Raw genomic sequence first — 125138 nt, 5'->3', positions numbered from 1 at the left:
AGATTAGCATTCGAGCAATGCACTGACACATCGAATTTGTGGAGAGAACGTTTATTTAGGATCGGTAGTCGTCATTCCGAGACTTACCTTGCTTCGGCTATACGCGACAGTATCATCCCACTTTGCTATGCCACTCACTTGCCATGTTTGGGCATGGTGGCATAACGACGACTGTATGACGTCGACGCAGTGGCGGCGATGAAATGACGAATGAATTACGTTGATGAAACCCACAGGCGGTATATCACGACGCTGGCATGATGACAATAGAATTCCTAAAGAATGGTGGCGGGTATAGCGACGAAGGCGACGACATGAGGACAATGGGTTGACAAGGATGGCGTGACAACGAACGTGTGACAACTGTAGGACGAAGCTGTAATGACGATAATGGCATGACCATGACGCCGTGACCACGACGGTATGACTACGGTTGCCCGATAAGGACTGTATGACGACGACGCACGGACGATGATGGCATAAACCGGGCGGCATAATCACCATTGAATGACGACAGCAACCCCCTTACGATAAAGTTGACAAAGGAAGGATGTCGATGGATCGAGCGGCATGATGACAATGGAATGACATTACTGAAGTGGAGACTATGGCAAAGTAACAGCATGACGATTACGACATGGTGACACTAGTACGACAATGGCGTGACGAGAGTCGGATGACAAAGAATGACGACGACGCAAAGACCGTGATGGCATCACGATGATGGTATAACGACAAATGCATGGCGACTGGTGTAGGTCGGCAATGGTATGAAAATTGTATGAGGACAATGGGATAATTGGGAGTATAAGAAGACAATGGCATGGCGAAGGCTGCATAACGAAACCTGAATGACGACTGTGGCGAGAAAACGATGGCGAGTCGACGACGGCACGATGAAGTAGGAGTACCGCCGATGGTACGCCGATGGTATGCCGACAACGGCATGACAAGGGCGGCGTAATCACGTTTGAATGACGACAGCATGATTGCAATAAAATGATGAAGGATTCACGTCAGCGGAACGCCAAAGGCGGTATGACGGCGACAGCATGGCGACAATGGGGTGATGACGACTTTGTGACGATGACGGCGTGACAAAGGTTAGGATGACGGCGATGGACTGACCATGACAGCAACATGCTGTCGTGCATGTCGTTAGTATGGGGACGACACAATGACGACGATGGCACGAGAAAGGTATGAGGACAATAGGAGGGCGGTAAGTGTATGACGGCAATGGCATCACTCTCTCTCTGTCCTTTTTTTAACCCCTCTTTCGCTACCCCAGTGCAGGGTAGAAAACCGGATTCTAACATCTGGTCAACCTCCCTGCCTTCCTCACCATCTCGCTCTCTGTATGAAAACGATGGCGTGACGACGACGGCATAACGAGAATCGGATGACGAAGCTGAAGTGACGACGATGTAACTAGCCTGACGGCATCACGGCGGCGGTGGGACAACAAATGCATTACAACTGTATGACGACGATGGTAATACGAACGTCGGACGACTGAGCTGGAATGACGACGATGCAACGACCACGACGACATCACGAACACATACCTAGTCGCCCAAGCTAGTATGCAACTTAGACCACTGGATCGGCGTAGAACGAGTAACGACGACTGCATGACGAGAGTCAGATCACGAAGCTGGAATGACGATCTATAGAACGACCACTACGGCATCTCGACCACGTGCACGCACATAGAGCCCAATCTGGTTGACAACTTGAGTCCTAGGTTCGCGTAAGAAAATGAATGGAATGGATGGATGGAATGTATTGATTGGACTGATTGGATGGATTGGATTGGATGAATAGGATGGACGGCCGGACTGTCGATGGTGATGTGATTATCATTCGAACAATGTAGCCAGACACCATATTTCGGAAGTCATATTTATTCAACATATGTAGTGGTCAGTCTGAGACTTGATTGCTTCAGCTATGCTATGGCACTTATTTGCCAAGGTCGCCCTTGAGCATGGCGGCATAACGCCATGTTCATGATTAAGCTACGTGACGCCTACACAATGACAACTATGATATGATGAAGGGCTGGCGTCAGTGCAACGGCAAACGTGGTATGATGAGGAAGGCAAGGCGACACTGAGATGACGATGATGGATAACGAGGGTATAACGACGACAGCGTGACAACGGCAACAAGAGGACAATGGGATGATGACAACTGATTACGAAGGTATGACGACAACCAGATGACGAAGCCGAAATGACGACGACGGTATGACAACGGATGCAGTATAGCAACTGTTTGATGACGACGATGGCACGACAAGCGTATAAGGAAAATGGGATGACGACGAGTGCATGACGACAATATTGTGACTACGACTGTATGACTAAGCGTGCATGACTACGATGGCGTGACGACGCTGGCGATGGCATGACGGGAGCTCGAATGACGCCGGTATGACAACTGATGCATGATAGCGACTGTCTTATGACGACGTAATACCGACGATGGTATGACAGTGAATGACGATACCGTGATTCCTCTTAATTCTGGGGTTTTACGCGCCATAATTGGGATTAAATGACGAAGAAGGACGTCGATGGGGAACGACGAAAGTGGTGTGACGGCGATGGTATGGCGACAATGGGATGACGTTACTAAATTGATGCTTATGGTAAAACGACAGTGTGAAGATGGCGGCATAACGAGAATGGTATGACGACGATGGCGTGACGACGAAGGCATGACGAGACTCGGGCGACGACGTGGAATGATGACGGCGGCATCAGGACGAGACGGTATGAGAAAATATGCATGACAACGACTGTATGATGACAATAGAATGACAACGGCATGACTGCAATGTGATGACAAGTGTGTGATGGCAATGGCGTGGCGACGAGCGGACCACGAAGCCTGCATGACGACGCTGGCGTGACGACGACGGCATATAGTCGGATGACGCAGCTGGAGTGACGACGATGGAACGACCACAACGGCGGTGCGACAATGACGGCTGTTTGACAACGATGCCGTGAGGGCTACGGCATGACTAGAGTCGGATGGCAAAGCTGGCACGATGACATTGCGATGACAAACACCTACCTAGATGTTAGAAAACTTGGGTCCGCGCAGAAGACGTGACGAAGTTAGATCACAAAGATTGAACGACCACGACGGCATCACGACCACGAGCACATACCTATTGGCCCGAGCACTGGGTCAGCGTAAGACAGACAGATAGACAGACAGGTGGTTGTGGTGATGAACACAGATAGACAAACAGACAGACAGATTAAAAAATTACGGGGGATGCTTAGAACTTTCTGCGAATGTGAAGGCGAAAGCTTAGTTGGACCCATAGCGATGTAGAATAAAGCCCTGAGCCCGCTCTGAGCGACGTACACAAAGCGCGCGAGCGCGCTGCGGCTACCGGCAAAGCAGAATGGTGCCGCGACGCAATCCTGAAATCTGACTGAGCCGAAATGAGCCTGTTTCGAACTAAACCTCGTTGCAAGTCTCATCTCGACCAAACAACTATCCTCGGTGCGCCGGACGCTGCCGTCCTGGTCACGCAGCGTGGCCCCTTCTCTCGAGGGAGGCGGTGCAAACCCGCGCCGCGGAACTCACGGACCGCTGTCATTGAAAAGAGCACATGCAACCTTGTCTCAGCGCTAAAAGATGACAATCAAGTGTATAGTGCACTGTATCTGCCTTTTGAACGTCGCTATTGGAAAGGACAAATTAAACTTGAGAGTAATAGAAGTTACAGCTTGATAGATATTGTGAACAAACATTAGGAAGAAATCGGAAGCAATCTTTTTTTGTAACTTTTTTGGACAGTAATTAGCGTATGTAATACGGTCCTGTATTAGCGTATGTAATACGGTCCTGTAATTCCGTAGCTTTAGCGTAACATTCCTTCCTTCACAGACGAAGCCCGCTGGGCGAGTAACTGTTACGTCCACTCAGAGTCACGTGGATAACAGTGTTTCAGGCGAGTGACGTGAACAAGTTGCGTCTTCTTAGACCGGTAGCCATTGAACACGAGCACGGTGTAAGCAAGAGAGAGGTGCTGACACACTCCCCACAACGCGCCCGAAAGCGCCGCCTGCTCGCGTCCAGATTATGTTCGGCTTGGTTACAGCTCGGTCGGCGCCGTCGTAGAGGGCGCTGCGGAATGCGCTCGGACGTCGATTCGCAGCGCGAGCTGTAGCTTCTTTAGGCGGGCCCCAGGCAATCAGGAAGCAGGGTTAAGTATTGAACGTAGCGAAACACCAGTAAAGGGCAGAATTAGACGACCAGCAGTCAGGAAAAGACACAGAACGGATAAGAATAGAGAAGGTAAAATTTGCTACATTAACATGCAAGGTGGTCGCAAGCAGGAAAAATGGCTGGAAATTCAAACGCAGCTGAATGATGAAGCGATTAGCGTGTACGCCTTGACCGAAACGCTACTAAGAGATTTGGAGCAGCCGCCTGTTATTGACAATTTTGTATGGGAAGGGTGCAACAGAATAACCGGGTCAAGGAAAGAAGGAGGCGTAGGCGTACTAATTAGGCGAGGTCTGAAGTGGGAAAGGGTAAACGAGACATGTAAAGAGCATTTATGGATTAGCGGCACATGGCAAGGTAAAAAGACGTGGCTGGGAGTAGCTTACCTATGGACAGGTAGTGATAGCAGAGAAAAAAATAAGGAATTGGTTGATTGCATTAGAAGCGATATTAATGAGTTCAGTAAATCGGGCCAGGTGATATTAGTGGAAGATATGAACGCACACACGGACGATTTAGACGGATATACTGATTACAACGACTCTCTAGTGCTGGATCTGTGTGATGAACAGAACCTTAGAGTAGTTAACAGGGAGAATAAGTGCCATGGACAGGTAACGTGGCAATGCGGAAACAGACACTCATGTATCAACTACACCTCAATCTCGGAAATGGTCTACGAACAACTAGACCAAATGATAATAGACGAAAATGGCAAAAATAGCCTGGGAAGCGATCATAGACGTTTAGCATTAAAGTTTGGGCGAGATACTGGCGGAGAACATGAACCAATAGCCTCAGAGTTTTTAAAAATGAATGACGAGCAAATAACAGAGATTGCAAACAACATAGAGAAGAAAATTGAGGCTTTTCCTACAGCAGTCTGGGAATATAAGGAACTGGTGGACGTTATGCAGCATGAAATAAGGTGGACACGGCAAAACAATTTTTGGATTGGAAAGAGGAAACCACGTAAGTGGTGGAACAAGGAAATTAAACAAGCTATAGAAGAGCGTAAAGAGGCATCTAGGGCTCATCGAGAAGCCAACAAGTTAGGATTACAAGAAGAAGAGGTGCTCCTGAGATAGAATACATACCGAGAAAAGAAAAGGGTTGCGAGTGAGCTCGTGCAAGAGAAAATTAAATGCGCAAGTGAACGTTGGGTGCATAACATTCACAAAGAGACAAAGGCGCTCCAAAAAGATTCTGGAACCATATAAAAGCAATCGGAGCTCCAACTAAAAATTCGCAAACGGCTATAAGGGATGAAGACGGTAACATCTACGAAGGAGATGATGCGATGTGGTACATCACAGACGTTATTAGGGATAACTTCGGCACGAGAAAAAGCGTAGTTCAGACAACAGATCCAGCAACAGCAGAGAGGCCAGAGAGATCAAAATTTAGCATAGAAAGCTTTTATTGGAAAAAGGCAGCAGAAAATGTCCCTAACAACACGACAGCAGGACCCGATGACATCCCAATACAGCTAATCAAAAACCTCGGTCCAAAAAGCAAGGCACTGCTGACTAATGCTATAGAGCAAGTCATTGGAACAAAGAAAATTCCTGTTGGATGGCGTGAAAGCCAGATAAATCTCATCTACAAAGGCAAAGCAGATAAGAATAAGACGAGCTCGTACAGGCCAGTTACAGTAACGTCGGTGATATATAGAATGGCAATGCATGCCATAACATTAGAACTGTCGAAGTGGGTGGAGAAAAACAAGGTATTGGGGGAACTACAGAATGGGTTCAGGCCACGCAGACGCTTAGCAGACAATATGTTTGTACTAACTCAGTGCATAGAGATTTCAGTAGCTCAGAAAAGACCTTTATCGATAGCATTTCTAGATATTAAAGGATCTTATGACAACGTAGACAGGGAATTGTTGTGGGATATTCTTCAATACGAAGGCATAGATGATGATTTCGTGGAGCTGCTGAGGGAGATATATAGAGACAACCAAGTACAAGTGGTATGGGAAGGTAGAAAAGGAAATGAAATGGTGGGAATTCACCAAGGATTGAATAAAGGATGCTCTCTGTCACCATTGGTGTTCACGCTTTACGTCAAGGGTATAGAAAGACGACTGGAAAACAGCGAATTAGGTTTTGATTTATCCTACATGCGTAATGGACAAATGGTGCAACAGAAGGTCCGTGGACTGATGTACGCAGACGACATTGTGCTACTAGCGGACAATAAAAAAGATTTACAGATACTTGCGAATATCTGTGGGAATGCAGCGACAAATCTAGGCTTAAAGTTTAGCACAGAGAAATCAGGAATTATGATCTTTAATGAACACACGAGTAACTTCGTGATGTCAATTCAACAGCAAGTAATACCCATAGTGAAGCAATATAAGTACCTCGGCGTACACATAAACGAAGGAAAGAATTACTCAAGCAACCACCAAGATAATCTGAAAATAAAGGGGAAGCGGAATGCAGCAATAATGAAACACAGAGCACTGTGGGGCCACAACAAGTATGAGGTGGTGCATGGAATCTGGAAAGGAGTAATGGTGCCAGCGCTAACATTCGCAAATGCCATTATATGCTTAAAATCGGATATCTTGTCGGGTTTGGAAGTTAACCAATAATCAATTTATTGATTAGAACACTACGCCAGTAAATACAAACCCGTCGCGGTGGCTCAGTCAGTTAAGGCATTGCGCTGCTGAACATGAGATCGCGGGATCGAATCCCGGCCGCGGCGGCCGCATTTCGATGGAGGCGAAATGCAAAAACGCCCGTGTGCTTGCGTTGTAGTGCATGTGAAAGAACCCCAGGTGCTCAAAATTAATCCGGAGCCCTGCACTACGGCGTGTCAGAACTGGTTTTGGCACGTAAAACCCCAGAAAGAAGAATTAAATACAAAACTGCACTTAAACGCACGGAGCACACTCTGCGCCCGCGGTCCCCAATGGCGGGGGAAGGCAGGTACCACGCCGGAAAATGATTCGCGGGCCGAGATGTGTTCGCAGACACTGCCTAGCGCTTTCCGCCACTGGTCGGCGACAGTTCGGACACGCACCGAGCGCCTGCTACTATACCGCAAGGGCGGAACGCAGAGCCACTCAGCAAGCTACACGCACGCAAGCTGGCCAAGCACGTCCCAAGGCCGGGGAGTTGAGGAGGACACAAATAGATGTTTGTGAGAGGACACAAATAGTGGGCACGACCATGCTTTTCACGAGACCAGGCGTCTCACGAAGCCCTTCTTGTTTATTGTGCATGCAGTCCTTTTCATTTCTTCACCCTTACCTGACGAGGCACTGAACACCGACAATCTACCTAATGCTACTACGACTGCGCATCAAGTTGCCGGGTTTGACACATCGTTTCACGGTGCCGACGACTGTCTATGGAGCCTGCGCGGTTGGAGAGAGACGCCAGACGTTCGCGTGATACCAACGTCATCTATGTCTCCTACATGAGTGTACTTAAGGGACTGCAATGCTGGGATCACGACCAGTGGGCACGGCGGAAGCACCGAGACCAGGCATCTCACGAATCCCTTCTTGTTTATTGTGCAGGTGAGGCAAGACCATTTGGTTCATTCTTACCGTAGCAATAACGTATGCATCTTGCTTCTGCCGTGCCCACGGTCCATTCTTGATCTTACATTGATGATGTATCACTGATTTGTTAATTTGTTACCGTGTTGCGGAGACATTGAGTCTAATCCGGGTCCTTCTACTAAAGACATTCTTAAAATCATACGCGACGACATACGAGACCTCAAGCAAAGACGAACAGTAAACTTAATTGGTCGATTGCATTAGAAGCGATATTAATGAGTTCAGTCAAGAGAGTCTACCGACAAATTGAACGCCATTGACAGGAAATTGGATAACATAGCTTCAACGGCCACCAAATATACAAGTAAAGTTGATGCCCAGCTGATGTCAACTGTACAGTTGACAGCTTGCTTTTGAAGATTGACGACCTCGAGAACCGAAGCAGACGCAGTGACCTCATCATTTTTGGAGTAAAGGTAGCAAAAGGGGAGCGAATTGCCTCCATTGAGCGGACAGCATCGAAAGATATCCTTGAGGACCTGGAATCCACAGGATCGGTAGGCCAACAGAGAATAAGTGTCGTCCAGTTACTCTCAAACGTGTTGATGGGAGAGACAAATTTAGGATTTTGAAAAACTGTGGTAAATTGCGAGATACGGAATTCAGTATTTCGGAGGACTTTTCGCCTAGGGTGCAGTCTATCCGCAAGAAGCTTTGGGCAAGTACCAAAGTAAACAGGTCCAACGGGGATAAGGTCATCCTTGTTTTCGACAAGGTTAGAATCAATGAAACCCTTTACTTTTGGAATGAGGTGCGGAACGAACTTGTTCAGTCGACTAGGTAATGACCACGCTCTTGGGATGACTGCATCCAACAGTGCAATCCAAACCCCAGACCACAGCCAATAGTTTCTCACGACCGAAGAGCTTTATCCTAAATGAATGTCAACGCGAGAAGCATTGTAAATAAAAGCGACGATCTGGAAGGTTTACTCATTGCTTATGATCCTGACATCACAGTGGTAATCGAGACTTGGCTTCACGATAGCATAGATGATGCGGATGTTGTACCTGTAACGCATAAAATTACCCATCATGATCACTGTTAAAGAGGGGGAAGAGTGGCACTTCTGATGAAGAAAGTCATTCAGTATACGCTGGTCCCACACAATAAGCAGATTGAAATGGTGAGGATAGCTGCCACACTTTCTTGCCAAAACGCACTTATCGGAGCTGTCTACAGACCACCCAATGCTGACATGTCTATGCTGGAGGCACTACACGACTTTCTGTACGTCAAAAAGCGCTACAGTTGCGTTATAATGAGTGGCGACTTCAATATGCCTAATATAGATTGGGACTTTATGTGGGCTACTTCAACATGCCAACACGCGGATCTGTTGCTAGATATCGCATATGCCTTCGATCTACACCAGGTAGTGCATACCCCAACGCGCCAGACTGCGGTATCAAGTTCGATTCTTGACCTCGTCTTCAAAGGCGAAAACGTCAGTCAGCTAGGTTATACTGTCGATATCGTGCCCGGTATATCGGACCATTTCTCTGTCCTTTTTAAAAGCCAACTGTGGCGTAAAGCTGAGCGCAGCAAGCCAAGGCCCTACTATGATTTTAATAATGCGGACCATGTCAGCATATTAGACTTCCTGGAACAAGATTATGATTTCTTTTTACAGTGTCACAGGAACTTTACAACTGTTAATAGTTTGTGGCTGCACTTCAAATGTCCGGTGCGTCATTGCATGAATAAATACATCCCGAAAAAACACAAGAGCAAACGTCGAAGCCCCTGGATAACACGCGAAATCCTTCATCTAAATTGGCGCGTAAAACGACTATCGTCTAAAAACCAGTGAGATAATAGCACCTTGGCTATGCTGTGATCGGATTCGCGTTCAAAAATCAAATCGGCCAGATTCACTTTTTTTAACGTCAAAATGCTCAACTGCCTTTCCAGCGATCCGAGAAAGTGTTGGCTTCACTTGACACAAAAGAAGGGACCAGTTAATAAATTGAAAATACACGATAAGGACGTCACTGACCCAACCTGAATAGCGACGGCATACAACGACTACTTTTCGTCCGTTTTTCTGTGCATTGCCGAAACAATATAGAATTCAGCCATGCAACTAAGTATGAACTTACAGATCTACTAATCACAGACAAAGATATTTTTTCAGCATTGCTTAGCTTAGACATTAGGAAATCTTCGGGACCCGACAAAATCCCAAATGCATTTTTGTTTAGATACGCGGAGTCGTGTGCCAAGTATCTTTATGTTATTTTTAGTGAAAGTTTGCTGAAAGAAGAAGTTCCTTCTGAATGGAAAATATGTAAAATTATACCGATACACAAGACTGGCGATAAGCTAACAGTAACTAATCATCGCCCGGTGTCGTTGTTGTGCACAGCTAGCAAGGTTCTTTTCAAACATTTAAGCAGCTTCCTAGAAGGCAACAATTTTTTCTTAAACAGTCAGCACAGATTCAAGCGTGGCCTTTCAATAGGAACAGAGTTACTTCGCATTACTAATGATTTGTTTGTAGTTCTTGATAATAGTGGCCAGGTCGACATAATCTTTCTAGACTTTGAAAAAGCCTTTGATCACGTGTCACATTCCAAAATGATATTAAAACTAAAGCATCTCTTTAAAAATAAGCGTAATCTGCGGTGGCTTGACTCTTACCTAACGCCACGTCAACATGTTCAAACAGGTGACTCTAAATCATCAATGGCTGCAGTCCTTTCAGGCATTCCTCAAGGGTCCGTCCTTGGACTTTTTCTCGTATATCTGAATGATCTCTCGTTTGACACTGCTATGCAATGTCGATTTGTCGCGGATGACTGCGTCGTTTATCATCCCATTCAAACTAAAGATGACCAATTACTCTCAAGCAATTCTCTAACATCAATTTCTAACTGGTGCCAGACCTGGAAAATGAGCCTAAATATCCCTAAGTGCTCCCAAATGACCGTAACGAAAAAGAATAGCTCACTATCGCATGTATACAAAATTAACGACGTTGGCATTACGCTTGTCGATACGTTTAAATATCTGGGGATTGACGTATCTTGCGATTTAAGATGGAGTTCGCACATTAAAAACATAGTTTCATCAGCCTCAAAAAGACTATGGTTACTTCGGCAACGTCTGAAGCACTGTACGAGTAAGACAAAGCTAGTTGGTTATACTTCACTGGTGCGTCCACCACTTGAATATGGTGATGTCGTTTGGGACCCGCACACTAAGACTGATACAGATAAGCTGGAAAAAATTACAAAAAAGAGCACTGAGGTTTATTTTTAATGCCTACGGAAGACAATTAAGTGTCACTATCCGATCTCTGCTCAAGGCCTGGTCTTCCAACACTGGAGGAACGCCGTAAGCTACACCTTCTGAAGATGCTTTACACGATAGTCAACGGCCAAACTAAAATGAATTTTGACAAATACTTACAGTTTAACTCGAGTAGAAGTACCCGCGCAAAGCACGAACTTACCCTTATTGTACCCCAGGCTAAAACTATCATTTATCAATTTTCATTTTTTCCCCTAGAACGATAAGAGAATGGAACAGGCTTCCACAAGAGGTAACGAACAAGCGTACTGTCGACTCTGTCTGATCAGCTTTTTCTCAGTTGTGAGCGAAGCACGCAATTCCTTTCGTACTGAATTTTCATTCAACTCGTGTCTTTAGTTTCGGAGACATTGCTCTGCGCAGTAGCGTGCAAGCATGATCTGTGTTGCACTGTGTATGAGCTTGCTGTGTTGGAATTTTATTTCAACATTTTCTTTGCTGTGTCCCTTTTTCTTTTCTATGTAACACTCCAGCTTTGGCTGCCAAAAAAGCAGCTGGCAATATTGTCAAATAAATAAATGTTCGCTCCCGCGTACATCGTGACCGGCGCTCGTCCTTCCCGCTGCCCAGTCGTGCCCATGTCACGCCCCCACGACCCAATCGCAGGGCCGCGTACCATGAGGCCCCGGGACGCGGAAGCGGCGCCCAGGAAAGCAGCGCGGGGTCGAGGGACATGCGTTCGGGGGTCTCCACGCCCAGTGCATGAGCCCGGAGGCACAGCAACGACTGTGCACGGCAGAGCGCAGGAACTCCCACATCCCCACCACCGTACTCGACCATCTAGTCAACGCGGCGGGGGGTTCCAACCCGATCCCGAAAAGCTTCGCGCCTTGAAGAATTTCCCCGCACCTTGTTCGGCTGAAGATGCACTAAGCTTCATTTAATTGTGCTCCTATTTCTGCCGTTTCATCCGTAATTTCGCCAACATTGCGCGTCCCCTTACGTCGCTCCTCAATATAGACGTTGCTTTTGCATGGAGCATGCCCCAAGCGGCCACCTTTTCGCCGCTCATCGATGCCCTCACGACATCTCCTATTTTAGCGCTCATGGTCCAACTGCACCCACAGAAGTTCGCAAAGATGCCAGCGGCCATGGAATCCCTCAATGGCAGTCCTAGCTCAGCGTCAGTGCGGACACGACTGCGTTAGTGCGTACGCTAGCCGCCTCCTGTCCACACCTGAGAAGAATTACTCGATCACAAAACGAGAATGTCTTGCTCTTAGCTGTCGCCAAATTTCGTCCCTACCTGTTTGGCTGCACCTTTACCGTCGTAACTGGTCATCATGCTCTCTGTTGGATTTCTTTGCTCAAAGACGCTATAGGCCGCCTCAGTCTTTGGGCTCTCGGCCTCCAAGAATACTTGTTTTCGGTAGGGCACAAGCCTGGTCAGCTCCATCAAGATACCTAATCCCTGTCACGGCATTCCGTGGATTCTCCTGACGACACCAACACCTGCGTCATGTCAATCTCGGACCTCCTTTATATAGGGGACGAACAACGCCGCGACTCGGCTTTACGTTCAATCATCGACAGCTCCCGACCCTTCGCTGCACGTGTGCTGCCTTCACGACGGCAATATGCACCCAGACGGCCTTTCGTCGTGCCTGCCCGTCCTCCGCCAGCTTCACGATGAGCCCACCGCTGGTCACCTTGGTGTCACCCGTGATCGCGTCAAGCGCTCTTTCTTCCGGCCTGGTCCCTCTGTGCAACGATATGTCGCTAGCTGCGACCAATTCCAGCGCCGCAAGCGGCCAGCTATACTTCCAGCAGGTCTGCTTCATCCTATTGACGTTCCCGCCGAACCATTACTTCGTGTTGGGCTCGACCTTCTTTGCCCCTTTCCGACCTCGACATCAGGCAGCAAGTCGGTCGCGACCGAGCACGACGCGATACGCCATTACCCGCGCCCTCCTAACCAGCTGCGCTACGGATGTCGCCGACTTTCTTCGATGTGACATCATCTTGCATCATGGTGTTTCTCGACAGCGGATCGACCAAGGCTGGTACTTTTTGTCCAGCCTCATCGAGGACATGATTCGTTCATGCTCTATACCCGCCATAAGCTCACCAGCGCTTATCACCCGCAAACGAATGGACTCACAGAGCGCCTGAACCGAACTCTGACTGACATGCTGCCAATGTACACTTCCGCCGACGCCCGCGATTGTGACTTTACCCTATATTACCTTCGCCTAAAACTCGTCCAGAAATGACACCGCTGGCTACTCACCTTTTTATCTTCTCAATGAACGCGAACCTTCTCTGCCTCTCGATACTTTACTTCCCGCTGCTCTAAGCTCATCCGCTACGCATACGTTCGGGATGCCATAGTGCGCGCCGATACAGCTCGCCAGATCCCTCGTGAACGCTTCACAGTGTCCCAGGCATCCCAAAAAGCCCTCTATGACCGTCGCTACAGAGACGTTAGTTACATCCCAGGTTCCCTCGTGCTACTGGGGTCTCCGTCCCACCGTATCGGTCTCTCCAAAAAGCTATTGTCCCGCTACGACGGTCCTTACAGTATGTTAGGTCAAGTTACCGACGTTACATACGAAACTGAACTAGTCACCAAGCCAGCGCTGTCTATGCGACCACCCTTGGCTATCGTGCATGTTGTGAGACCGTACGTGACCGCCCTCTCTGGTCTGTCCTAACAAGCGCTGGGTCGACACTCTCGCTGGGGGCCATTCCCAGGAGACAGTGAAGGTACTGTCAGTCGGCAGGCGAGGAGAGCCTTTCATGTGGCTTGTTTGCGCTTGTCGCCGCTTCTCCTACCGAACCCTGGCAGTAGGAGCCGGGTTCGGCTCCCACCAGCAACAGTTATCTTTTCGTCGACTTTCATTTCCCTTTTCTTTATTATTTTCTACATTTCAATTACAACCACACCTAATTTCTCCGATGCTTTCCTTGGCTTCATTATCTGTTGGCTTTTTATGTGGTCATCATGGTTAGCAAAATCGAGCCCCTCGGTTTCCCTTCTTCTCTCGCATATATATATACAAGTGCGTGTGTGCGCGCGCGGTTTCGTGCAGAATTTTGAGAGCTCCGCATACAAAAATTCTGGGTGGGTTAACGCTTCAGTTGCAGCAGAAGCCCACTGTATTTACGGGGCGCGGATTGACAGCACAAGAGATCTGCACCTGCAGCAAGCACAGCGTGTGCCTGCACGTAAGTTGAGGCGCACATGGAGATCGTCGGCAGTAAAAGCAGCGCACAGTTACCAGCTGCGACACAAAGACGCCCGTCGGGAGAGTGAATTCGGGGGTACAACTGGTGGAGCTGTCACAGCAAAAGTATGTGCTTTCACATGACTGACACATCTTAATTGGCCGTTGGCGTTCCGCTTTGAAACGAAAGCGAAGCGGAAGAAAAATGCGAGCGGAGTGGCAGCTTAAACATTAGGTTAACACAGCTCCAACTACACGGCCGCCATTATTCTCACGCATCACAGAGAGTCTCTGCTCGATATTATTTTTGCCTTGCGTATAACTTAAACGAAAAATATAGCAAATCTCAGAGGAAATAGTCAACAAAAAGAAAAGAGACAGGTGTATTTCGCTATCATTGCCTGTGGGGGTTGCGATGATGATGACGCCAATGATGATGTTGATGATGATGTTAATATGTTGATGATGATGTGTCGGAGTCGGCAATTGTTCCGTCTGTAGCGCTTCTTCCGGGGCATATAGTTAGTTACCACACATCTGAAAGTCCAGTGCTTGAAACAATCACAAGGAGAAAACGCAACATTTCTCTTCAGGCGATATGATGCCCTTCTCGAAACGCAACGTCCTGCGCAGTGGTTTACAAACCCTCTTCTCCACCGCGCATCAAGCCATGCGTTTCGCTGTCAAATTTATCGAGAGACAGACTTGCAGCAGATTTACAGCCGTTGTGACAAAACTGTCGAGTACGTACAGCTTGCAGCCGCGATGCTATATTTAAACAACGCCGACCAGACGCTTGTTGGATAGGATACGAACTCGCAGACCGAGCATCTCGTCAGCGACGTGAAAGAAGGCAGCAGCGGAGCCTCATCACCACTGAACATGGTGAGCGGGTTGTCCAAACCTAAGCTGTCATTGGTTGAGTTCAAAGGCAAGAACGGTTTCAACTCCGTTAGTGTAAGAAGCATTAACGTCTGCTTATACATCGTCCTTAAGTGTGATAGGCGCAGTTCGCAGAATCCCCTGCAACTCTCGAGCATCATCTCTGACGTCGTCAGCATCGATATGTGGTTTGCTCGATTGTAGACTATGCCAACAAGCGAAGCGTCTAGAAATAAATCAAGGAATTTTGCATAAAATGTGCCAGGAAACAATCATGAAAAAAGTTTGACTATTTCACTACCCTTGTCGTATTTTACTACAGACACTCAGGACAGCGAGACCCTCGTAATGAAGTGACCGACATAACGAACTTAATTCTCGGTTCTGTGTCCAACAGTGATTGTTTTCACTGCGAGCGTTGTAGTTTCTATTCTTCGTTTTTCAAATATTTCAGTTTCTGAAAGTTTTTGTAATAACGCGCTGAGAGCCTACCGAAAGGAGTCTGTTTTGAATTGTAAATATAATTTATATTTTTTAAGCACAGCTATCATATACATTTCCTTCACATAGCTTCAGTGATAGCCATGTTCTCGCGAACATGTCTGCGTTTCACGCATTTTCCAACGTGAGAGGCAGTTTCTCTGTGATAGACGCCGATTCTGGATTATGTTGGCCACCAAGCCTTCTTTAAAGTCTAGGTGGACAAGTGTTCTTTATTTGTGCCCCCATGTGGCAGCCCTGGAGTGGAATCTATCCTGCAACTTAATTCGTGCTGAGGAGCGAAGTGAATCGATGGGCATGCGCGTGCACGCTCCTGTGTGTAAATAAGAATACTAAACTCCAGTGAATACGCTACCTTAACACTTCCACAAATTGAGGAAGATACTCATTCCATAGTTATCAGTGTGATGCCAAAGAAACGAAGTAAAGCACACACAATAATCACAAACTTGTACAGTCCTCCCAAAAGCAAAGGGGACGATCTACCACAAATTCTCTCGGCAACAAAAGATTTAACGGGCACCAGGGATAAGGCGGTGATAGTGGGGGACTTTAACGCGCCCCATATACTATGGGGATACGCGAAAACATCGCCCAAAGGGTTCCTACTCGAGCGTACCGCCACAGCCTTGTGCTTACGGGCAATCAATCAAATTGGCAAACCGACGCGCACGGGTAACAGCGTCAGCAGAGACACGGCGCCCGACCGTGCATATACAATTAATGTCAGAGACGTACAATGGGTTTCCCTCGACGAAAACCTGGGAAGCGATCATGACATAATCAGAATAGCGCTCTCCACACCCAACATACGTAGAACAATAGGAACCACCAAGCTAACCGATTGGCCTCGTTATAGAAAACTCCAGAGGGCACAGGAGGATTCAGATACCGCCCCGACCAGCATGCGGGAATGGACTAAATTCCTTCAACAAGTGCACGGGGACACCACCAAAGCCATAGAGCGCACAGCGGAGGCGCCGGTGATAGACTCTCACCTAGTCAGCTTATGGGAAGAGAGGCGGAAACTCGTGAAAAGGTGGAAAAGACAGCGCCTAAACAAACACCTAAGACAACGCATCGCTCTATTGGCAGAGCAAGCCCAAGGCCACGCCAACGAGCTAGCTAAAAACGAGTGGGCGACCTTCTGCGGAAACCTATCTGGGACACTGGGAACGACCAGTACGTGGCGAATACTCCGGAGTATGCTAGACCCAATGAGCACACGTACTGAGAATAACAAGAAGCTCCAAATTATAGCAGACAATTTCGAGGGTACAGATCAAGAACTAGTCGACGTCCTTCAGAACAAATACATAGGACCCTCACCCGCGGCGGCATCACCCTACACGGCGAGACCATACGCGGGAGAGGCCAACCCTAAATTAGACGAAGAAATAACGTACGCGGAAGTGTACGAAGCGGCGCAAGCCGCAGTCAAAAACTCGGCACCGGGCCCAGACACAATCACAAATTCAATGATTCGAAACATGGATTCGGTGGCCCTAGCGAAAATAACAAAGGTTTTCAATAGCGAGTACTGGGCCAAGGGAGATTTGCCCCAAGAATGGAAATTGGCTAAAATAATCATGATCCCCAAACCGAAAAAAAATCCCTCGATCGATACCCTCCGGCCGGTATCGCTCACGTCCTGCCTCGGTAAGCTCTATGAGAGGGTGATCCACAGCAGACTACAGCGATACCTGGAAGAGCGGAGCTGGTTCCTAGACTCCATGATAGGATTTCGCACAGGTTTATCGTGTCAAGACGCGTTCCTCCTACTAAGGGACGAGATTCTAACCAATATTCCGTACGGTGACGAGAGACTAGTCCTAGCACTAGACCTCAAAGGAGCCTTCGACAATGTCTCTCACGGCGCAATACTCGAGGAACTCGAACGCTCGGGTTGTGGTGAGCGCACCTACAATTACATAAGGGCATTTCTTTCCAACCGCGAGGCCAGCATCAGTATTGGCCAAATCACATCGCAGATATTTAAAATGCCGAGCAAAGGAACCCCTCAAGGAGCGATAATATCTCCTCTGCTCTTCAACATGGCGATGTGTCGCCTCGCGCGCGATCTCGATCGGATACCCGACCTAGGTTACACGCTTTACGCTGACGATATCACGCTGTGGGCGAGCAGAGGTTCCCTATGGGAAAAAGAATACACGCTCCAAACCGCGGTATTAGCGGTGGAGAAATTTTCCCGAACGAGCGGGCTGAAGTGCGCGCCCGAAAAATCCGAGGTCATCCGGATACACGCGAAAGGCTACAAATCCAGAGGGTCGATTAACATTGTGGTTGAGGGCCAAATGGTCCGAGAGGTACCTACGATGCGAGTCCTGGGTTTGTGGCTTCAGAGTGACGGGAGAGCAGCACAGACGCTCAAAACCATCAAATCCGCAACCCACAACATAGCCCAAATGATACGTCGAGTGACGTATAGAAAGGCGGGAATGCGAGAAATCGATACCCTAAGGCTCGTACAGGCCTTAGTGATTAGTCGAATCACATATGGCTTGCCCTACCAAATCCTGAACAGGGAAGAGGAGAGGCAGGCCAACACGATAATTCGAACAGCTTTCAAGGCGGCTCTGGGCCTGCCTAAATCTACCTCCACGGAGCGCATGCTAGCTTTGGGAGTACACAATACTTTCGACGAACTGAGGCAGGCCACTCTGATGCGACAGAGGGAGCGCCTCAGCTTCACAAAAATTGGTAGGGCAATATTGGCTGGACTTAATATCCCAGCATACCCGATTTATCTCACCGAAGAGGCCGTACCTCTCCCTCCTTCGGTGAGATCCAAAATTACAGTAGCTCCAATTCCCAAGAATATGCATCCCGAGTACAACAAAAAAAGGCGCAAAGCACGCGCACAACATATTCAATCGATGTACTCCAATAACGCTAGGTACAATACGTACTACACGGACGCAGCTGCGTATGCAGAGGCTATCGGGCAGCGCTACCAAAGGAGGTACGCCCTGGCAGTCGTGAACGCGATCAGCCAGCACCAAATTACCGCGTCGACCACGGCGGGCTCCCCCACCTCAGCCGAAATGTTAGCAGTGGCGATCGCGCTCGCTCATGCGGAGCGTTCGGAAAGGGACTCAGCCGTGGTCACTGACTCCCGGGAGACATGTTGCATGTTTCTTAAGGGGCACGTGACTGCGGCTAGCCTCGCGATAATCCCCAAATCATTCAACCACTGTCATCGCCTACTCTGGTGCCCGGGACATACGGGGGTACAGGGGAACGAACAGGCTAACGCTTTAGCTCGAGCGTCTACTAACCGAGCGATGGCGTCCTCTTCGAACCCCAACCCCTCACACTATCCCTCACAAAATCCCATCAATTTAAATGTAAAAGACATCCTTGCTCATCAGCGCGGAGTCCGCAGAAAATACCCGCCGCCTCACCCACAACTTAGCGGGGAAGAGGCCGCCGATTGGTGCAAAATACAGACCGGGGTATTCCCCCATCTAAAGCTGCTAAATGCCATGTATCCCACCCGCTATAGGGCCACATGCCCTTGGTGCGGTGACATACCTACACTAATACATGTGACCTGGGAGTGTAGTAAGCACCCTCATAGGCCCACTAATAATATCTCAATGGAGCAGTGGGAGGCACAGCTCGCCCGTTCCGACTTGGCAGGACAAAAGTCCTTAATTAGCCAGGTCAGGCAGGCGGCAGAGGCCAGTGGGGCCCTGGACTGAGGGGCTCCGACCACCGCTATACTTAAAATATTTTCCAGCCAAATAAAGTTTCTATATATATATACCTTAAGTAAGTCAATAGGCTTATTTTTACACAATACCCTTTTTGTCGGATGCTGTTAACACAGCGTAAAATTGCGATTTTGATTTTGTTGTGGATGTTAAGCTGCGAACATGAAGCAACATTGTTTTTTTTTTAAAAGGGGGCACCATACTTTATCGATTACTACGGCTCTGAATTGATTTACTGCTACGGTATAATACTCCCAGAGAGAAAATATTAACGCGACAGCGTTAAGGGCCCCGTGTCGCAGAAAATCCGGCGTCGGCAACCGGCGTGCGATGAGGTGGCGGAGATCATCCCCAACCACGCAGGCCCTCCGAATATATTTAGGTACATGTATATGTTCTATCATTAATGTTGTTTATAGCTAGTCTTGCATTCTTGGAAAAGCTATTCTTCGGAATATTGAGAATGACAATCCACCAACAACTGTCATGAAACAAAACACCCACAGCGCATACCTCTTATATTAAATCTTCTCAGGCTGAAATATTAAATGTACGAAACAAAAACGGGACCCTGAAATCATGCATTATGATAACGGTGTAATGGTTCCTGCCTAATGATAAAACTGTTGCGGATAAAACGAGCACGAGGTCGCGGGATCGAATCCCGGCCGCGGCGGCCGCATTTCGATGGATACAGTGCGCATATATTCAAGTGTGCGCCCATTCACTTATTCTTGATACGTCGGCGATATAGTGGGCGCAAGTTTTTCTGCCATTTGGGAAAGATGTGTATAGATAACGTGCGCGAAACTTACTATGACAGGAAGCGCGCTACTCCCTTTGTAATTGTTTAACGAGTGGTATTCACTCTTGCCGACGTTCTGGGGATGAAGCCCTTTCTTTGAAGGTTAGCGATACAAGGCTGGCGGATGAGCAAATTTCTGTATCCTCGAGGAAAGCCGTACATCATGAAGTGCCGGTAACACGTTCGGACAGTTGCAGCAGCGGTCCGCGAACTTGGCCACACAGATTCATTCTATTCCTTAACATGCCAGTCACTATTTTTGCAGCCAACTACTGCACACGTCTTTAATCCACGTGATTCAATCTAGCATGATTGGAGCACAGTGCGTTAGCGAAAACTCAGTTGCATTTCCGACAGCTGATCGCACAGAAGCAAGGTAGAAGCGGCAATGGTTTCGTACTCGTGCGCAGTCGCTGAGGAGAGGTATGGCGCGCCGCCGTGAGCGCCATCTCGTTTCTCTAAAACAAACTGCTCCGCGAAAAGGGTCAATAACGATGGGGCGGACGATGGAGCAAACGCACTAGTTGGCCATTGCGCTGGAGAAAACAAGACGCCGGTGTCCTTGCTCTTTGACGAACATGCCGAAGACGCTCAATATAATCAATAATGGTGATATATAAATTCACTATAGCAATATTCACTACAGCAGACCCACCATAGTCACAGCTTCGCTGGCTTACCTTCTTCACAGTAGTGGAAAGACTGATTTTTTTTTTTTTTGGGGGGGGGGGGGGGGCGAGGCACTTTAGGGCCGAGCCTTGTCCCTCCCTCGTCGTCCGTAGCTCTGGTTTGCATGGAGTTCGCTAGGGGCGCTGCGGTGCACAAGGGCTATATAAGCGCTCGTTCCCGACGCGCGCTCTCTTTCTCTCTTCAGCCATGGACGATATATGCGGTAACGGTCGCTTCTGATAACGGCGCACCCGCTATGGATGAAAAGGCGAGAGTGGCGGCTCAACTGCAAGTGGAGTCGAGGGCTCGCAAAGCTGCTGCAGCACGGCGACGCAGACAACAAGCGGATCCGGAGTCTAGGGCGCGGGAAGCTGCAGCAAAACGGCAACGCCGGCAAGCGGACCCGGAGCTGAGGGCTCGCGAAGCTGCAGCAGAGCGGCAACGCCTGCATGCGGACCCGGAGCTAAGGGCTCGCAAAGCTCCAGCAGTATGGCAACGCCGGCAAGCGGACCCGGAGCTGAGGGCTCGCGAAGCTCGCGCTTGAACCGAGCATCGGCGCCACCAACATCAGGTAGATAACGCTTCCGGCGTTTTGCCGCCGCTTCCCGCACTCTCGCAGCCTCTGGGTGCGTTTGCCGGCGTCGCCGTGCTGCTGCACAGATCACAACGCAGTCTTAATGAAGGCAAAACGAAGTCCGCACCTCAATGCCATATACGACCAATAAAAAATGTGAAGCATCAATTGCGATAGAAATAACTAGAGAGCTATTCGGAGTAGGGATAGTAGTTTTATCGGCTGCATAAACTTGGAGACATTCACTTACTAACTGAATTAACAAGCGTGGTGTCAGCGCGCACAAGCACACATGAATAGACCACACTCGATGACCGCAGACAACCACTGTGAAAACGCTGGCAGCAAGCGCAGCCGCGGCAGCGAGCGAAGGTTCGTGCGGTCTATCGCTTCAACGGAAACTGAGCGGCCGAATGCACAGCGCATACAAAGGTCAGAGCCGTGCGGAGATCGCTTTCAAGATGCGGTGTGCGTGACAACACCGGCAGCCCGTACCGGCGCAAACATATAATAAAGAACCAAGCGCAGAGCGCAAAGTACATGAACGTATTTGTTGGCCGGTGCTTCGTCCACTCATCATCACTCACTTCGTGGATATGCGGTGATTTATTTTTTCAAAAGAAACTTGTGAGTGCTGTCGAACCGCTGCTTGGGCGGCTTTGAGATGCTACCGTGCGAAGACGTGCTATCCGTCGGGCTTTTTCGTCGGGCTTTTTCGCCAAGATGTCTTGGTGATGGAATCTTCGGTATATAGAAAAAAACGGTAGGATGGTCTCAAGGAACGTCCGCGGCGATCGGGCATAAAGAATGTTGAAAGGGCGGTAGTCAGTTGTTTTTTTTTATTCACTGTATTATACGCATACGTGGTGAATGGTAAGACGTCCTCCCATTCCTTTTGGTCAGAGGACACGTACATGGCCAGCATGATCGTCAGCGTTCGGTTCTTCCGTTCAACAAGACCGTTGGTTTGTGGAGGATACGGCGTTTAGTGTCTGAAATGTACATCGTACAGACGAAGCAGCTCTTCTACAACGTCGGCGACGAACAGCCTACCGCGGTCGCTTATGACCAAGTGAATTGGGCCATGGCGTAGAATAACGAAACGCAACAAGAAAGCTGTGACGTAAACAGCGGTGTATGAGGGTACTGCTGCTGTTTCTGCATACCGACTAAGATGAAAAACACAGATGACGACGGTTGCTGTTCGATGACCGTGGAAAGTGGCCCAGGAGGTCGATACCAGCTTGTTCCGTGGGTGTATGCGGAGGAATCAGTGGGTGGAGAAGGCCTGATAAAGCGCTTGAAGTTTGCTCGGGGCGTTGGCATTGATCGCAGCTGACCACCTATTGCTTTGATGTGTGGCGCAGCTGTGGTCAGTAAAAGCGCTCCTAGACACGCTGCAGTGTGGGGGCGAATCTCAGATGACCGGATGTCAGGTCATCACCACATCACTTCGGAGACTTTCTGGCACCACAATTGGAGGAAGCGAGCTCCACTCGCTGAGTAGTCCGTTTCATACAGCAAGTATTCTCGTATACAAAACCGACCAGTGACTTTGGTCGTTTGGGCCGCGACAAAAAAAAAATGTTTCAAGCTTACGTCGTTACATTGCTCCTGCTGAAAAGCAGTAACATCGGGAAATTCAGGAGCAGTATCAGCTAGACAGTCATCGAAGCTGTCTTCATCTGAGTGCGCGTTGACACTGGTAGGCGAGAAAGGCAATCCGCGTCAGCATGACGGCGGCCACTCCTGTAAATTAGCACAAAATCATATTCTTGAAGTCGTAAAGCCCATCGTGCCAGATGACCAGACGGATCTCGAAGACTTACAAGCCACCGTAAAGAATGGTGGTCAGTGATGATCTTGAATGGGTGACCGTAAATGTAACAGCGAAATTTCTGAACACCAAAACAGCCACGTGACATTCTTCCTCCATGAGTGTAATTTCGCTCAGAATTGCTGAGACAATGAATGGCATAAGCCCCAACGTGTTCTGCGCCATTGTATCGGTGTACGAGCGCTGCTCCAATGCCTATCCCACTGGCGTCAAGTATGGATTTCGGTGGGTGAAGAAGGGTTGAAGTGACGCAGGATAGGGTCCAACGTAAGTACGAACTTGAGTTGACAGAACGACGACTCACTCTGGTGTCCAACTAAAGGGTACATCTTTTTTCAACAGACGCGTCAATGCAAGCGAATCTCAGAACAAAGCCCCGAAAATACTAGCATAATTCAAGGAAAGTGCGGAGCTCTCGTGCAGACAGCTTGAAGGCGCTGACTGCCTCAATCTTCCTTGGGTCAGGTCAGACTGTACGACAGACCTTGGTTCTTGGCCACCTCGTGGCCATGAAACAATGTCTGGCGCTCACCAAACTGACACTTTCCAGAGTTGTTATTCAAGCAAGCGTTCTCCACGCCAATACTTTCTCGCCGCGTTACAGTATTAACTATAGAGGCGCGGTCCAATTTGTTAATACAAAAATAATGAATCACACAACGGTGGAGACACCCATTTATTTTTAGTTTTCTGGGGGCGTCAACATATTGAGGGAAGAGTTTTATGTCAGTGTAATGAGTTGCTCTATGTGTTCGGCGAGACACTCAAATATTGTGATTCCATCGTTTAGAAGGACGACGTCTAGACACGCACCTTACCGATGCGTTGGCAGCGTGGTATTCCAAATAAACTTGCCATGTAAAGTGTTTTCGCGCCAAGTTTGAAAATGAGTGAGATTCCATAGATGGTGGCCGGTGATGAGGAAGTTGCTCATATGTGTGAATATGTCGTGAACTAATATCTTGATGTGTTCGACGGGCGTACGTTTTTTGGTGATGCATACAGAGTAACAACCCCATATCTTCCCTCTATGCGCAGAGCACACACGCCAATGTTATCATTTTCAGCGGTGCTCTTCAATTTTACAGGTTTTACACCGTGCGGCGAGTTTAGTTCATATATTAGTACACTCACCACGCCCTTGTGCCATTTACGTGTACCCATGTTTCCGAAAGACAAAGAATGTGCGCTCGGTTAAGTACTTCATCTCATGGCCACTGCTTACAGCTATTGATCGTGTGTTCTGTGAGGCGATGCTTAGATACAGCAGTTGTTCGAATGTGTTTTTCCATCGCGAGGACACTATATATCTGTACTTTCTGGCGTTGCAAGCGTCCCCACTCGCCCACAAGAGCGCAGTGCGAGTTGTCGCAAACGTGGTCAAATTGGGCATTCCTGTGGTCCTTTGAGGCGTACGTGAATCGAAGTCCTTCAAGAGACGTGCAACGTGAAAGCGCCACGTATAGCAGGTTCTATGACCCTTGTGGCATTCGTAGAGAACTTGTTTGTATGTTGCCCCTGGGATGTATCTATAGTTATAGCACTTGCCGGCACATACAGGCACCCTGCTATTGTTGTCCTTTTATCCACCACAATCTCATCATCAGCCTATATTTATGTCCACTGCAGGATGAAGGCCTCTCCCTGTGAGCTCCAATTCCCCCTGTCTTGCATTAACTGATTCCAACTTGCGCCTGCAAATTTCCTAATTCATCACCCCACCTAGTTTTCTGCCGGCCTCGACTGCGCTTCGCTTTTCTGGGTATCCATTCTGTAACTCTAATGGTCCATCGGTTATCCATCCTACGCATTACATGGCCTGCCCAGCTAGCTCCATTTCTTCTTAATGTCAATTAAAATATCGGCTATCCCCGATTGCTCTCTAATCCACACCGCTCTCGTCCTGTCTCTTAATGTTAGTTCTAAGATTTTCTAAGTCCTGTAAATTAGCACAAAATCATATTCTTGAAGTCATAAAGCCCATCGTGCCAGACGACCAGACGGATCTCGAAGACTTACAAGCCACCGTAAAGAATGGTGGTCGGTGATGATCTTGAATGGGTGACCGTAAATGTAACAGCGAAATTTCTGAACAGCAAAACAGTCACGTGACATTCTTCCTCCATGAGTGTAATTTCGCTCAGAATTGCTGAGACATGGAGGAAGGAAACCCCAGGAGAGGCCCTGGCCAGCCCGAGCGTATTGGAGAAGGTGTGGCGGAAGTCACGTGCTGTTTTTCGCAAAGGAGCACTGGGACGGGTACCCCAAATGTAAACGTTGCCATGACAACCGCGCTCCTGAAGCTTTGCTGCTGCTCTCGGTCTCTGAAAAGTGAGATAAGATTTTTCCGCCGGTGTCTTTCCCGCAGCACCTTTTGTTCGCGAGAAAAGCTGACTTTGGGGTTTGGTGCGTAAGCTTGAAAGTTGTGTTTTGGGTCTGTGAGTGTGAGTGTCGGCCAGCAATAGATACACTCAAGCAATCACGGCGCGGGTCTTCGTTGTCTTCTTCAACGTGCCACGGAAAAACACAGGAGCGCGTCTGCTTCACTAAAACTGCTACAGAAGTTTTGTAGGCTCTGTTTTGATGCGCGTCAGGAGCACTCACTTTCGGCGGCTCGTAACAATGCAAGTTCAAAGTTCGCGCCATCTGTTCCGGCGAGCTGCAGAACCCCTGATTAAGAGAGGTGGCACACCAACATGGCTGCACTTCCGGCTTCAAAAAAGTGACGTCAGGGCCTCTCCTGTTTTGTTTCCTTCCTCCATGTGCTGAGACAACGAATGGCATAAGCCACAACGTGTTCTGCGTCATTGTATCGGTGTACGAGCGCTGCTCCAATGCCTATCCCACTGGCGTCAAGTATGGATTTCGGTGGGTGAAGAAGGGGACCACTAAGCCACACATCCACGCTTCCAGAACGTGCATTCATACAAAACATATGATTGCGTTCGAGCGTCGTCGTCGTCGTCGAAAAAAAAAAAGTCGCGCCATCCTCCTCGCCCTCCTTTTCACGTGGTTCCATCGCGCTTTGTGCGGTCCTTAACTTGTTCTCGAGCTTCTTTGTTAACCTCCAAGTTTCTGCCCCATATGTTAGCGCCGGTAGAATGCAATGATTCTACACTTTTCTTCTCAACGACAGTGGTAAACCCCTAGTCATGATTTGGCAATACCTGCCGTATGCACAACAACCCAATTTTATTCTTCTGAAAGTTTCCTTCTCATGATCAGGGTCCCCTTTGAGTAATTGACCTAGATAAACGTACTCGTTTACAGACTCTCGAGGCTGACTGGACATCCTGAATTTTTGTTCCCTTGCCAGGCTATTGAACATTATCTTTGTCTTTTGCATATTAATCTTCAGCCCCACTTTTACACTTTCTCGGTTAAGGTACTCAACCATTTCTTGTAATTCGTCCTCATTGTTGCTGAATAGGATAATGACATCTGCAAACCGGAGGTTGCTGAGATATTTGCCGTTGATCCTCACTCCTAAGCCTTCCCAGTCTAAGAGCTTGAATGCTTCTTCTAGGCATGCATTGAAACTTTGGGTAACAGCGCAAACAGACGACCACAAGAAGGGAGACACGTACACACAGGCGCTGTTACCCAAAGTTTCAAGATGTACCAACTCGCCCAAAAAGAAGTATTGATGAGGCGTACAGTGAATAGCATTGAAAACATTGTGTATCCTTGCCTGACCCCTTTCTTGATAGGTAACTTTCTACTTTTCTTGTGGAGAACCAAGGTAGCTGTGGAATCCTTGTAGGTATTTGCCAAGATATTCATGTATGCCTCCTGTACTCCTTGATTACGCAATGCCTCTATTACTGCTGGTATCTGTACTGAGTCAAATGCCTTTTCATAACCTATGAAAGTCATATAGAGAGGTTGATTGTACTCCGCAGATTTCTCGATCACCTGATTGATCACACGGATATGATCCATCGTAGAAGGTAACCACTAAGCCATACAGCCACGCTTCCAGAACGTGCATTCATACAAAGCATATGATTGCGTTCGAGCGTCGTCGTCGTCGTCGAAACAGGCTGGCTTCCTGAAGCCAGCCTGTTCTCTTGGTTGATTGAAGTCAAGTGTTACCCTGATTCTATTGGAACTTATCTTGGTGAATATTATTGCGATAGCAATTATATGGACACTAAAAGCGGATTTCTGCCGTCGACGTGGTCGTCGCCGTCGCCGTGAGGTTCCGTATAGAGTCCAACGGCGATGAAATCGTCGCCGCGCGCAGTATGTGGTACGTGCGAGTGAACCAAGGATGTTGTTTTATTGCGATAGCAATTATATGGACACTCAAAAGCAGATTTCTGCCGTCGGCGTCGCCGTCGCCGTCGCCGTGAGGTTCCGTATGACGTCATTTGGAGATGAAATCGTCGCCGCGCGCCGAACGCTGTATGTGCGAGTGAAAGGGCGCGAGGGGCGCGGCTTTCACGGGGAGTGAACGCACGGCGGAGAACAAACGCGCGTTCTGCGCCGTGCTCGCTTAAGGGCTGCAGAAGTAGGCGTTTCTTTTCTCCTTTACAATCACCATATATGTAGAGCAAACGCGCCTTCTTCCGACGCGCGAGAGGCCGTGGGGGATGGGGAGGGAAGGGAGGCAACGTTCAGCTGCGGCACCAAGTGCCTATTTATATCAGAGGCTCCGGCAACAGTCACCAACGCCGCACGCATTTTGAGCGAACGCGGGCAAAACGCCGATGGCGTCAACAACAGTTCTGCGTGTTGCCGATGCTGCTGCATGTCCAAGTTTATACAGCTGATAAAGCTATTATCATTACTCCGTATAGCTCTCTACAAATTTGCTATCGCAATTGATGCTTCGCCTTTCAGGTGAAACTGCGACAACTTTTTTTCAACCTCCTTGGAGTGAACACGCGTGAGGGACTCGCGCGTTCACGTGGAGCGAACGCACGACGGAGAGCAAACGCGACTTCTTTAGTCGCGCGGAAGGTTGTGGGGGGGGGGGGGGGGGGGGGACGGGAGGGAGGGAAGATAGGCGACGTTTAGCTGGGGCACCAAATGCGTATTTATATAAAAAAGTTGTCGCAGTTTCACCCGAAAGGCGAAGCATCAATTGCGATAGCAACTTAGTAGAGAGCTATACGAAGTAAGGATAGTAGTTTTATCCGCTGTACAAACTTGGACATGCAGCAGCACCGGCAACACACAGCACTGTTGTCGACGCCGTCGGCGTTTTGCGCGCGTTCGCACAAAATGCGTGCGGCGTTGGTGACTGTTGCCGGAGCCTCTGATATAAATAGGCACTTGGTGCCGCAGCTAAACGTCGCCTCCCTTCCCTGCCCCCCCCCCCCCCCCCCCCTACGACGGCCTTTCGTGCGTCAGAAGAAGGCGCGTTTGCTCTACATATATGGTGATTGTAAAGGAGGAAAGAGACGCCTACTTCTGCAGCCCTTAAGGGAGCACGGCACAGAACGCGCGTTTGTTCTCCGCCGTGCGTTCACTCCCCGTGAAAGCGCGCGTCCCTCGCGCCCTTTCACTCGCACATACAGCGTTCGGCGGCGCGCGGCGACGATTTCATCTCCATTGACGTCATACGGAACCTCACGGCGACGGCGACGCCGACGGCAGAAATCTGCTTTGGAGTGTCCATATAATTGCTATCGCAATAAAACATTGCGAGGCGAGAATGTGGTAAAGACTTCCGACGCTGCTCGACGAGTATCCCGTTCTGATCTCGTCGAAAACCTCCGAGCCGCCCCCAGAGGCACCGGCAACAGTCACTGACGCTGCGCGCGTTCGGTGCGAACGCGGGCAAAACGCCTACGGCGTCGACAACAGTTCTCTGCGTTGCTGGTGCTGCTGCATGTCCAAGTTTATACAGCTGATCAAACTACTATCCTTATTCCGCATAGCTCTCTACTAATTTGCTATCGCAATTGATGCTTCGCCTTTCGGGTGAAACTGCGACATTTTTATACAATACTGAAAGCAAGCTAATGGGTCGATAATTCAATTCTTTAATGTCTCCCTTCTTATGGATTAGTATAATGTTAGCGTTCTTCCAGCTCTCTGGTACACTTGAAGTCGTGAGGCATTACATACAAAGGGCCGCAAGCTTTTCCAGCATGATATCTCCTCCATCTTTGATTAAATCGACTGTTATTCTATCTTCTCCAGTAGCTTTTAACGCGGTAGCGTTAAGGGCCCCGTGTCGCGGAAAATCCGGCGTCATCAACCGGCGCCGGCGTGCGATGTCGGCGGGTGGCGGAGAAATTCGTCGCCAACCACGCAGGCCCTCTGAATATATTTAGGTAGATGTATATGCCACGCCTTCTTATATGACATGCGGTATATGCGGGTTATATTGCCACACCATTCTATCATTACTGTTGCTCATACCTTGTCTTGCATTCTTGGCAAAGCTTTTCCTCGGAAATTTGAGAATGACAATCCACAAACAAGTGTCATGAAACAAAACACCCACAGCGCATGCCTTTTATGTTAAATCTTCTCAGACTGAAATAGTAAAAGTACGCAACAAAAAATGGAAACCTAAAAATTATGCTTTTTTTTTTTGGCGCGGCCGTGCAATATACGCCTCCGGCATCGCCCCAGGCAAGAGGCGGCGTTTCTGCCAGAAAGCTAGCTCGCCTTCGTGCATAGCGTTCGCCGCCAGCGTTTCAGATTCAAGACGTACTGCAGGCCGCCGCCGATAAGGTGGAGGCCATAGCGGGACGCATGGGTCTCGTCTGTTCCCCCGAGAAATCTGAAATCCTTCTCCTTCCTGCCCACACCGGCAACCGTAGACACACTCCCGACATCCACATCCTCCTCGGCAACAAACATGTCCCCAGGGTAGACAAGCTCAGGGTTCTCGGTCTGCATATTCAGAGCAATCGACACAACACGCACACCCTCCAGACACTCCAATCCACCGTCGACAACACTCTCAGACTGCTCGGCCGCGTGTCCAACCGACACGGCGGTCTGCGGGAAAATGATCTTCTCCGACTAATACACGCCTTTGTCATCACAAAGGTAACTTACACACTCCCATACTTACACCTTCTCAGAAAGGAGACTGACAAGGTCAACACCCTCCTTCGCAAAATCTATAAATTCGCCCTAGGCCTCCCACTACGCACGTCCACAGAACGGCTCATGCAGACCGGTACCTTCAACACACTCGACGAGCTCGTCGAAGCCCATCTCACCTCCCAACAAACCCGCCTTTCCAAATCGAAAACCGGACGACACATTCTCAACTCCTTAGGCATTTCTCCACCATCTCTCAGTCACCCCAAACACACCATTCCACACCACATACACGCGAATTTACACATTCCACCACTCCCTAAAAACATGCACCCTATACATCACATCCCACGCAGGAGGCAAAGGGCCAAGGCCCTACACAGAAAATTCTCCAATTCAACCGACGTGCTCTATGTCGACGCCGCCGAATATAGCAGTGGCTCCAAATATGCCCTCTCAGTAATAAATTCGCACGGCCAGTTAGCTACGGCCGCCTCTGTCTATGCTTCTTCTCCGGAGGAGGCGGAGGAGGCGGCCATAGCCCTGGCTTTCGCTATTCCAAATTCCTCCGTCATTGTCAGCGACTCAAAAACAGCCATCAGCAATTTCGGAGCGGGCAGGGTGTCAAGACAAGCCCTTTCCCTAACCCTCTCTCACCCTCCCACACAAGACGTAGGCCTGATTTGGACCCCAGCACACGCGGGTCTCGCCGGCAACGAGGTGGCTCACGCCAGCGCCCGAGGATTAACGGACCGGGCGCGGGCATTAGGTGAGTCGCAAATCGTTGCTTTCGAGAGGCCGTTTTCCGCGAGAGATCGCCTTCTCACATTCCACGACATCTGTGCACATTATACACTCGATCGTCTCACATTTCCTCCCTTGGCACGTAATTCTCCACGTAAACGCGAGATCCTCTGGCGGCAGCTACAGACTCGCACCTTTCCCTCCCCTCACTTTCTACACGTCATTCACCCTTCTCTCTACCCTTCCCCGGCCTGCCGCTTCTGCTCAGCGGCCAAGGCCAATCTCGACCACATAATGTGGGGATGCCCTCAACACTCATTGCCCCCTCCCCTTAATAATTTAATTACTAGTGAGGAGCAGTGGGGGGCTGCCTTGCGCAGCTCCAGGCCCGACGTTCAGGAGGCCATCCTGGGGTGGGCTGAGAGGGTAGCGGAGGACTACCTCGAGTAGACCCCTTCCCCCCTCTACCCCGCTGCCCCTTTCCTTGTAAAAAGGATAAATAAAGTTGTTACTACTACTACTACTTCACGGTTGCTTAAGCTGCAGTTGTCGGGAAGCGCGAGAAGCAGTCAGGGATCTTCGAATGCTACCGCGTTCCACTCTTAAAAGCAAAGCTTAAGCGTCCTCCAATTTTCTCCTGGTGTGCTATGCAAGATGCGCCGAGTTTGGCGAAACTCGGGATCTTCACGAGCTCTGGCGACGCCCCAACATGAAATAACTAATGGTAACAAGACAAAGTTTATCCCTCGGCACGCCTCCAGTTTCATTGGTTTATCTAGATTTACTCTGGGTAGCTACCATCTCGTGGGCGTTGCCATATGGGCGGATAACTGGGGCTCACGTGATCATACGGTCGGTGCATGCTCGTGCCTTCTTTCACTTGTTTGTCGTTCCACCGAGTGCATTGCAGGCACAAGCAAGTTATAAAATAAATGCATTTAGTTCAATAAGTTTGGTCACATTAACCTTAGTTATAAGCATTTTAATGTTTACAAGATGTACATTGAATGTGTATTAGAATAATTTGTGGTTTAATACCTTTCGCGTTATACCACGAGGGGACGCTGGCCCTCTTTTTTTTCCTCTGGATTGAATTGGTGCGACTCGTTACGTGCTTGCGCTCCCATTTCCGAGCACAGATTAGTGGGCGCCTGTTTTTCACACTGGTCTATCAACAGATCGCTCGTTGCTCGCGCTAAATAAGGCTGCGAGACGAAGTGAGCATGGGCTAGCGTAGAAGTGGTTTGCCGCGCGCTTAGCGAGTAAGCACGCAGCAATGACGGAAATCAATGGGTCAGGAAACTACGCTTTATTTCTTTTTTGTGATGTACCTTCATACTGTCTAGCGCCGTGCGATGTCTTCTAACAACCGCAAGAAGGAGTCTTCATCGTGGGTAGCCCTAGCGATCCCTGGCTTCTAACAAAAGCAAGAAAGGGTCTTTGCAGCGCACGTGGACGTTGACTGCCATCACATCCACCCCGGGTGTAACTCCAGCGTCGGTGCAGTTACCCTGTACCCACCGCCGACGAGGTGGCGCTTCGTTTTTTGACAATAACTTTCTATTTTTCTTTTTATTGCGATAGCAATTATATGGACACTTCAACCGGATTTCTGCCGTCGCCGTCGCCGTAGCCGTCGCCGTCGCCGTGAGGTTCCGTATAGATAAAATCTTCACCGCGCGTCGTATGCCCGAGCGGAAGCGTGCTGGGACGCGCGCTATCACGGAGAGCGAACGCACTCAATCTCCCACGCGCAAGCAACGAAGCGGGAAGCCAGCGCCGGAGGGAGCGGGGGGGGGGGGGGGGGGGCGCACTTTTCCTCTGCCAACAACCGCGCTCGTCGCTCGCCGCACCGTCTCTTATCTCCACACGGCTCTGACCTTTATGCACTATGCGTTCGCCGCTCAGTTTCTGTTGAAGCGATAGACCGCACGTACCTTCGCCCGCTGCTGCGGCGTATATATGCGCTTGCTGCCAGCGTTTTGACAGTCGTTGTCTGCAGTCATTCAGCGTGATCTATTCATGTTTGTTTGTGCGCGCTCACACCACGCTTGTTCATTCAGTTAGTAATAGTCGGGCCACATTTTCCAACGCACGCTACACATGTAATGCTGCCCGGATCGGCAGTGCAGCGCTACAGGTGTGTCCCTTCGCACGCGCGCTGCCCACGGGAAGCGCTTCTCATCAACACCACCGTTTCACACGCGCCTTCTCGTGGTCATCGAGTCTCTCTTCATGTCGGTCTACTTACGCCCCAGCACACCTGCTTACTTAATCAACTCATGTTTACTACAATTCATATTGCTACCAAAGCCGCTCACCTTACTTCGTATGACATTGCTGTGTTGCTATCGCATTCATTGCTTCGCCCTTAGGGCGAAACTGTGACTTTTTTTTTGCGTGTGAAAACCCATGATGGGGTCCACAAAGTTAACGCTGTGGTTAACTATCTCCCAATGCAGATTGATGATGATGATTATTGTGGCTTATTGGCGCAAGGGCCAGATGTGGCCAAAGAGCGCCAAGACGATGGTAATGGTTTGTTAGTGGTACCTGAATAGTGAACTATATGAACATTAGATGTGACATGGCTGTAAAGGGGCCTAAAAACAGTCGCTGTAAAGTGCATAAAATCTATACGTAATAAGATTGAGGCATAGCCCCGTTAGCATCTACTTGATTTGGGATACAGTTGTGTGCGGCCAATTCGTCCCAATGAATAATGGTCTCCGGTTGAACATTGGCTGCAATAATGGCGCCTATCGTCGCCGCCTTTCGTCGGTCGACCTTGAAAAGTCGCAGCACCCCTTTGGTCGCGCAGAACATGCCGAAGACCCAGGGGCCACCATCTTTAACACCGCCGTAATTTTGGCGGCTCGGTGAAACGTTGTCGCCCATCAGTGGCCGGCCTCGATTGTACTTTTGCTCGCCGCGAAGAAAGCACTCGTCAATTTGCGCTGTCTTCCCGGGGCCACCGAGTGGAGGGCGCGCCAGCAGCTCGCCCTTCGCGACCTTACGGGGATAGATCCTGCAGTGGACGATGACGTGCTCCGATAGAGGAAACAAGTCGCCGGTCATCTCCTTCAACAGCCATGTGTATACGCTTTTGCTCACGCAGTACTTGAGCCAAATCATTTGCCGCCTGGAGAGGTGGTGGTTCGGACAGCCGAGGCGGTCCGTGTTGGCGAAGTAACTTCCTTCGCCTCTCTGCCCGTGCAGTGCAGCGGTAACTGCGAAAACTGGTTTCGACACCTGTTACACCGGAAGGCAGCCCCGCGTCCATTCTAAGTCTTCCTGTATATGTGACCACTTCGCCTTCGCATGTTGGTTGGTGCGGGTTGAACCCCAGGTGCTCGCAGATGTCCCAGTACTCCGATGACGACGCCGGAACTAGCCTGGGGCTGGGGCGCGGTGGAAGTACAGCGCTTCAAGCCGGAGAGAGCCGAAGCGATCGCACCAACTTTTCCTCCGCAGCCTAGTCACACCTGTTTGTACTCGGAAAGCATAATTTGCCCACCACGCTGTTTCCGCAGACGAGGGTCTTCGCCTAACTCGTCACACAGCCAGCGCACTGACGCTTTGGAAAAGCAGTAATGACGCTGAAATTCCACGTTGGACATGTAGGTGAACGGGTCCAGACGGTCATATTGACGCTTGCTGCCGCTGGATGCGATGACACAGGTTGCTGCTGTCGCGGCGTGTTCGCGAGTTCAACTCGAGGGGGGGTCTCGCGATGTACGAGTTTGGCACGAGTCTGCCTGTCAATCAAAACCATAGGTCACGCCCCGTGCGAGGCATGCAACTCTTGTGCGCGCCCACCACGCTTGGGCCACGGCCAACTTATTTTCCGGCAACAGCGAGGTGGTGCGGAACTGAGAGGCATCAACAATCTTGACCGCCGACAGAAAACACGCACAAAGCACTGTCATCGGTGATGTACTGAGCATCACTATCAAAAAACAAAGCGGCGACTTTCGCTGGCTTATGCATTTATCTTTTTAGGCTGTGATGGCTCCTCAACACGGTTCATTGTCTGCGTTGTGGCGACGGAGCTCATAGCAAATAATTATCGGCACGACACTGTAACTGTTTGCAATTAAGGTGTCGATGCGCCGTGGTGGACTACGATCCTGAGCAGTGCGTATATAGTGTTTTCCAACGACAACGTGTCTCACCTGTCGTTTGAGATGGCTGCTCTGTCATCGGTGATGTATCGGAGCCGCAGTGTCGCAAACACGGTCAGCGTCGAGAAACGCTGGCTTTTTTAGACCCAGTGCGATGGCATTTCTTCATCACAAGCACGGCACACTAAACAGTTGCAAGACCTTCCGGCGTTCTAAGTCTAATTTCCTAACTGCACACAAGAGCCTTCACCCGCCAAAATGCGATTGCTGCGCTGTCGTTACTATACCAGTATGCGATCGCTGTTAGCTCAGCTTCTGAGGCAATCGGCAAGCACATTCGAGTGAACAACACGCTCAAATTCTGCGTACATGCGCACGGAGGCATCTTCACTGGGCTAGCGATGACAAGCGATGAATTGTGTCGCTGGGCAGCACGCTCTTCTTCACAATGCATCGCGGAGGCTTCGCGCACGCAGATAAACTGGCGCATTTTCACTGTGATGCGTCACTATGGACCCTAGAATACTGCACAGCCATGTTGAAGTGACAGCCGTTGCTCCCGTCGTTATGGCTAGAGTATCGTTTCAGTTGGTAAAACGGCGGCCTTAATAGCTGCCTCAGTGAAGCACCTGCGGTGAACAGCCTGCCGCAGCGCTGCCTTGCCATTCCCCTAATAGACCGGGAATGAAAAGATCATTGTCATGACTGACTTTATCGATGATGATGATGATTTATTGGCATCCCCTTTGAAACGGGGCGGCGACAAATAGTCACCTAGCCTGCTAGATTTAATCAGGTATACATACATGTTCTTTATCTAGCATTTCTGTATACCTCTCATTATTATTTTTCTTTAAAAAAAATTTACCTTGTGCAGCTGCCTATGATTTTAAGAGATCAGGTCGTATCCATCTTTTCCCTGCTTTTTTTCCACCAGTACTCCAATCGTCTCTTGCTTATCTCTACGGCTGATCTCTTTGTTTCCTTCCACTTTGAAACCAAGCGCTTCTGGGAGTTGCACGTCACCTACGGTTCTCGCTGGGTGGATCCCGTCGCATTCCATCAGGATGTGCTTAGTGGTTTCTGGATCTTTACTGCAGCATCCACATGTCTCATCTAGTTCCGAAAAATTTGTTCCGATATGTTTTCGTCCTTAGGCAACCGGCTCGAGCCTCAAATAGCAAGGCACTGCCCTTTGTGTTATCGTACAGATTTTCCCTTCTAATTTCTTTCTTCTCATTCTTGTAAATCTCCATTGTCCTTTTCGTTTCCATTCTTTGCATCCAATTCACGGTCTCTATTTCTCTCACTTTCTTTCTGATGACCCCTGGTTGTCTATTTACAGTTTCGATTATCCTGTACTTGGTTGCCAACTTCCTTGACCTCTTCCTCCATTCTGTGTCCACGCTTTTCATGTAGAGATACTTGTGCACTTTAGCCGCCCATTTATTTTCATCCCTGTTCCTGAGCCTTTCTTCAAAACTAATTTTGCTCTGTGCTTCTCTGACTTCAAAAGAGGCCCAACCCATGTCACCCTGTACTGCCTCATTTGTGGTATTACCGTGGGCTCCCAAAGCCAACCGGCCTACTGATCTTTGGTTAACTTCCAAACCCGACAAGATATCCGATTTTAAGCATAGAATGGCATTTGCGAATGTTAGCGCTGGCACTATTACTCCTTTCCAGATTCCACGCACCACCTCATACTTATTGTGGCCCCACAGTGCTCTGTGTTTCATTATTGCTGCATTCCGCTTCCTCCTTATTTTCAGATTATCTTGGTGGTTGCTTGAGTAATTCTTTCCTTCGTTTATGTGTACGCCGAGGTACTTCTATTGCTTCACTATGGGTATTACTTGCTGTTGAATTGACACCACGAAGTTACTCGTCTCTTCATTAAAGATCATAATTCCTGATTTCTCTGTGCTAAACCTAAGGCCTAGATTTGTCGCTGCATTCCCACAGATATTCGCAAGTTTCTGTAAATCTTTTTTTATTGTCCGCTAGTAGCACAATGTCGTCTGCGTACATCAGTCCGGGGACCTTCTGTTGCACCATTTGTCCATTACGCATGTAGGATAAATCAAAAACTAATTCGCTGTTTTCCAGTCGTCTTTCTATACCCTTGGCGTAAAGCGTGAACAACAATGGTGACAGAGGGCATCCTTGATTCAATCCTTGGTGAATTCCCACCATTTCATTTCCTTTTCTACCTTCCCATATCACTTGTACTTGGTTGTCTCTATATATCTCCCTCAGCAGCTCCACGAAATCGTCATCTATGCCTACGTATTGAAGAATATCCCACAACAATTCCCTGTCTACGTTGTCATAAGCTCCTTTAATATCTAGAAATGCTATCCATAAAGGTCTTTTCTGAGCTACTGAAATCTCTATGCACTGAGTTAGTACAAACATATTGTCTTCTAAGCGTCTGCCTGGCCTGAACCCATTCTGTAGTTCCCCCAATACATCGTTTTTCTCCACCCACTTCGACAGTTCTAATTTTATGGCTTGCATTGCCATTCTATATATCACCGACGTTACTGTAACTGGCCTGTACGAGCTCGTCTTATCCTTATCTCCTTTGCCTTTGTAGATGAGATTCATCTTGCTTTCACGCCATCCAACGGGAATTTTCTTTGTGCTAATCACTTGCTCTATGGCATTAGTCAGCAGTGCCTTGCTTTTTCCACCGAGGTTTTTGATTAGCTGTATTGGTATTTCATCGGGTCCTGCTGCCGTGTTGTTAGGGACATTTTATGCTGCCTGTTTCCAATAAAAGCTTTCTATGCTAAATTTTGATCTCTCTGGCCTCTCTGCCAGAGAGATCAAAACGACGCGCCCGATCTGTTGTCTGAACTACGCTTTTTATTGCGATAGCAATTATATGGACACTTCAACCGGATTTCTGCCGTCGGCGTCGCCGTCGCCGTCGCCGTGAGGTTCCGTATAGATAAAATCTTCACCGCGCGTCGTATGCCCGAGCGGAAGCGTGCTGGGACGCGCGCTATCACGGAGAGCGAACGCACTCAATCTCCCACGCGCAAGCAAGGAAGCGGGAAGCCAGCGCCGGAGGGAGCGGGGGGGGGGGGGGGGGGGCACTTTTCCTCTGCCAACAACCGCGCTTGTCGCTCGCCGCACCGTCTCTTATCTCCACACGGCTCTGACCTTTATGCACTATGCGTTCGCCGCTCAGTTTCTGTTGAAGCGATAGACCGCACGTACCTTCGCCCGCTGCTGCGGCGTATATATGCGCTTGCTGCCAGCGTTTTGACAGTCGTTGTCTGCAGTCATTCAGTGTGATCTATTCATGTTTGTTTGTGCGCGCTCACACCACGCTTGTTCATTCAGTTAGTAATAGTCGGGCCGCATTTTCCAACGCACGCTACACATGTAATGCTGCCCGGATCGGTAGTGCAGCGCTACAGGTGTGTCCCTTCGCACGCGCGCTGCCCACGGGAAGCGCTTCTCATCAACACCACCGTTTCACACGCGCCTTCTCGTGGTCATCGAGTCTCTCTTCATGTCGGTCTACTTACGCCCCAGCACACCTGCTTACTTAATCAACTCATGTTTACTACAATTCATATTGCTACCAAAGCCGCTCACCTTACTTCGTATGACATTGATGTGTTGCTATCGCATTCATTGCTTCGCCCTTAGGGCGAAACTGTGACATTTTTTTCTCATAGCACTGCAGTGCAACATAGCACTGCAGCACCCCTCGCGACTGCCAACCGTATGAACTCCCCCGTGCGTGCGACCCTCCAGAATGTATCCGGTTGTAAGCTTTCCCCGCACTGTCGCCACTCGCGGCAAAAAAGAGCAAAATTTAATAATTCGCTCAATCTCCGTTTGTCATCACCAATTTATAGCATTCAAAACTAAAACCGATACCTTAAGAAATAAAATGTTCGTTATTTTATTTGCTGTATTTTAAAGTATTCGATTGAGGGTAAGTGTAGGTGCAAGAATGAACCGCATTCGCCTTGTTCGCATTCGACGGAGGATAGAAAGATAATGGCCGAAATAGGAGGCACGTCCTTGACGCGCCCGAGAAAGGCGTGGCAAGCGGCTCGCGGCAAGTGTGCAGATAGAGAGCGGGACAGAGACGGTGTTGCTACATTATGACAATACGCGGCGCTGGCGCGTTGTGTTGCGCAGTCTTCTGTGCTTGAAGCGCGGAAGCACTGTGCCGCACAGGGTGTGCTCATGTTGTCATACGCGGCTTTATCTCGAGATTTCTTTTTTACCTGCTGTTTTCTTTGCTGTCTCCGTTCACTGAGTGCCATCGAGCAAATTCGGGTGAAACTCGTGCGAACGAGAAATTCGACGCATCCTGCATAGCACCCCTGGTCATGTCTTGCAAGGCCCTTCTAACATCATCGCTATATATACAGTTACAGAAGGAGCCTTTAATTGTATCCTCTTCATCACTACTTCGAATGAAAGTAGCTTGGCTGCTCTGGGCACTCTACAGGTCAGGATAGAATTCTTCCGCTGCTTTTACTATGTCATCGATATTGCTGATGATAATAACCTGCTTATCTTTCATTGCATACATCTTGCCTTGTCCTATGCCAAGCTTTCTCTCACTGATTTCAGGCTGCGCCCATATTTTACGGCTTCATCCAGCTTGCTCAAGTTATAATTTGGAATAGAACTTACTTTCTTCTTGTTGATAAGTTTTGACAGTTCTGCGAATTCTATCTGATTTCTTGAGTTTGACACTTTCATGCTTTGCCGTTTCGTTATTAGGTCTTTTGCTACTTGGGAGAGCTTACCTACTGGTTGCCTTGGTGCCTTACCTCCCACCTAAATTGCTGCTTCTGATATCAACCTAGTTACGGTTCCATTCATTACCTCTATCTTATCTTCATCTTTCTGTTCTAAAGCTGCATATTTCTTTCCAAGCACCAGCCTGAATTGGTCTGCTTTTACCGTTACTGCGTCTAGGTTGGCCTGTTTCTTCTTGACCAATTTTACTCTTTCTCTGTTCAAATTGAGAGAAATCCTAGCCCTCACTAACCATGGTCACTGCATTTTACCCTACCTAACACTTCTGCATCCTGCACTATCCTGGGATCACTAGAAAGTATGAAATCTATTTGATTCCTTGTTTCTCCATTAGGGCTTTTCCAGGTCCACTTCCTGTTGCTGCGCTTCCTGAAGAAGGTATTCATTATTCGGAGCTTATTCCTTTCCGCGAACTCTACCAACATCTCTCTTCTAGTGTTCCTAGAATCGATGCCGTAGTTACCAATTGCTTGGTTACCAGCCTGCTCTTTCCCCACTTTTGCATTTAAGTCGCCCATGACTACAGTATACTGAGTTTGCACCTTTCTCACTGCTAATTCAACATCTTCATAAAACTGTGCTATTCCTTCATCATCGTGACTGGAGGTTGGGGCGTAGGCTTGTACAACCTTCACTCTATACCTCCTATTCAGCTTTATTACGACGACTGCTACCCCCACATTAATGCTGTAGAATTCATCAATGCTGCCCGCTCTGTCCTTATGGACTAGAAACCCTACCCCGAATTCTCTCTTATCTGGAAGACTTCTGTAGCCGAGGACGTGGCCGTTAGTCAGCACTGTGTAAGCCTCAAACAGCCTTGCTGCGCTAGCCTCACTCGAGAGGGTTCGCGTGTTGAACGTTGTCAGGTTCAGTTTCTATGGGTGGCTCTCCGGGCCCAGAGATTCTTAGATTTTGTATCATCTTCCCGCTAAGAATTGTGTGACATTAAATACACATGCAAATTAGTTGTCTCGCGCTGTCAAGTTCTTGGACGTTGTTGTTGGCAGTGACGCCATGCATTAAGTAGTCGTTAGTATCCCCCGTGTGATTAGTGGCTCATCCTCCATTCTGGGTATGTACCATGTTGATGCTCATCGTAATTCTCCCGTACTGCTACTTTGTGCCAGTGACGCTATTTTTGCGCGATTGACGATGGATAGTCGCACGCCAACAGACAGGCATTTTGTCAAGAACAACTGTTTAGCAAAGCACAAAATTTTGATGTCGTCAGCTACAGCATTGCCTAATGTGGCCTCAGAAATAAAAGCTGGGTATGTGCCATGCCCGAGGCTTATAAGTATCATCGTCACGTACATCTCCTTTGTGCATTCGCGTGGTATTCACGAGCCTGTCAACGAGGAATCGCACGCAAACCGAAATGAAAGCTTCGCTTCACGTAGATTTCAAGATGTCCGGTGGATATATATATATATATATATATATATATATATATATATATATATATATAATAAGAAGCCAACAACCAGTGACACCTAGGACAACATAGGGGGAATTACTTGTACCTACTAATTGAATTAAAGAAATGATAAATTATTGAAAATGAAAATGGATGAAAAATCTACTGGCCGCAGGTGGGGAACGAACCCACGTATTCGCCATAAGCGTGCGATGCTCTCAACATTTAACTATCGCGGCGCTGTTTTCCCATCCACTTTCTGGGGTATTTATGTCTTACAATTAGAATTAACCCTGTGAGTGTTATCCAGCGCCACCACTCACAAACCTAGGCGGCGGATGTGGAACATCGTTCCTGCCGCAAGCGTCACGAGTACGTGATCTTCTTGGGTGAAGGCAAGTGGATAATAAAAACACATATGCTATCTGAAGGCGTCAATGTTGCCGGATTCAAGCGCTCGTAATGTAATGAACGTGAAGAAAGGGAACCGAGGGGCTCGATTTATATATATATATATATATATATATATATATATATATATATATATATATATATATATAGGTCTTGTTCAGCCGGTCGACACCTTTTGCATCTTGGATGCTCCTGCGGCTTCTCCTCCTACGGACCTTAGTGCACTTTCTTGTGACCCCACGGTTGATCAGGCTCTCCTCGACGCTTTCAACCGCTCCATCGACGATGAAACGTCATCTTCACAAAGAAGTCAGCTGCTCACTCTGCTGCAGAAGTTCCGCGCCTCTTTTGAGAGCCCTGCTTCCGGTTTGGGTTGCACATCAACCGTTTTTCACCAGATAGATACCGGCAGTCATGCACCTCTACGGCAACGCCCTTATCGGGTTTCCGCCTCGGAGCGCCGTGTAATTGATGACCAGGTTGATGACATGCTCAAGCGCGGCGTTGTACAGCCTTCGAGCAGTCCCTGGGCGTCACCGGTCGTTCTTGTTAAGGAAAAGGATGGCTCTATTCGGTTCTGCGTCGATTACCGACGTCTGAACAAGATAACGCGCAAGGACGTTTACCCGTTACCGCGCCCTCGACTGTTTGCAGGGAGCGGAGTTCTTGTGACACCTGACGGATTATATGAATTTACCGTGATGTCTTTCGGCCTGTGTAACGCTCCAGCCACTTTTGAGAGGATGATGGATAATATTTTACGCGGCCTCAAGTGGAACACATGTCTCTGCTACCTGGACGACGTCGTTGTCTTTTCCGCTGATTTCCATACACATCTCAGCCGTCTCGAGCACGTTCTGAAATGTCTCACTGACGCGGGACTTCAACTCAACTCAAAAAAATGTCGTTTTGGTGCCCGAAAGCTCACCATTCTTGGCCATGTTGTCTCGCGAGACGGCATTCTTCCGGACCCAGCCAAGCTCCGCGCCGTCGCGGACTTTCCAAAACCGACGAAGTTAAAGAAGCTGCGAAGTTTCGTTGGTTTATGCTCGTATTTCCGACGTTTCATTCGAAATTTCGCATCCATAAGTGCACCCCTGACAGACCTTCTAAGCGGCGACAAAGAACTTTCAGCTTGGTCACCCGCCTGCGATGACGCCTTCACGAAATTACGCCGCCTGCTAACCTCGCCCCCTATCCTCCGTCACTTCGACCCTGCCGCCCCCACCGAGGTCCACACCGATGCCAGCGGCGTCGGGCTCGGTGCCGTACTCGCGCAACGGAAGGCGGGGTTCGATGAATATGTCGTCGCCTACGCGAGCCGAACTCTGACAAAATCCGAGGCTAATTACTCGGTTACAGAGAAAGAGTGTTTAGCCATTATTTGGGCCCTTGGGAAATTCCGCCCTTATTTGTATGGTCACACTTTCGACGTCATCACTGACCACCACGCCCTTTGTTGGCTGTCCACCCTCAAGGACCCATCTGGCCGACTTGCTCGCTGGGCCCTTAAGCTACAGGAGTACGACATCCGCGTTCTTTACTGTTCTGGCCGCAAACACACGGACGCCGACGCCCTTTCTCGATCACCGGTCGCAGCTGACAACGCTTGCCTACCCGCCCTTGAGCCTGCACTTACATCACATGCACTGCACAACATGCCGTCGGAGCAGCGCAAGGATCCCTGGATCAGTGCTCTCATCCCCATCCTTTCTGATCCATCCACCTCTTCACCATCTCGCGCTCTTCGCCGCCAGGCTACCCACTTCTGCATTCGCGATGGCCTTCTTTATCGTCGTAATTACCTTTCTGACGAACGCAAGTGGCTTCTTGTGATACCCCGACATCTCCGTGACCTTATCTGCGACGCTTTCCACGCGGACCCGCAGTGCGCGCATGCCGGCCTCTTCAAGACCTACGCTCGACTACGCCTCCGATTTTATTGGCGCGGCATGTATAACTACGTGCGAAAGTTCGTTCGCTCCTGTACTCAGTGCCAACGCCGTAAATTACCTCCCGGACAAGTCTACCCGTCACAACCCCTTCCCTGCCCTAGTCGTCCCTTTGATCGTGTTGGTATTGACATATACGGACCGCTACCATCCACTCCAGCAGGGAACCGCTGGATTATTGTTGCCGTGGATCACTTGACCCGTTATGCTGAAACCGCCGCTCTGCCGACTGCCACCGCCCGCGACGTTGCATCGTTTCTGTTACACCATTTCGTTCTGCGCCACGGTGCCCCTCGCGAACTTCTGAGCGATAGAGGCCGAGCCTTTCTTGCCGATGCTGTGAAGGCACTACTCGACGAATGCCGAATCATTCACCGCACAAGTACAGCGTACCATCCGCAAACTAACGGCATGACAGAACACTTCAACCGTACTCTTGGTGATATGCTATCAATGTACGTCGTCTCTGATCATTCAAAATGGGACCAAGTTCTCCCTTTCGTGACGTATGTGTACAATACTGCGGCCCAAGCAACTACTTTATTTTCCCCATATTTTCTCCTATATGGCCGAGAACCATCTAATACGTTCGATACAATTCTTTCATATCGACCTGATGCGTCTGAAAGTACTCCGCTGTCTGAAACTACTCGACATGCTGAGGAATGCCGCCAGCTTGCCCGCTCTTTTTCCACCGAGGGCCAGTGGCAGCAGCAATCCCGTCAACCTGCCGACCGTTCCGCACCAACATTTTCCCCTGGCTCTCTGGTCTGGCTTCGGGTACCCGCTCCCACACCCGGCCTCTCCGCAAAAACTTGCCGCGAAATACCTCGGACCCTACCGCGTTCTGGAACAAACGTCCTCCGTCAATTACCTCGTGGAGCCCCTCAAGCCACCGACAGACCTGCGCTTGTCCACGTCTGTCGCATTAAGCCGTACTACGACCCAATAGTAGTGTCGTCGCCTTAAGCCGCCAGGATGGCGCCTTTTTCGGCGGAGGGTGATTGTAATGAAGAAGAGTAACCTGTGCCTCAGCAGCATCGCCACAGGCATGAGCTCGTGCTTGCTGTCCTTGGCCGAACGCTTGTGAGTCCTACCCGTTCGCCTGCATCCGTTGCCAATAAACCTCTTAGCAAGATATATATATATGTATAGAAAGGGAACCGAGGGGCCCGATTTTTATTAATCGTAGCATAAGAAGCCCACAAACAATGATACGAAGGACAACATAGGAGAAATTACTTATACTTACTCATTGAATTAAAGAAACGATAAATTAATGGAAATGAAAATGGATGAAAAAACAACTGTCCGCAGGTGGGGAACGATCCTCCGTCTTTGCATTACGCGTGCGATGCTCTTACTATTGAGCTACCGCGGAGCCGTTTTCCCATCCACTTTCTGGGGTATTTATGTTTTACAACTAGAACTAATCCTGGGAGTGTCAGCCAGCGCCACCACTCATAAACCTAATAATAATAATACCTAATATAATATATTGTCACAAAAGAGGGCGTAGTCGGGGTGCGCGCCGCGTGTCACGCAAGCCAGCGAAAGAAGCACGCCCGCACCGCGACAGTTTCAACAGAGGGGGAGAGCGCATACGCCTCAAACAATAATATAGCAGGAGCCGGCACAGAAGTAGTTCAAGAAATAGAAGCACGTAGGAAAAACATAACAGAACTTTACTGACGTTCCTTCCGGGGTCCGGCCTTCATCAAGACTCTTGATGAATGCCGGACCCCGGCCGTAACGTCAGTAAAGTCCTGTTATCTTTTTCCTACGTGCTTCTATTTTTTTAACTATATATATCATAACGCGTCTACATGTGTAAATTTTGGTTTGACGATTCCAAAATAAAATGTTGGAACAGCAACCATCTACATCGTTTGTGTTCCTTTATGTGCTGTCTATCTGCGCTGCATAAATGTCGGTGGACGTTGCCGTCAATGATCAACAATTGTTCCCAGTGGCTCCTGGCGTCGGTTCTGCTTGTCGCCGTCCTCCTAGAGTACGTGAGAAACAGCGGCAGCCGAAAGAGACTTCCTCCCGGCCCACCAGGCCTACCACTGATCGGGAATCTGCTTTCTGTCAAGCGCGGCTTCTATTTCCGTGACTGCATCCGCTGGGCCAAGCAGTATGGTCCTGTGCTGTGGTGCGTATACCTCTCGTTCGCCGCCTAGGTTGTTTTTCACATCCCATGCAGGTTCGGTCAGGCCCATTCGTGGTTTTTGGTAGTTCTCTTTTTCCGGAGCTACGAAAGCATTCTGGTGCTTAACGTTCTATGAATATCGTCAAAACTGTATTACTTTGCTCGACAGCATGTATGGGGCTGCGTGCACGCGTATAGCTTTTGACCACGGCAGTGAGAGAGTGGCTCACTTTAAGATGCAAACATGAAAAAAAAAAGTGTTTGGAAAATAATTTGCCTGCTGCGGCAGTCCAAAAAGTGTTTAACACGCAACAGAATTGGTGGCCTGAAAAGCAATGCCAGAGTCTTTCCTAGCGCACTTGTATGGGTAGATGATGAAGGTCTCTTCCAAAATAAAGGTGTGCCAGTATTGTTAAAGCCTATGATATGCATATTTACGTGCAATAAGGGCTTCATTGACCTATCTGCAGAGGGTAGAAGGTATGTTTTAATTACAAGTAAATTAATATGCAAGTCGAAAACGGCAGCCTGTGAACGCCGGGCACATTTCGGTCTTCGTGCAATGATTCGATGCTAGCCCGTCCGTAAACAGAATACTGTAGAGCGCTCGTGGCACCACATTGAGATACTGACGTCAACTACAGCAAAACTAACGACGCCATGAAAGTGCTGTTCGTGTTCATAGAGAGTGGGGATGCGCTAAGAAAACTGACTGGGAATAACCCAAGCGGAATATTTGCGATGATGCCAAGACATCACTTCAGTTGGTTCCTCTCTTTCTGTGTGCCTCATTCCGCGTCTGTGAACACAATTCCGCAGAGGGTGCCGCTCTTTTGCAACAACCACATTGCACCTATTGTATCTGCTGATGCAAATCAGCAGATACAATCAGCAAAAGATCACAAACGCATCAAGTAATCTTATTCCCCTTCTGCGAAAACAATGACACAAAGAAGAAATAATGCGTAGGTGTCTAAGTATTGCGGTTAAACAGTGTAGCAAGATGATGCAGCCACCGACGCCTCCAGTCTCTGTGAGCAACGTAACCTGTGATGTGATGGCCATATCACATCATCATCATCATCAGCCTATATTTATGTCCACTGTAGGTCGAAGGCCTCTCCCTGCGATCTCCAATTACCCCTGTCTTGCGCTAGCTGATTCCAACTTGCGCCTGCGAATTTCCTAACTTCATCACCCCATCTAGTTCTCTGCCATCCTCGACTGCGCATCCCTTCTCTTGCTATCCATTTTGTAACTCTAATGGTCCACCGGTTATCCATCCTACGCATTACATGGCCTGCCCATTCCTTTTTTTTTTTTTTTTTTTTGATGGCCGGATCACATGGGAAGCCGGAAATAGCCAATCTACCATAGATTACAGTGTGGTGAACCCGCCGTGGTTGCTCAGTGGCTATGGTGTTGAGCTGCTGAGCACGAAGTCGCGGGATCGAATCCCGGCCATGACAGCCGCATTTCGAGGGGGGCGAAATGCGAAAACACCCGTGTACTTAGATTTAGGTGCACGTTAAAAAACCCCAGGTGGTCCAAATTTCCGGAGTGCCCCACTACGGCGGGCCTCATAATCAGATCGTGGTTTTGGCACGTAAAACCCCATAATTTAATTTTTTTACAGTGTGATGACTGAAGGAATTTAGGATAAGTTGAGAGACATTGTCATTGATGAGGAAGCATGTAGCAGCATTTAAGAAGTCGACTTCTACAGCCCCTGCCACACTATATAGAGGGAAAACGCGCGCGGAAGCTTTTTCTTACGGCCCGAGGGATCGGTCGTAGACCAATTTTTCGCGCCTTGCCGCACGCCACGGATAAAGCAGACCAATGAGAGTGGTCCCTTCAGTGACGTGCCGGCGGGAAACTGGTATCACGCATACACGCGCGACCGCTCAACTCGCATTCGCGTCGGGTGTCAACCGGACGCTCGATTCGCACTTCCGTCTGCTCGCGTCAGCTCTCGTTTGCGCCTGTTTTGGTTGGCTTGATATGGCCTCGTTCGCGCTTTTCTTGCATGGTTTATGATTGTTTTAACAGCGAAGCTGTTTAAGGCAACCGTAAAACGTGCGCCGTGCGCGCTTCACGAAAAGCCATACGCGCCGTAGCCATGGCAACCAGCGACGCCGCAGCTGCCTGCCACTGCGTTGCCTATAGCAACCACATCGCGGAGCGTCGCGCGCTATGCTCGGGAGAGAGAAATATAAAATGAGAGCGATAGAGAAACAAACTGTAGCGGTACCACAGAACACCCATACAAACTTAGCGAAGGGAAACTGTACCCTCCAAAGTGCAACGGAAATAAGCGTAGCGGTGGCGTTGTGAACTAAAGTATGCGACCGAGAGATGGCGCTGGGATTCTGGAACCATATAAAAGCACTCGGAGCTCCAACTAGAAACTCGCAAACGGCTATAAGGGATGAAGACGGTAACATCTACGAAGGCGATGATGCGCTGCGGTACATCACAGACGTTATCAGGCATAACTTCGGTACGAGAAAAAGTGTAGTTCAGACAACAGATCCAGCAACAACAGAGAGGCTTTAGAGATCAAAATTCAGCATAGAAAGCTTCTATTGGAAAAAGGCAGCAGAAAATGTCCCTAACAACACGGCAGCAGGACCCGATGAAATCCCAATACAGCTAATCAAAAACCTCGGTTCAAAAAGCAAGGCACTGCTGACTAATGCCATAGAGCAAGTGATTAGAACAAAGAATATTCCCGTTGGATGGCGTGAAAGCAAGATGAATCTCATCTACAAAGGCAAAGGAGATAAGGATAAGACGAGCTCGTACAGGCCAGTTACAGTAACGTCGGTGATATATAGAATGGCAATGCAAGCCATAACATTAGAACTGTCGAAGTGGGTGGAGGAAAACGGTGTATTGGGGGAACTACAGAATGGGTTCAGGCCAGGCAGACGCTTAGAAGACAATATGTTTGTACTAACTGAGTGCATAGAGATTTCAGTAGCTCAGAAAAGACCTTTATGGGTAGCATCTCTAGATATTAAAGGAGCTTATGACAACGTAGACAGGGAATTGTTGTGGGATATTCTTCAATACGAAGGCATAGATGACGATTTCGTGGAGCTGCTGAGGGAGATATATCGAGACAACCAAGTACAAGTGGCATGGGAAGGTCGAAAAGGAAATGAAATGGTGGGAATTCACCAAGGATTGAAGCAAGGATGCCCTCTGTCACCATTGTTGTTCACGCTTTACGTCAAGGGCATAGAAAGACGACTGGAAAACAGCGAATTAGGTTTTGATTTATCCTACATGCGTAATGGACAAATGGTGCAACAAAAGGTCCCTGGATTGATGTACGCAGACGACATTGTGCTACTAGCGGACAATAAAAAAGATTTACAGATACTTGCGAATATCTGTGGGAACGCAGCGACAAATCTAGGCCTTAAGTTTAGCACAGAGAAATCAGGGATTATGATCTTTAATGAACACACGAGTAACTTCGTGGTGTCAATTCAACAGCAAGTAATACCCATAGTGAAGCAATATAAGTACCTCGGCGTACACATAAACGAAGGAAAGAATTACTCAAGCAACCACCAAGATAATCTGAAAATAAAGGGGAAGCGGAATGCAGCATTAATGAAACACAGAGCACTGTGGGGCCACAATAAGTATGAGGTGGTGCGTGGAATCTGGAAAGGAGTAATGGTGCCAGCGCTAACATTCGCAAATGCCATTATATGCTTAAAATCGGATATATTGGCGGGTTTAGAAGTTAACCAAAGATCAGTAGGCCGGTTGGCTTTGGGAGCACACGGTAATACGACAAATGAGGCAGTGCATGGAGACATGGGTTGGGCCTCTTTTGAAGTCAGAGAAGCACAAAGCAAAATTAGTTTTGAAGAAAGGCTCAGGAACATGGATGAAAATAAATGGGCGGCTAAAGTGCACAAGTATCTCTACATGAAAAGCGTGGACACAGAATGGAGGAAGAGGTCAAGGAAGTTGGCAACCAAGTACAGGATAATCGAAACTGTAAATAGACAACCAGGGGTCATCAGAAAGAAAGTGAGAGAAATAGAGACCGTGAATTGGATGCAAAGAATGGAAACGAAAAGGACAATGGAGATTTACAAGAATGAGAAGAAAGAAATTAGAAGGGAAAATCTGTACGATAACACAAAGGGCAGTGCCTTGCTATTTGAGGCTCGAGCCGGTTGCCTAAGGACGAAAACATATCGGAACAAATATTCGGAACTAGATGAGACATGTGTATGCTGCAGTAAAGATCCAGAGACCACTCAGCACATCCTAATGGAATGCGACGGGATCCACCCAGCGAGAACCGTAGGTAACGTGCAACTCCCAGAAGCACTTGGGTTTAAAGTGGAATGAAACATAAACAGATCAGCCGTAGAGATCAGCAAGAGACGATTAGAGTACTGGTGGAAAAAAAAGCAGGGAAAAGATCGATACGACCTGATCTCTTAAAATCATAGGCAGCGGTACAAGCTAAATTTTTGAAAAAGGTATAGAAAAATGCGAGATAAAGAACATGTGTAGTATACCTGATTAAATCAAGCAGGCTAGGTGACTATTTGTCGCCACCCCGTTTCAAAGGGGATGCCAATAAATCATCATCATCATCATCAATCTAGTGGACGTTATGCAGGATGAAATAATGCAGACACGGCAAAACAGTTGTTGGAGTGGGAAGAGGAAACCACACAAGGAAATAAAACAAGCTATAGGAGAGCGTAAAGAGGCATCTAGGGCTCATCGAGAAGCCAAAAAGTTGGGATTACAAGAAGAGGTGCTCCTTAGATGGAATACATACCGAGAAAAGAAAAGGGTGGCGAGTGAGCTCGTGCAAGAGAAAATTAAATGCGCAAGTGGACGTTGGGTGCATAACATTCACAAAAAAGACAAAACCGCCCCAAAAGTATTCTGGAACCATATAAAAGCACTCGGAGCCATAACTAAAAACTCGCAAACAGCTATAAGGGATGAAAACGGTGACATTTACGAAGGAGACGGTGCGCTGCGGTACATCATAGACGTTATTAGGGATAACTTCGGCACGAGAAAAAGCGTAGTTCAGACAACAGCTCCAGCAACAGCAGAGAGGCCCGAGAGATCAAAATTTAGCATAGAAAGCTTTTATTGGGAAAATGCAGCAGAAAATATCCCCAATAACACAGCAGCAGGACCCCATGAAATCCCAATACAGATCATCAAAAACCTCGGTCCAAAAAGCAAGGCACTGCTGACTAATGCCATAGAGCAAGTGATTAGAACAAAAAAAAATTCCCGTTGGATGGCGTGAAAGCACGATGAACCTCATCTACAAAGGCAAAGGAGATAAGGATAAGACGAGCTCGTACAGGCCGGTTAAAGTAACGTTGGTGATATATAGAATGGCAATGCAAGCCATAACATTAGAACTGTCGAAGTGGGTGGAGAAAAACAAGGTATTGGGGGAACTACAGAATGGTTTCAGGCCAGGCAGACGCATAGAAGATAATATGTTTGTACTAACTCAGTGCATAGAGATTTCAGTAGCTCAGAAAAGACCTTTATCGATAGCATTTCTAGATATTGTCACGTAGTAGTGGCGGTAGAGAAAACAGTCGCAAAACTGTGTATGACGAAACTTGTTTATTGGGCGAACCTGTGCCCACAAAAGCAAGCTACACTCAAAGCACAACGATAGCGGCGAACACAGTCGGCGATCGTCGAAAATCTGATCAGCGGCGAAACGCGTCGGCTTTTATACCTGAGTCATCGAAGGTTCCAGATTAATCCCTGATGCCCGCGGGTCTTCCAGAAAGTTCTAGTGAATTCGCGTCAGTCATACAATCAGATAACATAAGCGTCGGTGAAAACAGGCAACGGAAAGAAGCATAGATAACGTTCTAGAAACTTCCGATACAGGCGCGTCCTGCGCCGAGCGATAACGTTTAACATTTGTTAGCCTGTGGAAAGCGGCCACCGGTGAAAGATAAACATGTATACGTGTCAATATTAAAGGAGCTTATGACAACGTAGACAGGGAATTGTTGTGGGATATTCTTCAATACGAAGGCATAGATGACGATTTCGGGGAGCTGCTGAGGGAGATATATCGAGACAACCAAGTACAAGTTGTATGGAAAGGTCGAAAGGGTAATGAAATGGTGAGAATTCACCAAGGATTGAAGCAAGGATGCCCTCTGTCACCATTGTTGTTCACGCTTTACGTCAAGGGTATAGAAAGACGACTGGAAAACAGCGAATTAGTTTTTGATTTATCCTACATGCGTAATGGACAAATGATGCAACAGAAGGTCCCTGGTCTGATGTACGCAGACGACATTGTGCTACTAGCGGACAATAAAAAAGATTTACAGATACTTGCGAATATCTGTGGCAACCCAGCGACAAATCTAGGCCTTAAATTTAGCACAGAGAAATCAGGAATTATGATCTTTAATGAAGAGACGAGTAATTACGTGGTGTCAATACCCATAGGCAAGCAATATAAATACCTCGGCGTATACATAAACGAAGGAAAGACTTACTCAAGCAACCACTAAGATTATCTGAAAATAAAGGGCAAGCGGAATGCAGCAGCAATGAAACACCGAGCACTGTGGGGCCACAATAAATGGTGGTGCGTGGAATCTGGAAAGGAGTAATGGTGCCAGCGCTAACGTTCGAAAATGCCATTCTATGCTTAAAATTGGATATCTTGCCGGGGTTGGAAGTTAACCAAAGATCAGTAGGCCGGTTGGCTTTGGGAGCCCACGGTAATACCACAAATGAGGCAGTGCAGGGTGACATGGGTTGGGCCTCTTTTGAAGTCAGAGAAGCACACAGCAAAATTAGTTTTGAAGAAAGGCTCACGAACATGGATGAAAATAAATGGGCGGCTGAAGTGCACAAGTATCTGTACATGAAAAGCGTGGACACAGAATGGAGGAAGAGGTCAAGGAAGTTGGCAACCAAGTGCAGGATAATCGAAACTGCAAATAAACAACCAGGAGTCATCAGAAATAAAGTGAGAGAAATAGAGACCGTGAATTGGATGCAAAGAATGGAAACAAAAAGGACAATGGAGATTTACAAGAATGAGAAGAAAGAAATTAGAAGGGAAAATCTGTACGATAACACAAAGGGCTGTAAGATAACCGGCTCGAGCCTTGCTATTTGAGGCTCGAGCCGGTTGCCTATAGACCAAAACATCCCGGAGCAAATATTCGGAACAAGATGAGGCATGTGGATGTTGCAGGAAAGATCTAGAGACCACTCAGCACATCCTAATGGAATGCGACGAGATCCACCCAGCGAGAACCGTAGGTAACGTGCAACTACCAGAAGCGCTTGGGCTTAATGTGGAAGGAAACATTAACAGATCAGCTGTATATATAAGCAAGAGACGATTAGAGTACTGGTGGGAAAAAAGCAGGGAAACGATAGATGCGACCTGATCTCTTAAAATCATAGGTAGCGGTACAAGATAAATTGTTTAAAAAAAAGAAAAAGATTAATGAGGGGTATAAAAAATGCTATATAAAGAACATGTATAGTATACCTGATTAAATCAAGCAAGCTAGATGACTATTTGTCGCCGCCCTGTTTCAGAGGGGATGCCAATAAATAATCATCTTCATCTAATGTGATCATCATTACGTAGTGAGCAATATGGCCGCTACGGTAGCGGTTCGTAGGGCTCGTCGCGCTGCTCGCTCGCTGGTTTTGGGCGTTTTGTTACCGGTTTCGGGGCGGTATTCGTGTGTTCTGTACTCTAACATCACTACAGATATTGTGACGGAAGCGAGATGGAGGCGAAGGATATATTTACAAAATATATGCAGAGGAGACTAGGGCAAGAGATGTCCGATCCGGACGAAGTGCCAGCGTCTTCATTGTCGTCTTTGTCGCTCTGCCAAGCATAGCGTTGATCCACATTTATGGATCGCTCCGTAACATCACTCTCCGGCAGCTGAAGCGCCGTCCTGGCGCTTGCTATGAAGGCGAGGAGCTAGAAGAGCAGTGTGGCTTCCGCCGGGAAACATGAACAACTTCAGTTGGCAGCGATGAGGTCGAAGAAGCAGGTTCCATGAGTACAATTTCGTTATTTACGTCACCGAGTTGATGAAGAACCTTGTAGGGCCCGGTGTAACGTGAGAGGAGCGTCTCTGATAGGCCAATGCGGCGGCATGGCGACCATAGGAGGACCAGAGAGCCAGGAGTGAAGTGCACGTTTCTGTGTCGGCTGTCATAACGGGACTTCTGGGCTGCTTGCGAAGCAGAAAGTCGATCGTGGGCAAGTTGACGAGCTGCACGGGCTCGAGCTGCGACGTCACTGGCATATTGAGTAGGCGAGTGAGGAGCCGAAGGAAGGAGAGTCTCGAAGGGCAATACAGGATGTCGGTCAAAGAGCAGATAAAACGGTGAATATCCAGCGGTGTCATGCCGTGAGGAATTGTACGCAAAGGTAACAAATCGTAACGTGCAGTCCCAGTCACGGTGATCTGGTGAAACATACATGGCCAGCATCTCGGTTATCGTCACGATGAAGACGCTGGCACTCGGGCCGGATCGGACATCTCTTGCCCTAGTCTCCTCTGTATATATTTTGTAAATATATCCTTCGCCTCCATCTCGCTTCCGTCACAATATCTTTATCATGGCGCCAGGTGACCGAGAGGCCTCAACTGGCAATAAAACACTTCAAACAAGTAAGCTTACATTGTTTATTGTCAATGGTGAGTGAGTGAAGCAGTACATGCTCACAATTTTCGTACAGCTCAGGTAGTCTTAATGTTGTCCGACGCTGAGTTTACAACATACAGAAACACAGATAACCATCTATTTCATCATCATCATCATCATCATCATCATCATCATCATCATCATCATCATCGGCCTATATTTATGTCCACTGCAGCACGAAGGCCTCTCCCTGCGATCTCCAATTAACCCTGTCTTGCGCTAGCGTATTCCAACTTGCGCCTGCAAATTTCCTAACTTCATCATCCCATCTGGTTTTCTGCCGACCTCGATTGCGCTTCCCTTCTCTTGGTATTCATTCTGTAACCCTAATAGTACACCGGCTATCCATCCTACGCATTACATGGCCTGCCCAGCTCCATTTCTTCCGCGTAATGTCAACTAGAATATCTGCCATCCCCGTTTGTTCTCTGATCCACACCGCTCTCTTCCTGTCTCTTAACGTTAGTCCTAAGATTTTTCGTTCCATCGCTCTTTGTGCGGTCTTTAACTTGTTCTCGAGCTTCTTTGTTAACCTCCAAGTTTCTGCCACATATGTTAGCACCGGTAGAATGCAACGATTGTACACTTTTCTTTTCAACGACCGTGGTAAGCTCCCAGTCAGGATTTGGCAATGCCTGCCGTATGCACTCCAACCCAATTTTATTCTTCTGTAAATTTATTTCTCTTGGTCAGAGTCCCCTGTGAGTAACCGACCTAGGTAAACGTACTCCTTTACAGACTCTAGAGGCTGACTGGCGATCCTGAATTCTTGTTCCGTTGCCAGGCTATTGAACATTATGTTTGTCTTCTGCGTAATAATCTTCAACCCCACTCTTACACTTTTTCGATTAAGGTCCTCAATCATTAGCTGTAATTCGTCCCCATTGTTGCTGAATAGGACAGTGTCATATGCAAACCGATGGCTGCTGAGATATTCGCCGTCGATCCTCACTCGTAAGCCTTCCCAGTCTAAGAGCTTGAATACTTCTTCTAAGCATGCAGTGAATAGCATTGGAGAGATTGTGTCTCCTTGCCTGACCCCCTTGTTTATAGGTATCTTTCTACTTTTCTTGCGGAGAGCCAAGGTTGCTGTGAAATCCTTGTAGATATTTGCCAATATATTCACGTATGCGTCCTGTACTCCTTGATTACGCAATGCCTCTATGACTGTTGGTATCTCTACTGAATCAAATGCTTTTTCATAATCCATGAAAGTCATACAGAGAGGTTGATTGTACTCCGCAGATTTCTTTATTACCTGATTGATAACATGTATATGATCCATCGTAGAGTATCCTTTCCTGAAGCCTGCATGTTCTCTTGGTTGGCTGAAGTCAAGTGTTGCCCTGATTCTATTGGAAATTGGTGAATATTTTATGCAATACTGAAAGCAAGCTAATGGGTCTATAATTATTCAATTCTTTAAGGTCTCCCTTCTTATGGATGAGTATAATGTTGGTGTTCTTCCAGCTTTCTGGTACACTTGAAGTCGTGAGGCATTGCGTGAGGCATTGCGCATTGCGGCTGTATTGTACTGTATTATAATTATAACGACATGGCGCAGTCGCAGAACAGCTGTACCACGACATGCCTTTTGAGCATCGCCAGCAATGTGGCAGTTATCTGCAGTGGCAAATAATAAAGTTGTTCTATCCTTCTTCACTGCACAGGATAAAACTGGCCTTCACAAACGTTGTTGTCCTTGTGGATGACACGTCCATTCAGAAGTACCTGTGCAAGAGAGAGATGCTGAATCGTCCCTCTAACTGGACAGTCCAAAACAACAGCAAAGGTAAGTGGCTGCGTTCTTCCCCAATGTACCACCTTGCGCAAAAAAACTTGGAGGACGCTTAAGCTTCGCTTTTAAGAGTGGAACACGACATCATTCAAATATCCCTGACTGCTTCTCACGCTTCCTGGCAACTGCAGCTTATATAACCTTAATGTTTACCGGAAACGCTGGCGGCGAACGCTATGCACGATGGCGAGCTTTCTGTTAGAAACGCGGCCTCTTGCCTGGGCTGATCCCGGAGGTTGTGCACAGCCGCGCCAAGAAAATTACATCATTTTGAGGTTTTTGTTATTGTGCCGCTCATTTTAGTATTTCAGTCTGAGAAGATTTAACATAAAAGGCAAGCGCTGTCGGTGTCTTGTTTCATGACATTTGTTTGTGGGCTTTCATTCCCAAAATTCCGAGGAATAACTTTGTCAAGAATGTAAGACGTTGTATTGGCAACTTAAGTGATAGAATGAATGTAACCCGCATATACCGCATGTCATATAGCAAGGCGTGGCATATACATAAATATTTACGAACGTTTTCGCTCACGGGCAAAACTGCCGATGCCGACACCGACACCGGATTTTCTGCGACACGGGGCCCTTAATGCTATCGCGTTAAAACTCGTCCACTCAAAGATCTGGCGACTCCTGCCTTCGCTTAAAGCCTGCACCCCACCCCCCCTTTCTCTTTAAATATAAAACTACAATCACGCAAACTTGAAATTTTGCCCACACATTACTCCTAACTTTCACCCCATTCCCTCAACATATAAACTACGTGAAAAGAAATAATGTCTCCCAAGACACCAACTGACTGTCCCAACGTGGCAGCGGCCCGCTGAGTCGCGTACCTCAGGATTTCATTAAAGTTTTACATCCATCCATGCATCCATCCCAAGACACCGATAAAATACGTTTGTGAGCGCACTCGCGAGCAACTTTCAGTGGCAATGAAAGCGTGCGCCTACGTTCGAAGACGAGGGCAACGTGACCATCGCAGGGATCGTGGCTCTGAGCGGCCAGGCCTGGAAGGAAAACAGGCGCCTGTGCATGCAGATCCTCGCCGACCTAGGATACGGAAAGGAGTCCATGCACATCCGCATTCAGGTGAGTCACGTGTATGCTCACGATACTGTTTCTTCTCGATTATCGCTGCACTGTGCCGCGATGTTTTTTTTTTTTTTTTTTTCTTCATGCTAATAGGATTCTTCGCCTACTTCAGCCGTTTTGAGCCTTCTTACTTACTTCATTACAGCTTTGTGATTTCACTCGCTGTGCCGTCGTCATCACGCCTTCTAGCCCGACCCAGTGACTCAAGTTGTCTAATAAATAGCTAATCCAGTAGGTATGGGCTCGTGGTCGTGATGCCGTCACGGTCGCTGCATCATCTTGATTCCAGCTTTGTCATCCGACACTCGTCATGCCGTCGCGGCATCATCCTCATACAATCGTCATGCATGCGTTCTCTTCGTCTTCTTCTTTCTGGGGTTTTACGTGCCAAAACCAGTTCTGATTATGAGGCACGCCGTAGTGGAGGGCTCCGGATTAATTTTGACCACCTGGGGTTCTTTAACGTGCACTACAACGCAAGCTCTGACCTTTGTATGCGCTGTGCATTCGCCGCTCAGTTTCCGTTGAAGCGATAGACCGCGCGAACCTGCGCTTGCTGCCAGCGTTTCGACAGTCGTTGGCTGCGGCCATACAGTGTGATCTATTCATGCTTGTTTGTGCGCGCTGACACCACGATTGTTTATTGAGTTAGTAAGCCAATGTGTCCAAGTTTATGCAGCCGATAAAACTACTATCCCTACTCCGAATAGTTCTCTACTAATTTGCTATCGCAATCGATGCTTCGCCTTTCGGGCGAAACTGCGACAATTTCTTTTTATCATTGTCATCACTTCAGTGCGGTCATACCATTGTCGTCACGCCGTCGTCATAACGCCTTCAAAGTTGCATTGACGTCAATCTTTCTTTCTTTATTGTATTGTATTTACGTGATTCTGCCACCCTCGTGAAGCCGTAATTGCCTTCGTGGTCGGGCCAACTTCGTCATTCGGCGTGTACCATTGTCGTCCATTGATACATCGTCACGCCATTGTCAGCATGCACTCGTTGCCAGCCCATTGTGCCCATGCCGTCGTCATGCATTGGTTGTCATACACCATCGTCGGGACGGCATCGCGGTCCTTCCATCATTGCAACTCTCGTCATGCCGTTCCCGTCATGCCATCGTCCTCACTTCAGTATCTCGTCATCACCATAGTCATCATTTCAGACTTTTGCGCTCAACTACTATTGCGCTTGAAAATAATAATGTTAAATTAAAGTATGTGGTTTTACATGCCAAAAGCACCGTCTGATTATGAGGCGTGTGCCGTAGTGGGAGACTGCGGATTAATTTGGACCACCTGGGGTTCTTTAACGTGCACCTACATCTAAGTACACGGGTGTTTTCTGCATTTTTCCCCCATCGAAATGCGGCCGCCGTGGCCGTGATCGGTGAAGCGAAGCACTGCATTGTGACACTAACGAGCGCCGACAGGGAGCGCTTCGGTAGTCACAGCACAGCAGAGGGTCCAACGCGATATAGCCATAGAATAAACAACCAAGTGTACATAGTTTCACACAATAATTACACATTAAGTAATCATAAAACAAAGAACATTATTAATATTGTCCGACGGCAGGATTCGAACACACGAACTCTGGAAGAGAAGCCCGATGTTTAAACCATTACGCCACGGACGAACGCCTCGACACGCGGCATAAAACGATCTTATGAATTTATCGCGGGCAAGCCAGTGCGTTGAGACACTTGGCGCGTTTCGATATGTCCACCTCGCCAAGCTTAACCGTTGTAATTAGTAGCGATTGTGCGTGTTCGCACCGTGGTCGCAGCTCGACCATAGAGAAAGAAATTCAACAATAGGGGACACTCGGCGAAAACTGCATGGCAACAGGAAACACGTCACAATATTATTGACCCCATCCGATAGCTACCGCGAGCATCGACAAAGAAAAGTGAAATTAAGTTAACAGACATTGTTTTATTTTTTAAATTATTTGCCGCGATAATTAAAAGTTTTGCGTACAAATTAACTTATACTTTGCGACTTATTTTTCTTGCGTTACCTGGCGACGGGCCAATGACGCTCCAGATGCATGCGTCATGCGCCAGACACGCCACCGAAGCGAGCGAGGACGGCAGCGCGTGTGAGCGCACGCCTGTTCGGCGACCCGTCAGTGTCCTTTTTTTTTAAATGCGAAGCATTTCTTGGTGAACATTTGCTAGTTTAACAATATTTATCTATCTATCTAGCCGCCTACGTCTTTGTGCTCTCATGGTCGTTTCGTTAACTTGGTATGTACAAAAATTGGCATACTATGACAAGAGTATATGACCTACAATAATTATATGTCATGACATGAATGTCATGACATGCGTGTCATGTAGGTCATGAAACAGCCGCCTATGTCCTGGTGTTCTCATGGTCGTTTCGTTAGCTTGGTATGTACCAAAATTGACATACTATGACAGGAGTGTATGGCGAACATGAGTGATAGGTCATGACATAAACGCCATGACATCATGATATTTGATGACCTATCATGACATATCTGATGTAGGTTATGACAATGACTCAGCGAAAATAGATGCGAGAACACTCAGAAACCACTCAGCGACCTGGGATCTGCCAGCTTTTTTTATTGTAGCCTGGTTTCTTGGCCCCAGCGTATTCTTTCGTTCCTTCTGCACTTGGACATGGCACAACTGCACTATTGGACTACAGCAAGATGAGAAATTTTGTTTCACAGTCTGCGACGCAAGTTAGCTTAAGGCACGGGCCCGAGACTTATGACGTAGTTAGCGAAAAACAGCACGGCCATCCTGGCGCTGTTAACTTGAGTTGATGAATCATGCTGGGACATGTTTCCGACGCTTCCTAGGGGATTATTGTAACTTATTTTTGTACTTTTGAGGCACACTGGCCGCACATGGCGCTGTGACGTAGTTAGCGAGAACCAACTTGGCCGTAGTGCGTAGTGTAGTGCATCTTACTAGGAGAAGTTTGTGCCGCTTTCTCTGACGCCAGACATTACTGAAAAGTAATTTCGTAACTTTTTGGGGTACTCTTTAGGTACGCTGGCCGCACAGAGCGATGTGACGCAGTTTGCGATAAGCAGCTCGGCCGTGGTGACAAAGTTAGTTTGGTGTGTAATGAATCTTAGGGGGACAAGTTTGTGACGTTTTTTGTGGCTCCGCAACAACATATACCTTCTTTCGGTACTCACGCTTGTCGAAAACGCGATCAGCGATTGCCAAGAGTGATAACATGGGAGTGTGTTGCTGGCGCCGGCAGAACGCGCAAAAGATAACGCCGAGGAACATAACAGAAACTTGTAATTTGAAAATTCTGTCTTCTAAAGGACTGAAAACAGGCTTTGCACCCACGCATTTGTCTTGAGTGCGAGTAGAAGGCATTCTGCGAGCGTCTAGTATGGTCCGGCCGGGAGCCTCTGTTGGCGTCCATCTGTATACGTAGCGTACCATCGTGTCGCCTGAGGCCAAGTTTTGGAAACGCGAAGTTGCACGCATATTTGTGATATTAAAGTGCCGGAAATAATGCCCGGGAATGGGAAAATGCTTGGAAATCAGATGTTTTCATATGGTATTGTTTGGGATGAGTCGGGTATTTTCTACGCCATGTATGTAAAAGCGAATTGCTTTTTGTTTGTAATGCCGCCCATTCACCGCTTTCGCAAGTTTCGCCTCTACATGCAGTATTCTTATGTCTAAATACCAAAATGACGCCATGCTTGTAATTTACTTTTTCTCAACTGATACCGTACGGTGGAGCTTTGTACGGGAACTACTGCTTACCTGGAGCAAACAACGTTGGATGAATACACAAAACGCCAGGACCGAGTACTTATATAGAGCAAAATAAACATTTCCTCATTGGACAAGGTGCCTTGCGTCTACTTTGTGAAATTGCACGTGGCACGCATTCGATGGGGCTTGTTAATATCGTTCGCAATACTTTTTGCGAAATGATAGAACGATTGCGCACCAATACCACACCCGGTTGAGCAATAAAAAACGCCGATGGGCGCAGCCGGCGTAAAGCGTGCCAGCTAGCATTGAAAACGTGCGCGTCCAAAACCGAAAGTGTGGTTCAGGTATTCATAACGACCGCTTGGCGCGCTGCAGTCAATTAGGCCGCTGGACTCTATGGGAGCTCTTGTTGATTTCCTTTCTCTATGGCTCGTCTGGCTGCCGCAGCCACTACGGCGCCGGACCAGAATGCTAGTACACTGTAGCCGAAGCCAACAGGACGCCACCGTGGCCCGCAAATGGTGCGCCTTTCGCAGCAGCAGCTTCTGTGAAGACACGTTTCACTTGCGTGTTCTGCCGATTCCTATGAAAGAGGGATCAACCATATCTTTTTTGTATTTCGCGGGCTTTCTTTAAAGGTAATTAAAAGAAGCTCCATCAATGGTACTTAGTTGCAAACACTTCAGTCGGACATTTTTAAATGTGATGTACAACTTTAGTATTGGCACATTCTTGGTGAAGCAAATATTTTAAAAGTTAGGCAATTAGTTTATACTAAGTAATTGACCTTGCAAGACGAAAAAAATACCGCAGACTAGAGGACGCGATCCTCAACAACACTAAAAAAAATACCGCAGACTAGGAGACGCGATCCTCAACAACACTAATTGGTTTGAGCCTCCTACCACACCCCATCGTTTTATTGCGATAGCAATTATATGGACACTTCAGCCGGATTTCTGCCGTCGGCGTCGCCGTCGCCGTGAGGTTCCGTATAGATAAAATCTTCACCGCGCGCCGTATGCCCGAGCGGAAGCGTGCGGGGACGCGCGCTATCACGGAGAGCGAATGCACGCAATCTCCCACGCGCAAGCAAGGAAGCGGAAAGCCAGCGCCGGAGGGAGCAAGGGGGGGGGGGGGGGGGGGGGGCGCACTTTTCCTCTGCCAACAACCGCGCTTGTCGCTCGCCGCACCGTCTCTTATCTCCACACGGCTCTGACCTTTATGCACTATGCATAAAGTTTCTGTTGAAGCGATAGACCGCACGTACCTTCGCCCGCTGCTGCGGCGTATATATGCGCTTGCTGCCAGCGTTTTGACAGTCGTTGTCTGCAGTCATTCAGTGTGATCTATTCATGTTTGTTTGTGCGCGCTCACACCACGCTTGTTCATTCAGTTAGTGATAGTCGGGCCACATTTTCCAACGCACGCTACACATGTAATGCTGCCCGTATCGGCAGTGCAGCGCTACAGGTGTGTCCCTTCGCACGCGCGCTGCCCACGGGAAGCGCTTCTCATCAACACCACCGTTTCACACGTGCCTTCTCGTGGTCATCGAGTCTCTCTTCATGTCGGTCTACTTACGCCGCAGCACACCTACTTACTTAATCAGCTCATGTTTACTACAATTCATATTGCTACCAAAGCCGCTCACCTTACTTCGTATGACATTGCTGTGTTGCTATCGCATTCATTGCTTCGCCCTTAGGGCGAAACTGTGACATTTTTTAAAACAGTGTCTACTTTTGACTGGGACACCCCGTATGAGAGTGTATCTGTGCGTATATATATATATATATATATATATATATATATATATATATATATATAATTGGAGATCGCAGGGAGAGGCCTTCGTCCGGCAGTGGACATAAATATAGGGTGACGATGTTATATATATAATCATAAGAAGCCAGCAAACAATGACACCAAGGACAACATAGGGGAAATTACTTGTACTTACTAATTGAATTAAAGAAATGATAAATTAATGGAAATGAAAACGGATGAAAAAACAACTGTCGCAGGTGGGGAACGAATCCACGTCTTCGTATTACGCGTGCGATGCACTCACCGCATGCGATGCAAGATATATATATATATATATATATATATATATATATATATATTCTAATGAAGAAGAACGCCTGGACTTAGGCAACAGGATTGCCAACAGCATCGCGTGACGCAGAAGCTCGAGCTTAGAGATTGTGCTCGGTGGAACGCTCGACCCGTCATCGGCCTTTCGTTAAATAAACCTCCTTTAGAATTGGTGGACGTGTTGGGTACCCCTCAGCTCTACCATCCTGGAACTCCGCACTCGGATGCTAACTTCCACCACGCCAGACGCCGAACCACAGACGCTCCCGTCACCACCCGTTCTCTGCGCTGGGGCTATCTGCCAGCGGGATGCTACCATCTTCAGCGGGAGCGACGACAACGACGTTGAAGATTGGCTTGCGTCCTACGAGCGGACGCAAGCCGGCACTCCCGCCTCAAGGCAACGCCGCGTACAGATCATCTGGGCCCCTGGTCATTCGGGTTTGGCTGGAAACGAAGCCGCCCATGATAGCGCCCGAGCTCTCCCACACCAGCGCCATCATCCGTCTCCTGCGTGTTCCGATTCTGACGAGCCCTCTGCTCTGCATCGCGGTCAGGCGCGCGAACATTCAGAGAAATCCTTCTCCACTACTGCAGAGAGCGATTACGCTACCCACCAGCACACAAAACACTGAATAAATCACAATCCACCACTTGGCGACTACTTCAGACGCGAACTTTTCCAAACCCCGTGCTATACCACCGCATTTACCCCGATGCATACTCCCCACTCTGCAAAGCCTGCGAGGCCCGCGCTAACCTCGATCACATCATCTGCGAATGCCCGAAAGCTACACCCGCCAACACCCACCGCACTAACACTACATGCATCATAACTACGGCCGAGCAGTGGGAGACTTTGCTGCTGAGCTTGGACCCAGAAGAGCAGCTCTGGGCCGTCCGGATAGCCGAAGACGTCGCCAGAAAGCAAGGACTGGCCGCCGTACGTCTGAGGAAGGGGAGGTCCGGGGGTTAGTACGTGTCCCAGCCCCCACCGCCCCCAGAACCCATCATGGACACAATAAAGTTTTATCTCTCTCTCTCTCTCTCTCTCTCTACGCTGGAATGATGAGTAGCAACGCAGCCAGCTGTGGAAGACGACGACGAGGACGACAAACGCGGAGCAGTGGCACGAGCGCGTGCCGAGCGCGAGCACGAGCCGCTTGCTTACCGTGACTACGACGACGACGACTTCGCAACTAAAGAAAGAACGTGAACGTCCTGGATCACCATTTGTTGGGAGCTAGGTTAAGCGGAGGCAAGTAATAGACGTTTTCACAGCTTGAAAATGGAGAGTCGAATGGCTTTTATTCAAAAGTAAAAACAAGTTTGCCTGTTGGCTTTGCAGGCGTCTTAGTCGTCCGGGAGCTGCCTCGATACCAAGAAAGAGGAAGGGGTAATGACCCCCAAGGCGAGGGAAGCGAGCTTTTCGAGAAGCGGGGGAGAAAGAAGGGACGGACGGTCACTACAAGATAAAGAAATAAAAATCACCGCCCAAGCACGCTGTTGAGACGGTTAACCAGAGAAGCTGAAACGTGCGGCCCCGGTGTTTATCACTGGGTTAATCCCGATGGTTCATTAAAGTATTCCTCAATTTTATTGCGATAGCAATTATATGGACACTCCAAAGCGGATTTCTGCCATCGGCGTCACCGTCGCCGTGAGGTTCCATATGATGTCAACGGCGATAAGATCGTCGCCGCGCTCCGGGCGCTGTATGTGCGAGTGAAAGGGCGCGAGGGACGCGCGCTTTCACAGGGAGCGAACACGTCGAAGAGCAAACGCGCGTTCTGTGCCGTGCTCCCTGAAGGGCTGCAGAATTAAGCGTCTCTTTCCTCCGTTCCATATATCGAGAGCAAACGCGACTTTTTCCGTCGCGCGAAAGGCTCTGGGGGGACGAGAGGGAGAGAGGGAGGGGAGGCGACGTTTAGCTGCGGCACCAAATGCATATTTATACAAAAACGCCGCGCGCGTTCAGTGCGAACGCGGGCAAAACGCCGACGGCGTCGACAACAATTCTGCGCGTTGTTAGTGCTGCTGCATGTCCAATTTTATACAGCTGATAAAACTACTATCCTTACTCCGTATAGCTCTCTACTAATTTGCTATCGCAATTGATGCTTCGCCTTTCGGGTGAAACTGCGACAATTTTCTGCCGTCCTCGACTGCGCTTCCCTTCTCTTGGTATCCATTCTGTAACTCTAATGGTCCACCGGTTATCCATCCTACGCATTACATGGCCTGCCCAGCTCCACTTTTTGGTTACGTCTTTGTGTTTCTTAATAAGGTTACACACACGTTCGGCTGCGACGGAGAGAACGACGCCACTGACGCCCGCAGTCCGCCGTTGTCGCTTGCGTTCGATGTCTCGAGTTTGCTCGGCGGCATGGTTAGCCTACTCTCCTGTCTCTTAACGTTAGTCCTAAGGAACGAATAAATCTTAGGACTAACGTTAAGAGACAGGAAGAGAGCGGTGTGGATCAGAGAACAAACAGGGATAGCCGATATTCTAGTTGACATTAAGCAGAAGAAATGGAGCTGGACAGGCCATGTAATGCGTAGGATGGATAACCGGTGGACCATTAGGGTTACAGAATGGATACCAAGAGAAGGGAAGCGCAGTCGAGGTCGGCAGAAAACTAGATGGGATGATGAAGTTAGGAAATTTGCAGGCGCAAGTTGGAATACGCTAGCGCAAGACAGGGGTAATTGGAGATCGCAGGGAGAGGCCATCGTCCTGCAGTGGACATAAAAATATAGGCTGATGATGATGATGATGATGATGATGATGATGATGATGGTTAGCCACCACAGCGTGGTTAGCAGCATTTGCCCGCCAATGCCGCTTGGGATTCTTTGAAATTAAATTGCTGCAAAATTAAATCTATCCGTCACGTAAGACAATGAATGGCTCATACCCCCGTAAGCAATGGCTCATACCCCCGCAACCCGGCCTCCTCATTACGACGACAGAAGTTAAATTCTATGCTGGAATGATGAGCGCCAATGGAGCCAGCTGTGGCAAAAGACAACGACGACGAACGCGGGAAAAGAGGCACGAGCACAAGCGCAACCCGAGGGGCGCCAACGAGCCAGCTGCGGACGAAGACGACGAGGCTCGAGTCAATGCTGATTATGACGGTTTTCTGCGGACAGGCGACGGACAGACGCTTTTTCGTTTTGCCTAGTCATATAAAGCTTCGCTTTAAAAGAAGTAATAAGAAATATGTGGGTCGCACGCACTGTGGACCTTGCGTGCACCACTGCGTGCACCACTGCTATTTGTCTGCGTAGTCGACGGAACACACAGGGAGGCGTGTTTGCTTGAGGCGTTTTGCGTCATTATTCATAATCTATGAGAGGGTTGAGCATTATCATTGCCTGACATGGCACATCGCATCATGACAGAAGCGCTAAACTTTATTTGAATTATGGGGTTGTACGTAATTCAATTAAATTTTTTAATCGCATGTCGTATACGTACATTCGTGGTCTGCAGCACGTTTCGTTGCGTAGCGAAGACGCTCCGCGCGACGCTTCTTTCGGGCCTCGACGCTGAGCTTTGGAGCTATTTTGCTGGCGCGTGTTTACCTTCTGCATACGTCTGTCAGCAGACAGTAACTCTATGCAATGCGACGCCAAGCACTCTCTTCAGGCTATGGACAATTGTAATGTTTACGCTATCACAGCCCAGCGCCTACATTTCTGTCGCAAAGAAAAGCAACCACAGCACGCGCCCATACGCACAAACGCACAGGAAACCCAGCGGCAAGACCATCACAGCAGCAGCGCGACCATAATAGTACCAGCAGTGACCGTCACCGCACCGCCCTGACCGCCTGACCAGGTCAACCGTGGACCGAACGAAGGAAACAGAGACGTCTAGTCCACGAAGCATCGGCGGGCCCAACGACGTGTCGTCCGAAGCAGCGACGACGTGGCCACGTCGGTGGCCTCGATGTAAATACTTTCCAATTTGCCAACACATCGTGTATCAAGACTTTGAGAATAACTTGAATTAACTTGCACTGTATATAGTTTTCTCTGTGTCAGGATTTTTCTATTGAACTTGTAGTGCGTGCTCAGTGGTGACAAATGTATTCTCTTTTATGCTCATAGTGAGTCCTTGCGTCGTGTTTACAGGCCTCGACATGCCTATCTGAGCTTTCGTATATATCTCGCTATATCACGGCGCAGGAAGAAGCACAACACCTGGTGGCCAAGATTGCTGAAGCTGGAGGCAAGCCGGTACTGACGCGCGAGTACCTGCAGGCCAGCGTGCTGAACAACTTGGCCTTCTACCTATTCGGTGACCGCCACGACCTGGATGACCCAAGGCGGCGCCAGTTGGACGCTCTCGTGGCAGGCTTTTTCGAGTCCGGCATCGACTTCTCCATCGAGTGGCTGCCTGGCTGGCTGAGACGAGCATCGCAGCGTCTCTTTCCCACGATGCGCTGTTCCGCCGTCACGCGGCTTACCGAGGACGTCACCAGCTACATGAGGTAATAGCGATATAACAGCACCACGTGGTCATTCCCAACTATCAGATATATCAGAAGCTGTTTGCTTTTGCACTTCTTGGACCTCCGCATAGGTGGGGAACGTACTACGAAAACTCTCACGGAGAATCTGCGGCGTGGTTCGAAGAAGAGGCCAAAATATAAATAACGTAGATGCATGGACTCAAGTTCTACGTATACGTTAAGATGGGGCTGCGAAGAGTGAGAAATTTTTTGCAGGCTTAGCAAAAGCGCACACCTTGGACGGAACAGCAAAACAGACACAAGACGCGCGCCAACTGACAACTAAAGTTTATTAAAAGCACGCCGGGTAAAAAATGTCACAGTTTCGCCCTAAGGGCGAAGCAATGAATACGATAGCAACACAGCAATGTCATACGAAGTAAGGTGAGCGGCCTTGGTAGCAATATGAATTGTAGTAAACATGAGCTGATTAAGTAAGCAGGTGTGCTGCGGCGTAAGTAGACCGACATGAAGAGAGACTCGATGACCACGAGAAGGCGCGTGTGAAACGGTGGTGTTGATGAGAAGCGCTTAGCGTGGGCAGCGCGTGCGAAGGGACACACCTGTAGTGCTGCACTGCCGATCTGGGCAGCATTGCATGTGTAGCGTGCGTTGGAAAATGTAGCCCGACTATTACTAACTGAATGAACAAGCGCGGTGTGAGCGCGCACAAACAAACATGAATAGATCACACTGAATGACTGCAGCCAACGACTGTCAAAACGCTGGCAGCGAGCGCATACGCCGCGCAGCGGGCGAAGGTACTACGTGCGGTCTATCGCTTCAACGGAAACTTAGCGGCGAATGCACGGCGCATAAAGGTCAGAGCCGTGTGGAGATAAGAGACGGTGCGGTCGAACGAACGACGAGCGCGGTTGTTGGCAGCGTAGAAGTGCCCTCCCCCCCCCCCCCCCCCCCCCGCTCCCTCCGGCGCTGGCTTCCCGCTTCCTTGCTTGCGCGTGGGAGAGATAAGAGACTGTGCGGACGAGCGACGCGCACGGTTGTTGGCAGAGAAGTGCCCCCCCCCCCCCCCTGCTCTCTCCGGCGCTGGCTTTCCGCTTCCTTGCTTGCGCGTGGGAGATTGAGTGCGTTCGCTCTCCGTGATAGCGCGCGTCCCCGCACGCTTCCGCTGGGGCATATGGCGCGCGGCGAAGATTTTATCTATACGGAACCTCACGGCGACGGCGACGGCGACGACGACGACGACGGCGACGGCAGAAATCCGGTTGAAGTGTCCATATAATTGATATCGCAATAATATATAGAAGCAAGAAAGGTGTGGGCAGACCGCGCACGCATGAAATGCCACGAATATTGTTGTCACCTTGCAAAGCATACTAAGGAAACAAAAATCAAATCATAGCATTCTTTTTAAAAACGTTTCTTCATTCCTAGGCAACAATACAGAAGTGTCACTGGCGCAACGCATTCTCGTTCTTTCTGATAAGAAACGTGTCCATTTGCTCGCGTGCAAGCGCGTCTCTACTATTACCCAGAATTCTGATGCTAGAGAGCAACGGGGCTCACAGGCACAGGATCGACAATGCGCCGGTAAAAGCGATATGTCTTCAACGGCCTGTGTGTCCGATAGTGATCATTCCGCAAGAAAGCGTCATTTTGTAGGCTGTGTTAACGGCGCAAGTGACATAAAGCCTGGCACGCTTCTTCCCACAATTAAGGGGGCTTCTTTGGAGGCGCAGAAATGCTTGGGCATAGCCGCGCCATGCTTACGTGGCGCATGTGCGGCTCTGCAATGACAAAAAGGATGCCTAAATTTCTCCGAAGCCGAGCGGAATCAAACCTACAATGACAGCAACCCGACACACTGTGCCACTGGGAGCGCACCACGCTTCTCGTCTCGGAGGCAGCGTCGCCAGACGGCGTCTCCGGCGCTGAGCCACTCGTGTGCCTGACTGCCGCGTGAATGAGCCTTCCTCTTGGCTCACGGACGGGACCTCCTGACAGCCGCTTTTTAAAACCTCTTTAAAGCAGCCATTTAGTGAGCCTCTTTGAAGTCAACCTGGGTAACCATGTGCCACTTCTTCATAGGCAAAAAAAAGTAATAATTTAGGATTTCTCCAGTGCTTAGGCGGATCCGCATCATATTGAGACAAACTTCTATTCAAACAAGCACCCCAGAGAGAGGAGCCGCCTCGTGGCAACACGGTGCAGCGTCGCTATAAACTTTGCTTCCTAGCTAATCGCATTCTCCAGGAGATGCCGTTATTTTTAATGCGATTCTTTTCTAGCGTCTTACGCCGACCCAGGGGCCCAAGCTGTCTTCAAGCTCGGGCCGTTAGGTTCGGGATCGTTGTCGTTCGGGACTTGTCGTCACTCCTTCTACGCCGACCCAAGGTGTCTAATATTTATTTATTAGTACCCTCAGGGCTTACATTGAAGCATTATAGAGGGGAGGGGCTAATAAATACAGATAACTATAAAAAAGGAGAAAGGAAAAGACGAATCAGATGACAATGCATGGTACAATGTAAAAATAACGCAAGTAAGAGCATATTGCGGTAACAAAAACAATTATACGAAGAAAAACAGAAAACTTGGGTAATACAGATAAAATATAAATGCATGGTATATAGGGCAAGTTAGAGTGAGACGATAAGCACAGAATGAAAGAAAGTAAAGCACAATACAAAACATACTGTTTGTCGATTAGGTAGATAATAAAAAAAATGTCGCAGTTTCGCCCGAAAGGCGAAGCATCGATTGCGATAGCTAATTAGTAGAGCGCTATTCGGAGTAGGGATAGTAGTTTTATCGGCTGCATAAACTTGGACACATTGGCTTACTAACTGAATTAACAATCGTGGTGTCAGCGCGCACAAGCAAACATGAATAGATCACACTGAATGACCGCAGCCAACGACTGTCAAAACTCTGGCAGCAAGCGCAGGTTCGCGCGGTCTATCGCTTCAACGGAAACTGAGCGGCGAATGCACAGCGCATACAAAGGTCAGAGCCATGTGGAGATAAGAGACGGTGCGGGCGACCGCCGGGCAGAGAAGTTGTTGGCAGAAGAGAAGCTGCCCCCCCCCCCACCCTCCCCCCCTCTTCCCGTTTCTTGCTGTCGCGTGGGAGATTGAGTGGCAAGATACACCTTTGGCGCCGGAGCACAGCGCCGCCCCGCCTCCCTCCCTCCCATACCCCCACGGCCTTTCGCGCGACGGTCGCGTTTGCTTTCCGCCGTGCGTTCGCCCTCCGTGATAGCGCGCGTCCCCCGCGCGCTTTCGCTCGCGCATACGGCGCGCGGCGACGATTTTATCGCCCTTGGAATCTATACGGAACCTCACGGCGACGGCGACGGCAGAAATCCGGTTCAAGTGTCCATATAATTGCTATCGCAATAATAGAAATAACATAAACAATACTGATCAGGAGAAAACGGACCTGCATCGCTTTACATTCACATCAAGGCATACTAGATAACTTTATAATAAGAGCTTTACGGTAGTCATCGGTGTTAGTTATATAGACTAGTGGATCCGGTAGGTGATTCCATTCCTGGCATGATTTTGAAAAAAAAATGAATTACCATAGGTAGACGTTTTGTGGCGTGGGATGTTAACCTTATGACGATGGTCCAAGTGTGCAGAAAAGTAAAAGAGGCTGGTTCGATAAAGCGTGACTTGCGTCAAATGGTATATTTTATGGAACATACAAATGCGAGCGATTTTTCTGCGTTTCGAAAGCAGAGATATGTTGAAGGCAAGTTTCATGCTAGTTACGCTTGCTATGCGTTGGTTACGGACCGATTCAGCACAGCTTCTAAGCTGTTAATTAATGTTAATTGATGAGGGTTCTATATGCATACTCTAGATTAGGCCAAATTTAGGTGACCTATAACTGTTTTTTAGGGAAGAAGGTGCGAGTGGAAAATTTCGTTTCAGATGCGGTTGATGTAATGTGTTGGATATGTCGTTTCCACGAGAGATTATTTGTAATGTGCACTCACAGGTATTTATAACACGATACTGATTCAAGTGGGATGTTGTTAAGATGGTGGTTACAAAAAGGTACTTGGCTACGTGAGATTTTCATGAATTTACATTTTGAGGTGTTAAGATTCATGTGCCAGCGGGAGCACCAGGTTTTAACGTTATGAAGGTCTGATTGTAATGTAACCATATGAGAAGCATTAGTTATTTTTTGGTAAATTACGCAATCGCCGGCAAATAAACAAACAGAACTAGTGATTTGATTAGGCAGGTTGTTAATATAAATGAGGAAGAGTAAAGGCGCCAACACAGAGCCTTGAGGTACACCCGATTCTACTGGTCCCTCTGGTGGGTCATTGTCATTGATGGTTACATATTAGGTACGGCTAGAAAGAAAGCTGCAAATCCATTTGAATATTATAGGGTCAATGTTTAGAAGGGCCGGCTTAGCTTATAAATAAGTAACTGGCGATTAACTTTATCAAAGGCTTTAGAAAAGTCTAAAAAAATACAGTCCGTCGCAAAACCCGAGTTCAAGAAAGCACGTAAGTCATTCGTGAATGTTATTAGTTGTGTTTCACAAGGAAAAGATTTCCTGAACCCGTGTTAATAAGGCCTAAAAAATTGTTTGATTCAAGATAGTTTACAAGGTGAGTGAAAATTATGTGCTCAAAAATTTTGCAGGGTACCGAAGTTAATGAGATGGGTCTGTAATTCAAAGGGTGATGTGGGTCTCACGAGTTAAAAAGCGGGGTCACCTTACCGGTTTTCCAGTCAATGGGTTGGGCACTGTCGTTAAATGATCTAGTAAAAATAAAGGTAAGTATGACGGATCTGTATTCTGCAGTGTTTTAGAGAAACTTGGAATTAATACCGTCAACACCACATGATGATGACCGCTTTATCTTGAAAATTCTGGCTCGTATACCTGCTGGGTCAAAGGTAATGGTATTCATCGCCAGAAAGTTAACGGATGTAAAAGAGGGATAGTCACTTATATTTCCTGTGTAGAATGCTTGGGCAAACGTGTTGCTTTGTACAGAAGCGCGAACTTGATCCCCTGAATCGTTTACGAGACTTATAATGCTGTGTTTGGTACATTTCATAATATTCCATAAGCGTTTTGGGTTAGTTTTTATCAGAGACGGTAGGGTTGAGTTAAAGACGTTAAATTTGAACGTGTTTAAAGCGCTTGTATAGGCTTTGGCAGCGGATGCTAACCATCTATCAGCGTTCAATGACCTTTTGGTGGAACGAAAAAGTCTGCATTTTTTGTTGGATAATCTTTTGAGATGGTTGTTGTACCAAGCGGCGTTAGAAGATTGATGAATTATTCTAAGTGGAATGTATTTGTTGATGAGATGCATTGCTGTAGTTTTAAAAGACAACCAAATTTTTTGAACTGATAAGTCTACATGTGTTACAAGGAAGTAGTCAAGAAAGTCTGATAGCTCAGAGTTTATAGCGTTAGCCTTTTTGTGATCCCTAATATATTTGGTGTGTTTCTTTACTTTTGTAGACGGAATGGAAATTGTAAAGTGTCGCTTAGGCCAGGCACGTGGGTCACTGGTGAAACATTATCAGCATGAGTGGCTAGAACCAAGTCAAGCAAGGAACTTGTAGTAGGTGTGACACGTGTTGGTTTGATAACGAGCTGTGCAAGGTTAAAATCTGCGCAAACGTTAAAAAATCCTGTAGCCTCTGCAGATGCCGGATTAGAAAAGGGGCAGGAACGCGACCAGTCAATAGTTGGGAAATTAAAGTATCCTAAAAGAAACATAAGTGAGCCAGGCAATCGAACAGATATTTCACTTAGGTTGTCATGAATTTTTTCTGCAAAATCACAATCGGGATTAGGTGGACGATAACAGACCCCTATGATTATTTTTTTGAGACCATTAGATAGGCAGCACCAGAGTAATTCCAAATTAGTAGTCACACTCGAAAAAGAACGATTCCAAAACTAGAGTTAATAGCAACACCACCACCAATCCTATCGGCGCGGTCTAGCCGATAAACAGTAAATTTCTTGTTGTCTCTATTTTGTCGGAGAGCCAGTTTTCCGTTTGTGCAACAATATCAGCTCCAGTATCGTTTATTAAACTGTTCGAACTATCTCTTTTAGGAAAAACGCTCCAAATGTTAGTAAAGATTGCGGATGCTGTTACTGACGGGCCTCCACCCCTCGCGAGTGCCTATTTATTTCCCGCATAATAGTCCAGAACGCGTTGCTCCTGGGGACATGGCGACAGCATTGCTCGTTTGTCTGCCACTATTCACTTCAATAACAGATTTTTCGTTGGTATTGAACATGTATCACTTCCGAAAATAGCCTTTTGTAGCTTAATTTGAAGTTAGTGTTCAAGCCTCTACCGAATTCCAAAAGTTTCTTCCGGGCGTGACGCGTGGCTTCGCAAAAGTCTTCGCTTACGCTGATACCAGTTCCCGCGAAAGCAGACTGTTTGGAAACCACCATCTCTTTTGTCTTGAATGTGGCGAACTTCACTACTAGAGGCCTATTTCTGCCGCTGGCAAGTTTCCCGATTCTATGTGCACGCTCTATGCTATCGTGGTAAACGTATATCCAGTTTGTCTGAGGCGATGGAGATAATTGTTTCTTCGCACTGACGCGAATTCTCAGACGGGCTATCGGGTATACCGAAGAATATAAGATTTTCTCGTCGTGATCTGTCTTCAGCGTCGTCAAGTCGCACACGAAGCGTTGCGGTTTCTCGCTGCACACGTTTTATATTTTGACACATGTCACTCATTTCTTGCTGCAGCGTCTCAAAGCCAACAGTCTGACATTCTAGAGTTTGCAGGCCTTCATCAATATCAGTGATGCTGAGTGTGATGGACTGCTGTGAAATTTCAAGCTCTTCTATCGCCTGTGACATACTGGATTGGTTTGTTTCAATGCGGATACAACGCGCGTTTGTGTGTTTTAGAGTTTTAAGCAGTTCGGCCATAACATTATCACCGGGACCAGGGTTTTGCTATATGTCGCCACTCAACAACAAGAGTAAGTTGCAAAAAGGACCACACACTGCTTCTGGGCATGGAAGCACAATTATAAAGCGGACCTCAGACCTGAAACATTTAGTAGGCAGCATAGAAAAATGACCGACCTGCACAAATAGGAAAGATACTGTGTGGGGATGTCATCCTGCTTGTGTTTCCATGCCCACTGGTGACGACACGGGAGATGTCGGCTTTTATGTTTGGCGATATCTGTGTTTACGTCACTCTGCCTAGGTTGCGGTGCTGGCAGTGTCCGGGAAAGGGGTCAGGCGCGCTCCAAGTGGCAAAGCCAGGATGTTCACCGATAGGTGGGTGCGATTGCACCCCGTTGACGCGCCCGGAAAATGTGTTCGCCGAAGAAATGCTGCTGAAGACACCCGATGGAGGCTGCAGGATTCCTACCGCAACCCGCGAACATGGCCAGAAACTGCACAAATAGGAAGATACGGTGTGAGGCTTGTGTTTCCATTGCCACTCTGGGAACACTATGCTCGGGGCTGTGATGCCGTCGTCGTCATACAGGCTACGTGATGGTCTCGCCATTGTCGTCATACACGCGTCCTAATCGCAGTGTCCGTCGTCACGCCGCCGTGCTGTCGTCGCCATACCGCCTTCGTCATTCAATCTTCGCGCTGTTCATGCCGCCATGCACTCAGGCCTTGATCCGATTGTCCAGTTGTGGTCGTTATACAATCGTCATCATTTGTCTCATTGTCGTCATGCCGCCTTTCCTTGCATCGGCGTCATGCTCATGAGCCACCTTGCCAGGCGAGTGCCATAGCCAAATAGTGTCACAATGCCACTACAGATGTTAAGTAAACACCGCCTTGTTACATTGCTCGAATGCTAAAAGCATTACCATGGACAGTCATCGTGAGATGAGTTCGGCTGTATTGTTTTATTGCGATAGCAATTATATGGACACTTCAACCGGATTTCTGCCGTCGGCGTCGCCGTCGCCGTGAGGTTCCGTATAGATAAAATCTTCGCCGCGCGCCGTATGCCCCAGCGGAAGCGTGCGGGGACGCGCGCTATCACGGAGAGCGAACGCACTCAATCTCCCACGCGCAAGCAAGGAAGCGGAAAGCCAGCGCCGGAGGGAGCAGGGGGGGGGGGGGGGGGGGGGGGCACTTCTCTGCCAACAACCGCGCTCGTCGCTCGTCCGCACAGTCTCTTATCTCTCCCACGCGCAAGCAAGGAAGCGGGAAGCCAGCGCCGGAGGGAGCGGGGGGGGGGGGGGGGGGGGGCGCACTTCTACGCTGCCAACAACCGCGCTCGTCGTTCGTTCGACCGCACCGTCTCTTATCTCCACACGGCTCTGACCTTTATGCGCCGTCCATTCGCCGCTCAGTTTCCGTTGAAGCGATAGACCGCACGTACATACGCTCGCTGCCAGCGTTTTGACAGTCATTGACTGCAGTCATTCAGTGTGATCTATTCATGTTTGTTTGTGCGCGCTCACACCACGCTTGTTCATTCAGTTAGTAATAGTCGGGCCACATTTTCCAACGCACGCTACACATGCAATGCTGCCCAGATCGGCAGTGCAGCACTACAGGTGTGTCCCTTCGCACGCGCTGCCCACGGTAAGCGCTTCTCATCAACACCACCGTTTCACACGCGCCTTCTCGTGGTCATCTAGTCTCTCTTCATGTCGGTCTACTTACGCCGCAGCACACCTGCTCACTTAATCAGCTCATGTTTACTACAATTCATATTGCTACCAAGGCCGCTCACCTTACTTCGTATGACATTGCTGTGTTGCCATCGCATTCATTGCTTCGCCCTTAGGGCGAAACTGTGACATTTTTTGTATACATATATAAATCTTGGTAGTTACGTTTCGAAGCAAATGCTAGCAAATTCCGGTGCAGGGTTGGCTGTTCTTTGATTGACATTTGGTTCCGAGCACGCCAACTCCCCCTAATTAACAGCCTCATTGTAAAACATGATCTGAATAAGCGCGTTTGCAACATTGGGTGGAAGTATAGCTTTTCAGCAAGGGCTGTTGTTGGCTCTTCCGACATCGCAAACCGAGCGACCACGCTGTCGACGGTGCTGTGCGTACCAAGTACGCTGTCGCACCACGCTTACACATTCGCCTTACACAGTCGTAACTGTCCCGCTAGTTTCTTTTTTTCTTCTTCGCAGGCAGGAGATAGAACGTCACCGCATGATGCCAGAAAGCCAACGCCAGAGAAGCTTGGTCGATTCATTCCTACGAGAAATTGAAAATCACGAACACGGCGACGTCACAAGTGTGTTTATTGGCTACTTGTCACGTATTTTCCTCATTCATTCATAGATTAAATCGCGAGCTTATAATATATGCCTCACTGGTATTATTAATGGTCTCTTGTTCGCTTTCTTGTTGTCTTTTTTAAACTGCCGCAAGCAAATATGCGAAAAAAGCAGTAGACACAGATCAGGCTAATTCTTCTATATCATCATTTGTTATTGCAGGAAATGAAACCCGAAGCACATTCATGCTATCTCATTCGGCAATTACTACAGCAACAGTTTTATTTATTTCTTATCGCGGCTCCAGTACACAAATTCAACAAAAGAAAGAACATTTATTTAACTGTGTGATTGATTCTCAGACAGCATTATCAGCTCTTGATAATGTCGCCAGTAGTAACTCGGTTTTATTTTACGAAAGCTTGAAAGAAATCACAAAAACAAGCGACCAAAATCCCATAGCACGTCCCGTGGATACATTATCCCTGAGAATGTAGCAAGTAATGAAGCAGCATGGAAAGCACATGTGAACAGAGTAAAATGAGGACTTGCTCTATCACAAAGCAAATTACGTCTATCAGCAGAAATATTTTACAGTGAACATTGCCTTGAATTAAATATTCCGCTCACATAGGATGCAAGCAGATTTTCAGAAACGATGTTTCACTGTTTGCCAACTTGTATACGGCGTTCACAAAACACTCTCTAAGTAAAACTTGCAGCCGAGGTGTGATAGTTATCAATGCCGTTGTGGCCACGCTGACGCTAATGTACATCTTCTACTAGAATGTTGTCCACATAGTACTGAAAGACGCCGTCTAGTACATGATCTAATGGCATTGAACTGCAGGCTTTAAAAAGTGGCCAAAAGATTAGAATGCGCCCTCCAGATATATATGGATTGGCTAGATTGCGTGTATACAGCCATGATCGTAAGCTATGTAGCCTGATTTCACATTCTTTTATCCGAGTTTGCCCTGCTTTTAATGCGCTTCAAGTTACTTCTTTTTTTTTTCTACTTCGAAAGCTTGCCTTTAGGCATATTTGCCTCAAAGTGCATTTATGTAAATGTGAGCGTGTTTTATATGTGACTTCTTCATTGTATGTGACCTTTCTTTTGTGCAGTGTCGTCGTTTTGATATTTAGCATAATACAGTAGTTCTATTTGAAAATGACTGGCCGGCATTGCATAATTATGAATACCATGTGTTTATGACCGCATGATAAGCATCGTGAGAATACCACCAGTTTTCATCTTTCCGTATCCATGACTGTCACGTATCCTGCATGCCTTAGTGCGAGTAAAACGCGAACGTATTCCGCCTCAAATTTACGTACCCATATCGCGAAACTGGACAAATACTAAGCGGACATGTGTTGAGTATTGACTCACTTTACACCCACAATCGCAACAGGTTGCATAAAAATCGTAACGTGAGGTTACATCAGCTTTGCCGTCATTGTCCGGAACACATTTAATGAACTAGATTTGCCTCGTGCCGTTAAACACTTCCAGATGGTGTTGTTTACTTACGTAATCCTTCTAATATATTTAACTACCTTCTTGTAAGTGCACTTAGCCTACGCTAGAAAAGTATGTTAGGACTCTTTGTGGTATTTATATGGCTAAATATGATGCGATTTGTGGTATATATGGCTAAATATGATATATCATGTGCAGTTGCTTAATGTTGAGTACTCATTTGTTTTTCCTTCTTATATTTGCATGGAATGACATTTGTGTCGACCACTGCTCACGTGTCGACTCTGTGCCGACCCCCCCCCCCCCCCCCCCCGAGCAGTAATATTTCAATTTCTGGAACCCCTATATGTGTACATAAGAATAATGTCCACGTCAGAACCGATTTCAGTGGTTTTTGAGTGTTAATATTTTTCGCTGAGTAATTGTCATGACCTACATGACAAGCATGTCATGACATTTATGTCATGACCTATCACTTATGTTCGTCATGCACTCCTGTGATACTATACCAATTTTGGTACCTACCAAGTTATCGAAACGACCATGAGAGCACCATGACGTAGGCGGCTATTTCATGACCTACATGACACGCATGTCATTATATTCATGTCACGACATATGCTTTACGTTCGTCATATGCCCTTGACATAGTATGCCGATTTTGTTACATACCAAGTTAACGAAGCGACCATGAGAGGACAAAGACGTAGGCGACTAGTTAGATAGATACTGTCAAAGTAGCAAATGTTCGCCAAGAAATGCTTCGCATTTAAAAACTGGCAGATCCCACGACCTGTGGGAATCGATGTTATGCGAAGCAGTGTGCGAGGAGCCTGCCAAGTTAGCGTTTTATTTAACCAAGTTTCATTTCCATACACTCAACAGTTCGTCAAGTTAAACGTTTCAGTCGTCCCACAATCATCGACAAGAGCCCAAATTAGCACACATTTGGTCATTTACCGCACATCCAAGGCACACACAGCGTTCAAGCTTATTCAATGTATTTCGCCGAAAACATGTCCTTTCTACAAGGCTTCATCTTGACATTCGGGAACGACGACCTGTACCACAGAACACCGAAGAACACTTCATTTCCCACAATGTGCCTAATTATCTCACGCTCTCATAATTTACCCACATACAGGGTGACCATATTTAAGTTCTACGAATTTTTTAGAAATCACCTGTGGCAGATAGTATAATTCTTGTCATTGAGCTGTCTTATTCGAAAAGACGGACATTACTAGCTCAATAAATGGCAACACGTATTCAATAAATTAACGTAAAGTAACTCATTACCTTCTTAATTAAATACATTATGGCACGTATTGCTTGCAAGACGTATTCAATTGAAATGAATTTCCAGTATTACACCAGTTTCGAGGTATTATTTCCCAAAGTGTGGGACAAAATATATGGTCATTCCAGTTATCTTAGTGCTTCAATGCATAAAAGAGCGTTTTAGTAAAAAAAATGTCACAGTTTCGCCCTAAGGGCGAAGCAATGAATGCGATAGCAACACAGCAATGTCATACGAAGTAAGGTGAGCGGCCTTGGTAGCAATATGAATTGTAGTAAACATGAGCTGATTAAGTAAGCAGGTGTGCTGCGGCGTAAGTAGACCGACATGAAGAGAGACTCGATGACCACGAGAAGGCGCGTGTGAAACGGTGGTGTTGATGAGAAGCGCTTACCGTGGGCAGCGCGTGCGAAGGGACACACCTGTAGTGCTGCACTGCCGATCTGGGCAGCATTGCATGTGTAGCGTGCGTTGGAAAATGTGGCCCGACTATTACTAACTGAATGAACAAGCGTGGTGTGAGCGCGCACAAACAAACATGAATAGATCACACTGAATGACTGCAGTCAATGACTGTCAAAACGCTGGCAGCGAGCGTATGTACACTACGGGCGGTCTATCGCTTCAACGGAAACTGAGCGGCGAATGGACGGCGCATAAAGGTCAGAGCCGTGTGGAGATAAGAGACGGTGCGGTCGAACGAACGACGAGCGCGGTTGTTGGCAGCGTAGAAGTGCCCCCCCCCCCCCCCCCCGCTCCCTCCGGCGCTGGCTTCCCGCTTCCTTGCTTGCGCGTGGGAGAGATAAGAGACTGTGCGGACGAGCGACGAGCGCGGTTGTTGGCAGAGAAGTGCCCCCCCCCCCCCCCCCCCGTGCTCCCTCCGGCGCTGGCTTTCGGCTTCCTTGCTTGCGCGTGGGAGATTGAGTGCGTTCGCTCTCCGTGATAGCACGCGTCCCCGCACGCTTCCGCTGGGGCATACGGCGCGCGGCGAAGATTTTATCTATACGGAACCTCACGGCGACGGCGACGGCGACGCCGACGGCAGAAATCCGGTTGAAGTGTCGATATAATTGCTATCGCAATAAAACGTAGGTGGAACAACAGCTCATTTTTACGGCGAGCCTGTCAGTCATGCCATATGATGATTGATGACGACGTCTTTTCTACTGTGAGCATCATCATGCTGGTGTGCCCCCTTCTGGTGGGACGTCGCCGCCTTTAAAAGACAAGAAGTACTGGGCGTGGCCTCCGTGTCCTTGTACTTAGGATCGGTCTTGTCGTACGTAATCGTGTATTGGAGCACTATCTCCAACAACCTTTCTATCAGGCCGTCTCGGTTTAGACTCATTATTGTAAAAAAAAAATCACAAACCAAGCCAATCAAAACAGGCGCAAACGAGAGCTGACGCGAGCAGGCGCAAGTGCGAATCGAGCGTCCGGCTGAAACCAGACGCGAATGCGAATCAACGGTCCAGCGGGTCTGCATGACACCAGTTTCCCGCCGGCACGTCACTGGAGAGACCGCTCTCAAAACGCGCGACGCGCGCGTTTTTCCTGACCTCCTTTGAAATTTTAAAGAACCGCCACTTTTTGAATTCTGCCGTCGCCGCGCGACCTCCTCGCCCCTGGTGCGTCCCCTCCACGGCAGCCGGTCGTGCGCCAGTTTGCCCTTGGCAAAGAGCGGATCTTGCGTTTTGCTTGTATTTTGCTTTTTCGTTCGTGCCCTTTTTCACCTTACTCGGCTGACTCTGCGTATGAAAAACGTTGCACGCTGTATCGTGCGCGGTCTGCTAGCACTATGCCGTGATTCTGCCCATATAACTGCAGCAAGAAGCATGAAGCTGGTTCTTCATGAGCATGAAGATTTAAGGTAGGTGATCTCGTCCGCGCTATGAGCAGCAGCCGACTGAGCAGAGCGCACCCCCTCCCTCTCCTCGCCCCCGTGCCTCCGCGTGCTTCCGGCGTGCCTTCCTCCCTCGCGTGCGCTATTGAGCCGCGATTGGCGGCTCACCCCCGCACGCTTTCACTCGCACACACAGCGTACGGCGCGCGGCGACGATTTTATCGCCGTAGGACTTTATACGGAACGTCACGGCGACGACGCCGACGGCAGCAATGCGCTTGGAGTGTCCATATAATTGACATCGCAATAAAAGAAAATTACGCCAGCGTGGTTGGACCCTTAGTCCAGGACTCAACTGGCGCGAGCAACTCACTGAGCTTGGTCCAGGAGAGCCTGCGGCAATTTGTACGTCGCATAAAAATGGGGTTCTCCTCAGTATGCTGAATATTCTGCTGGGACTCCATCACCTCGCACGTTGTCGACAGTTATAGGATACAGGCAATGTGCAGGGGGTGTTCACATGATCGCGCACCCTAGCTGTTGATATCGACTTCTAGGCGAAGGCCGGTAATTTTCGCTTTAATAGCGAATGCGTTAAAATCATCTTCGGTTTTGTTCTGTGGGTTGTGGGTTCTTGGTGTCGCACAGGAGACCAACCACCGCGGGTTCGAGCTTAGCGAGCCACAGGGCCGCGTCAGCCATCGCCTCCAGCACCGCTCGCGCGCGAGCTCAGAGGCCGCAAGGGGCGACCAAGCGACGCACGCAAAAACACAGTAAAGCCCTAAGTTGACGGAAGCCATTTATTGAATCCGTCGGCACCAGCACTGCACAAACGCCCGCGCGGCGGGGAACCAAAGGGGTCCCGCACGAGGGCGAAAATACAGAAACATGCGCCTATTGACCCTTTTCGCGGAGCAGTTTGTTTTAGAGAAACGAGATGGCACTCACGGCGGCCCGCCATACCTCTCCTCAGCGACCGCGCACGAATACGAAACCATTACCGCTTCTACCTTGCTTCTGCGTGATCAGCTGTCGGAAATGCAACTGAGTTTTCCCTAACACACTGTGCTCCAATCATGCTAGATTGAATCATGTAAATTGAAGACGTGTGCAGTAGTTGGCTGCAAAAATAGTGACTGGCATGTTAAGGAATAGAATGAATCTGTGTGGCCAAGTTCGCGGACCGCTGCTGCAATTGTCCGAACGTGTTACCGGCACTTCGTGATGTACGGCTTTCCTCGAGGATACAGAAATTTGCTCCTCCGCCAGCGTTGTATCGCTAACCTTCAAAGAAAGGGCTTCATCCCCAGAACGTCGTCAAGAGTGAATACCACTCGTTAAACAGTGACAATGGTAGTAGCGCCGCTTCCTGTCATAGTAAGTTTCGCGCACGTTATCTATACACATCTGTCCCAAATGGCAGGGAAACTTACGCCCACTCTATCGCCGACGTATCAAGAATGAGTGAGTGGGCGCACACTTGAATATATGCGCACTGTATACGCACAATAAAGGACGGAATACACCTATGGCGCACCAATGGTCGAAGCTGAATGTTTCGTGACGGTCCACAAGAGTAAGCGAGTTACTAGCTGTAATATATATTTGGCTACAAGGTATTACAATGTACAAAACAGCTACGATTCAAGCCTTGTGCGCAGCAAGAACAAATCTATCGGAACTGAACACACCCGCGAGCGATTAGGCGGAAAATAATCAGATAGTGGCCGCGCCGAGGAACTTCACTGAGTCAGAAACTGACAAGCCACTGCTTCAAAATATTTGCCGAATAAAGAACAATGAGCAAAACGCACTAATCCTGACTGAATTCATAATCGGAAAGCTTGGATAGCTTGGGATACATATTTAGCCCCGCTTTTAGAACAAACACTATATACGCTTATATACGCTGCTTGCGCCGTTTGGACATAGCTTAATCAGCTCCGAAAGCGCTTTCGCATGTTCTCTGAAGCTGTGATCAAAGCTTCGTGTCGTCCACCTTGTCACCGTCTACGATATCTCCGAAAACAGAGGTTTTCTAAGCCGCGCCGGCGTCAAACGTTTCCATAGTAAACAAGGAGGCAACGGAGGCAGTTGAGTCAAGCAATGGACGCGTCACCACGTGATCAAACATGGCAGCGCCCACGGGATCGCCGCGAAAAGGGTCAATAGCACGTCGCGGCGAGAGCACAGGCTCAAGCTGGGACACGCCGCTAAGAAAAGTCCTGGCGGCTGTGCTACTTGCTCTGACGATAACCAATGGGTCAACTCGCGAGAGCTCGGGCCATCTCCTTCGGCTTTGGCTTTCGGCAAGTGCGGCTCGGCGTGGTACGACCTAGCGCGAGCACTAGCCACCGCTCGTCGTCTTAGCGTCGGGAAAGGATCAGCACAAAGTACGCGCTCCCCGCACGGGCAAAGGCACCGTGCGCGAGCTCCAGTCCTAGTCACAAAAATGTCAGCGGACGAGAGAAAAGCATGTACGTACCTTGCGCCAGTCCCGGAGATAAGAGAGCCACGCTCCGCTGCTAGCAGCCGAAACGCGGCCGCGTCGTGACGTCAGCGCCCCGCCCTCACCGCAAACCACCGCGAGTGGAGCGCCACCGCTAGAACCGGTTGGGAGCGGACGGGGAAAGGCGAGGGACGGCAGAACAGGTGAAGCCCGCGCAATGGCGCCGGCGTCTCTCTCAATCCCCACAGGGTAAACTTTTTCCATCGATGTAACACGAGCCAAGTCATCGCATCAATGCGCTTTCATTACGAAGCTTGAGCGATAAATAATGATTATGGTTATGATGTAGTAATGCAGGGAATATTATGTAAGCAATAATGTTTAGCACTCCAACGTATTAGCCACTTGTAATTGTATAAAGGACGTTTTATTCATCCTGCCTGAGTAATTAAATCTTCGCTAAATGTTCTAGCTACATTTCACTGTAGACCGTCCTATTCAATCTAGAGACCACAGCGCAAAAGCTACTTTCACATTGAGACAAACACATGGACGGACGATGCACTCGCGACTAATTTATTATAAGAAGGCACGCTCAATATAATACCTGCGGTGCACATGCGTGCACAGGCAAGAAAAAATGCCAAACACAGAGGGATTTGCCACAAGCAATACTAGGTCAGATGCACAAAGTAAAACATCATATCATGCGGTAGAAAAAAATGTCTGTAGTATAGAACTCGCCCCAAAGCTCATTTTACATCGGTGTGCCTCATTCAAGTAGAAATCAACCTCCTTGTAAGCATTGCCTTCAGCATTCTCAATGCTGTTATCACCATTTTTCAAAATTTTGTACACCGTTGGGGCGCACAACTGGCCCCAAATCCTGCGCCTCCATCGAATGATGCGGCCCGTCCGCGGGAACCAAGGCGGACAAGCGTGCCATGCGCAGCGCGCGCAGCCGGCGCGCGAGTAGAATCGAGGAGGAAAGTGCGGCTGGGAGGAGAGTGTCGCTATTTTCAAATTATCAAGGGGCTTAATTTTTCCTAGGGAGCCTACATGCAAGCTCTGTTTTAGGGTGGTGACATCTTTTCTAAGGGTACTTGCCGCCGCCAGATAAATTAGCGGGCTAAGCTTTCCGACAAATTATAAGATGTGGGAATCAAAATAGCGACAGACCAGCCGACAGATCACGTTTCCCGCAACATTTAGTGACGTGAAACTAATTAAAGTTTTTCAATAAACTTCGGCCTCAGCAGCCAGAAACATATAGCGTGTGTGAGCGCAGTACGCGGAACGTCTACGTTTTAGTTAAACAGGCTAGTAAGCGCGGTCGTTAGTACAGCACGCTTCGAAAAACAACCCTTTTGTATTACACACAGACGGAAGGCAACGAACAAGCTTAATGCAGTTCACATTCTTGGCGTGAGATAATATTACTACGAGCACGCCACCGTGCCTCATAACTTGTTGCTTAATTTATACGTGTCACACGACATGCAATAGAAGAAAAAAAGTTTGATGTGTTAAAATAAACGGAAAGGGCAACAAGTATATTAAAGATGTATTCAGGTTTTGTGTGCGCTTTGGTAAAAAAATAAATAAATTAAAGCTATTTAATAGATCGCGTGACAACATGGGTTTATCAGAGCGTCACAAAAAGAAAGCAGGAATGCGCCGCGACTTCTAGCGAGATTGGGAATCAAAATGGATATACTCATCAAATTTGGCGGTAAATAGCAATTGTAAGGAAGAAGTGCGCCGTGTAGAGCTCCGCAGCCGGATTGCCAGCGCTACTGAAGTGGGGCTCAGGCTCGACGCTGTTCCTGGTGCGACTGGCTAAACCTACACTGTTGTGTCTTCCTGTCGGCGTCCTTCGTGACGTCCACAGTCGTGCCATACTTTTTTGCCATAATTGGTGGAGGTTTGCTGGGTCTCCTGTCATCCTGGCATTGCGCAGCCGGATCCTCCCTGCCATTATGACCTCCGCAAGCGCCACGAGCTTACCACCACCTGCTCCCCAGTCCTCCGTATGCCCCGGCACACTCCGTCAGCGGGACTCTCCCATCTTTAGCGGCAGTGACGACCACGACGTTGATGACTGGCTGTCATCATACGAACGCGTCAGTCTTAACAGCAAATGGGATGACATCACGAAATTGACCACCGTCCCTTTTTACCTCACCGGAATTGCCCACTTGTGGTTTCCAAACCACGAAAGCGAAGTCCCAAGCTGGACTGTGTTCAACACAAAGTTCAGCGAGGTCTTCGGCCGCCCTGCTGTTCAAAAGCTTCATGCCGAACAGCGCCTGCAGTCGCGCTCTCAGCAGCCTGGTGAGACCTTTACCAGCTACATTGAAGATGTCATCGATCTCTGCAAACGCGTCGATGCATCCATGCCTGAGGGCAATAAAATCAAACATATACTGAAGGGCATCGACGAGGACGCGTTTCAGATGCTGATTTCAAAGAGCCCCTCTACGGTTGCCCAAGTCATTGAACTGTGCCAAAGCTATGACGAGCTCCGCCGTCAACGCCTCCTCACCCGCCGTCCTGTTCCCCATCAGGAATCGTTGTGCGGCTTGACCTCTCCTTTTCCAGATTCCACCCTCCTCTAGCAGATCAAGGCTTTCGTCCGGGAAGAAGTTGCTCGCCAGCTCTCCCTTATCTCCAACCCGCCGGAGTCAAGTTCGTCCCTTAGTCCGACCCTACGACACGTTATAGAAGAACAAGTGTCCGAGGTCCTTCCTCTGGAGCGGGCGCCTTCACTCACCACCACATTGACTTAAGCCGACGCCGTCGCACGACCACGCCCACCGGCGTTCCGGGCTCCGCCTCCGATGCCTAGCCCTGTTTTTACCTGCACGCCGCTACGACCTCCGGTCCATCGAGTAATTAATCCCTGGCGCACAGCGGACAATCGGTCGATCTGCTATTCGTGTGGTATTCCCGGACACGTTGCACGCCTGTACCGCCGCCGTCCACTTCATCCACGTGACGACCCACGCACAGCAGCTTACGACCATCCGTTGCCTTACGCTCCAGACCACGATTTACCCCTTCCCCGCCCAAGCCATCGCCCAGTTTCTGACCGCCGTTCTCCTTCTCCTCGTCGTCGCTCGCTCTCCCCGATGCGTCGACGTCCCTCTACCGCTGACACGGAAAACTAAGCGGCGCAGTTCCCGAGGCAAGAACTGCATCATCGTCGCAACGCTCAAGCCCTCTTCTTTCGCCGCCCAACGTTATTGATGTCGCTGTTGAAGGTGTCTCTGTGCTTGCCCTCATTGATACAGGTGCCGCCATATCTGTGGTTGCCGAAAAACTATGCCGCTCAATACGAAAAGTCACGACGCCTTTCTTCGGTCCATTACTCCGCACGGCCACAGCACAGCACGTCCAGCCAGTGGCTGCGTGCACCGCCAGACTTGAAATTCAAGGAGTGCTCTACTTCGTCGAGTTCGTCGTTCTTCCCCACTGTTCCCACGATATTATTTTAGGTTGGGATTTTCTCTCCCGTCACCAAGCTGTCATTGACTGCTCCCGTGCAGAAGTCGCCTTCTCTTCGCTTGGCAATGCCATATCTGACGACGTTTCGCTTTCCTGCACCAAGTTGTCCCTCACTGACGACATCCAGATACCTCCGCAAGCATCCGTTCTGGCACCTGTATCCTGTTCCGTTGCCTCCGACTCTACCGTACTCTTCACACCTTCCACTGCTTTCGTTCATCACCACATCGCACCACTCCCAACCGCGCTGCTTGGCCTTCAAGCAGGTGCGACTCACCTTCCTGTCTACAACCACTTCCCACTCCCGATTACGTTGCTTCGCGGTGAATCTCTCGCCACTGTGGAGCCTTACGACACCATTACCACGTTGGAACTTCCTATCGGATCGTCCGAGGTCAACACCCTCTCCGGTAGTCCCGTACCTGCCACATCGCCTGAAGACGTTTTCAGCCACGTCATCGACAACGCCTTAAACCCAAAGCAACGCCATGACCTTCTCCGTCTCCTCGACAAATTTCTCCCTGCTTTTGACAGCCATAGCACTTCTCTGGGTCGAACGACGACTGTATGTCACCGGATTGACACCTGTGCTCACTCACCGCTACGGCAGCGACCATACCGCGTATCGTCGACAGAACGACGCGTCATTGATGAGCAAGTATGTGAAATGCTAAAGCGTGGTGTCATTGAACCGTCCGACAGTCCATGGGCATCGCCAGTTGTTTTAGTTAAGAAGAAGGATGGCTCGATCCGCTTTTGCGTGGATTATCATCGCCTAAACAAAATAACCTGAAAGGATGTTTATCCATTGCAGCAGATCGATCACGCCTTACATTGCTTACAAGGTGCAGAGTTCTTTTCCTCTCTCGATCTACGCTCTGGTTATTGGCAAGTGCCTATGGCTGCAGACGATAAGCCTAAAACTGCCTTCATCCCCCCAGATGGCTTATACGAATTTCGTGTGATACAATTCGGCCTTTGCAACGCACCCGCGACTTTTGAGCGTATGATGGATAGGCCTCAAATGGCACACGTTCTTGTGTTATTTGTATGATGTAGTAGTTGTACCAGATTTTCCTACTCGCCTTCATCGCTTGGAGCAGAGAGAGAGAGAAACGAGAAGGGAAAGGTAGGGAGGTTAACCAAGGACGTGCCCGGTTGGCTACCCTACGCTTGGGGAGAGGGAAAGGGGGAGAATAGAGAAGGAGCGAGAATACGAAAAAAAAACACATAAAGGGTCAGTTATTCACACAGTCAGTCGCAGAGGAAGGTCCACTGTCACAAGCGCTCATATAGTCCAGTCTCCCTCAAGAACTGAAGAAGAGCTTTTGTGGCCTTTCGCATGCAGGAATGCGTAAGCCATGGTCCCAGAATCTTTTCCTCTGACAGCACTCTGCTATCTAACATGCTGAGTTGAGTTTGAAGTTGAGTTTGGGCACGGCGAATCTATTAGGATGAAGCCAACTGAACTGCGTATCCTGTTTTTGCAGATTTTGCTGTGCTATTCCATTGACTTCACGGACGCTCCACGCACGGGCCTGGCCATCGGAACTACTGAACATCGTCGCTTACAACATGCCACGCAGCTATCCTCGGATGCTATCAGCTATGGACCGGCGCATGCGTATGGAATGACGACGGCCTCTGCCCCCGCTGTGAAAACGGAGTGCGCTGGCTACTTAAGGACAGTCGGCACCGAGGTCTTTCGTGGGCACGGCGAATCTATTAGGATGAAGCCAACTGAACTGCGTATCCTGTTTTTGCAGATTTTGCTGTGCTATTCCATTGACTTCACGGACGCTCCACGCACGGGCCTGGCCATCGGAACTACTGAACATCGTCGCTTACAACATGCCACGCAGCTATCCTCGGATGCTATCAGCTATGGACCGGCGCATGCGTATGGAATGACGACGGCCTCTGCCCCCGCTGTGAAAACGGAGTGCGCTGGCTACTTAAGGACAGTCGGCACCGAGGTCTTTCGTGGGCACGGCGAATCTATTAGGATGAAGCCAACTGAACTGCGTATCCTGTTTTTGCAGGTTAGTAGGTTTGGAAAGTGCTTCAAAAGTGACAATAGGTTTATTGTTGTTGTGCCGTGCCCCAAAGCCTGTGTTGATATTGCCATGGCATGCTTGTCGATGTTACTGTTGCTTAGTGGCGATATAGAGCAAAACCCCGGACCTAAGGTAGAGGATATGCTGCAGAAACTTTTGGACGGGCAAGAAAAAATGAGAGAAGATATAAAGGAAATTAAGGCTGACCAATCCTCCTTTTCTACTCAACTAGGCAAGCTGAACCAAAGAATGCTTGAAGTAGAGAGCACATTGAAAATAGTAACGAAGTATGACGAAAGATTTATCCACCTTGAAACAACCTTGAAGGATATGGCAATCGCCATGGAAGCGCAACAAGAAAAAATGGCTGACCTGGAAGATCGCAGCCGTAGAAATAATCTTATATTATTTGGGATCCCGGAAAGTGAAAATGAGACTGCTGAACAGATTGAAAAGAAAGTGTTAACTGATCTTTTCCGAGAGCGACTCAACGTTAAAATAACCACAGCAGAAAGAATACATAGGCTGGGCAGAAAGCAGGAAGGAAAAGTACGCCCAGTTATCATGAGAGTTTTCGATTACAAAGAAAAGACTGCGGTGTTCAAAAACTGCAGAAAGTTAAAAGGGACCGGTATTTCTGTCTCGGATGATTTTTCTATAAACACGCTACGGAAGCGGAAAAATCTATGGGAAAGCGCGAAAGCAGAAAGGGAACGGGGCCTAAAGGTTCGACTCGTGTATGACAAGATTGTTATCGACAACGAGTGGTATGCGTGGAACGAAGCGCAGTCCTGTAGAATAAAAACAAGCAAGAAAAAGACAACTTCACTTGAGTCTCAATGACAGCGTAGAAATCAAACCCGGGATTTCACGCTTATAAATATTAATGCTCGCAGCCTAGTGAACAAAACAACTGAATTAGAGCACCTTCTTTTTCTGTATAACCCTGATATTGTCATTGTGACCGAAACCTGGTTGCACTCGGACATATCCGACAGCGAAGTAATACCCCCTTCTTATCAAATTATTCGTAAGGATCGTGAAACTCGTGGTGGTGGCGTAGCGATTGTTCATAAAAAAGATATTGAGCTTGTGATGATACGCGAATGCCCCGATAACGAAAGTATTTGGTGTAGATCAACGCTGTGCGGCTCTCCTTGCGTAATTGGTGCTGTTTATAGACCTCCTAATGCTCCTATTGCCTTTCTAAGATCAATTCACGACTTTTTGACTGACAATGTACCTGAAAATACGCGTCTAATCATAGCAGGTGATTTTAACCTGCCAGGTATTCGTTGGGATGTACGACAGATTGGCTCAGCAGACAACAAACACTGTGATGCTTTATTTGACATGGTATTTAGCAGAGACCTTACGCAGGTTGTTAATGAAGCAACTAGAATTGGACCAACTACTCAGTCAGTGCTTGACCTTGTATTTATAGACAGCAGGATTACTGATTACACAGTTTCTGTTAATGACGGACTATCAGACCACAAGCTTGTCCTATTGTGCATAAAAAAAGTTTTGCCAGTCAAGCCTTACAGAGATACAATACACGTAAGAAATTTTGCTGCAGCAGATGATGTCAGCATCCTCGATTACCTGGAGATGGCACTGGAGACGTTTGATGGAGCAGCTGAGGTCAATACGTTGTGGGATGAGTTTAAAGGTATTGTCAATTACTGTATGCATAACTATGTTCCAATGAAGACCAAAAATGTGAAAAAGCGAAATCCTTGGGTGAACCGAGAAATCATCCAGCTAAAACGGAAATTAAAACGTAGAAGGAAAATTAAACACATAGATCATAATGAGATTCGAGATCTTTCGATAATACTAAAGCAAAAATTATCATTTGCGAAAGAACATTACTATTCCCACACTCTATCACGGTTTATGAAAGATTCGCCACAGCGTTTTTGGCGTCACCTTGCTCCATCACGTGAGGATGTGAGGTATGTTACCAGCAATGAATGTATAATTACAGACTCTGCGCAAATTGCTGATAGGTACAACGAATTTTTCCATTCCGTGTTTGACCCTCCCCTACCATTGTCTGCAGCAATAAGAGAGAAAATGACTAATGCCCGTTCAGACATGCCAGACATTGTCCTAACTGTAGAAGGTATACTTTCACTTCTCTTAGGCCTAGACACGAAAAAGTCTCCTGGTCCGGATGGCATCCCTAACGAATTCTTGAGACGATATGCTGAATGGATCGCGAAGTATTTGCTGATAATTTTCCGTGCGTCTCTTGAACAGCACAATTTACCACATGATTGGTTAATGGCGCGAGTAGTGCCAGTTCATAAAACTGGGGACAAGCATAGAATTCAAAATTATAGACCCATTTCAATTACATGTACTTGCTGCAAAATGTTCGAGCATATCCTATCAAAAAGTTTGTTTAACTATATCGAAAGCTCGAACATACTTATTTCTAACCAACACGGATTTAGGAGCCGATTGTCCACTATCACCCAGCTTGCAGAAACGGTACACGATTTTGCTCAGGTAATTAATGAAACAGGTCAGGTGGACGGAATTTGCCTCGATTTATCAAAAGCTTTTGACCACGTTTCCCACTCGGATTTGATTGGTAAGCTACTTGATCTCGGAGTTAATTTAAGTATAGTTAAGTGGATTCATTCATACCTTACTAACAGGTCACAATATGTGGAAGTGAAAGGAAAGAAATCAAAAATTCTAAACGTAACATCAGGCGTCCCTCAAGGGTCTGTGTTAGGACCTATATTGTTTCTTTGTTATATTAATGACATGACAAATGGGCTTAATGATAAGATAATGGTTCGTTTATTTGCAGATGATTGCTTAATATATTCTAAAATATCATGTCATGAGGACCAATTGGAATTAGCTTCAGCACTAGAAGCAATCAGCAATTGGTGCACGCGATGGAAAATGAAAATAAATTATGAAAAAACTGTTTATGCGCGAATAACTAGAAAAACAAGAAATGTGTTACTTTTCAATTACAAGTTAGACGGTAATCCAATAAAACAAGTGAGCCATTTCAAGTATTTAGGCGTTACGATATCGGATGACTTATCTTGGAAAAAACACATAACTAATTTATGTAATGCCGCAGAGGTTAAACTTTGGTCACTAAGACGTAGACTTAAACTTGCTCCCCGAGATGTTAAACTAACTGCATATCTAGCATTGGTACGTCCCGCGCTGGAATATGCTAGCATAATATGGGATCCGTATAAAAAGAAGGAAGTAAATCAGATTGAAAAAATACAGAGGCGTGCAGCAAGGTTTATTATGTCAAAATATAGGCACACGGATTCAGTGACTGAGATGCTCACTGAACTAAACTTGCCCGAGCTTTCATTGCGGCGAAAAGTAGCTAGACTAAAATTTATTTACTTAATGAAACATAACCGCTTCAATTTCGACACTCAAAGGTATTTGCAAAACAGAACGTCACGGATATCACGGTCCGTTAGGTCTAGCCATGAGGACCAATTTATGCCCATAACTGCAAAGGTTGACTCATTTAAGTACTCCCTCTTTCCTAAAACGATTGAAGATTGGAATGCGCTACCGCATTGCATAACGAAAATTGATTCCCTAGAACACTTTGAAAAATCCGTACTGGCCTATTATTCTGCTATGTAGCAATCCTCATACATAATTAGCTTCTTCATGCAATGATAGGCAGCATGTGCAATGTGACATGATTGAAATGACTCTGCGGATATTGACGAAGTTCCTGTATGTGATGTTAAAAATTTGATTTTGTATGATACATGTTTGTTATTGATTGTAGTGTTCGGTGCCTGTTCAATGCTCAATGCTCATTTATATTACATATGTGTGAATATTCTTGTGTAAAATTGGCATAATTAAGCAATTGTATTTTCTGGTTTGATTTTTGTAGCGCTCGTGTTTGTAGCGATCTTTGAAGCTTATTTTATGAGTTCTCCACCCTGTATCGGCCTTTGGGCTAACAGTATCAATAAATAAATAAATAAATAAATAAATAAATAAATAAGAATCCGTCGTTGAGCGTCAAAAGCTGGGCAATGACACAGAAGGTGCTCTAGCGTCTCATCGCAGCCGCACAAATTGCATGCCGCACTGTTAGTCATTCCTATTAGGAATGAATAGGAATTTGTAAATGCGACGCCCAACCACACGCGACACAGTAAAGTTGCTTCACCACGGGAGAGTCCAGGTGGCAGGCGAAGTCGCAATTTAGGGTCGAGAGAATGCAAGCGTGAGTTGCTGAAACCTGGTGAATTCCATCTTTGAAGTGTGATGTGGCGAGCAAGTGATTGCCGCGCAGCGTCCGTTCTTGAGAGTGGTATAGGCACTCGCTGATGATTTTGATGAGCCGAGCGAGCAGCTTCATCGGCGCTGTCGTTGCCAACAATTCCGCAGTGGCTCGGCAACCACTGAAATACGATGTCGTGTCCTTTCTCAATCGCATGGTGATGAGCTTGTCTTATTTCGTACACTAGCTGTTCGTGTAACCCGTGACGTAGGGCAAACTGCAGAGTTTGTAGGGCTGCTTTCGAATCGCAGAAAATGGCCCAGCGATTTGGGTGGTAATCGGATGCTCCTGTGCAATGACAATCGTCGCAGCTGTCGAAGAACATCTCGGGAGGCCAAGACATGTCCGAAGTGCTTGGGCTTGTACGCTCTGTAGTGCAAGGAGATTAGTCTTGCATGTGTTCGACAAGACTGGAAGACTGTAACGAAGAAATCCGAGAAATAGTGCCGTGTAGAGCTGTAACATAGAGCGCACGGATGGTCCCCACGATTTTCCAGCTATGAACTTAAACATATTCTCAATACAAATGAGTTTTTTCTTCATGTTGGAGACATGGGGACTCCAGGTGAGGTCTCGATCCACAATAACGCCTAAAAACCTGTGAGTTTTCTTATATGCAATTGAGTGGCCCTCGATGCGCACTGGGTAGAAATACATCGGTTTTCGTGTAAATGCCACTAGTGCACATTTTTCCGTAGATATTGTCAGACCTTGTCGGCGAAGGCATGCCACTGTCAGGGTTGCTGCTTTCTGTATTCTAGCGCGCACTTGTGGCCGTGTCACGCCGGACGCCCAGATGCAAATATCATCTGCGTAGAGCGAGACATTGGCGGTCTGTGGTAGCGTTTCGGTAAGCCCCACTAGAACGAGGTTGAAAAGAGTCGGACTCAACACTCCGCCTTGTGGGACACCACGACTGGAAATATATCTATTTGTCGGGCCATCTTCTGTAAGAACAAACACTGATCTCCTTGAGAGATAGCTCCTAATCCATCTAAAAACGTGGCCTCCAAGTTCTGCAGCCTCAAGAGCTTGGAGAATGACTTCGTGGGTTACGTTGTCGTAGGCACCTTTTACGTCTAAGAAGAGTGCCACAGAGAGACGCTTCATAGCTTTTTGGTGCTGCACGGAGGTCACAAGATGCTTGGAGCAGGTTTTACGTTGTCTCAGTGATGCTGGCCTACAGCTCAACTTGAAAAAATTTCACTTTGGGGCACGCAAGCTGACAATTCTCGGACATGTCGTGTCGAAGGACGGCGTTCTCCCCGATGCCGCAAAGCTCCATGCTGTTAAAGACTTCCCAAGGCCAACGTCTCTAAAAGACTTGCGTAGTTTCATTGGCCTCTGCTCGTACTTCCGCCGCTTCATTCGAAATTTCGCTTCGATTATGGCACCGCTGACAGAGCTACTTAAGGGAGACCCCAATCTTTCCGCGTCGTCCCCGGATTGCGAATAGGCCTTCGTGACGCTACGTCGCCTGCTTACAACACCACCGATACTGCGCCATTTCGATCCCACTGCTCCCACGGAAATCCATACGGATGCTAGCGGCGTTGGTCTTGGCGCTGTGCTCGCCCAGCGAAAGCCCGGCTACCAATAATATGTTGTTGCTTACGCGAGCCGCACTCTCACAAAGGCTGAAGCGAATTATTCAGTCACTGAAAAAGAATTTCTAGCGATCATCTGGGCCATTACAAAATTTCGTCCATACCTGTACGGCCGGTCCTTCGATGTCGTTACCGATCACCACGCACTTTGCTGGTTGTCGTCCCTCAAGGATCCCTGCGGCCGCCTAACCCGGTGGGCACTGAGGCTCCAAGAGTGCGACATCCGGGTTGTCTACCGCTCAGGCAGAAAGCACGCCGATGCCGATGCTCTTTCGCGCTCGCCTGTCCACGCTGACATTGTCAGTGTATCCGTCCTAGACGACCCACTTCCCCCATTCGCTTCTGTCGACATGGCTTTGGAGCAGCGCAAGGACTCCTGGATTTCATCTTTGATAGATTACATCTATGATTCACCTGCACGCCCACCATCCCGAGCGCTACGCCGACAAGCTTCGCACTTCGCCATCCGCTACGGAATCGTCTATCGCCGTAACTACAGTTCCGACCGCCGCAAATGGCTGCTTAATTGTCATACCCCGGCAGCTTCGCACTGATGTATGCGCCGCTTTCCACGCCGACCCTCAGTGTGCACACGCTGGTCTTTTCAAGACCTACACCAGACTACGTCATAGGTTTTATTGGCGCGGTATGTACACATTTATGGGAAAAGTACATAAGCTCTTGCACAGAATGTCAACGCCGCAAGCCTGATCCTTGCCGCTCTTCTGGACCAATGCAACCTTTGCCGTGCCCTTCTCGACCCTTTGACCGCATTGGAATAGACCTATACGGGCCTCTGCCATACACAGCTGCTGGCAATCGCTGGGTCATTGTAGCTATAGACCACCTCACCAGGTATGCAGAAACGGCCACTCTACCAGCCGCGACAGCTCATGACGTTGCCTCCTTCCTGCTTCAACGCTTCGTTCACCGTCACGGCGCTCCCCGCGAACTCCTGAGCGACCGAGGTCGCGTCTTTCTCGCCGATGTCATTCAAGAACTTCTCACTGAATGCCGCGTTTTTCATCGCTGTATCATCGCATATCACCCACAAACAAATGGATTGACAAAGCGCTTTAATCGAACTCGTGGTGACATGCTTTCAATGCTTGTGGCCTCCAACCACTCCAACTGGGACCTCATCCTTCCATGTGTCACGTACGCCTACAATACGGCACCCCAGGCAACGAGGGGCTTTTCTCCCTTTTTTCTTCTATATGGCCGAGAACCGTCATTTCCCATTGACACTATTCTTCCTTACTGTCCCGACTTATCAGAGGGTACACCAGTTTCCGAAGCCGCCCGGTATGCAGAAGAATGTCGGCAACTAGCTCGCTCTCTAACAACGCAAGAACAAGCGCTACAGAAATTTCGTCATGACGACGGGCGCCCCCACAACCAGTTTTCGCCTGACGCTCTCGTTTGGTTGTGGGTGCCTCCTACTTCAACACCAGGTGTCTCCTCCAAGTTTGTATCCCGATACCATGGACCCTACCGGGTTCTACAGCAAACTTCTCCGGTGAACTACGTCATTGAACCTCTGACAACCCCTACGGACCTGCGTCGCCGAGGCCGCGAAATTGTCCACGTCGATCGGCTCAAGCCGTATCACGAGCCCTTCGTCCTCACGACGCCTTAGGCCTCCTGCGCGGCTCCGTCTTCAGCGAGGGGGGAAGATGTAAGGAAGAAGTGCGCCGTGCAGAGCTCCGCAGCCGGATCGCCAGCTCTACTGAAGTGGGGCTCGGGCTCGACGCTGTTCCTGGTGTGCCTGGCTAAGCCTACGCTGTTGTGTCTTCCTGTCGGCGTCCTTCGTGTCGTCCACAGCCGTGCCAGACTTCCTTGTCATACAGTCAAAATTGTGGTGTTGTCACCACCCTAAATAGAGCTTGCATGTAGGCTCCCTAGTTTTTCCTCTAGTGTGGTCGTGCCTTAAAAAATAATATTAAGTCGAGGTGGATTGAAGGATTAGGCTTTTGTAATAACGAATTCGTCATTCGTAAGTAGCGAGAACAGAGCTTTTGTAAGCGAGTAAATGACAAAATTAGAAAATTGGAGTGGCGCCAGCTCTTGGGGGACTATAATATCTCTCCTGTGACGACAGCACTGACTGATTCACAGAGTGTGCCATTGAGGGAGCTCACGTGGAGACGACGTTAACTCATCCATCCTGGCGCGAGCGGTTCAAATTGAGCAGTAGTAGGGGTACCTTGGGCGGCAATTTTTTATGCAGCAAAGTGACATAAAATTGGCACAGAGGAAACGCTGATATACTGCTTGACGAATAGTCTATCGATCTAGCTTGACCTAATATTTTCCATTAGCGTCCTTATGACGATCTGCCGCCGTCGACTGTTGATTCTCTTGGCATCACTGTCCAACTCCGCTTTTTAACTTCAATATCAGATATTGATTCCTAATCCATAGCGCCTTCCTTTAACTTTATCTGTGCTTGATTAGGACGTTCTTGCTGGCTAGTTGGTTCATACTTGCAGAAAGGCTAAACTGCGCGAAAAACGAGAACAAACGGAAGAAACACACATCACAAGCGCAGATTTACAACGTTGGGCTAAGGTTCCTCCTGCGTTATTCTTTACATTCCAGTTATGTTCACGTTCCCTTTCGTATGAAAGGCACGTGAACATAACTGCAATGTAAAGAATAACGCAGGAGGAACCTTAGCCCGACATTGTAAAGGATGCAATAGGTAAAGGTGAGGGTCTGCAAAAGACCTATAGCAAACCGGTCTTGGAAGACTCGACTTTTTTGATCACATCGAGAGACCAGACCAAAAGGGATATTGTCGAAACATTTCATATCACAAAATTTAGCGACAAGTGTGTCAGTACGCCGTCTGTTTCTCTCTTACAGCAAGAAGTTGCTTTTCTCGAAAGCACTCGTAAAAATTGGTAACTTCACGCGCGGTTTGTTTGGTTTCCATGATTGTAATCGCTCGCGAGTTCAGGTTGAGCTTCATCTTTTAACGTGTTCTTACTCTATCCTCGAGCCATTCTCACAAGTTTTCACGTTTTTTTAATACTGTCACCTTCGCCTTTACTACGGATAATTGCTGTTTTCATTCTGACATTTTCGTAGTTTTTCGTTCCCTTTTTTGTCACGGCCACCTTCACTCATGTTGACTTTTGCTTTAACCATGTGTAATCATTGTGGCTTTTCATTCCCTCACTTATCGCCTATACAATGACAATGATGTTTATTTTCGCATTAGTACAGCGTAATGACACGAAGGAGCGTGCGGAAAAAGCTGTCATTTCAACAGCTTGACAAAGCCGTCGGTTACTTACACTTCGGTTAATGTCAATTAAGAGGTGACATATGCCGCCTTCCTTTCTTTGTCCTGATATTTTTTTTTTCTTTTTTTTTGCGTAGCATACATTGGTACACGTTGTGGTTTATCCGGTGCGAGCAGTTAGCCTGCAGAATTCTCTCTTATGTCATCGGCACCTGTGGGAGTGACGATGTAGTCACGGGTCTGGGTTCTTGCTTGAAATCACCTATGCTTTGATTACCAAGAATAAACATCCCGCGCCCGTGGTGTATTGTGTGTTCCTTCCGCGTGTCCTCGTTTCTCGCGTAGTTTTACCCCCGTATTCAGAAATGCATGTTAAGTTGAAGTCCGTGCCTGACTTGATTTACGTGACGCCTGTCGTGAACATGCCGGTGGAAACGCAATGAGCGTCCTGGGAACGTTCACGCCAGGCGTCACTTAAATCAAGTCAAGCTTGGGCTTCAACTTAAGGTGTATTTCTGAATACAGGGGTTAGCCTTCCCTCTGCTAGATGTAATTAAAGGCCCCTTGTCGCAGAAAATCCGGCGTCGGCGACCGGCGTGCGATGTCGGCTTGGTGGCGGAGAAAATCATCCCCAACTACCCCAACCACCTCGACCGCGCAGGCGCTCCACGTGGTGCAAGGTTTTGGTGAACAAAAATTGAATTTCTCACAGTGAAATCCATCAGAAAAAATGATAAAGTACCACTTTACCATTGGGCGTCGGATTCGCCGTCGGACTGTTTGCCAATCGGCGTCGGATTGTAATTTGTATGTACGAGAAAACCTAATTCTGCTACGAGGAAACTCAAACACAAACCCATTTTCCAGCATTCCTACCAGACCTACAGCCGCGCGCTCGGGTACTTTACTTGCAAAAATGATATCCAGATGGCACTCGCATCCTAGCCTGGTCAAATTGTGACTTCGCCTGCTAATTCGTTTTGGACACAGGCGCGCGTCGGGGGAATAGCAAACAATTAATAAAATAATAAAAAGGGTGCTTGGGCCTTCACATTTTAATATAAGACCACTTTATTGCCCCTGGAAAAAAACGTCTTTCCAGCAATGCATTTCTGTTTAAAAGTGAAGCCGACCTTAAGGGGATCGGTGTAAGCTTGGTCTTTGTAAGCTGGCTTTCCCACGTTCAGTATTGCAGTGAATGAAGCCTACTTGCCGTATGCGAACGATACGATGCGAACGGGTCCCGATGACGCTATCGCGCTCTACTCTTAAAGGCGAAGCTTAAGCGTACTCCAATTTTGTCGTCTTAATGGGGAGGCCGCGTTTGCAGGGGTATGAGCCATTGCTTAAGGGAGTATGAGCCATTCATTGTCGTCGCAGCCGTCGCATCGTGGTTAGTTTAAGTGCACCCAGGCCGAGCTTCGCTGACCCCCATTTTCCGGTAGGGGAAGCACCGCCGCATTGCTCAGACCTTCAGGCCCAGCAGGCCTTGGTCCAGAGCACGGTGTAAGAAGAACAGGTGCTCCGACGACGCGGGGGCCGCTGGTGAGAAAAGCGTCTCACTAATGGTGGAGTTTCACGTCTGCACCGCTGCACGGTAGCACACGTTAGGTGGCTGAAAAAGCGGAAATTCGAACTTGTAAGTAATTGCAACTGTACGTAAAGCTCGTTGAAAAAACGAAAACACTTTTAACAGTAATTTTATTCACTGAAGCATTCTAACCAACTGCACGTGCTCTTTTTCATTCAACACTCGCGATATGACAGGATTGCGTGTGTTTGTGCTCAACAGCAAGAAGTCATTGCTGCTGAGTCATTCTTGAGTTGTCAGCCGTCTACTATATAACTAAGAACTTCCGTATTTAAAACCAGATTGACGTTGACCCGCGGTGTCCTCTTATATTGGTGTAACGATTCTGACATACGCAAACGTTTACGAGTGCCAGATAACCAACCATTCGAAGTAAGCAACGTGAAGCCAGTGAAAGCGGGGGGAGGGGGGGGGGGGGGGGTTACGTTAAATTTAAATGTACAAGTAATAGCGTGCTAAACAAATCATGCAGTGGTAATTTAGCAGAACATGCGAGAAAAATGCGTTAGCATTACGTTGCAACTCTGTGAGGTTCCGAATCATGATTTAAAACCACGTTCACCACATTGCAAAGCGTTGTTAAGGTGCTCACTCGACATGTCTAATATTCGTACATATACACACACGCTCTTCTAAGCTCTACCTCTACCACGTGACCGGCTTCCAACACTTCACACACATACACTTTGGCACTCGTAATGCTTACGCATTAAAATATTAAAGTGAACGGAAAGATAACTTGCCACAGGAACCCCCATTTTCTGCATTACACATGCGGCGGTCATTCTCCCGCCACCACTTCCTCGATGTCGTGAGGTGACCCGACGGTTTATCGGCTCCTACGTGTTGGTTTCGGTCCTCGCCTGCCGCAAATCGTCTTTTCGTCCACTTTCATTTCCCTCTGTGATTTCTATTTAAACGTTACAGTTGACTTCCCCTGTGCTTTCTCTGCAGCTTCCTTGTCTGTTTCAATGTCGTTTACGGTTCTGACTAATCGAAACTCGAGCCCCTCGGATCTCGTTCGAGGCCCGGAATAGCCGTGTGTGGCGGAGTGCATTCCCAGCCGGCTTTGTTGCGTCCAGTGAGCCACCTGGTGGGCAACGTCTCCGACCTGGCGGTGGCCGGCACGCTGACCACCACGACGACCCTTCAGTGGCACCTGGTGCAGCTGGCCCTCCAGCCGAGCGGGCTGCAGTCGCAGCTGCAGCGCGAGCTCGACGCCGCCGTCGGGCGAGAGCGGCCGCCTGCGTGGGAGGACCGCGGCCGCATGCCGTTCACCGTGGCCGCCATCTGGGAGATGTACCGCTGGAAGGTGGCCACGCCACTCGGCCTGCCCAGGGAGTACGCACTCGTTGGTTGCACGGTTTAGTCCTGTGCGCTGTACGAGGCGCCCGTCGGACGATGGGATTTAGTACAAATGGACAGACTGGTGCGCACAGATAACAGCTCACAATCCTACAATACAGTGGCTTGCTCATTCGACGGCACATTGACTTCTTGCTGCGTCCTGCAGGAAGATGGCGCCGCCTTCCCTCGGTATTCCTGTACACAGGAAGAACACGAGCACTCTACGAAACAGACCATACGACAAGAAACTGCGTATTCCGCGCATATCTTGCACGGACTTTCACACACGTCAGAAGAGCGACTTCAAAGACTTTTAGCTAGAGGTCTACGCATATGTCTAGGAGTTCCACGAGCGACTTCTAGCCGTCTTGTAATAGCTGAGGCTCGCCAATCACCGTTTCCAGTTATGAGAACTACATAAACATGCCAGCATTATTTTCGTCTTCAAACACAGCATAAAAACCACCCATTAGCTCTAGACGAGATAGAAGTTATGTTCATAAAAAAATTCTGGAAAATCTTCATATATTGCCAAGAAATGAATTTTGGAACTCAGATGTCGAATATACTCCATAGCTACTTACTCATCCAATAATCGAATTGTCAGTAGATGGCATATTCAGAAAAAGAGATATGTGCATTCAAGCTTCTCAACAACTAGCACTTTACCAGATTTATATGCGGTATTCAGGATACATAAACGTCTATACAGAGGGATCCAGTGCAGCAACCTCGTCAACTTCAGCATTCTATATACCGCACTTCAATAAACAAGAATCATTTAGGTTATCACATGCGACTTCGTCCACAACGGCTGAACTGTTCGCAATCCTATGTGCGGTAAAATTTGTAACTTCAGTACGAGATGCGCAAGAATGGGTAATTTTCAGCGATTCACAGGCGGCACTAATATCACTCTGCAGCACAAAAGCAAAAACAATCAGTGATAGTATAATATATGAAACACTTACAGACCTCACAAAGGCAAGCCAAGAGAAGCATGAAATAAGATTCCAGTGGATACCTGGACATTGTAACATTCCTGGCAACGCAGCAGCCGATGAAGCAGCACGACAAGCACACCTCAAAGATGATGCGATTTCGCTCCCAATATCAAAAAATGAATTACGCTGCATTATAAGGACAACATATTTCAAAATGTGTACAAATACGTGGTTTGACCAGAATTCGAAGAGCTCTGATTTATATCATTTCGATCCGCTTATTGAACTCAAATTTCCATTATCATTCGACAGAAATATGGAAACCCTTATTCATAGATTACGACTAGGCACTGCCTATACAAAACATTTCTTACATAGAACTGGCCGTGCGGAAACCCCCGAACGTGATTGTGGATTTGTAGATGAAGTTAAATATCACCTCCTTTTAGATTGCCCACATCACGACACACCAAGACGCCGACTTAAATCAACTTTAATGGCATTAGACCGCAGACCTTTCAGTTTAAGGAACCTTTTGGGCCCTTTGTCAACAACGGCCTTGCAAAAGAGCGCTCTAAAAGCGTTAACATTTCTCGAGGGGAGCGGCATTGTTGGCAGTTATTAACGCTTATAATGTTCCTTTTATTTCAATATCGCTGTATATGTATATGTGTTTGTGGGTTATGTTTATTATTCTGTTCTGACTATATATCATAATCAGCGGGTGGTGCACACGATGTGTGCACCACCCGCTGATTAGATACTGTATTGTAAGGTGCCATTATTATTTGTATTCTTGAGACTTCTGCAGTGCCGTGGAGTGATTGAACTTCTTCATTGTATGTACCACGTTTTTTTTTTTTTTACTTTTTTTACGTTGTCGTGTTGCTGTGCAAACCTTGATTGTATGAGAAGGTTATTTGAGATATATTCTTGTACGTTGAACCCTGTATGTAGTAGGTTAGACCCATTCAAGAGCTAAGGAGTAGCCGGCGCCTTATTTGTGCGTCAACATCTCCTTATATCATATCAATAAAAAAAAGGGCTCTATTCTCGACACGCATGGCGGCTGCACGGCCGCCATTCTCCACCATGTTGGCTATCTGATTGGCTGTCGAGAGGTCACGAGCTTTGAAATTTGTGCCGGGAAGCGGAAGTTTTGCAAAATGCAATTTTGCGTTTTCATCAAAATGACGAAACGTGACGTGGAGCTGCAAATTTTATCGACTACTAGTTTTTTTTTCTGTTCCTTGGCACCTACATTGCGACTTTAGCACTTTAAAAAGAAAGTTGACGGTAGTGTGCAGAAGCCCGTGCTATGCATCTGCAATTTCGCGAATATGTGGTGGCGGTCCAAGATAGCCGCCTTGTCAGCTTGCTGATTGGCTGAAGGAATATGCCATGAGGAGCGTCACATGAAGAGCTGTTTCGTAAACGTCAATTCGACGTTGCGTGACGTTGCGCTGGGCCGCCACTGCAGAGATTGTCCGCCGTAATTTGTGGTGCGACGTGACGCGCGAATTGTGCTAATGAGCGGCCATATACAATGGCGGCAGAGAGGCATGTGTATCGCCGCATTTTCCCCGTCATTCGTGGCCGTGAAAATATTTTGTTCATAATACGTGCTCATAGCATTTGCATCGCTCTCGGGAGGTGTTAGCATTTGTGTTTTGGACCATCATTTTTAGTAAAAGCACGTTTATTTAAAATAATATTGGTTGAACATAGCAAACTTTCTGCGACTTTTTGCACTTTTCACTGCTCCGTTTGTATCGTAATCAAGATTAATGACTTTTCACGTCATCAGAGGTACGGTGGATATCAGAGGCTAAGACAACGGCGGCTTTTTAATTTATAAAAATAAATGAACGCGAGGCGGCGCCTTGAAGTTTCCTCGCGCGCTGCGAGTAAGCAGCTAAGTGAACAAGAGATGGCAGCGCCGGCCCTTGCGTCGTAAAGTCCCTATATTGCGTCGCGCAAGCGGACACCTGTGGCGCGCGCAACGCTATCGACGATATCCGGCCGCTTCTCAGCCAGGCGAGTCGGGCTGAGTCATTTGCGTTTCACGAGATAGCGATAACGCGGGCTAGAGCAAGTGCTCATCACCACTGGTAGGTCGCGTATGTTGTCTCAAGGTAGAAAACAAGCGCATGGGCGCCAATATACGATGACTCATTCCATAGGCGCCGATTACGGGGTGCTCCGGGGCTTGAGCCCCCCCCCCCCCCCCCCCCCCCCCCCCGCTCCTAAAATGTCATTACCAGAGTCCCGTTACCCAAATCATTTACGGTCTCTTTTACGTTGCCTCTACCTTTTCCCTTAAAATCTTAATGTGGCTAAAAGCTAATTGCACCATTGTTGACGCGGATGTGCACGGCTTTTATTCATACTTTCACTTTATTTCTGATAATGCTGACAGTAGGAACACTAGCGCATTAGAAGCACCAACGGCGTTTACCTCATCCGTAGCTTTTCACTTCAACGCGTTATTTTAATTTCCAGTGTGAACACCACGCACAGGCACATTATATTTAAATGTGTACACAGGACAAAGTTTATTATATTTTTAAAGCGAAAGAAGTAGCCAGCTAACAATTATTTCTAATGATATGGATAGCCTATATGTCTAGAGAAACAATATGTTGCTGTATGTTCAACTCGCTACAAATTGCTTTGCGCGCTTTTTTGACACTAAAAAAGACCTGCAGACTTCAGTGACCCCTTTGGCAGAGTCTTTTATCAACCGAGTGTGAAATGCACGTGAGTGATATGTGTCGCAGCATTGCTTCTCTTTCCAGTAAGTAATGCTAGCGACTCATAAAAAAAAAACAATAATTTACAACATTTATTGGGGATGGGAACATCGTAACGTGCATGCAGAGGTCATAAATATATATAAGTAACTTAGTAACCGAAGTGACGCCAAGCCGGATTCACTCGAAGTAAGAATCAATAGCAGTCATACGCAGCACAGCTTTTACTAGGAGTCAGAATAAAAAAAGAGAGAGAGAGAGGCTGCAGTTTCGCCGCAAAGGCGAAGCAGTATTTGTGATAGCGAAGCATAAGACAATTACACGAAGGAAGATTCTTCCCTTATAAATCCGGGCCGCACCCCCAACTTGAAAGCAAATGTTTTTTTTATATATATATATATATCCAACCGAGAAGCAATCGCGTTCACCGCTGATTCCTATCACGCTCCACTGCGAATTTTCCCGCGCAGCGTACTGTCGCACGTCGCAACTATCAAAAAAAAAAAGTCGGTTACAACTTAAGATGACAGGAGAAGTGCACCGGCCTGATCACTGAATCGCAGTAGCCGATTGCCACCGCGACTAAAGAAATAGTCCCGCTGACACGACTCGGCCCAGCTCGAAGCACGGGCTGCCATGTCCTCTGTCGGCGGGGTCACCGGCCGTGCGGCTCATGACGTCAGTCTTGAGTGCGCGCTCATTGATGGACGCTCGTGTGCGTCCGCCTTTGAGGGGCAAATGTCACTGCCTTCTAAAGGTGTACACGGCTATAGATGGCGAAAGGAGGCGATCGCGGCGGTTTACGGCGGATTTCATACACGTAGTTGGAAAAATTACATAAAATGGCCCGGTCCCATGTAAGGCTCGTCAAAATTGCGGCAAAAACTACGGCCCTCACACGAGTCTGTACGTTGGTTATATCGCCTATATGAATTGTAGTAACATTTCCTTACTAATTGTGCCATCATCGGAGTCATGAGGGAGGTAGTGGCCGAATACTGCACCAGGGAGGCCAATTCCTGTTCTGGTGAGGGAGTGACTTTGATGAAGCTTTATGGGCCTTCCTAGTTTGGTTACACCTGAACTAGTATAGCCCCACTAGCTCTCGGCGATATATTTTTTTTCTTGCCGGTATCAGCACCACTCCATGCCTGAAAATGTGGTGGACTGGAGTAGGATTCGAACTTACTACCTTCAGATTTCTACCTCTGCTCCACGCCACCATAACCGGTGGACCATTAGGGTTACAGAATGGATACCAAGAGAAAAGAAGCGCAGTCGAGGTCGGCAGAAAACCAGATGGGATGATGAAGTTAGGAAATTTGCAGGCGCAAGTTGGAATACGCTAGCGCAAGACAGGGGTAATTGGAGATCGCAGGGAGAGGCCTTCGTCCTGCAGTGGACATAAAATGTAGGATGATGATGATGATGATGATGATGACTAATTGTGCAATGCACCGGCCATCATCATCATCAGCCTATATTTTATGTCCACTGCAGGACGAAGGCCTCTCCCTGCGATCTCCAATTACCCCTGTCTTGCGCTAGCGTATTCCAACTTGCGCCTGCAAATTTCCTAACTTCATCATCCCATCTGGTTTTCTGCCGACCTCGACTGCGCTTCCCTTCTCTTGGTATCCATTATAACTAGAATATCGGCTATCCCCGTTTGTTCTCTGATCCACACCGCTCTCTTACTGTCTCTTAACGTTAGTCCTAAGATTTTTCGTTCCATCGCTCTTTGTGCGGTCCTTAACTTGTTCTCGAGCTTCTTCGTTAACCTCCAAGTTTCTGCCCCATATGTTAGCACCGGTAGAATGCAATGATTGTACACTTTTCTTTTCAACGACAGTGGTAAGCTCCCAGTCAGGATTTGGTAATGCCTGCCGTATGCACTCCAACCCAATTTTATTCTTCTGTAAATTTCTTTCTCGTGATCAGGGTCCCCTGTGAGTAATTGACCTAGATAAACGTACTCCTTTACAGACTCCAGAGGTTGACTGGCGATCCTGAATTCTTGTTCCCTTGCCAGGCTATTGAACATTACCTTTGTCTTCTGCATATTCATCTTCAACCCAATTCTTACACTTTCTCGATTAAGGTCCTCACTCATTTGTTGTAATTCGTCTCCATTGTTGCTGAATAGGACAATGTCATCTGCAAATCGAAGGTTGCTGAGATATTCGCCGTTGATCCTCACTCCTAAGCCTTCCCAGTCTAAGAGCTTGAACACTTCTTCTAAGCATGCAGTGAATAGCATTGGAGAGATTGTGTCTCCTTGCCTGACCCCTTTCTTGATAGGTAACTTTCTACTTTTCTTGTGGAGAATCAAGGTAGCTGTGGAATCCTTGTAGATGTTTGCTAAGATATTCACGTATGCCCCCTGTACTCCTTGATTACGCAATGCATCTATGACTGCTGGAATCTCTACTGAATCAAATGCCTTTTCATAATCTATGAAAGCCATGTAGAGAGGTTGATTGTACTCCGCAGATTTCTCGATTACCTGATTTATGACATGGATATGACCCATCGTAGAATATCCCTTCCTGAAGCCAGCCTGTTCTCTTGGTTGGCTGAAGTCAAGTGTTGCCCTGATTCTATTGGAAATTATCTTGGTGAATATTTTATACAAGACTGAAAGCAAGCTAATGGGTCTATAATTCTTCAGTTCTTTAACGTCTCCCTTCTTATGGATTAGTATAATGTTGGCGTTCTTCCAGCTCTCTGGTACACATGAAGTTGTGAGGCATTGCGTATAAAGGGCCGCAAGCTTTTCAAGCATGATATCTCCTCCATCTTTGATTAAATCTACTGTTATTCCATCTTCTCCAGCAGCTTTTCCCCTGGTCATGTCTTTCAAGGCCCTTCTAACTTCAGCGCTAGTTATAGAAGGAGCCTCTGTATCCGGTTCATCACAATTTTGAATGAAAGTAGCTTGGCTGTTTTGGGCACTGTACAGGTCAGTATAGAATTCTTCCGCTGCTTTTACTATGTCATCGAAATTGCTGATGATATTACCATGCTTATATTTCAGTGCATACATCTCGCCTTGTCCTATGCCAAGCTTTCTTCTAACTGATTTAATGCTGCGTCCATATTTTACGGCTTCCTCAATCTTTCCCACGTTATAATTTCGAATATCCCTTACTTTTTTCTTGTTGATTAGTTTTGACAGTTCAGCGAATTCTATCTGATCTCTTGAGTTGGACATTTTCATCTTCTGTCGTTTCTTTATTAGGTCCTTTGTTTCTTGGGAGAGCTTACCTACTGGTTGCCTTGGTGCCCTACCTCCCACTTCAATTGCTGCTTCTGAGATCAACCTAGTTACGGTTTCATTCATTACCGCTATGTTGTCTTTATCTTCCTTTTCTAAAGCTGCATATTTGTTTGCAAGCACCAGCCTGAATTGGTCTGCTTTTACCCTTACTGCCTCTAGGTTGGCCTGTTTCCTCTTGACTAATTTCACTCTCTCTCTCTTCAAATTGGGAGAAATCCTAGACCTCACTAACCTATGGTCACTGCACCTAACCTTACCTAACACTTCTACATCCTGCACTATGCTTGGATCGGCAGAGAGTATGAAATCTATTTCATTCCTTGTTTCTCCGTTAGGGCTTTTCCAGGTCCACTTCCTGTTGCTGCGCTTCCTGAAGAAGGTATTCATTATTCGGAGCCTATTCCTTTCCGCGAATTCTACTAACATCTCTCCTCTTGCATTCCTAGAATCGATGCCGTAGTTGCCAATTGCTTGCTCACCAACCTCCTTTTTCCCCACTTTTGCATTGAAATCGCCCATGACTTTTCTCATTGCTAGTTCAACATCTTCATAAAACTGTTCTATTTCTTCATCATCGTGACTAGAGGTTGGGGCATAGGCTTGTACTACCTTCATCTTGTACCTCCTATCCAGCTTTACTACGACGACTGCTACCCTCTCATTAATGATGTAGAATTCATCAATGTTGCCCGCTATGTTGTTATGCACTAGAAATCCTACCCCGGATTCTTTCTTATCTGGAAGACCTCTGTAGCAGAGGACGTGGCCGTTAGTCAGCACTGTGTAAGCCTCACCAGTCCTTCTAACCTCACTAAGGCCAATAATATCCCAGGAAATGCCTGATAATTCTTCAAATAGTCCTGCTAAGCTAGCCTCACTCGAGAGGGTGCGCGTGTTGAACGTTGCCAGGTTCAGTTTCCATTGGCGGCCTGTCTTGACCCAGATATTCTTAGCACCCTCTGCCGCGTAGCAGGTCTGACCGCCGCCTTGGTCAGGTGCTCCGCAGCCACTGGGAACTGAGGGCCATGGGTTAATTGTCGGAGTCATGGGGGAGGTAGTGGCCGAATACTGCACCAGGGAGGCCAATTCCTGTTCTGGTGAGGGAGTGACTTTGATGAAGCTTAGTGGGCCTTCCTAGTTTGGTTACACCTGAACTAGTATAGCCCCACTAGCTCTCGGCGATATATTTTTTTTTCTTGCCGGTGTCAGGCACCACTCCATGCCTGAAAATGTGGTGGACTGGAGTAGGATTCGAACTTACGACCTTCAGATTTGAAGCCGGGTATTCTACCTCTGCTCCACGCCACCACTCCAATGCACCGGCCATGTAAGCCTGTAAATATCTCGCTGGATGACCACGAGCAGTTGCTGTCACAACGCTGGCATTATGAAGAACGCCGGCAGCGGGGACGAACGGTTCGTACAGCCATGTGATTCACCGCGACTCCAAAAATTAGATTCATCATCATCATCTGCATATCTTTATGTGCACTACAGGACGGCCTCTGTCAGCGATCTCCAATTACCCCTGTATCTTAACTTCGGCTATGCGATCTGCAACACTTGGGGCGCGGAAAAACAGCCTAAGAAGACAGCGCGCATGAAGTTAGCAGCCATCCCTGCCCGTCCTTGATCATTGCAGCCCCCAATGACTACCAACTGGATACGGCACGCGGGCCGCGTAAGCGTCAACCACGCAGTCATTCGCAGCTGCGGTAGGGCTAGATGAGAATACGCGTGCTCTCCTCCCCATGCGCGCATTTGATCGCGTGACCTCCAACTAACCCGAATATTGACCACGTGGGAAGATATTTAATGTCGATCAAACCGCAATGCTTTTCGGCTCAGTGTTTCGCGCTTTTCCTCGCACCCACAGTGTATGGGTCGCTCAGTCATATGACTTATGGACTTTATACGGAATATCTTGCGACGACGACCGCGAAAATTTGCCTGGAGTGTCGATACAATTGTTGTCGCGATAAAAGCAGAAGTAGAAAATAGCCGTCGAGCTTGCTCCTAGCGCGGCTACGTACGTTGCAATGCGCACCGGCTACAAACATAGCACCAACGACAAAACCAACAGTGGGTAGCTCGCTTATCGGTACTTCGCCAGAACTCGTCTGACGCTGAAAGGGAAGCGGATTGTCCACCGTATAAGCACCAGCGGAAACATAACACTAGGCGCGCGAGGACGCAACGCACGTGAAAGGACCAGTCATCTCGGATGGCCCAAGCTTGAACTCGGCGCAGATTACCTCCAAAATAAAGCGCCTCATCCGCGTATGTATGGCAGAGGCAGGAAAAGTAGGAGTTGAGGACCCGTCTCTTCTAGCTGCTAGGCAAAAGAAGACTCCACGCCGCTATCAAGAAGGTTCCTCACTACACGTGTTTCCATCATCGAGGGACATGTACCGCCAGAGGCTCTATGAAGTACTTGACACAGTGCTGTCTTCTTTAAACAACACGTATCCACCTTATATGTGGCAGCATAAGTCCTAAATTGAGTAGCTTGCCATAGGAAAGTTCTACGGTGATAGTGTTCTACGGTGACGACCTTGAACCAGCACGCCTGATTTTGCACAGAGATATGCTGATTGACATTTTAAGCCAGCAAAGGTCGGCATCATTGCACACATTCGAGGACGTCGTGCACATGTTTATGGGGACCAAGGTTGAACACCTGCGAAACCGTTTGCCGGAAATGACCAAGCTAAAAAAATGCGTTGGCCATACCGTTCTCGAAGACCACATCCGAGAGGTCCTTTTCTTGCCTTCGGCGACTGAAAATATACTTGCGGTCGACGACTGGACAAGCCCGTTTGAACCATCTGGCAATTTTGCACGCCCACAAAGAACTCTCCCACAAAATCAATTTGAATAAGATTGCCGACTACTTCATTTCCAGATCAAGTGCCCGAACGAACACTTTTTCAATGATGGTCAAACCATCGCATCAGACAACGAATCGATGTGTTTAATGAGAGAGAGAAAGGCACCGACTTACAAGTCAAAGCAAACCACCTGGATTAGAAAACAACGCAAAATGTTATACAAAAGAACGAAAACGGGGTACATAAGAGCGCAAGCAGAGTGAGGCCATTTGGGTAAGAAAAGACGCGTGGTTGCGCTATTTGTAAAACTCCCCAGTCCATGCTGTGCATTTTACTTATTGATTTTTATTCGTCCTATGCTGCATTTGCCGCTCAATAACACAATCCACGCTATTCCTATATTTGCTATTGAGTCCTTTCGCGCTTTTGAGATATCGCTGTCTTTTTTTATTTTTTGGGGCATCTGATCATTTTTACTCTATAATCCTTTATTCTGCCTCCAGAAAATAAACAAAACCAGTGGCATAAGGCATAGTTGTGAAACAGACAAGTAATGAAACTATTGCGGTATGGAATTACAATGTACTTATGCTAACATTTCGTCATTAGTTGTGTTCAGAAATTGTTATATATCGTTTAATTTTTATATATGTTATGTCTTATCTGTTCAAACACTGACCTTTCGTCAGGAAAAGATTTCTTCATTGTATCTTTTGTATTCAAACATTTGCAAGGCATTACATGGCTTTTTTCATTAATGTGTATTTGTGTGACGTTATGCGCACAAAACAAATATAACTCCCTAACATGTTTAACTGAATCCGCTTGTCGCATAGCTCATCCGAGAGATACCACTCTCTTGGTGCTACGACTGTAAAACTGAATTGTTTCCTGCTCTGAGGTCTTGCAAATACTCATGTAAGCTCGTCGCTTCAGTTAACAATCTTTCGAGGTCACACGAAGTTTCCAGTGTAATCTTTATTAAAGGAAATATATATATGAACGAGAAGAAAGGGAACCAAGGGGCCCGATTTTTATTAATCATATCATAACAAGTCAACAAACAATGACAGCAAGGACAACATAGGGGAAATTACTTTACTCACTCATTGAATTAAAGCAATGATAGATTAATGAAAATGGATGAAAAAACAACTGGCCGCAGGTGGGGAACGAACCCACGTCTTCGCATTACGCGTGTGATGCTCTCACCATTGAGCTACCTGGGCGCCGTTTTCCCATCCACTTTCTGGGGTATTTATGTCTTACAACTAGAACTAACCCTGAGAGTGTTATAGTATATATATATATATATATATATATATATATATATATATATATACATGGTGTCCCAGCTATCACGCAACACGATCTCAAAAAAAAAAAAAGGAACGGCGTTACGCGAAGGAAACCTAGTGCGTATTGTTTCCAGTACAGTGGAGTTGCCGCCAGTATTTTTTTTTTCGGTACTGAGATTTCATTATTTAATTGTAAATACTTATTTAACTCGAGAAGTACTGTCCTAATTGTCAAAGTGTCAATGCGAAAGGTCTAGAGCAACATGAAAAACTCCCGATACAGCTCTCCGTTGCTCAATACGTGCTACATAAAAGTGTTTTTCCGAGCATGAAAGAAGCCCGCGAATACACGCAAAGTGCCTCGAGCGGCCAGTCGTGCGGCAATTCTGCGTGTATCCGCGGGCTTCTTTCACACTCAGAAAAACACATTTATGTAGCGCGTATTGAGCAACAGAAAGCTGTATCGGGAGTTTTTCATGTTGCTCTACAACTTCCTCATTGACACTTTGATAATTAGGAGAGTAGTTCTCGAGTTAAATAACTATTTACAATTAAATAATTAAATCTCAGTAACGAAAAAATTACTGCTGGCTAATCCACTGTACTGGAAATACGCACTAGGTTGGCTTCGCGTAACGCCGTTCCTCTTTTTTTATATCGTGCTGCGTGATAGCTGGGACACCCTGTATATATGCATACATGGGTAGGGTTCGGAAAGCTGGTCAGACCTCAGGTCCCCCCCCCCCCCCCCCCGGAAAAAAGTCACAGGCCTGCGCGGCACACGCAGCACAGTCACAGCGTAAGCTGGTTGAGCGGTGCAAGAGTAGCTCCAATTTCGGCACCACGCACAACAAGGTCTTCGCGGCAAAGTGTCTTCGCCTCGATTTTGACGAGAACGATCTGAACTGTCCGCCCGGCGACGGCGAGCTGCGGTTGTAATTCTCTCTGCACAGCAGTCTGCTGAGCCTGATACCTGGTTGTAGCCGCGCACGTAGCTCTACGATTCGCTTCTACAGCAGTGGTTCGTACCTTGCGAGGAGACGCCATAACGTGTACCGAAGAGATACCCAGAATACGTGGCGCATATCTAACATCGGGATAGCGTTGATTGCGCGCCTCGTCTGAATCGCATCGCGTCTGAATCGCATCTCGTCACACGCGGCGGTTGCAGGCACGTTAACTAGATGGCGCCACCATACTGGCGGAGGCTCGGCTCGTCTTCGCCTGCGCGCCGGCCCAGAGGCGCAGGGCGCGTATAAATGGAATGTTTCTTCTGCCAGATAGCAAGCGCCTGCGTGGCTCAGTGGTAAAGTATCCGACTACCACGCAGCGGGCCAGGGCTCGATCCCGGCGGAGAGCGGGTACTTTTTTTCGCATTTGCCGCGATAGCGGCTACGGAGCGGCGGCATCATCGCGACCAGAAACAGCTATTGGAATGAGCCCATAAAAGCTTACGCTGTAAGATTAAAGCTTTCCGCCTATGACTCATTCCATTTCTCGAGGACACGCATCCTAGCTAATGAAACAGACGATGGCTTGTGCGCATGCAGACGACGGAAGCGAGAAACGATTTTGATGGAATAATCGTACGCTTTGAGCTAGCTGCTTTATTTTTACTGGGGAGGAATACTGTTTTGCTTTATCAAGAACGCTAGGTTCAATGGTCATGACAGTTTCTTAAGCGAAACGTCAAATTTGAGTCACGTTACGAAAGCAAGTCGGGGCCATTAGCGCCATTTTGTAAGCGTCGCGTCTACGTCACGCCTCGAAGAAAATGGCGGAATGTCCACAGTAGAGCCTCAAGCTAGCACACTGTCGTGTTTAAGGCGGCCTGTGCCGTCCAGTGGAGGGAGTTGAATGGAAGAGCATCATGCGGCTGATTCCGCACTGGCTGAGTGAGGGCCGAGCGGCCATGGGATCAAAAAAAATGTTGCAGTTTCACCCGAAAGGCGAAGCATCAATTGCGATAGCAACTTAGCAGAGAGCTATACGGAGTAAGGGTAGTAGTTTTATCAGCTGTATAAACTTGGACATGCAACAGCGCCAGCAACGCGCAGGACTGTTGTCGACGCCGTCGCCGTTTTGCCCGTGTTCGCACCGAATGCACGTGGCGTTTGTGACTGTTGCTGGTGCCTGCGTCGGAAATCTTACCCACCTTCTCGGCTCGCAACATTTTTATATAAATACGCATTTGGTGTCGCAGCTAAACGTCGCCTCCCCTCCCTCCCTCCCGTCCTCTCAGGGCCTTTCACGCGGCGGATTAAGTCGCGTTTGCTTTATATATGGGGATTGTAAAGGAAGAAAGAGACGCTTAATTCTGCAGCTCTTCAGGGAGCACGACGCAGAACGCGCGTTTGTTCTCCGCCGTGTGTTCGCTCCCTGTGAAAGCGCGCGTCCCTCGCGCCCTTAGACTCGCAAATACGTCTGGCGCGCGGCGCCGATTTCATCGCCGTTGACGTCATACGGAACCTCACAGCGACGCCGACGGCAGAAATCCTTTTTGAGTGTCCATAAGGCATTCGCCCACCACTGTCTTCTAGGCGTGAGCAAATATTAGAAAATTTCGAATAACGAATCGAATAATGTCCTATCCGATTCAGCTTTCGAATTGAATGGTCACTATTCGCATGTACGAATATTTCTCGAATTATTTTCGAATATTTCAGAACCGTCAGCTGTGCTCAATGAGACATAAAATTGGAGCGAATCTACGATACATTTTATTCCCGCAGCCATAGACACTAGAAGTTACGTCGCTCAGGTAGCCAGACTTAACCGGCTAAACCACGATGTATTCGATATTCCGCTCGATTCGGACAGCCTGTTCAACGAGGTCGCCCTTGTGGCGGCAGTAATTGAGCTGCCCTTGACGAGACTTGTCGTGCAGGGCAGCGGAGGACACCTACGTTGGCAAGCACTTCGTGCCCAAGGGCACCGTGATCCTGGCGAACATGTGGGCAGCTCACATGAACCCCGATCGCTGGCAGCACCCGGAGAAGTTCCACCCTGCCAGGTTCTTGAAACCGGACGGGTCGGCGCCCCTTGCACGGCCCGCAAACATGTTCCCGTTCGGCGTCGGTAAGCACGACGCGCGCTGCTAAAGAACCTTCGCGGCAACATTGTCAGCATGTCCACCAGGTCTAGGGACGTAAAAAGGATGACCGGTCGTCTTACGAAAGTGCGACCCAGATAGAGATACTATGGATTGATCTACCCGCCCCATCAGCTTTTCAAAGCCAGTTCCGTTTTTTCTCACACGAAATATACCAGGTAACCTTCCAAGCGTATCTCAGAAGGCGCCGGGAAGGCCCGTCTTCTTACCAACTCTTACGTGAACAATACTCGCGTTCAGCTAGGCGTGACAGGCTTGCGCCACCCATTCTTTTCCTCCAAGCGGTTGGCACGTCACCATGTTCATGACAAGTATGCCTGCTCTAGCAAATATTGCACAATCCCGTTATTAGCCAAAAAAAGATCATTTTGACGTTATGGGATGTGTACACAATCAGCCGTTCACAATGAGCCGGTCATTACAAGATTTGTTTATATACGAGGTGATATCATAAAGTTTCGAGACACCCCGTTTCGAGATATCGTCGCAGGCTGTCACTAGCTTTTGCTTCAAGTCTGCAGCCCTGGAGCATGTGCCCATGGCGCAGTTGACCATCGCCGTAACGACGGAACGCTTGTGGACAGACGGATGGCCATGGACTTGAAGCTTAGGTTCATCATCATCATCATCATCATCATCATCATCATCAGCCTATATTTATGTCCACTGCAGGACGAAGGCCTCTCCCTGCGATCTCCAATTGCCCCTGTCTTGCGCTAGCGTATTCCAACTTGCGCCTGCGAATTTCCTAACCTCATCATCCCACCTGACTTTCTGCCGTCCTCGACTGCGCTTCCCTTCTCTTGGTATCCATTCTGTAACCCTAATGGTCCACCGGTTATCCATCCTACGCATTACATGGCCTGCCCAGCTCCATTTCTTCCGCTTAATGTCAACTAGAATATCGTCTACCCCCATTTGTTCTCTGATCCACACCGCTCTCTTCCTGTCCCCAAATACGTCCCCAAAGGTTATACGTCCCCAAATGCGTCTAGGGTGAATTATATGAAAATACTGTTGAAGGGTGCAAAACATTGTTGAACATCGCCCTTCTTCAGAATATAAAAGCAGCTATACGTCGTCTACGTACCTCAGGAAGACATTAAATCGGGGCTGGAAGAATCTCAGCGCCCTGGATTCGATAGTATCCATAATCAGTCTAGGAAAACTTTCAAAGGCGACTGAGACAGCATAAAAATGACATCACCAAGAACCACGTGGCATCAACTGCCATCACAGAGCACGTTCAAAACACGCGTCACATGATAAACTGGCACGAGGCAAAAAAGTCACAGGCCTGCGTGGCACACACAGCACAGTCAAAGCGTAAGCTGGTGGAGCGGCTCAAGAGTAGCTCCAATTTGGGCACCACGCACAACAGGGTCTTCGCGGAAGTTTGTTCGCCTCGTTTTGACGAGAAGGATCTGAACTCTCCGCCCGGCGTCGACGGCGAGCTGCGGCTTGTAGTGCTCTCTGCACAGCAGTCTGCTGAGCCCGATCAAGCCTCCTGCTGAACCCGACGCGCACCGTCTCTCTCTCTCTCTCTCTCTCTCGTTCGTAGCTAGGGGCGCTGCGGTGCACAAGGGCGTTCATTTCCGACGCGCGCTCAATTTCTCTCTCGTCCGTAGCTCTGGTTTACCCGAATGCGTTCGTTTCTCTTTTTCTTTCTCTCTCGTTCCCGACGCGCGCTGTCTCTCTCTCTCTCTCTCGTCCGTAGCTAGGGGCGCTGCGGTGCACAAGGGCGTTCGTTCCCTCTCTCTCTCTCATCCGTACCTAGGGGTGCTACGGTGCACAAGGGCGTTCGTTCCCTCTCTCTCTCTCATCCGTACCTAGGGGCGCTACGGTGCACAAGGGCGTTCGTTCCCTCTCTCTCTCTCATCCGTACCTAGGGGCGCTACGGTGCACAAGGGCGTTCGTTCCCTCTCTCTCTCTCTCATCCGTACCTAGGGGCGCTGCGGTGCACAAGGGCGTTCGTTCCCTCTCTCTCTCTCATCCGTACCTAGGGGCGCTGCGGTGCACAAGGGCGTTCGTTCCCTCTCTCTCTCTCTCATCCGTACCTAGGGGCGCTACGGTGCACAAGGGCGTTCGTTCCCTCTCTCTCTCTCATCCGTACCTAGGGGCGCTACGGTGCACAAGGGCGTTCGTTCCCTCTCTCTCTCTCATCCGTACCTAGGGGCGCTACGGTGCACAAGGGCGTTCGTTCCCTCTCTCTCTCTCATCCGTACCTAGGGGCGCTACGGTGCACAAGGGCGTTCGTTCCCTCTCTCTCTCTCTCATCCGTACCTAGGGGCGCTACGGTGCACAAGGGCGTTCGTTCCCTCTCTCTCTCATCCGTACCTAGGGGCGCTACGGTGCACAAGGGCGTTCGTTCCCTCTCTCTCTCTCATCCGTACCTAGGGGCGCTACGGTGCACAAGGGCGTTCGTTCCCTCTCTCTCTCTCTCTCTCATCCGTACCTAGGGGCGCTACGGTGCACAAGGGCGTTCGTTCCCTCTCTCTCTCTCTCATCCGTACCTAGGGGCGCTGCGGTGCACAAGGGCGTTCGTTCCCTCTCTCTCTCTCATCCGTACCTAGGGGCGCTACGGTGCACAAGGACGTTCGTTCCCGACGCTCTCTCTCTCTCTCTCTCTCTCTCTCTCATCCGTAGCTCTGGTTTACCCGAATGATCCACCGGTGCTTCGCCCACTCATCATCATTGAAGTCGTGGATATGCGGAGATTTTTTTTCGCATTTCCGGCGATAGCGGTTACGGCGGCGTCACCATCGCCAACCGAAACGGCTATTGGAATGAGCCCATAACAGCTTACGCTATAAAAGCATTATTACGGGAAAAAACTTATCTGCAACTTATCTGCGAATACACGCAGAGTGCCTCGAGCGGCTAGTCACGCAGCAATTATGTGTGTATTCGCGAGCTTCTTTCACACCCGGAAAAACACATTTATGTAGCACGCATTGAGCAACAGAAAGTTGTATCGGGATTTTTTTCTTGTTGCTCTACAACTTTCTCATTGACACTTTGATAATTAGGACAGTACTTCTCGAGTTAGATAATTAATTACAATTACCTAATTAAATCTCAATAACGAAAAAATTACTGGCGGCTACTCCACTGTACTGGAAACAATACGCACTAGGTTTGCTTCGCGAGACGCCGCTCCTCTTTTTTTTAAATCATGCTGCGTGATAGCTGGGACACCCTGTATAAACGAATCGTGTAATGACCGGCTCATTGTGAGAAAGGAACCTGTACAGACCCCGAAATGTCAAACTTTCTGGGTTTGTATTTTTCTTTTTTGCATTTTTTTACATTGGTGAGTGGCCTGTTGAACTAATAATGCCTTTATCCGAATAGACGGTGTTCCGTCAAACTATTGATTACATATGTAAATTACTTATATGTAATATGTGACCTAATACTCCAGCCGTTAGTATCCGAATTCAAGAGTGCTCTATAGTGGAGACATCAAAGATTGGGATAGTCGGTTCTGCATGATTCAAACAGCGTGACTTCTTGAGCGAAGACAATTAACCTCAGAAGACAGACAAGGACAAGCGCTCACTTTCAAATGAGAATATTTATGCCTCATAAAAGACATATATATAATGTCACGAGCGGCGATCCTGTGGTCGGTGCTTGGACGATGATGACGACGACGGCGTGGCTTTCTGGTGTGCACGCGGTCTCCTGAACAATTGCTGTAGCGTTGTGCGCCTTACCTTGTAAATATATCTATTGTATATATATATTCTCCCCGTAACATCTTTGGTGGAGGTGCGGAGTATTCTCCCCGTAACAATATATATATATATATATATATATATATATATATATATATATATATATATATATATATACATGCTGCGTAACGAAAGCAAACAAAGGAATAAGCAAGAAAAGCAGCTCGGGTTAAAATACCAATGAAAAAATGAGTTGCTATCACCTATGGCGCGTGCACGCGCTCCCCCCAAAACGTTCCTTCTTTGTGCGTCAAATTTGCAAATAGTTTCCTAGCACATAATATGCCTAAACGTGCTACCTATATTGCTGCATCTACATGCACGCGAAAATAGGGATAGCCCAGCCACAAGAGTAATATTGATGCGCAGACTTATAGACACCCAGTGACACCGAATTGCTTGTTGTGTTTCGGTTAGACAAGCTGCCATGGGACAACATTGCAACATATGAATGCCGTACACGCACGTATGCACACTACTATGTTTAGCAGACGACACGAGAAGTAACGCACACGAACGTGGAGCGTTGCGTTGCACAGCTTTGCGTTGCATAATATTCGTTGTTTATACGCGGCTTCATTCCCGCGGGCAGGGAAGCGCATGTGTCCAGGTGAACCGTTGGCGCAGGCAGCGGTGTTCCTGTACTTGACGTCGCTGCTGCAGAAGTATCGCATCCTGCCCGAGGAAGGCAGCCAGCTGGACATCGGCGGCGTCTTTCCCAGCAAGGTGGCGGCCGTCAAGCTGCGCTTCTTGCCCCGCTGAATGCCAACCGTGCTCATTTTGTTTTCTCTGCGCAATCGAAAATAAAACTGTTTCGAATGTTTCACCACAGCATGCTGGAAAATCGGCAATCCTTATTTTATGGACTATCAACCAAAAAAGTTTACGGATCTGAGAAAACGCTAAATAACCGAGCAGCCTTTAAAAGTAGCTATAGTAAAACCGTACATCACAATGTTGTTCGCATATACCAGCTGAGGCTGGAAATGGGCATACCAGGCTGCGTTTTGAGGCTGCAGACATATTCAGCTTTTTGCCAGATCCCTTGGTCCGTAAACTTTTTTAGTACATAGCGGGGCTGTTGTTGTACAGAACAAAATTTAGCTGGACCCATCTCACGATGACTGTCCACGGTAATATAGTGATTGACGGCCCGCCGAGCGCCGCTGCTTAGTGCTGTTGTGCCTATAGCGATCCTTCTTGACAAAGGGTGCTTCACCGGCGAGTGTGCAGCTATGGAGTGCCATCCACACTCCAACTTTTCGACGCCGAAGATCTGACGACGAAACCAGAGTCACCTCGAGATAATTCACGAGCGATTATGTGTCCCGTCTTCGTCTGTTCGACGAGTCAGAGCTGACGAAAGAGACACCCCAAACTGCAATGGGTCATCGGCCATGCGCGTCTCTAAAAAAATGTCACAGTTTCGCCCTAAGGGCGAAGCAATGAATGCGATAGCAACACAGCAATGTCATACGAAGCTTTGGTAACAATATGAATTGTAGTAAACATGAGCTGATTAAGTAAGCAGGTGTGCTGCGGCGTAAGTAGACCGACATGAAGAGAGACTCGATGACCACGAGAAGGCGCGTGTGAAACGGTGGTGTTGATGAGAAGCGCTTCCCGTGGGCAGCGCGCGTGCGAAGGGACACACCTGTAGCGCTGCACTGCCGATCCGGGCAGCATTACATGTGTAGCGTGTGTTGGAAAATGTGACCCGACTATTACTAACTGAATGAACAAGCGTGGTGTGAGCGCGCACAAACAAACATGAAGAGATCACACTGAATGACTGCAGACAACGACTGTCAAAACGCTGGCAGCAAGCATACGCCGCTGCGGGCGAAGGTACGTGCGGTCTATCGCTTCAACAGAAACTGAGCCGCGAATGCACGGCGCATAAAGGTCAGAGCCGTGTGGAGATAAGAGACGGTGCGGCGAGCGACGAGCGCGGTTGTTGGCAGAAGAAAAGTGCCCCCCCCCCCCCCCCCCCGCTTCCTCCGGCGCTGGCTTCCCGCTTCCTTGCTTGCGCGTGGGAGAGATAAGAGACCGTGCGGTCGAGCGACGAGCGCGGTTGTTGGCACAGTAGAAGTGCCCCCCCCCCCCCCCCCGCTCCCTCCGGCGCTGGCTTCCCGCTTCGTTGCTTGCGCGTGGGGGATTGAGTGCGTTCGCTCTCCGTGATAGCGCGCGTCCCAGCACGCTTGCGCTCGGGCATACGGCGCGCGGTGAAGATTTTATCCATACGGAACCTCAAGGCGACGGCGACGGCGACGACGACGGCGACGGCTACGGCGACGGCTACGGCGACGGCGACGGCGACGCCGACGGCAGAAATCCGGTTGAAGTGTCCATATAATTGCTATCGCAATAAAACGGCAACGCCAGTCTTCACTAGAAGCATCAGCGCCCGCCTGTAAAACGACGAGGGCCAAAGCAGACTATTGACAGGCAGACAAGGAACCTCCCTTCAAGGTGACCACAACCGCCGCATTCTTTGGAAACGGTGGCAATAGTCAAACCAACAAAAAGCCGACGCTGACAATTTCCGTGGAACAACATCGACCCAGGTTTCACCTAAAATTGCCTCTTCATTGCATCGAGGGCGGGTCGAAAGTTGGACACCAGAGGCGGAGTCCCGTGAGGTGGCTTTACACCATGGGTGGGAGCTTGCGGACAGTTCTGCAGTTACAATGGGCCGAGAGAAGGACATTTAATTCCCTCGTCGAGCGAAAGAGGGCAAAGAACTGGATAAAAAGCCGCTGAAGAAGTGATTCCTGAGACTTTTCAAGCCAGCGCACGTTTTACTGTCGTCTCGTGTTTCTTTTAATATTTATTTTTCTTCTTGGCCTAATGCCGGCAAAATTGCGAAATAAACCAAATTAACTGTTCCTTCGCCAAGCGTCAACCCTCTTCCGCACGCAACATCATCTCTGGCCGGAGAGCATTTCAGGTTTCCGGACGCCGATCTGGCAGAGCGAACTACCGGGCGTCCAGGAGGAAACTTCCAACCTCGGAAATCCAACACGACACAACGTATCGCCACCGGCGAAACGAGTTATGTATGAGCCGTGTATTGCAGCGTGACTCCTCTTTTGTACTCGATATAGCGGCGACGGCGCGAAGACTGCGCATGGACTCCGAAATGCATGGCCCGCCGATGCGTGCGAACGCCGAGTCATGCGGCAACCGGGCCGCGCTTTTTTTGGGGGGCACGCTGCGCCATCTAGTAGCGCTCCCGAGAAGTCCGCGTGTTGCCTCTGCGACGAAAAGCGTGGCGCACCGGTGCGTGCGAACGCTGAGAATTGTTGCGTCGCTTGCATCACACTCAGTCAGGGGCGTAGCCAGGGGGGCAGATGGGGCTTCAGACCCCCCCCCCCCCCCCCGAAATTTTTTCGTGTTCGCATGCACCGCCGACCAACACGCCGGGAATCATTCTGGATTTTGTCTACAATGTCTTTTTCACACTCGAAAAGACATTTTGGCACGAACATTGCGAACTCGGGCTGGATTTCGTGGCAACACCCTTGCACCTGGAGTCGCATAACGCAAGGAGCCCCATCCGAGCACAAAGTTTCACGGGCTTTTGGATAGCGAGCGGGCGCGTTGCGGCATATTGCAGCGGCCGTGGAATCTACGGAGCGCATGGATTTCAAATCCGAAACTTTATGGGTATAAAGTTCTCATAAACTTTTGACGCGAAAGGTGCACTGGCATTGGTGAAAGGACACTGACACTGACGAAAGGTGCACTGAGCACGTCTAAAGACGTGCTTTAGATTTTCAATTCTGGAACTTTATGGATTTAATGTTCTTATAAACTACGGCCAACATGCGCGCCTGGAGCTCTCGTATCCAAGCCGTTCCAAAAATGGAAGCACGCGCTCGCAATCTTCCACACACACGAAAATACTAAATATCATCGTGACTGTCAGCTGGCAGGTGATAATTTTCTCCAAACATTTTCAGGAAGCGCGCCCAATGTGATCGATCAGCTGGACCAGGACAGGCATAGTAAAATACGAGAAAACAGAAGAAAGTTAACGGCCTATTATTGAGATAGTTCTTTTTTGCGGGCGACAAGGTCTGGCTCTCCGTGGCCATAGGGGCAGTGGTCCTATGGACTTAAGCAAAGCCCCTGCTGAAAATGCTGGTATTTTCAAAGCACTTCTTCGCATCCGAGCTGATTGTGGAGATACATATCTGAAGCACCACTTGGAAAGTTGCCCCAGTAATGCCTCGTATTTAAGCCCAGATGTACAAAACCAAATTATAGAAAATTGTGGTGAAATTATAAAAAAATGTCACAGTTTCGCCCTAAGGGCGAAGCGATGAATGCGATAGCAACACAGCAATGTCATACGAAGGTGAGCGGCTTTGGTAGCAATATGAATTGTAGTAAACATGAGCTGATTAAGTAAGCAGGTGTGCTGCGGCGTAAGTAGACCGACATGAAGAGAGACTCGATGACCACGAGAAGGCGCGTGTGAAACGGTGGTGTTGATGAGAAGCGCTTCCCGTGGGCAGCGCGCGCGAAGGGACACACCTGTAGCGCTGCACTGCCGACCCGGGCAGCATTGCATGTGTAGCGTGCGTTGGAAAATGTGGCCCGACTATTACGAACTGATTGAAGAAGCGTGGTGTGAGCGCGCACAAACAAACATGAATAGATCACACTGAATGACTGCAGACAACGACCGTCAAAACGCTGGCAGCGAGCGGATATATACGCCGCAGCAGGGGGCGAAGGTACGCGCGGTCTATCGCTTCAACGGAAACTGAGCGGCGAATGCGCATAAAGGTCAGAGCCGTGTGGAGATAAGAGACGCTGCGGTCGAACGAACGACGAGCGCGGTTGTTGGCAGCGTAGAAGTGCGCCCCCCCCCCCCCCCCCCCCCCGCTCCTTCCGGCGCTGGCTTCCCGCTTCCTTGCTTGCGCGTGGGAGAGATAAGAGACTGTGCGGACGAGCGACGAGCGCGGTTGTTGGCAGAGAAGTGCCCCCCCCCCCCCCCTGCTCCCTCCGGCGCTGGCTTTCCGCTTTCTTGCTTGCGCGTGGGAGATTGAGTGTGTTCGCTCTCCGTGATAGCGCGCGTCCCCGCACGCTGCCTCTGGGGCATACGGCGCGCGGCGAAGATTTTATCTATACGGAACCTCACGGCGACGGCGACGCCGACGGCAGAAATCCGGTTGAAGTGTCCATATAATTGCTATCGCAATAAAAAAAGTCTAGAGGCAAAAGTAAACGCTGAAGGCTGCTTCTCCATACTTGCTGACGAAACGACGGATATTGGTGGA

At 48.2% G+C, this 125138-nt stretch overlaps 1 protein-coding gene across 1 annotated transcript; it reads left to right on the top strand.

Annotated features, from left to right (window-relative positions):
• The first annotated feature begins 23463 nt into the window (after positions 1 to 23463).
• On the top strand, positions 23464 to 120609 carry LOC125944620 (cytochrome P450 2J3-like). Its single transcript, XM_049665125.1, has 8 exons — positions 23464 to 23558; positions 56363 to 56484; positions 57475 to 57581; positions 67612 to 67916; positions 77060 to 77166; positions 101625 to 101883; positions 115883 to 116073; positions 120440 to 120609. Exons 1-8 carry the CDS (start codon positions 23464 to 23466, stop codon positions 120607 to 120609), a joined length of 1356 nt encoding a protein of 451 aa, XP_049521082.1.
• The last annotated feature ends 4529 nt before the right edge of the window (positions 120610 to 125138 follow it).

The sequence above is a fragment of the Dermacentor silvarum genome, chromosome 4, assembly GCF_013339745.2.
Source record: "Dermacentor silvarum isolate Dsil-2018 chromosome 4, BIME_Dsil_1.4, whole genome shotgun sequence".
In the NCBI taxonomy this organism is placed as follows: Eukaryota; Metazoa; Arthropoda; class Arachnida; order Ixodida; family Ixodidae; genus Dermacentor; species Dermacentor silvarum.
The sequence above is the reverse complement of the archived record's forward strand: the minus strand, read 5'-3'. Positions and strand labels throughout refer to the sequence as shown.

Excerpts from the sequence above, each read along its gene's own strand:
- LOC125944620 (XM_049665125.1), top strand. The coding sequence starts at position 23,464 with ATGAATGGCATAAGCCCCAACGTGTTCTGCGCCATTGTATCGGTGTAC. Across the intron at positions 57,582-67,611 it reads CCATGCACATCCGCATTCAG|GAAGAAGCACAACACCTGGT; the intron begins GTGAGTCACGTG and ends ATCACGGCGCAG. Across the intron at positions 67,917-77,059 it reads GACGTCACCAGCTACATGAG|GCAGGAGATAGAACGTCACC; the intron begins GTAATAGCGATA and ends TCTTCTTCGCAG.